The sequence below is a fragment of the Gorilla gorilla genome, chromosome 19 (assembly GCF_029281585.2).
Source record: "Gorilla gorilla gorilla isolate KB3781 chromosome 19, NHGRI_mGorGor1-v2.1_pri, whole genome shotgun sequence".
In the NCBI taxonomy this organism is placed as follows: Eukaryota; Metazoa; Chordata; class Mammalia; order Primates; family Hominidae; genus Gorilla; species Gorilla gorilla.
The window spans coordinates 92,528,374-92,672,552 of NC_073243.2; the positions used below are offsets into that span (position 1 = coordinate 92,528,374).

The following is a 144,179-nucleotide window of genomic DNA, read 5'->3' on the forward strand; positions in this document are numbered from 1 at the left end:
AATCTTTTTGATTTTTTGAATGGCACTAATATATTTTTAATTAAAAACCTAAATTATTAAGTTATTGAAATCTTGAAAACTAATATATGTATCTAAAGTTCGTAACACCTCTATGTAAATAGACATATTGAAAGTCTAACTTGTAACATTTTACATCATTGCATAAATTTAATTCAAATAAGTTTGAATATGAGTGCTTTAGCAAAGTACAATTCATTGAACATTTTTTCTAAAAGTTTTCCTATTTGATCAAAGTTTAGAGATGTACTTTTTCTAAATTTACAAATGACAAATTAGGAAACATTCACATGAATACATTCACATGCATACAGTGTGTGAGGAAGAGTCCTTGGGGTGTAATTTTGCCATTTTGTTACTCATCATATTATTTGCTTATTTCTATTATTCTTAGAAGCTATACCCATTTCCTAAATTATGATACACAAAATGTATTACAATGGCATGCTTTATCATATTTAATCTAAACAAAAAAGAATATTAACTTTTAATATTTTATGTGCAAATCACTGTGCCATATAATATTCAGCTTAAGAAGGAACTGGAAACACGGGCTCTATCTAAATTTATCAGACTCAGTTTTATAGTGATGCATTTATTTGAGATTTGGGAATCTTTCTGATGATCAAAAGTTTTACATGCATTGTTACTAACTTTTTAAGGTATGATCTGAGTTCATCATGATTGTCTGAGTTATGGTATGACAATAAAGCAATTTCTAAATTTAGTAACTTAAAACATTAAAGTTTACACAGTATACATGAGGCATACCCATACCGTGTCAGCTGAGGACTCATCTTGCTGAAATTACTGAAGAAACATGGCTGATGGGGCTGCAAGCAACCACGGGCTTCCATGATCACAGAGGTGGGAGTAAGAGGACTGATGCACAAAGTGCCTCCGTAAGGCTTCTTCCCATAAGTGGGATATTTTACTATTGTACATATTGCATTGATAGAAACAAAACATGTGATCCACTAGGGTGGGATGAGCAAACTTTCCTTATCAAGGAACATCTGGTAGTTTATTTTTTTCATGAAAGTACAGTCTATCCCAGGTAAATTACTAGAGAAAATCATCAAATTCTTTCTACTTAATTAAAATGGTTTCTTTCCCCACTATTAAGAAAAGATTACTGTAATGATTCCCATGCATATTTATCCATAGTGAATAATGCAAAGAGAGCTGCAAAGTGAACTTATGAAATGATCACTGGATTTCATATATAATTTCCTAGTTTGGGTCATAGCTATAATACATATAAACCCATGATTTTGGAAAACCTGGGTTATATTCTGTAATCTTTGGGTTCTTATATCTAAAATGTGATTACTTGTATTTATCTTATAGAGTTGTTCTGAAGACCACATAAATTGATGCGTACAAAGCCAGAAACTCTAAAGACATATAAATTAGGCATGGTGGTATATTTTATTATTCAGATATATATATATATATACACACACACATTCACATATACATATATGTATATACATATATATGCACATATATACACACATTCACATATACATATATACATATGTATGTGTGTATACATATATATATACGTGTGTGTGCATATATATATACCTCCAGTTTATCTTGAGAAAATTGAGAATGTTTAACTGAATCCTATCAGAAAAAGAAAAATGTGTATTTCCAATCCTAGCTGAGATATATAAAAGAAAAAACATTTGATATGCTATATGGACATTATGTGGTTCATAAAAGATTGCTTGATGTCATATAAGAGCAAAACCAGTCATTATTCTACCAGCTTGTTTCTCTACAGTGACTAAAATCCTAGTGAAAGAAGTATTCCAAATTTCATAATGGAATGATTGGAAGCTGTAAACAGTCAGAATGGCATTGAGTGATAAAGAACAAAGGAACAACTAAAGCAATGAAGAAAGTACTTCAGGGACTAGATGAAATACGTCTTCATGTCACTTGGTAATCACTTCAGTGAGATGCACCACTTTCATACCGTGGAAATTCTAGGAATGGCAACTAGAAAGAAAATGAGTCCTGTAGAAACAGTTGCAGGTATACAGTATCAGAGAGATTCCCCAGCTTTATTTTCAGAGTAAAAGCAATAAGTAATGTTTTAAAAACTGTTCAAAAGTTATGTGGGTGCAGGAATGCTAATAATGTTAGCACTGTGAGGAATAGCCACTACCATTAAAGATCTTAAACTCTAAATGTGGAAATAAAGTTTAAACACATTCAAATTTAAATGAAATGCAAGACTCACATTGAAGAGTTGTTCTAATACACTGCTAACTTCTACCTGGGTTGTGCATATGCATATGTATTCATATATAGAGATATTACCATGAAAGGGAAGATTTTTTCAATTATGTATTACATTAACAAATATTTTTGCATATCTGCTATGTACCAGTAAATGTGTAGATTTTAGGATCACAGTGAGAAGGAGAGCAGACTATGTCTTCATTGAGCATTGAAGCTAATGGGTAATAAAGTTAAAATAAGAAATACACAAATGAATAAAACAATTATAAATCTAAGTAAGAACTATGCCTAAAATAAACAGACAAACCAAAAGATACAACGTAATCTGAGAACCCCCCAAAAAAATCACAAATGGGGTAATGTATAAGAAAGTGTTTTGTTTTTGTTTCCGTTTTTTTTTTTTTTGCAATTACAGATAGTCTGTGTGGATACAATCACAGACACTCATCTCCCACTCATGATTCTGCAAATTAGCAGTGGCTCTATTTGGCTCTGCTCATTATGTTTTACATCCTAGATTTCAGGCTGAAGAAGCAGCTCCCATCTAGTACACGGTGTTCTGATTGCAGAAGGCAAGAAAAAAAGGTTGAACAAATGCACAGAGGTGCATTGAAAAGTTTAGATATGAAATACACATAACCCCCTAGAAAAAGACAGACACATAGTGAAGGTCAACAAGGGGTATGCCAAAGGTGGTATGTAAAATTCTCTTACAGGAGAAGATGAAGACAATTGGAGAAAATTGTACAATATACCACTCCGCTCTATTAGTTCTAAATATCCATTTATCTCCCATATGAAAATACAATCTTCTTCTCTGCAGGAATTAACCCAAAAAATGTCTCATTCAATCATGATATGAGGCTCAAAGACCAGAGATTTTTAATATGCCTTAGTTCCAGATGCAGCTCTTCCTGCTCTAGCTGGCTAACAAGTAATAATACAAGTTACATAACTCTCCTCAAACACAACATTCAATAATACAGAATAGCCAAAATGAGCACATTCAGAAAAGAGAAGAAGCACACCTTGTTTTCTGGTCCATAACAATTCTGAAATCCCTCTGGGATAATATAGTAAGTTTCTCCTATTCGTGGATAGAGAATGTTTTCCTGTTAAGCCCATTGCACTCCCTGGGAGCACATAACTCTGTTCATTTTTCTCTATGGCTCTTGTTTCTGCCTCTGGGAGACCATCGTTCTTCCATTCATCTCCTTGGTAACATCTGAATTTGAGAGACTATGTTATTTCTGGAAGCTAAGCAAACTTTTTAGGTGAACTTTTTGCAGTTAGAAATGAATGAAAATAAAGTGATATGTTTTTCTGAAATGGTCACAGATATTCTTAATCTGATGGCAGTGTGAAATATACAATAATGCCAAAATGTTAACTTTTTAAAAAATTAATAAATTTTTGGAAATTTATTATTATTTATTATAATTTTTTATTCCATGCAGCCCCATGTGCCAATCGTCATACCTATTTGCACATTATTTTTGTAGTTCTCCTTGAAGAGGTCCTTCACTTCCATTGTTAGTCATACCTATGATTCTTTTTGAGAATCTTGTCGCACACTTTTTCTGTTTTTCTTTCAACTTGGTAAAAAGTATGTTGAGCCTATCAGGTTTCAGTGGAAGTATGGCAATGCTCTAACTTCTCTGTTTCATTTTGTATAACTGAAATATTTACTGGGGACCACTTTAAGGTAATTTTGTATCTTAGAAAAGGGGATACTAGCCAGCCTTTTAAATTTGTTTTTCCTGAGTCTAAGTTTCATTCTAGATCTTAATAGGCATTTGTAAATAGTAGCACTTAATTACTAATACTTTTAATTAGCCTTCATAGGTATGACTAACAGGGAAGTGAAGGACCTCTTCAAGGAGAACTACAAACCACTGCTCAAAGAAATGAGAGATGACACCAACAAATAGAAAAACATTCCATGGCCATAGATAGGAAAAATCAATATTGTGAAAATGGCCATACTGCCCAAAGCTATTTATAGATTCAAAACTATTTTCATTAAACTATCATTGACATTCTTCACAGAATTAGAAAAAAAACTGTTTTAAAATTCATATGGAACCAAAGAAGAACCCAATTAGCCAAGACAATTCTAAGCAAAAAGAACAAAGCTGGAGGCATCGCACTGCCTGATTTCAAACTATACTACAAGGCTACAGTGACCAAAACAGCATGGTACTGGTACAAAAACAGACACATAGACCAATGGAACAGAATAAATAACCCAGAAATAAGACCACACATGTACAACAATCTGATCTTCGACAAACCTGACAAAAACAAGCAAGGGGAAAGGGGGAAATAATTTTCTATTTAATAAACAGTGCTGGGACAACTGGCTAGCAAATATGCAGACAATTGAAACTGGACCCCATCCTTACACCACATACAAAAATCAACTCAATATGAATTAAAGACTTAACTGTAAAACTCAAAACTATAAAAATCACAGAGGAAAATCTAGGCAATACCATTCAGGACATAGGCACAGGCAAAGATTTCATGAAGAAAACACACAAGCAATTGCAACAAAAGCAAAAATTGACAAATGAGATCTAATTAAACTAAGAAACTTCTGCACAGCCAAAGAAACTATCATCAGCATAAACAGACAGCCTACACAATGAGAGAAATTTTTTGCAATCTATCCATCTGACAAAGGTCTAATATCCAGCATCTACAAGGAATTTAAACAAATTTACAAGACCCAAATAAATAGCCTCATTAAAAAGTGGGCAAAGGACATGAAAAGACTCTTCTCAAAAAAAAGACAAACACGTGGCTAACATAAAAAAAGCTCAACATCACTCATTATTAGAGAAATGCAAATCAAAAACCACAATGAGATACCATCTCATACCAGTCAGAATGGCTTGTACTAAAAAGCCAAAAAAGCAACAGTTGCTGGCCAGGTTGTGGAGAAAAAGGAAGATGTTTACACTGTTGGGGAGAGTGTAAATTAGTTCAATCATTAAGGAAGACAGTGTGGCAATTCCTCAAAGACCTGGAGGCAGAAATACCATTTGACCAAGCAACCCCATTATTGGATATATACCTCAAGGAATGCAAATTATTCTGTTATAAAGATACATGCACACGTATGGTTCATTGCAGCACTATTCACAATAGCAAAGACAAGGAATCAACCGAAATGCCCCATCAATAATAGACTGGATAAAAAAATATGGTCCATATACAGCATGGTGAAACCACCTTTGCAAAATTAAAACTGAGACAGTAAAACAGATCTAACTTAACCAACTCCATCTTGCTTCTAACTTGCAAGCTGTCTTTGTTCATTCCTGGGTGTAGGCTGAACTACCTTTGGAAGAAACTCAGTTTACAGTTTATAGTTTAAAACAAAGATAATAACAGCTCTTTCCCAAAGCAGACCTCCTTCTTGCCTGGGGACTAGATTGCCTTTGTAGGACCAACATTATCCATGAGATTAGAAATTATGGTTTAGGAGTCATGCAGCTGGAGACTACAAGATTCCGATCCTCCCTTAACTGATCCTGAGATCAACGTTTGAGATATTTTGCAAACTCTGCACTTGACAGATCAGTTGGCGCCACCCACATGGATAAACTGGCTCATCTGATCTTGAGACCCCCACCCAGGAATTGACCTATTGCAAGAAGACAGCTTCAACTCCCAATGATTTCATCTCTGACCTGACCAATGAGCACACCTGGCTCATGGGCTTCCCCTACCCACTAAGTTGTCTTTAAAAATTCTGTTCCTTGAATGCTTAGGGAGACTCATTTGAGTAATAACAAAACTCTGGTCTCCGGTATAGCTAGCTCTGTGTGAATTACTCCTTCTCTATTGCAATTCACCTGACTGGAGAGATCGGCTCTGCCTAAGCAGAAGGCAAAATGAACCATGGGGCAGTTACAATGGAATACTATGCAGCCATAAAAAGGAAAAAAATCTTGTCTTTTGCAGGGACATGAATGGAGCTGGAAGCTATTATCATCAGCAAACTAACATAGAAACAGAAAACTAAACATCACATGTTCTCACTTATAAGTGGGAGCTGGACGGTGAAAACACATGGACACTTTGGGGGGGAACAGCACACATTAGGGTCTGTCCATGGCAGGGTGGAAGGGGAGAGGGACAGCATGTGGAAGAATAGCCAAAGGATGCTGGGCTGAATTCCTAGGTGATATGATGATCTGTGCAACAAGCCACCATGGTACGCGTTTACTTATGTGTTTACCTATATAACAAACCTGCACATCCTGCACGTGTATCCCTGAACTTAAAATAAAAGTTAGAAATCAAAAAATAAAAAATAAATACAAGTATTTACAAATAATGTATGAGAATCAATTATTTTTCTAATCACAAAATATCCAGAATTTCTGGTACTTATGTCTACTTTTCTTTTAATTTTCCCTGCAATTAGGCCAATTACTATTTGAGCTCATATTTTTATAGCACTTCATCACATAAAGTAAAGAGAGGTTCGCTAGTAGGTTCAAAAATACAGTTAAATAAAAGGAATAAGTTCTAGTGTTTAATAGCTCAGCAGGGTCTCTAGTTAACAATCATTTATAATACTTTAAAATAGCTAAAAGAGAAGATTTGGAATGTCCCCAACACAAAGAAATGATAAATGCTTGAGGTGGTGGATAGTCCTATGACCGTAATTTGACCATCACACATTGTATGTATGCTAAAAATTATCACATGTATCCCATAAATATGTACAAATATTATGCATCAATTAAAAAATGAATCAGTCAACACTCACTACCAGCATTCTACCAGCATTCAACACTCACTACCAGCATTGATATTACAGGCAAATTGTATTCCTGGTAGAAATTTCTGTTTAGTCAGGTTTCAATACAGAAACAACACACACATGTGTTAGCTTACAGAAATGAAAATTCGTTTCTCATTCAGCTGTTGCCGGTGACTCTGCTAGGTTCTGGTTGTGTGTGGCTCCACTATGCTTTCCTAGACTCTAAGAAGTTGACCCAAATCCTCCAAGTTCATTTAAAGCGCCCTCTCAGAAGGGATGGCATGAAGTCTGTTCCAGTTTCATCGCATGCGACAATCAAATGGCAAACACATATGATGAATGTAGAGATATAATCTGCCTATACGAAGGTACAATGGAATAAATGTCATACCAAATCCATGACCTAAAAATTATTCATGTATACTTAAAATTTGTTCAGGATAAGTCATCAAAACTAATTCTATGTAAGTGTATTCATAATTAGTGCAAGGTGTTAAAAATAATAAAGTATTAGCATTTTAAAATAGAAAGTGCAATTAAATTAGAGTGCAAAGAAAGATAAACTTGCATTTTTTGAAATAATAAAAATTCTGTCACTTTGTTTTTCAAATGTTTTGACCTAACAAACAGTAAACTATATTATTAATATTGTGATGTAAACTATACACATGTATATGAATGTATGTATGAATACACATATACATGTAATTCAAACAAAAAAAATTCCAAAATAATACTTATTTCTACTATATTTGATGTATTCTATTTTATTTTACTCTCTTTTATATTATGCTTTATTTTATTATTTAATAATTTTGGATGAGCTCCATCAAATTTCAGTGCTCACCAATGGGTAAAAATCAGCAGTCTAAAACTCTCAGATTTTGATTATAAATTTATAACACACACTGCCACCCCTAACCAATACTCTCATTTATGAGACAAATGTCTTCCTATTCAATTTTATATTTTAGTAAATATGGGCTGAAAAATTACATGTTTTTCTGCGCATTTCAGATGACTCATACTTAAAATCATTATAGTAAAGACCACCTAATAAACAAAATATGTTTTTAGGTCTTTAAATTATATGAAAAATTAAATATATTTCATATATTAGTCCAAGTAAAATCAGAAAAATAAATACATTTTAAAGCAATTCATGTAAATTAGCTTCTTTATGTTTTATAAATTAATAGTGACTTTCAGAAAAAGATTAATTTCTTTTTAATGTCAGCCTGTCAGAATTACAGATGCTGACTTAGGTGCTGCATGGGTACTTACTAGTTAATTTTTAAAATCTGTACCCAAATTTTGAAAAGTCTTTTTAAAATCATATATTCTTATGCATTTATAGTCCTTATAGTTTATATAACCTTTAAAGATATAAATTAAAAATTATTAATTTAGTGAAAACAAATAGCTTAAATATACCATAAGAAGAAAATAATTATATTAATTATCTAAAACAAAAAGTAAATGATATGAAACATTTAAAGAATTAACTTTTCTTTTTAATATTTTGACTTGGCAAATTATAGCATATATTTATCAATCATTATTGTTACATATGAATCCTGGTTATATTAAGCAAGAGCATAGTATTCCAACTCTGCTCCTAAAGAAATAGTTTAAATGGTAATAAAGTCTTTCATTTGCTTAAATAAGAAGTCAATTAGTTCTCTTAGAAAATAAGTGAAATTTTATTTTGAAAGCATACTGCAGTTAAAAAATCAAGAAGGGTCTGTTCATGTCCTTTGCCCACTTTTTGATGGGGTTGTTTGTTTTTTTCTTGTAAATTTGTTTAAGTTATTTGTAGATTCTGGATATTAGCCCTTTGTCAGATGAGTAGGTTGCAAAAATTTTCTCCCATTGGTAGGTTGCCTGTTCACTCTGATGGTAGTTTCTTTTGCTGTGTAGAAGCTCTTTAGTTTAATTAGATCCCATTTGTCAATTTTGGCTTTTGTTGCCATTGCTTTTGGTGTTTTGGACATGAAGTCCTTGCCCATGCCTATGTCCTGAATGGTAATGCCTAGGTTTTCTTCTAGGGTTTTTATGGTTTTAGGTCTAACGTTTAAATCTTTAATCCATCTTGAATTGATTTTTGTATAAGGTGTAAGGAAGGGATCCAGTTTCAGCTTTCTACATATGGCTAGCCAGTTTTCCCAGCACCATTTATTAAATAGGGAATCCTTTCCCCATTGCTTGCTTTTCTCAGGTTTGTCAAAGATCAGATAGTTGTAGGTATGCGGTGTTATTTCTGAGGGCTCTGTTCTGTTCCATTGATCTATATCTCTGTTTTGGTACCTGTACCATGCTGTTTTGGTTACTGTAGCCTTGTAGTATAGTTTGAAGTCAGGTAGCATGATGCCTCCAGCTTTGTTCTTTTGGCTTAGGATTGACTTGGCGATGCGGGCTCTTTTTTGGTTCCATATGAACTTTAAAGTAGTTTTTTCCAATTCTGTGAAGAAAGTCATTGGTAGCTTGATGGGGATGGCATTGAATCTGTAAATTACCTTGGGCAGTATGGCCATTTTCACAATATTGATTCTTCCTAAAAGAATATAGTTTCTTATCTCAGAGGTAGTGTGTATGAAGGGGCATACTACAGATACATCAAATGGTTAGATACAAGGATACAAATTTGTATCCTTACAAATTTGTATCCTTACAAATTTGTTAGATACAAATTCTCAGATATCAAGGAAGAATTGTATCTGAGAATTTCTCTCTCACTACTGGACACTTCTGAATCCCTATGTTCTGACATCTGAACACAAATAACATCAGCTTCCATAATATAAGTGTTTATGCTTGAGTCTCATTGCTAAATTTATCAATTCATGCCTTCTCTATCTTTTCCAGAGTGAAGATGTCAAAAGGTTCAACAACGATTCTAGGTATCCAAATTGCCCTAACATCATAGTATTTTGAAAATTTATTCAATTTAGAAAAAATAAAACTAAATCAAATTTCATGGGAGAATCTATTTTTAGGAATAATAATACTCAAAAATACTCAGTTATATCTAATCAAGATAAACAACTCTCCATATGACAGTACTTTCAAGAAGTTAAATAATACAGAGATAGCCAGTATATAATTCAGTGCATACAAGAGACGGGATTCATGCTTCTAGAGAACATATGATATGATGAGACGTAATTTTGGCAAATGTTATTGTACTAATTCCAAGTGCTGGAACAAAGTATCATAAACTAGGTGCTTTGAGCAACAAACATTTATTTCTCACAATTCTCATGGCCAAAAGTCTGTGATGAGGACGTCAGTTTGGTCAGGTTCTGTGGAGGGTCAACTTCCAGGCTGCAGACAGCCAACTTTTTGTATCTTTACATGGTGGACAAAAAAAAGCAAGCTAGCTCTCTGGTTTCTTATATGGACACTAATCTCATTCATGAAGGCTTTAGCCTCATGATCTAATTACATCCCAAAGACCCCACCTTTAAATATCATCACTTTCGTGAATAGATATCAACATTAAATTTGGGGAGAAAGACACAAATATTCAATTTATAAAAATTATATTGGTAAGTAATTTTGAATTTTCTCTTCAAATGCTAGCCCCTGAAAATATTTAGTATATGTGAACAAAGAAAATTTGTAGAGAATTAAGTTCAAATATACCTCACAAATTTTGAATTCAACACATTAAAATTATTATGTTCTTTTTTTAGTATATAGATTCCTTTGATATTAATGCCCATTATTATTCTCGGAGAGTGAAACATGTTGGATTAATGTTGTTCATGTTACACATTAAACACACACACATACATACACAATCATATTTTAGTTGTTAAGAATTGGATGCAAATGAATGCTTCCATCAAGATCCACTGGAAAGATGAGTAAGTACAAATAAAGCTGTTTGAAGGAATTGGCAAATACCAAGGCAAACAACTGGCAAATAATCAAGGCAAGACTTGATAAATATAAAACACAGAAAGCACGCTAATATCCTACAGATGCATTTTCTCTCATGGAATTTGCCAACTTTGGACAGAGTAGAGGATCAAGAACTCAAGCCAAGGTGCAGTGCTGAGAAGCAGAGACAGCAACAAAGAGTTGTGCGCCTTGGACTGAAGAGACGACACCTAGTATTTGACATGAGAGCCCATGGGATGGTCAAGTTCCCAATAAAAAGAGACACAGAAAAGTGAGTATGAGTGTTTATCTTTTTTCTTTGTTTTATTATTATTATTATTGTTATTATTTAACTGGGCAGAAATCTAGACCTGCAGCTAGGGAAAAAAGCCTCTAAAATCTGAATGTTGTCTTGTGAATTTCACAATCCTGAAGAGACAAAATTGGCATTTATGATTCATAAAGTGGTTAGGCACTAATAAACAATGCAAGATCTTAGTTGGGTTCCATGAACACTAGAAGCAGTGAAATAAAGAGTTAGGCAAATCTTTGTGAATACTATAAACCCAGCCATGAACTGACTCAATCTCTAATTGAAATAAGACATTTGCCACAATTCTCTTTGCTGAACAGACAAGAGAGTGAAGGTTTTCTGACAGAATTAACATCATCAGGCACCTACAATATATCATACACAATGGCAGGATTTAAGTAAAAGTTACCAGACATGACAAGAAATTGGTTATAAAACCCCTCCCTTATAGGAACACATGTTATCAAGAGGAAGACAAGTGAGTAAACAAGAAATATCAGTGAATGAATATATATCTTGCACCACAAACAGAACATAAAGTTGACATGTAAAGAAAAACATCTTGGTGGAGATTAATTCTAAGTCTATAAATAGGGCCTTCCCATATCAGGAAACCTGTAAGAGAATCCTAGGTAAAATTCAGGATTCAAAGAAAACATGAAGCTCAGTATGGTCATGAAAGTGAAAGCTGGAGATGGAGGTGGCCTCAGAGGAGAGTCTGGAGAGGTAGGATAGGTGGAGACATCTATGTAAAACATGCTGAGGAGGTTTAATTTTATCTGGCTGTCATGTAGGTGGGCATAGGAAGAAGTTAACAACACTGGAGGAAGAAACGCTCGTACAGTCTTGCAGCAATTTTAATAGGAGATGGTATGGTCTGAATACTTGTGTCCCCCTGTGCACCCCACCACTCCAAATTCATATGGTGGAATCCTAACCTAAGGTGTTGGTATTGGGAGGTGAAACTTTTGAGAGGTTATTAGGTCATACAAGCAGAGTCCTCAAGAATGACATTTGGTGGCCTCATAAAAGAGACTCTAGAGAGATCCTCACCTTTCTGCCATGTAAGGTTACAATGAGAGGACAGCATCTGTGAGCCAGGAAGTGGGGCCCTCACCAGCCACCAAATCTGCTGGGACCTTCAGTTGAACTTCTCAGCCTCTAGAACTGTGAGAAATAAGTTTCTGTTGTTTAGATGATACCAAGTTTATGTTATTTTATTATAGCAGCCTGAATAGACTAAAACAAGAGACTATAGTAGTTTTCATTAAGGTAGAGGTGATGTTACTTGAGATCAACAATGAGTTGAAAAAGACCAGGCTTGATCAATGTTTCAAAGTAGGAGTTGAAATGGGAGATTCCTATATGACCTCTAGGTTTCTTAAAAAGTGTTCCTTTATTATTTACATATATTTCACATATATTATTTCATATGTATAAAATATTGCCTACTGACATCTTTAACCCATCCCCATTTATAAAAAAATGCAGCTCATTGCCAGTGCTCATTTAATTTTACATAAACATGCTCTTTGAGGCTGAAGCAAATCTGACTGATTATCAATGTGAAAATAAAATATAAAAACTGTTCTTGGAGTTATTTCTAAACAGAACTTTAATCCTAATGCAATAGAAATGTATAATATTTTACATTAGGATTAGAGACAAGAGAATTCTCGGGGCAAATAGTAAATGGGTTAAGAAAATAATAAATCATAATCAATTCATGCAGACATTTTTTTCCACAACTTAAAAGAAATATTTAGGTGGATACTACATAGCCCTGAGCAAAATATAGCTCCAGAAAAGTACACCACACTTTCTCCTTGAGTGTGGTTCATTTCTTCCCCTTCACCTTTTGGTGGCTGTCTCATTCCTCTGCCCATAAACAGAATCCTGAACCCAGTTTGAACACGCAAAGATTATCAGTCTTTCGATCTTATAGGGGTGTTAATGGGAAGTAATAGAATGATGGAAGGAGTGGTTTGGAGGAGATAATTTAACTGAATAGCCTTTGACATCAGTACCACAATTTAAAAAATTAAATACATGAAAGCTTGTTTGGGGTCTAAATAGATAAAAGTAGATCATGAGGGTTGTAACGTAATCGAAGACAGAAAAATAGATAAATAGGGATAATTGTATAGGGGAGGATGTTAAATATGAAATGGTTATATTTATTGTATCAACTTAAGAAACTTAATAGTAAACTTTCCACATTGAGTGGATTCACATATTATAAAATCACGATTCAAAGCAAATGAAGAATTTTTGTAAAAGTAAGAAAAATCAGCTTTGTAGCTACTATGTCTTCCATGATTCCAACTTCCTGATATTCGCACCTTGGTATTTATACCATGATATAATCCATCATGATTGAGTATGGACAGGAACTGTGACTTGTGTTGAAAAATAATATATCTGCAAGTTGAAATGACATATGTCATTATGCATTTATGATGATGTAACATAAGATTGTAACACTTGTATAATGATGAACAGATCATCATGGTTGGTGATTGTGAGGAAGCAAGCCACTGTCCTGGAAAACCTCAAATGGCAACAAACTCAGGTTGCCTCTAGTAGCTAAGACTAGCCTCCATCTGACAGCCAGCAAAGAACAAAATCTCCCAGCCCTATGATTAAAAGAAACCGAGTGCTACCAGCAATGATGTGAGTGAGGAAACAGATCCTTCCCCAGTTAAGCTTCCAGTTGAGAACCCAGCCCAGGCTAACATTTTTATAGACTTCTTTTCCTCCTCAGTTTTTTTTATTTATATAAATTTAAGGGGTACAAATGCCATGTTGTTACATGGATATATTGAGTAGTGATGAAATCTGGGCTGAACAGTGTACATTTTACCCATTAAGTAATTTCTCAACCCTCACCTGCCTCCCACCCTTTCAAGCCTCCAATGTCTATCATTCCACATTCTATGTCTATGCATACACATTATTTAGCTTCCACTTACAGGAGAGAACATGTGGTATTTGACTTTCTGAGTTATGTCACTTAACGTAACGGCCCTCTGGTTCCATCCACATTGCTGTGAAATACATGATTTTATTCTTTTTTATGGCTGAGTAGTATCATCCCATTAAATATATGAATATATATATGTATGTATATCTTTATTCAATCATCCATTGATGGATATATTTGCTATTGTGAATAGTGCTGTGATAAACATGTGAGTACAGATATCTTTTTGACATATGATTTTGTTTCCTTTGAGTAAATTCTCAAAAGTAGTATGGCTGGATCGAATGGTAGTTCTATTTTTAGTTCTTTGAGAACTATCCAGTAAAGTTTTAATATACAAAATCAATGTACAAAAATTAGTAGCTTTTTTTATGCATTAATAGTGATCAATGTGAGAACCAAATCAAAAAATAAATCTAATTTACAATAGCTACAAAAATACCTATGGCTATATTTAACCAAGGAGGTAAAAGGTTTCTACAAGTAAAAACTTTAAAACACAGATGAAAGAAATTGTAGATGACATAATGAGTGGAAAAAAATCTCATGTTCATAGATCAGAAGAATCAATATAATTAAAATTGTCATACTGGCCAAAGCAATCTAAAAATTCTATGCAATTCCTATCAATGTCGTTTTGCACAGAATTAGAAAAAAAATCCTCAAATTGATATAGAACCAAAAATAAAGTTCACATAGCTAAAACGATCCCAAGAAAACATTCAAAGCTGGAGGCATCACAGTACCTGACTTCCAAGTATACTACATGGCTACAGTAACCAAAAAAAACAAAAACAAAAAAGAAACAAAAACAAGCTATTGGTATAAAAACAGGCACAAAGACCAATGGAACAGAATAGAGAACCCAGAAATAAGACCACATAACCACAACCATCAGAAATCTCCACACTGATTTGAGATTTCTCAAATAACATTTGTATTGTAGCCTTCCAAGACCCTAACTTGTGAGAGACCAAAGCTTGACCAGACTCAAGAACCAGGAAAAGTGTGAGATAATAAACATAATCTTTAAGATACTAAGTTTGTGGCAATATGGATACATAGTAATAGAAAACAAATGCAAGTTTTCAGAGATTTCACAGATATATTTTTCCAAAACAAGTAATTGAGTTAATATTTTCCTTAAATTATTTAAAGATTTGTGTTCATATTGTATCTTTAAAGTTGAAAATAGAAGTAATTAACCAGATTAGACTATTAATTCCTGTTCAGTATTGTGTGAATGGTTCTACTGCATTCCTTTTCTCTTGAAGTTTAATTTAATTTTTTTGACATGAAATGAGAAAAAAGGTGATTTTTTTCCAAGTTCATTTGGCATTTTATTGAGGATCTTCTTCCTTTTTTGGAAAGAAGTATAAGTTAACCAAAATAATTTTATTTTAGCTTCCAAGTTTTCAAGTAAAAAATGAGATAAACATCTATTTTTTTCCCAAGAATTCTCTTGATATTGAGCATAGAATTGCAGAATAAATACTCCTAAATTCCACCAAGGTAAAATAAAATATTGGTGTTTGATTCCAATGATAAATATCTTTTACTTCTCCTCCCAACTTTGGAACTAATGAAGAAATAAGACAAAATGGTCCAAGGAAAACAAAATACCATTTTTCAATATTGATAAAACTAGTGGAAGAAGCTATCTCTAGATCTTCAGACAGTGTTTTCTTCAAGCCCATCAAATTATGGGAGCAACGATGCTATTCTGCGTGGAATAGAAAAGAAGGATGGCTCCAAAAATGGACCAGAGGAACTGAAACTCCTAGGTCCCTGTTCTTCTGTTAAATTTCTGTCTTATGTGTAAATCACTTTGTGCTTCATATAGCACGAAAATTATACATAAACTAAATTACCTGCACTATTATGAATTTTAAAAACTTCAAACAATTGGGATATTACTGAAAATTCAATGCATTCTGAAAAATTTTAGCAAAGCTAAATATTATGCGGCATTAGATTTCCCCTTTAAAATAAAATGTATTTGAAGATTATTATTTGAATAAATTTAAAACTAGAAATAGAAGAAACCGGTAAATGAAAACACGAATATAGACCATATATGAGGCGGTGGATTGACATTCCAGGTTTAATTTTGTGTTGATGGTTTTATCTTCACATTAAGTCAATCTAATTTTCTTGGCTGAGGAGATAGCCAAAGACAACTGAGCCACAAAGTTGGTAATTTTATTGTCCTAATCATCGCTTTCAATTTAAATTAAATTGAATGGCTAGAATAGAAATTTGAAATGGAATCTAACCATGGGTACTGCTATTTCTAATCCTATAAAGGGAAAGAATGGGACTTGGTTTCTGTTAATATAGCCACCAAAAAAAACCCTTTAAACTTCCTTTTAGATGTATTACTGCACAGAGAACATTCAAATGTTAACTTAAAGCTTGTCTATTGCATACCATTAATTAGAACTTAATGTGCGAGTTCATTAAGAAAAGGCAACCTCTAGATTGACTTTGTTTTTTTTAATTGCAGTAGCTATAATATAAAACATATTATCCTGCATTTTTAATTACAATATATCTTTATGTAGTTTGAATTAAAAAACGATCAGGAATGCATGTAACTTTCTTAATTGTCAAGACTTGTTATGCAAATCTGTTATCTCACATATTCTTAAAGATAGGTTCATATTTTACATCTCATTAAATTAAAAATAGTCAAAACTATCAACCAAGAGTAAAGATTCTTCTTCTCTAGTTTCATCTGGATCATAGACATTTATTGTTTACTTTCTGTTTTAAATTACAATGTGCTGACTTGAATGTTACAATAGGCCTCATTTAATTTGGTTATGCGCTACCAGAGGTAACTATAGGTACATGCTTTAATACCTATTCTGACAGTTCCTCTTACGATGAAACTGTTATTCCTAGATCAGTACATTGTAGGCCAGATTCTGATTTAGAGGTCTTAAAAAGACAAAAAAGACAAATTAAAAACAAAAAAATCACCCTTATTAGAATTCAGCTAAAAACCATCCTGCACTATTCTAACAGCATATAAACCAGCAAGATAAACGCAATATAATTGTATAAAAGTGCGGTGATTATATCAAGAAAGAATGCTCTTCTGTTTTACTGATTGCTATCAAATGTATTAATGGAATTTATACTTTAATTAAAGGGTGATCCTTGTCAGTCACTTTGTTTCCCAGTTTTGGGAACTACAATTCAAGATGAGATTTGGGTGAGGACACAGCCAAAGCATACCAGCCTGTTTTAAATTAATATACTTCATTCCATGTTTCATATAGAGATTTTTTTAAATCCATATGTGATAGAATAAAAAATTCTTCCAGTTTATTAAAATAAAAACTTAAAATGAGTTCTGAAGAATATATAATGTGTATATGTTTTAATGCCTTATGCATTAAACATTAAGATGTTGCTCTCAATAATCTGTATTTGTTTACTCTTTGCTGCTTGATTGTTCAAGCCTATATGTGAAAATATCTTCATAAGCATCAATAAAGACTACGAACTTTGTAGTTTTATTATAGTCTTGTTTCATTGATCTATTTGAAAAAATAGACCAGAACAAAATTATGCTCCATGCAACATTGATCATCTGCAGTAGCTGCCCTGCTGTTTTAAGTTTTCTATTTTCATTTGTAGTTTATCTTAACTATGCATACACAAGCTTTATTTTATCATCAATGACCTTCTCTATAAGGACTTTGTTACCTCTTCAGCATACCTGTATTATGTTCATTTCCTCAAAGTTTCATCCTTTGCTAAATGATTTTTTTTTTTTTTTTTTGAGATGGAGTCTCGCTCTGTCGCCTAGGCTGGAGTGCAGTGGCGAGATTTCGGCTCACTGCAACCTCCACCTCCTGGGTTCAAGCAATTCTTCTGCCCCAGCCTTCTGAGTAGCTGGGACTACAGGTGCACACCACCATGCCTGGCTAATGTTTGTATTTTTAGTAGAGATGGGATTTCACCATGTTGGCCAGGTTGGTCTTGAACTCCTGACCTCGTGATCTGCCCACCTCGGCCTCCCAAAGTGCTGGGATTACAGGCATGAACCACTGCACCCGGCCTAATAATGATTTGTATTAGGTGTTTTCAAACCCTGAATTAACATTTAATAAAGAATTATTCTTTATTTGATAATGTATTGCTTTATTCCAATGAAAATAGACAACCTATTATTTCATGCAGTATGGTAGATATTGTATCATATGGAATCTGACATAGTAGCCTATCCCTGAATAAACCTCTTCACTCTGTGCTGGAGGATTATCTTACATGTATGCCAATTTTCCTAAAAAACATAATCCTATATACTATGGATTAAAAACATTATCCTATACATTACATAATGTTATGTAATCATAATGCCACGAATATTTTAATCTGGCCAGTGTGACCTGTCTCCTCAAAGTTTTAAAAACCTCTGTCTTACAAACACCATGTCCTAAATTTATGCCTATAATAAATTTAACAGTGTTACTTTTACACTTACTGATGAAGATACTGATTGTTCACATGTTTTAGTCTTAGATTCTTAAAGAAATGAAGGAGGAAATTAGCATCACAAAACTATAATCAATTCTGCAAAATATAAAATGCATGAATGTATAAGTACTGTATAAATGGAATAAGAGTTTTCCAGTGCTTCTTGCATATACTTAATGGATTTTATATTATTTGTAACATTCACAGTTACTTTCAGGAGCATGATTCACATTTTTACATTTTTCAGAGCATCATTTCACTGTGTTTTAAAGAACATGCTTGTATCCGTGTGTGTTTTCTGTGCCTGTGTGTGTATCTATGTGTGTCTGTATGCTTGTTTTTCTGGGTGATGTTTGTGTGTCTTGGTGTATATTTGTATATTAGAATTACATACACTAGATACCAGAAAACGATGTGTATGCTCAATTACTAAAATTAAAACACACACACAAATTTGATGCCCCAAAATAAAAATAATTCTCAAAAATAAATTCTAAAATTCTGAAAAATAAAAATCTTTGTATTCTGATTCCTTTGTAAAAAATGTTTCCACATTAGCCATTTTTCTCTTTTCCGTTGCTTTTGTGTGTTTCTTGGCAGTTGTTTAATTTTCTCAAAATACGTCGAATGGTAATTTCCTCCAAGATATTTGGAAAGAGAACATCAAATATAGATACTTTGTGAATACCACCATCTTATGCAGTTATGCTTTTCTTTCTCCTTCAACTTGAACATTGTGTGGCAAATGAGTCCCTGAACACTAATGGGATTTGCACTATGCTTGATACCCAAGAGCATTGCTTTCAGAATTGACACTATGTAGGAAATGAAGCAAATACTCATTGTGAAGCAAACTATACAATTAAAGGGAAAAGTAGCAGCTGGGCAATGCAAAGATTTTATATGAAAATCATACCAAACATTGCTTAACTTTATGGAACCAGATTTGCAATGGATTCGTTATCTGCTGTGGAGGATTCAGCGGAAAAACACAATTGCTAAGACTCACAGGGAACTTGCATTTTTTCAGTACTTTTCTCTTATGGGTTGAAACAGCACCTCAATTATGACAAAGAAGTAGAAAACAATGTATTCATTTGGAAAAATATATGTATTATAACTTGATAATGTACACTCTAAAAACTCAAAGCTGTTAATTAGAATTTAAGCAAAGCATTATAAGTTATTTTAAAATTTGATATATTCAAACTGTTTATTGTTAAAAAGGTGTTTAATAGGAATATTTACTTAAGATCAATTGAATATATGTAATACATATATACACACATATATTCATATATATGGCTATGTATACATTATTGCAAATATAGCATACCTCTATCTCAGAGTTCTCACAAAATATTTCATATGAATGTTGCTGTAAGTACTTATATTTTCTAATACAAATTGCTTTTCTTTCATTTGGAAATATAACATAAAACAAGATTCCATATTGATTGAATAAAGCTCGTTTTTTCTTCTTCTTTTTTTCTTTTTTTCTTTTTTTTGGACAAACCTCATGATAGTAATAATACCTTGATTCTAAAACAAACTTCTTTAGATTTGAATATTTCTGAAACTTGAATTTGCAATAAATTTTTTATAAAAAACAAAATTATTGGCACTTCTCTTTTATCCTTTCATTATAAAATAATAGCATAATAAAACCAGTACTGGTAGTTTATTTTCTTAAGAAAAACATGGTAAAATAATAAAAACATTTTTTCTTTCCTTTTTTTTTTTTTCTGAGATGGACTCTTGCTCTTTCACCCAGGCTGGAGTGCAGTGGCGCAATCTCAGCTCACTGCAACCTCTGCCTCCCAAATTCAAGAGATTATCCAGCCTCAGCCTCCCAAATAGCTGGGATTACAGGCATGCGCCGCCGCGCCAGGTGAATTTTTTTGTATTTTTAGTAGAGACGGGGTTTCACCTTGTTGGTCAGGCTGGTCTCCAACTCCTGACCTCAAATGATCCACAGGCGTCTACCTCTCAAAGTGCTGGGATTACAGGCAAGAGCCACCTCATCCAGCCAATAACAACATATTTGAAAACACTTTCATATCCATTATCTTTAATTATCTTAAGTTATCTTTAATTATTTCATTTAGCAGATTGTCCCTGAATATTTAATATATAATCTGCACCAAGTATAACGATAAATTTGGCAGAGATCCAGCTTTTATGAAACTCTGAAACCAGTGGCAAAAATATTTAAAATAACTGTTTAATATAATACAATGTTATAATCCAATATAATTTGTGGCTCAATCTATACCACAAAGAAATGATCAGAAAATGATTTTTGGAGAAGAAAACAGTTTAGTCCTCAGAGATGACTACACATTAGTAGCTTAGGGCTTGACATATTGATATTACAGAGATAAATAATATTGGTCCAATAGTTTACTTGAAATTTGGCAAGAGAGCAGATTTTAAGTGTTCTCACCGCACACACACAAAAAACGGTCACTATGAGTAGTGATGGATGTGTTAACTTGACTAAGGTAATCAGTATACCACATACACTTTTTAAATCATCACATTGTCCACCTTGAATACATACAATTTATTTGATTTTTAATTGAAAAATAAAATTGCATATATTGATGGTGTACAACATGGTGCTTTGTTCTATTTGTACATTGTAGAATGAGTAAATCCAGCTAATTAGCATATATATTGCCGAACATATTTATTTATTTTTGGTAAGACAACTTAAAATCTACTCTCTTAGCAATTTTCAAGTACACAATATATTGTTATTAACTGTAGTCACTGTGATGCATAAAATAATTATTTTAAAATGTCTTGGAAATGAGAAAGATTACTCAAACAAAGCAGTTTGGGACAACTGAAGTTAAAGTAAGGGGAAAAGATAATACTAGAAAAGAAAGAAGGAAATAGAGCATCGAGAGTGTTGCATGTTCTGACAAAGTGCTTGGACCTGACTCTTCGGACAATTGGGAACTGCAAAGCTTGTCGCTTCATCCAAATAAAAAATTTTACTGGATCTTGCCCCTCAGATAATTTTTCAGTCCTATCTCATATCCTTTCATGGGAAAAGACAGGCAATGATTTCAGTCTCATAAGGCCTTCCATTTCTGAAATCTATTTTCTTCCTTTTTTTTCTCAGAAACTAGCCAATTCTTGTATGTGCTCACCTTGTAATACCCAATAATACTAGACACTATTATTTCCATTTTTTAAAAAATCACCGCTATCTAGAGGCTTCAGTTTTACCAGTTTTTTTTTTGTATTTTCAAGTTTCTAACATGAATCTCCAGTTTTTCAAACTCCAATTTCATTTTTCTATCTCTTATCTCCAATCTCCCATACGCTATACTATATATTTTAGGGTTTGGTATATGAATGAACCCAATTATATGTTGATAAATATTCAACAAATAGCTATCTAAAAAATCAAAAAGCATTTGATTGTTTCTTTGGTGTAAATATTCCCACCATGGGTGATTTGGTGCTGCCAGTTTTCTGTCTGTGAATGAAGAGCTGGGGTTTCCAGAACCGGCAACACAAAGCCCAATCAAAGACACCACTTTCTGTATGAGTTAAGGTAATGATAACAAAAGTTTCGATTCCTCATCCTGATTATATTAGTAGATTGAAAATGGTCCTACTTTTTTCATGCCCTTTAAAATATAACTTGACTATAACTTTGCTCTTTCTCCCATGAAAAGGGAGTTTATTTCTCAGTTTCTTGAATTTGAACTGTCCCTGTGATTTGCTTAGCCCTCTGGAAGTTACTCTGTGTTGTAGAAGTTACTCTGTGTCAGTCCTGGTTCTGAGCCTAGGTCTCAAGAGTCTTTGCATGCTTCCATCCTCTATTTTACTCCTCTGCCTTCACCTTGAGAGGAAGCCCAGACAGGCCAGATGAGAGATGTTAGAGACAGGAGAAGAGCTGAGTGAGTCATCAGCTAAGAATAAGCAGGAACAGCCAGTTTCCAGCAAGGTCACCAACCAGAAGCCACAGCAAGCCCTGCTGGGTCCAGCCACACTCGACTCACGTGAGCAAAACCACACAAACATTCAACAAATGATTGAAAATTACTAATAGTGATTGTTCTAAACCAATAAATTCAAAAGTGGTTTTTTATGCAGGAATTGTTCCAGTATAAATTGCCACCAATTCCAACTATAATATTCATAAATCACACTACATTGATCACAATCTGAAGTTTAAACCTTTTCTCACTTGCTTTGTCTGCACACTCATGCACACACACACACACACACAAACACACACACATAACTGTTATGTAGCAAACAAAATAACTTGCACTATGTCTCTATTCAGTGGTTGAAAAAGAATGCATTTTAGGGAATTTTTGAGGAAAGTCAGAAAACAATGATCAGACTAACATCTTATGAGGTACCTGCATTCTTATAACTTTCCATAATTTAATTAGCTTGATTTAATTATTTCTTCAAAGAGTTTTTTTAAATATTTCTGATGTGTCACTTTTTTGGTTATTAAAAGTTTATAGAAGCTTTGTTTTTAGGATTCATTTTGGAATAAAGTGTTTTATTATTAATACTTTCACTGACAAGTGCATGAAAAGTTTAATTTCTTTTGATAAATTGTAACTCTGAATTGGATTTTCAGAGTTGTCACAGTAGTAACATAAATTGAGATGTTTAATATTGTTTCTTGGCCAGGCCTGGTGGCTCACACCTGTAATCCCAGCACTTTGGGAGGCCAAGGCGGGCGGATCACGAGGTCAGGAGGTCGAAACCATCCTGGCTAACACGGTGAAACCCCATCTCTACCAAAAAATAGAAAAAATTAGCCGGGCGTGGTGGCAGGCGCCGGTAGTCCCAGCTACTCGGTAGGCTGAGACAGGATAATGGCTTGAACCCGGGAGGGGGAGATTGCATTGAGCCGAGATCGCACCACTGCACTCCAGCCTGGGCAACAGAGTGAGACTCCGTCTCAAAAATAAATAAATAAATAAATAAATAAATAAATAAATAAATAAATAAAATAAAATAATAATAATATTGTTTCTTTTAATTTTCTGCTTGTATAGATTCTATAAAATTATATAGCCACAAGTGATACAGTGATATTCACTAATATCAGTTAGCTGTGATTAAAGTTATTGTTCATGTCAACCTAAAAGGAAGAAGCTGAAGCAAAATTAATATAAAGAGTTTATTTGGGCCAAGGTTGAGGACTGCAGCCTGGTTGCCTTGGAGAATGTTCCAAAGAAAAAGGAAGAAGATAGAGTTTTTAAGTAAAAAAAAAAAAAAAAGAATCAGGAGGGGCGATTACAAAAGCAAAAGTTGTTTTTCAGGAATATCCGCTGGTTTACAAAAATAACATTGGCTAGTGATTGACTATACATTGCTGAACTCTATGGTGTACGGCATTTTATGGCTTCCTGATACTAGTTTGTCTAGAGAGCCTGGATAGCAAGTGCCTTCAAGAGGTAATTATTTAGCTCAAAGGGGAGTGAGACATGACTGCTGTTACATTTTAAATGCCTCTCTGGGCCTGACAATTTAAAGCAGCTCACATTCCTCAGATAAAAAACTGTGGTCTTTTTTCTTTCTCATTAATTTAAACGATATTTATTGAGCACTTACCATATTTAAGACATTACGTTCACCTGATGCTAGAGATGAAGTGGTAAGCAGATTTGTTTCCTGTCTTTGCAAGATTAATGATGACTAAGAACTAAACACACACAATAATCAAATATTCATTCTAAAAAATAGTTTTAAAAATTGGAATATAAAAGCTATAGGGGAAATTTGTGCTCCAATTCGAAACTATGTATTGTTTAAAGCACATTCTTAGTTGTCTGATTCTGTTTCTGTGAGGGCTCTGGGCTTTCATTGCCTTTGAGCTACTTTACGATTCCGTAAATTGGAGATGACTGATAGCAAAGACTGTAATTCTGGTCTATAGATATGCAAATAAATTCTGTGCAGTGGAGAAATTATTCTTTTCTCCCCATGCCTCTGCTCTAGCTCCTGACCCTGATGAAAAAGCCAGGTTTGCAGCCAGCCATTTGCAAATTGATTTTAGTAAAGTCGAGCTACAAAAGTCTCTGCTTTTTTGACACGTGCTCATCTCATGTCTGCATAAGGTTTGTGAATTTAACTTTTTTGAAAGTGCCTTTTAACAAAGCAGATTTCAAAGTAGCTGGACTTATGCGGTTGTTAGTGGTGTCGGGGCAGTTAAGGAAGGATTCCCTGAGAATATGTTATTTTATCCAAAATATAAAGGTTTAGTAGGTGCTAATTAATGTCAGAGTGAAACAGCACTGGACACTTGTAAAAGACAGCAAGACAGGTTTTATTTTGAGTACTGCAGTGATGGAGAGATTCTAGCACAAACTGAGCTCAACTCCCACTGAGACAAAAGTAACTAGGTTTTTAAAGGGAGAACAGAGAGAAAACAGAAAAGATCTATGGGAAAGTAAAAGAGGGAACAAAAAGAACTAGGGAACTATGGGGGAAGCAAATGGGGCAGCGTGAGGAGGAAATAGAAAATTACAGAAGGGGAGTAAGTGGAAAGTTACAGAAAATGGATTGAGACAAAATACATTTTGTGGTTCAGCAGCATTGCTCTTTCCTGAGCAAAGACTCTGCATGGGGGTTGGGGTTGTCTTTAGTGGCACAAGCTAGTTATGTGGAAGCCAAGCTAAAGTCACCCTCTTACCACAATGTTGGGGAAGTCATTTGTGCCACATGAGACTTCACAGTTCAGATTAAGCACATTTATGGTGGATGGTTTCCTAGAAAGAAGGAATCAAATCTGTAAGGGCTCTGTGGTTGGGGGACCATATATATTTAAGAAAATAAAGTAAGGTGAGCTTGGCCACAGCAACGAAAATTATGGCATGATTAGTGAGGATGCAGGAGTCATACCATGGAGGGCTCTGTAGCCCATGTTATAGGTTTTGCTCTAATAATCTAAAATTAAGTTCTAGTGCTTCATCTATGAAGAACTAAAAGTTATTAAACAGGTTAGGTTGAGTTCATATTTCTGTTTTTAAAAAATCAAGCAAATAAAATCTATAAAAGGGAGTGTTTGAAAGGGGTTAGAGTGGGCAAAACAAGATCAAGTAGAACTCTGTTGCAATTATCTAGGGAAAAATATAGGTGTACTTTGACTAAAAGTCAAGATCATAGAATTGTGGGAATCTCTAAAATATTTAAGAGGTAAAACCAACAGCCTTTGGCGATAGCTTGAATTTGGAAAAGATAAGGAATAAAAGTATTCCTGCATGAACAACTGGTGTGACAGTTGTGTTTGTTTGTTCATTTGTTTTTGAAGTTCAGGAAAAATACAAAGAACACATTTTAGAAAGTGAAGATCATGAATTCATTCTTAAACATTTTGAGGTACCATGCATGGCATGTAGATATGGCAATAGGAAATTGCATAAATTTGTGTATCAGAGTTGAGTCCTGGATTGGGAATATAAATTTGGAATGTATTCATGTAGTTGATAACAGAAGCTAGTGCAGGGTTGTGAATAACTGGGGACTCTTACAAGGACAGTATGGAGGTAAAAGAGATAAACTCTGCTAGTGGAAGAAACTTTAAAAATGTAAAGACTAGTAAAGAAGGGTAAGATTTTAAAACAAAGTTGAAAAGGAATAGACAGGGTAGAAAGAAAATGATGTATGTGTTATCAAAGGAGCCAAATAATGAAATATTTTAAGGAGAACATTTTCAACAGTGTCAAAGAAGAGCACTTACAAATATTCAATAGGCCAATAAGTGCTTCTCAATGTTTGATCCCCAGAGTAGCAGCATCTGAAATGGTGAGAATATGTAATTGTTAGAAATGCAGATCTTAGATCAAAGCCTAGACCTGCTGAACCAGAAATTCTGAAAGTATTTTTGAAGAATCAGTGTTTTATTAAACTCTCCAAACAATTATGTTGCATAGCAAACTTTGGGAACAATTGTGTAGGTGATGGAGTGTAGGTGATGGGGGATGCAGGTGAGCTTAACATCTATTTTCTTGGGGAGATGGAAATTAGAGCCAGATTAATATTGTGCAGAGGATTAATAAGAAGTGGTAAAATAGATGTCAGGAATAAAGAAAATTTAAACAATTTTGGCTTGAAAGGAGACGAGATCATTATGATAGCAACAGGAAGATATGTTGTCAAAGGCTGGTTGGTTGCTTAGTTGATTGGTGATGGTTGTTGATGTTTTAATATTAAAGACATTTGAGAATAGTTAAAAGGCAACAAAAAAGAATCTAGCCTGAAGAACAAGTTTGAATATAAAATAAAATAAAATAAATGTATTATAAATTCAAAAATTTCTTGAGAAGATTGAAAATAATAAAGTCCAAAGCAAGTATTTTGAAATTTAGCATTAAATTGTTAGTTGCTGTAGTGTAGATTTGGTAAACATTTTCTGTAAAGGACTAGTGTAAATATTTTTGGCTTCTAGGAACACACAGTCTCTGTTAAAACTACTCAACTTTGCCATTTAAGTGGGAAAGCAGACATTAACAACAGGTAAGAGAATGGACATTATTGTGTTCCAGTATAATTCTATTTGCCAAAACAAGCAGACAACCATATTTGGCCCATATAATACAGTTTGCCAACTCTTCCTTTAAAGAATCAACAACAAAGAAACAGAGGCTGTTGTAGCTACAGCTGCAGATAGGCTTTTATGTTTGTATATTTGTGGAATGAAGATGGAGGGGGTTGGCTTTTTCTGGTTGCTTCTACAATATCTATAACTTAGGAGAGATAATAATGTGTTGAGCTTGTGTATTTAGGAGGAATGATTAGATGACAACAGAGCATTTTTAAAAGGTAATTTCAAAGTATGAGTTGATTTGGGAAAATTAACAGAATTCCTCAGGTGTTGGGGGTCATTTGAATTTTATGATGAACTTTGCTTGCTCTGATGAAACTTTCTCCAACAACTCTCACATGGAGAAAAGAGAAAGTTGAGTTTAGCCAGAGTGAGGATATTGCCAGTCCAATAAAAAAAAAAAAGTTAAAGGTATAAGGGAGTTGGCAGTATTTTAAGTATTGTTGTTGAGCTCATAATCTGTGAAATCTAATCAAGAAATGAAGGATAGAAAATACTGCTGAATTAGCTGAATTAGGCAGTTTATTCTATTATAAACCTACATGCACTTGCATGTTCATTGTAGCACTATTCACAGTAGCAAAGACATTGAATGATAGACTGAATAAAGGAAATGTGGTATATATATACCATGGAATCCTATGCAGCCATAAAAAAGAATGAGATCATGTCCTTTGCAGCAGGGACATGGATGGAACTGGAAGCCATCATCCTCAGCAAACAAACACAGAAACAGAAAACCAAATACCACATGTTCTCACTTATGATTGGGAGCTGAACAATGAGAACACATGGACACAGGGAGGGGAGAAACATACATTGAGGCCTGTCGAGGCTAGTAGGAAAAAGACTGAATTCATGAAGTATTTGCCATTAGTGAAGTACAAGTGGTACAAGATTGTGTTGAACTAAGAAAAATATCACAAAAGTTGCAATAGAGAAAAGAAGAGAGAAAATTGAAAAATCACATATTAGACTTAACACAAAAGAATCTGATCCGTATCAATGATTTATCTTTAATTGGGTAACATAAGCCATCATATTAACTTTATTATTCTAATTTAAAATTTGTTTTTGTAGTTTTGTTTGTATTAAGTTAATCACATATGTTAATATCACAGTGTTATGATGTGGCTAAAAAATTGTTACTATTGTCTTGCTTACACATATCTCACTGGTATAATTAAAATAATTTCATCAGAGAAGAAGGTTCAAATTTAAATAATGGTATTACGGTTGATATAAACATTTTAGATAATATAACTAAATAATAGTTCAGATGATAATTATGGGCCATATAGTGAAGATGAACATTTGTATGTGAATTAGAAAATAAACTCTAAAATAATTTAGGCAAGCTTTGGCTGCTGTGTTCCACCATTCTTGGATATATTCAAATCCCTCTGGAGTCCAAAAGCCCTAATTAAAACTATGATTAACTAGTTACATTTTCATAACTGAGGTCTAATTATAAGTTCAGACATTTCCCTGCCTTACAAAGAAAAAGCCATTGCTGCTGACAGCTGCACGAGCTATAAACACTGAGAAATAAGTAAGGGAATTTGAAACAGCTCTGTGACATTGTCAGGGTAAAACCCTGCCGTTTCTTTTACTAGAGGTGAGAGAAGGTGTATCACTAGGCACATGACAAGACACATCTTTATATGAGGATCAACCAGTCCTCATAGTTTGTAAACTTGTAACTGACAATTTACAAAAAAAAAAAAGACTACAAACTATTGAAGTTTTAAATAAAAATAGAAATATTGCAATCACACAACATTCACAAAACTTTTCTGGGAAAACAATGTATTCATAGTGTTCTTGATTCCTTTATGTAATATTCTTTTGGGTTGCAAAGACAGTTAGCTTCAAGAACAGAATTTAGAGGTATCCCTGTGGCAGTATGATAAATTAAAAATATTTTATAATGCTAAACATCAGCATTTAAATTTCCAAATTTTGATGGAAAGAGCACAACAGACTGAAAATTGATCTCTCCATCTCATACATAAGTTGAAATTCTGATCCCAATCTGATGGTGTTTGAAGGCCTGGTCTTTGGGTGGTAATGAGGTCACAGGGTTAGGGCCCTCGTGAATTGCATTAACGCCCTTAAAAGAAATGGCTGAAGAGCTAGCTAGCTCTTTCTCCTCCATGTGAAGGTACAGGATAAGTAGACTGTCTGCAACATGGAAGAGGGTCCTCACCAGAACTTAACCACACTCATACCCATATCTTGGACTTCTAACCTTCAGAATGGTAAGAAGTAAGTTTTTGGTTTTTGTAAGCAACACAGTCTATGGTAATTTGTTTATAACAGCCATGCTCACTAAGACAGAAGTTGGTACCAATAAGTTGGGTGGTTCTGGAAAAAATATCTGAAATTGTGGAAGAGCTTTGGAACTGAGTCATGGGTAGAAGTTGGAAGAATTTTGAAGCGCATGCTAGAAAAACCTAAGATTGTCACTGAAGGGAATTAAGTGGATCTGGTAAAGACTCAAAAGGAAAAGATGGGAGCTTTAAGGAAAGCTTTATTCATCTTAAAGCATACATGAATATTTACATACAGAATGTTGCTAGAAATATGGAAAATAAGTTCTTTTTTTGTTTTCTTGGCAGAATCTCGCTCTGTTGCCCAGGCTGGAGTGCAATGGCACAATCTCGGCTGACTGCAACCTCCGCCTCCCAAGTTCAAGCAATTATCTGCCTCAGCCTCCCGAATAGCTGGGATTACAGTCGCCCGCCACTATGCCAGGTTAATTTTTGTATTTTTAGTAGAGATGAGGTTTCACCATCTTGGCCAGGCTGGTCTTGAACTCCTGACCTCGTGACCCACCCGCCTCAGCCTCCCAAAGTGCTGGGATTACAGGCGTGAGCCACCATGCCCTGGCTCCTTCTTCTTTATTTCTCCATTTTGGAATGGCAATGTCTATCTTATTTCTGTCAGACCATTTTTTTTTTTTAGAAGCGCATAACTTGTTTAATTTGATGGTTAGTTTTAGGTATCAACTTGACCGAATTAAGAAATAGCTAGAGAGCTAGTAAAGCATGATATCTGGGTGTGTCTGTGTGTGGCAGTGTTTGCAGAGGAGACTGGTGAATGAGTCAGTGGAATGGGTGGGGAAGATCTGTCCTTAATATGGGCAGGCATCATCCAATTGGCTGTGGGCCCAGAAAACAAAAGTCAAATGAAAGGCAATTTATTTTTCTCTGTCTTGGAACTGGGACACTATTCTTCTCCTATCTTTGAACATTAGAATTGCAGGCTCTTTTGCTTTTCCACCCCAGGACTTATACCAGTAACCTCCTGGGGTTCTCAGGCCTTCAGCCTTGGACTGAGAGTTACACCATCACTGCCCTGGTTCTGAGGCTTTTGGCCTTGACTGAGTCATGCTACTGGCATTTTAGGGTCTGCAACTTGCAGACGGCAAGCTGTTATAAGACCTTTTCAGAATCACATGGGCCAATTCCTCTAATAAATTTCTTCTCATATTTTTTCTTCCTTCCTTCATTCCTTCCTTCCTCTCTCTCCCTCTTTCTCTTTTCTTTTCTTTCCTTCTTCCCTTCCTCCCTTCCTTCCTTCCTCCCTCCCTTCCTTCCTCCTTCCCTTCCTCCCTCCCTCCCTGCCTGCCTTCCTTTCGTCCTTCCTTCCTTCCTTTCTCTTTCTCTTTCTTTCTTTCATTCTTTCTTTCCTTCCTTCCTTTCTTTCCTTCCTTCCTTCTTTCTTTCTCTTCTTTCTTTTCTCTCTCTCTCTTTTCTTCTTTCTTTTTCTATCAATTTACCTGTCCATCTATCTATCTTATTAGCTTTATCTCTCTGAAGAGCCCTAAAAATACATGAGAGTTTACAGTTTCACAGCTAGATAAGAATTTTGTCTCAGGAACATTTGTACCTCAAATCTTCATCATATTTAATTCAGACAAGACTTTGGACTTTTAACTTTACAGTTGATGTTGGAGTGAGTTAATTTTGGGCCTATTGAGATGAAATGAATGTATTTGCATGTGGAAAGCACATGAATTCTGGGAAGCCAGAAGTGGAATGCAATGAACTGAATGTTTGTGTTCTCCCAAAATGCATATGTAGAAAATTTAATCTCAATGTGATGGTATTTGGGAGTAGGGATTTTGGAAGGTAATTAGGTCATGAAGGTAAAACCCTCAGGAATAAGATTTGTGTCCTTAGAAGAGGCCAGTTAGCTTCCTCGCTTTTTAATTTGTGAGGACACAGGAAGAAGATGGTCCTTCAAAACTAGAAAGAAGTTCCTCATCAAAAGCCCAACCATGCTGGAACCCTGATCTCAGACTTCCAGCATCCAAAATTGTAAAAATTAAAAATGTTTGTTGTTTAAGTTATCTGGTCTATAGCAATTTGTCATAGCAACCTGGACTAAGACAAACACATATGGTGAAGTTTAATAAAATAATGAAAGTACATATTGTACTTGACTATTTCATTTTCATATTAAAATCTTTTTACTAAAAAAATGAAATTTTCTTTACAAAAACCAGGGGTCCTAAGATTGATATAATTTTATTTTAAGTAGTGCATTTGCTAATTTCACCATTTATAAATAAACTCATACTTTGGAGAGTTTTCCATTATGAGGTTTTATTTATACATTTATTCAACAAATATATGTGGAATTTGTTCAACAGTTAATATCAATCAGATGTTACCTTAGTCTGTTTGATCAAAGTGAATGCAATAGACACAGCCTTATTCAACTTTCAATCCAGAGGGATAGTTAGCCAGTAAAAAAATGTAATAAAAAAGATATACTTTATTTCACTCATACTAAAATACACATAATTTTAATGTATGTTTTAACATCTCTGAACTTAGTATTCATTGCCTGATTAATAGCATATTCCTGTTGCTGTGGTCCAGAATGCAGTCTTTTAGTAAAAGTTATTATCTACCTATATATATATATTGGTTTAGGCTGTTTATATATCATCAAAGCAGTGGAATTAGGTATTATTTTATTTGAAAAATGCACCAAATATTAGGAAAAGTAATTCACAGATATAACAGTGCCTTTCAATAAAATAAAAATATAATACAATAAAGGAAAGGGAATTTCCCTTCAACTTACAAATGAAAGAAAGAGCTGCCTACTGGGCAAAGGATAAGGGAAATGATTGAACCAGCTGAAATTTATAAGAAGTGGATGTGATAAGGCAGCCCTGCTTGGTATAGACAGAGGTGTCAACAGTTAAAGAACACACTCATGAAAAAGTGTGTCTGCTTGTTACTCCTAGTGTAGTATCTGGAAAGCTACATCCATTGGTATTTCAGCACACAGGATATTTCAGAACTATTTGAAGAAGAAGTAAGATTGCAGAATCTTGATGACTCCTGCTAAGATTCAGAACATGCTGACTTCAAAATTTGCAAAATATGTGCCAACAGCTAACTTAAAAATTGGGAAACATAGGCAAAGCAATATTTGAATAAATTATTTCTTTCTTTCCTGCATTTGCCAATCCCTTAACAGCGGGAAGGACATTGTTGCATGGAAAACATGAACAGCAATATCTGAATCAAAACACAACTGAGGAAAGTTGAACTTCGAATTCAAGGTTTAGGTTAAGGTTAAGGTTAAACTTCACCATTTATTTTACATATAGTTACATTTTTACACGGATAAGAGTAATAATTGTTGAATAAGATTCAAAGTATCCTTTTCCAAAGTCTAAAAAATTATGGGTGATACAAAAGCAATATATCATTATTTAGCAAAGTTGCTGTTTTCCCAGCACCATATGCAATAACTCTGGGCCACCAATGAGATACCAGCTTAATGAAATATATGGTAATTTAAATATCTGCTTGAAGAAAACTGGGTAAGGGATAATACTCTAAGATGGAGAATGCTTTGCAAAGAATTATCAGGCGAGTTTTTTGATAAAGTGACATTTATTTTAAGAACTGAAGAATAAGAAGAGTTTGCTTTGAAATTATAGATTTGTCATAGAATTTGCCCAAATGTAGTCAATTCTGAGGAAAAAGGGGACACTCTTTCAAATGTTGGGTCTTACCCAGAAAACCAATGAGCATGATCATGTTAAACAAAATAGAAGTGAAGACTGTGGAAGGCAGAGGAAAATCTGCAATAATGGAGAAAAAGTTTGGCATGTAAGTGTAACCCAAGACCATTTTCCTAGACTCTAATAGAAATGGAGAGAGTGCTATTGAGATGAAGTACAAATGACAAATGGGACAAGAGAAAGCATTGACCTTACTAGCCTAATGTAAAGAGCCAATGCTTTATTCTAAGTGCAGAATAAAAATATTTTAGTTGAAATATTCTAGCTACTTTGTGGAGAATGGATTGGAAGGATCAAGAGAAACATCTAGAGATGAGTTTGGAGGCTATTGCAATAAGCCATAGAAGAGATCAACTAAGGTGAAGACAGTGGAGATCAGAAAAAAGTGGATAGATTATAAATAAAATAATAAAATATAAGAAAGACTGATGCTTGAATATAATGGCTGAGGTAGAAAAAGTAACTGAAAAATTGCTCCAATTTTTCTTGCATGAATATCTGGATGAATTCCAGCACTATTTTCTGATACGTAGTATTTTCAAGGAGAAAAAGATTTGGGGAGAGAAATGACCATTTCTACTTAGTATATGCTTACAATGCATGAAAGACATCTACATGAAGATGTCAAGTAGAAATTTAGATATATGAGACTGGTACTCAGAGGAAAAGTTAAGGCTAAAGAGGTAACAGAAGAACGCATCAGCACAATATGTTGGCTAAAGCAACAAACCAACAAACTGTTTATTTTACCTAAGGAGATGGTAGAAAAAGATAAGAAAACAAAGATCTGATGTATGCCAATGAAATAGGGAAATCTGTAAAAAGGTCTGGCAAAGTAAGGTGAACAAAACATATATGTAAAACCACTAAAGATCTTCATTTCAGGGAACCCAAGAAGATTATTGCAAGAGAAAGAAAGAATGGTTGAATTTATCAATTGCTGTTGAATCATTTAATAAGATGAGGTAAGAGGAATTTCCAATCAATTTGACAATAAAATTGATATGGTTTGGTTCTGTGTTCAACTCTCATCTTAAATTGTAAGTCCCATGTGTTGAGGGAGGGACCTGATGGGAGGTGATTGGATCATTGGGGCCATTCCCCCATGATGTCCTTCTGATAGTGAGGGAGTTCTCATGAGGTATGGTGGTTTAAAAGTGGCAGTTTCCCCTGCGCTATCTCCCTCTCCTGCTGTCCTGTGAAGAAGGTGCTTGCTTCTCCTTCACCTTTCACCATGACTGTACATTTCCTGAGGCCTCCCAAGACATATGGAACTGTGAGTCAACTAAACATCTTTTCTTCATAAATCACTCAGTCTCAGATAGTATCTTTATAGCAGTGTGAGAATGGACAAGTACATAGAATTGGTACCTTCAGAGCTGGGTACTGCTATAAAGATAACCTGAAAATGTGGAAGCAACTTTGGAACTAGCTAACAGGCAGAGATTGAAACAGTTTGGAGGGCTCAGAAGAAGACAAGAAGAGGTGGGACAGTTTGAAACTTCCTAGAGAGTTCTTGAATGGTTTTGACCAAAATGCTGATAGTGATATGGACAAGGAAGTCCAGGCTGAGGTGGTCTCAGATGAAGATGAGAAACTTACTGAAAACTGGAGAAAGGTCACTCTTGCTACGCTTTAACGAAGAGGCTGGCAGCATTTTGCTCCTGCCCTAGAGACCTGTGGAACTTTGAACTTGAGAGAGATGATTTAGGGTATCTGGCCGAAGAAATTTCTAAGCAGCAAAATGTTCAAGATATGACCAGGCTTTTTCTGAAAACATTCAGTCATATGCATCTACAGAGAGACAGTCTGAAATTGGAATTTATGTATAAAAGGGAAGCAGAACACAAAGGTTGTGAAAATTTGAAGCCTTACTATGTGGTAGAAAAGAAAAATCCATTTACTGGGGAACAACTCAAGCCTGTTGCAAAAATTTGCCTAAATAACAAGAAGCTGAATGTTAATAGCCAAGACAATGTAGAAAATGTCTTTAAGGCATGTCAGAGATCTTCACAGCAGCCCCTCCCATCGCAGGCCTGGAGGCCTAAGAAGGAGAAATGGTTTCATGGACCAGGACCAGGACTCTGTGGCTCTGTGCCACCCCATGACATGGCACCCTGCATCCCAGCCACTCCAGCTCCAGCGGTGGCTACAAGGGGCTAAGATACAGCTCAGATTGTTGCTTCAGAGGGTGCAAGCTCCAAGCATTGGTGACTTCCACGTGGTGCTGAGCCTGCAGGCTGCAGGTGTGCAGAAGACAAGAGTTGATGTTTGAGAACCTCCACCTAGATTTCAGAGGATGTATGAGAATGCATGGATGTCCAGCCAGAAGCTGCTCCTGGGGTGGAGCCCCCATGGAGAACCTCTGCTAGGACAGTGCAAAAAGCAAATGTGGGGTTGTAGCCCCCACACAGTCCCCACTGGGGCACTGTGTAGTGGAGATGCAAGAAGAGGGCCATCATCCTTCAGCACCCAGAATGGTGGATCCACCAACAGCTTGTAACCCTGCACCTGAAAAAGCTGTAGGCACTCAATGCCAGCCATGAAAGAAGCCACAGGGTCTGTACCTTCCAGGGCCACAGGGGTGGAGCTTCCCAGGGCCACTGGAGCTCACCATTTACATCAGCATGCCCTGGACATGAGATATGGAGTCAAAGGAGATTTTGGAGCTTTAAGATTTAATGACTGTTCTGCCATTTGGACTTGCATGGGGCCTGTGGCCCCTTTGCTTTGGCTAATTTCTCCCATTTGGAATGGCAACATTTACTCAATGCCTGTACTTGGAAGTAATTAACTTGACTTTGATTTTACAGGATCATTGGCTGAAGGGACTTGCCTTGGTTCAGATGAGACTTTGGACTTGGACTTTGGAGTTAATGCTGGAATAAGTTAAGTCTTTGGGGGACTGGGAAGGCATGATTTTTTTTGAAATGTGAAAAGCACATGAGATTTGAGAGGGACCAGGGGTGAAAGTGAAATTATATGATTTGGCTCTGTATCCTCACCGAAAGCTCATCTCTAATTGTAATTCTCATGTAATGAAGGAGTAAACTTTGGAGAGGTGATTGAATCATGGGGGTGGTTTCCACCATGCTGTTCTCATGATAGTAAGAAAGTTCTCATGAGATCTGATGGTTTAAAAGTGTCAGTTTCCCCAAGTTCTCTTTCTCACCTGTGACCCTTTGAAAAAGTTGCTTGTTTCCCTTTCACCCACCAGCATGATTGTAAGTTTCCTGAGGCCTCCCCAGCCATGTGGAACTGTGAGTCAGTTAAACATATTTTCTTTATAAATTACCCAGTCTCAGATAATATATTTATAGCAATGTGAGAACTGACTAATACAAAGTTATTGAAAATATGCACATATAGTAGAATCTGAATCAAACTAGCTGGACAGATAAGTAAATGGCAGATTGAGAATTTAAGATAAGATAGTGTGGGTAGCAATTATCTCAAACAATGTCAAGAAAGGCAACCAGAAGAATGAGGTCCAAGATGGAAATCAATTCGGTGTCAAGAGGGAGAACTATATTTATTATCATTATTGCTATTATTTTAATGGGAATGTCCTATCATAAAGATATATTCTTAGATGAGAAGAGAGGGCAAGATATAGCAGATAGAGAGAGCTCAATTGAATATGAGACAGCAAGAAGCAAAGCTACTGAGAAAGTCAGAAAACTCTGAGTATAAGAGCAAAGGTTGCTTTTAGGCCATGGAGACACTGTTGTGTGGGGAGAATGGCACCTCACAGACCTCCAACTGCAAAACCCATAATTGAATAAGTTCCCCTGCTGCTGAGTCCCAATACCCATCACTGCATTGGGACCAAGGCTATATGCCTTTTTAAGGGTGCTTCCTAGCCCCTGACTGAGTACAGGAGCAGTGTGAATGCAGGCCCATTCCTGGCAGGTATGGAATTGCTTAGGCTGTGGACTTTGGCATGAGGACTCCTCAGTGGTTATTTTCCAAACCTTCCTTAGACCCAAAGTCCTGGAGATGTCACCTTCCTTTCCTTCCTTTCCTTCAATTAGGGTTAAACCTGCCTTGGTGTTTAACAGTTTCCCCATCATCACACATCCCTCTTCTGATTTCCTCTCACATAACTGGTTTCAGGTTCCTTTGATAAAATCTGTGGGTGAAATTTAATAGAAGTCCTGTCTTGTGCTTCACAGGCTGTGGAGTGATGCAAGTAGCATTGAAAGTATTCTGAAAAAAATAAGCAGTAAAATGTGGATTTGAAATGTACTTACTGGACCTATGTATTCTATTATGGACACAGCATCAAATAGAGGCCCCGGACTTAATAAATACACTTGTCCTGAAGGAGGGCATCTTGTTCTTTCAGGATGTTGCCTTTCAACTGGTATTTCAGCTCTGCCTTTAGAAGGTTGTTCAAACATTCTGTGAGGGCACCTGTCTCTGGATGTATTAGTCAGGGTTCTCTGAAGGTAAGAGGTGAAGCTGGCTGGGCTTCAGGGTCAGGTGGGGACTTGGATAACTTTTCTGTCTAGCACACCAATCAGTGCTCTGTGTCTAGCTAAAGGTTTGTAAATGCACCAATCAGCACTCTGTAAAAATGCACCAATCAGCACTCTGTGTCTAGCTAAAGGTTTGTAAACGCACCAATCAGCACTCTGTAAAAATGCAAGAATCAGCGGTCTGTGTCTAGCTAAAGGTTTGTAAACACATCAGTCAGCACTCTATAAAAACGGAATAATCAGTACTCTATAAAATGGACCAATCAGCAGGATGTGGGCAGGGCCAAATAAGGGAATAAAAGCTGGCCACCTGAGCCAGCAGTGGCAACCCACTGGGGTCTCCTTCCATGCTGTGGAAGCTTTGTTCTTTCACTCTTCATGAAAAATCTTGCTGCTGCTCACTCTTTGGGTCTGCACTACCTTTATGAGCTGTAGCACTCACTGCAAAGGTCTGCAGCTTCACTCCTGAAGTCAGCAAGACCATGAATCCACCCATCTCTGGATGTGCCACCTTTAAGAGTTGTAACACTCACTGCGAAGGTCTGTGGCTTCACTCCTGAAGTCAGTGAGACCACAAACCCATTGGGAGGGAAAAACAACTCTGGATGCACCACCTTTAAGAGCTGTAACACTCACTGCAAAGGTCTGGGGCTTCACTCCTGAAGTCAAGTGAGACCATGAACCCACCAGAAGGAAGAAACTCTGGACACATCTGAACATCTGGAGGAACAAACTCTGGAAACACCATCCTTAAGAACTGTAACACTCACCGTGAGGGTCCATGGCTTCATTCTTGAAGTCGGCAAGACCAAGAACCCACTGGAAGGAACCGATTCAGGACACATTTTGGCAACCATGAAGGGATTATCACCAAGCGGTGAGTACCATAGGACCCCTTTTGCTTGCTATTCTGTCTTATTTCTCCTTAGAACTCAGGGGCTAAATATCGGGCAACCGTTGGCCAGTTAAAAGCGACTAGCATGGCTGCCTGGCTAAAGACACGGGTGTCAGGCTTTCTGGGAAGACTCTCTAACAAACCCCGACTCTTCGGAGTTGGGAGCTTTGGTTTGCCTGGAACCAGCTTCCTCTTTTCCTGTACTTCTGGGATGAGCTGAGGGTCGACAGAGACGAAAGCCATTCAGATCCGGGGTCCCGACAAGTTGGTTGACCCTGCGGCCATGAGCAGAACCTCAAAGTCATGTCGCCCAAGTGAGACTCGCCCATCTATCCTATCTGTCCTGACCCTTGCCTCCTGGGTCCTAATGCTTGTCAGAAGGACCTCTCACCTCTCTTCTCTGAGGCTAGTCCTGCTTCTAAAAACCACTCCATCTCTGGTGCTTTTCTAGTTTCTCCTATAAGAATGATTTCTAGTATAAACTCCAGGACTCTATTCCCTTCTTTAGACACCTGAGCTCACCGATCAGAAAGACATAATTTTTGCCCAAAGCCCCACTGTAGGGGGCACTATCTGGATTTTTAGGATCCCTCCTCAGACAAGCAGGCCTAACAAAACCTGTTCCTGAACCTAGGATGTAGGGAGCCTCAGAAATTGTATCCTTCCTATTCATATAAGTGACGACAAAAGGCATCACTCTTCCAACTCTGGAGATCCCTCCACTCCCTCAGGGTATGGCCCTCCACTTCATTTTTGGGGCATAACATCTTTATAGGACACAGGTAAAGTCCCAGTACTAACAGAAGAATGCTTAGGACTCTAACAGGTTTTCAAGGATGCATCAGTAAGGGCCACTAAATGTGATTGTTCTCAGTCCTCTTTGTGGTCTAGGACAGGCAAGGATGCAGGTTTTCGAGAATGCATCAGTAAGGGCCACTAAATTTGACACTCCTTGGTCCTCCTTGTGGTCTAGGAGGAAAACTAGTGTTTCTGCTGTTGCGTCGGTGAGAGCAACTATTCCAATCAGCAGGGTCCAGGGACAATTGCAGGTTCTTGGGCAAGAGATGTTTCTGCTGCTGTGTCAGTGAGTGCAACTATTCTGATCAGCAGGGTCCAGGGACCATTGTGGGTTCTTGGGTAAGAGGTGTTTTTACTGCTGCATTGGTGGGTGCAACTATTCCGATCAACAGGGTCTACGGACTGTTGCAGGTTCTTGGGCAGGGAGAGAAACAAACAAACCAAAACTGTGGGTGGTTTTGCCTTCAGATGGCATCAACAGGCTCACCTTTGAAATGCATCCTAAGCCACTGGGACCAATCTGATCCGCAAACCCTGAAAAAGAGGTGGCTCATTTTTTTCTGCACTATGGCTGGGCCCAAATATTCGAAAAATGGCCACCTGAGGGACGTACAAATTACAATACTATCCTGCAGCTTGACCTTTTCTGTTAGAGGGAAGGCAAATGGAGTGAAATACCTTATGTCCAAGCTTTCTTTTCATTGAAGGAGAATACACAACTATGCAAAGCTTGCAATTTACAACCCACAGGAGGACTTCTCAGCTTACCTCCATATCCTAGCCTCCCTATAGCTCCCCTTCCTATTACTAAGCCTCCTCCAATCTCCCCCACTCAGAAGGAAATAAGCAAAGAAATCTCCAAAGGACCACAAAAACCCCCAGGCTATCAGTTATGTCCCTTTCAAGCTGTAGGAGGAGGGGAATTTGGCCCAACCCAGGTACATGTCCCCTTCTCCCTCTATGATTTAAGGCAGATCAAGGCAGATCTGGGGAAGTTTTCAGATGATCCTGATAGGTACATAGATGTCCTACAGGGCCTAGGGCAAACCTTCTCTCTCACTTGGAGAGATGTCATGCTATTGTTAGATCAAACCCTGGCCTTTAATGAAAAGAATGCAGCTTTAGCTGCAGCCCCAGAGTTTGGAGATACCTGGTATCTTAGTCAAATAAATGATAGAATGACAGCTGAAGAAAGGGCCAAATTCCCTATGGGTCAGCAAGCCGTCTCCAGTATGGATTCCCACCGGGACCTCAACTTGGATCATGGGGACTGGAGTCGTAAACATCTGTTGACCTGTGTTCTGGAAGGACTAAGGAGAATTAGGAAAAAGCCCATGAATTATTCAAAGATGTCCACCATAACTCAGGGAAAGGAAGAAAATCCTTCTGCCTTCCTTGAGTGGCTATCGGAGGCCTTAAGAAAATATACTCCCCTGTCACCCAACTCACTAGAGGGTCAATTGATCCTAAAAGATAAGCTTATTACCCAATCAGCTGCAGATATCAGGAGAAAGCTCCAAAAGTGAGCCCTGGGCCCTGAACAAAATCTGGAGGCATTATTAGACCTGGCAACCTCGGTGTTCTATAATAGGGACCAAGAGGAACAGGCCAAAAAGGAAAAGCAAGATCAGAGAAAGGCTGCAGCCTTAGTCATGGCCCTCAGACAAACAAACCTTGGTGGTTCAGAGAGGACAGAAAATCACCCGGTAAGGCTTGTTATCAGTGTAGTTTACAGGGACACTTTAAAAAAGATGGTCCAATGAGAAATAAGCCATCCCCTCGCCCATGTCTACTATGCCAAGGCAATCACTGGAAGGTGCACTGCCCCAAAGTGCAATGGTTCTCTGAGCCAGAAGCCCCCAACCGGATGATCCAACAACAGGACTGAGGGTGCCTGGGGCAAGCACCAGCTCATGTCATCATCCTCATTGAGCCCCGGGTACGCTTAACCATTGAGGGCCAGGAAATTGACTTCCTCCTGTGCACTGGTGTGGCCTTCTCAGTGTTAATCTCCTGTCACGGACAACCATCCTCAAAGTCCGTTACCATCTGAGGAATCCTGGGACAGCCTGTAACCAGGTATTTCTCCCCCCTCCTCAATTGTAATTGGGAGACTTTGTTCCTTTCACTTGCCTTTCTTGTTATGCCTGAAAGTCCCACACCCTTATTAGGGAGAGATTTAGTAGCCAATGCTGGAGCTATTATCTACATGAATGTGGGGAATAAGTTACCCATTTGTTGTCCCCTACTTGAGGAGGGAATCAATCCTGAAGTCTGGGCATTGGAAGGACAATTTGGAAGGGCAAAAAATGCCCGCCCAGTTAAAAGATGTTACCACTTTTCCTTATCAAAGTCAATATGCCTTAAGGCCTGAAGTTCATAAAGGATTACAGGATATTGTTAAACACTTAAAAGCTCAAGGCTTAATAAGGAAATGCAGCAATCCCTGCAACACCCCAATTCTAGGAGTACAAAAACCGAATGGTCAGTGGAGACTAGTGCAAGATCTGAGATTCATCAATGAGGCAGTAATTCCTCTATATCCAGTTGTACTCAACCCCTATACCCTGCTCTCTCAAATACCAGAGGAAGCAGAATGGTTCATGGTTCTGGACCTCAAGGATGCCTTTTTCTGTATTCCCCTGCACTCTGACTCCCAGTTTCTCATTGCCTTTGAGGATCCCACAGACCACATGTCCCAACTTACGTGGAACGTGTTGCCCCAAGGGTTTAGGGATAGCCCTCATATGTTTGGTCAGGCACTGGCCCAAGATCTAGCCCACTTCTCAAGTCCAGGCACTCTGGTCCTTCAATATGTGGATGATTTACTTTTGGATACCAGTTCGGAAGCCTCATGCCAGCAGGCTATTCTAGATTTCTTGAACTTTCTAGCTAATCAAGGGTACAAGGTGTCTAGGTCAAATGCCCAGCTTTGCCCACAGCATGTCAAATATCTAGGCCTAATCTTAGCCAGAGGAACCAGGGGCCTCAGCAAGGAATGAATACAGCCTATACTGGCTTATCCTCACCCTAAGACATTAAAACAGTTGTGGGGGTTCCTTGGAATCACCAGCTTTTGCTGACTATGGATTCCCAGATACAGTGAGATGGCCAGACCACTAAACACTCTAATCATGGAGACCCAGAAGGCAAATACTCATCTGGTAGAATGGGAACCAGGGGCTGAAACAGCCTTCAAAACCTTAAAGCAGGCCCTAGTACAAGCTCCAGCTTTAAGCCTTCCCAGACTCAATTAAACCTTTTTACTTTATAAATTACCCAGTCATAAGTATGTTTTTATTAGCAGTGTGAGAATGGACTCATACACAAGATGAATTTGGGGCATATACAAGCCAACTAATATCTGTAACAATAAGTGTCAAATATTCCAGTATAGCTTGGAGAACTGTCAAATGTGTGGCAAAGGGAGAGGCTAAAGAGAGGGCAGGCATTTTAGAATGTGTCCCAAGCAATCCTGCTACAATCCCACCACTCATCCCTGGACAATTTAGAATGTTTTTAGTAGTTTACTTCGTAGAGGGTAACAGTGTTTCTTACAAAGTGACCCTCACTGTTACTGCCAACATGAACAATATTCAAATGTTACACTCAAATGGGCTCATAGAACATTTAACCCAGTTGTATCTACTATCTTGCCTTATAGGGGAAATCATTAAATTATGTATTTCATATTTCTATTATATAAACAGATATACTAAGCTAGTGCTGCCTAGCTAAAATGTTTTTACAATGATCAAGATAACCCTCCCTTAATAGATGCAGAATTGTTCCTTTGGCTATGGTAATAGCCGTTTGTCACAAATTGATTGAGACAATTCAGATAAGATCTGATTCAGTGGTTAAGACTGAAATAACCATAAAATTGCAAAGTCAATTCAATTAATTTAACAGTCCTAATGACTAAATCGGATTGCATTAATGTACCTAGGTTGGGGATGACCTAAGTCAAAGCAGTTGGCTATTACTTTTGTTTAGAGATGAAAATTAATCAGTTGTGGAAGATCCTCATATAAACAGTCCTATTCAGCTAGTTGGAATTGAATCTGTTATTCTACAAAATTAAATGTAGTCTTTTCTCTGATTTAGAAAGTTGAATAGTGGTGTGAGAACAATGCAGATTTTCAGAAATCAAAATATTATATTATTTTTATGGGTATTAGAAATAATTCAGAAAAATTTGGTTATATAAAAAGGTTCTCAAAGTGTCTATTTTCTGGAAATCAGATAGTAATACAGATTTTTTCCTTCTGTTTTCAATCAGCTGCTCTCAGTATTATAATAAAAATCAATCAGTAATGATAATTATTTATACAAATAGAACTCTTCAGACTGTGACCATTAAAATGATTATTGACTTGTCAAACTACAGCCCATGCTACCATTGGTGACATTGAGGGATTGACTAACTAAAACTCAATTAAGTGAAACTTAATTGGAAATATGTATTTTTATTATATTTTACCAATATTTTGAATGGATAATGATAAAGCCTTCTGACCCAACAAGAATTAAACTATAACAGCTGTGATATCTCAATCCCAACCCATGTTGAATGAGCCCAGCACTTAGAACATCTGTTCTGCAATAAAAGAAGGCTAATTACTGCAATCTCAGTGACAGTCGAGTAGAACTACCAGATTCCAACAAAGAGAAAGAAAAAGCAAGTTGGAAGAATTTAGCATTCCCTAAAGTAAAAGCATTTTTTCTAAGGCAAAAAATAATTTTACAGTAAAGTATTTTATAATTTTCAGGTGTTTACACATACTTGAATCTATATGCTCTAAATATACATATATATGTATATATGAATAGATAAATATATATATAAACCAACTTAGTTTGTGGATTCCTCAAAGTAGAATCAGAAGGCTGGGTCATGGCTGGGTCACAAGCACCTCTGGGAATCTTATGCACCATTTTCAAAGGAAATAAAATATACATTCAGAAAATAGTTTTAAGGCATTCCTTATTCCGACATTCCCATGCTTATCCATGTAAGATTAAAATACCTGTTTTAGAATGCAGGTTTTATTTGTGTGTGCTTGTGTGTGTGTGCTCATGTTAGGAAACAATAAAAATGATGAGTAAAAAGGAGCATAATATCTATAATTAAAATTAATTATATTACAATGCATGGCCCCTTGATTCTGAACTTCCTATCGTTGTTCTGTATACATTATACTGTTTATTTCCTCCAGGCTTTCCTCTAAAGTTCTTCTGTGTGAATATCTGCCATTCTTAATTTTTATTATCACTCATCAGTTTCTACAAAAAGAATGCCCCTCAAACTTTTCTCTCTAAAAACTAACTGTAGTCATTTACATCTTTTATCCCATGCATACATGACTAAAATTTAGCACTTGCCATTCTCTATTGTAATTAAATTTAATAATTACTTCCCTCCCACCCAGTTGACTGTAATCTTTTCTTAGCAGAAACTGGGTGCTATTGTATTTTGTAAACCTGTCACCTAGTAGAAAACTGTGCACTCAACATATGTTGACTACATAGATAAATTCAATTGAGAGGATCCCTGGTGTGGTGAAAAGAGTATAGAAGCTTTGGTGTTAGAGCATTCTGGGTTAAAATGTCAACTCTATTGGTTCACAGTTCTGTGGCATTATGTAAGGAAGGTAATATCTCCCTGTCACAAGTATTAACTCAGTTGGAAAACTGGGCTAATGTTGAACATAACTTTATGAGATTGGTTTTCATAATAACAATAAAGTATTTTAATGTAACAAACATGGAGAAATTAAATAAATATTATTTTTCTCTCTTCCCATTACTAGGGTCACATTAGTTTACTGAAATGAAAAAGGGAAAACTTTAAAGGGAGATCTGACCTTTGAAAAATTAATTGATCGAAGTCAGTAACCAGTATCTATTTGTAGTTGCCTTAATTTGTGGTTATTTAATCACTGCTTTGGACTCTGGTAAGAGTGCAGTTATACTTCTTATTTATAACACAACTACATAAAAATTATAGTTTGTAGTGAAATTATACTTTTCAGTAAAGAAGTGAAATTATTTTAAAGCTTCTAGTTTTAAGAGATTTACTTTAAAATGCCCTTAAATTTATGAGTATTTTTAGAAGTGTAGGCTTTGTTGATGTATACATTAATTCAAGAGACTCTTTAAGAAATCAGAATAATTTACAAAAACAGTAGTATAAATATAATGAGAGAAAGTAAAAGCAAACTTTGAAACTGAATTTGGTAAGAAGTGTTCAGGAATATATAATTTTAGTCACAACATTTTTGCAATACTTTTTAAAGCTTGAGGCAATACAGAACTTTGGTCTAGCACATAATATGGCTGTTTATAAATAATTTTCCTCACTGTTGGGTGCCAATAGACTGATGGCCACTCAGCCAAAAAATTTCAAAATTACTACCTTACGTGATCATTTTTGTCATTTAGGTTTTCAGAGAATCTGAAGTAAGTACAAATGCTATTTTGACAAAAATGTGTTTGTCAGAAGCCACCATCTTAAAATTTGAAAATCAGAGTTTCTGAGTTTTTTTATTTTAATTTCAAAAGTAGATCGTTATTACTCTGGATGATTAAAAATGTTTACCTTATAAAGTTTCTTAAAAATTATTCTGCATAAGTTTTGGAAGAGTAGTTTTCCTTTTCTGTAGTTTTACAGAAAGCAAATTCACTCATAAGGATATATTTTTGTTAAATATAGAGATAATAATATGAACCAGCAATTTCACTCATAGATATCTACCCAAGGGAAATCAAAACATATATCTACACAGAACTTTTACACAATTACTCATAGCAGCGTTATTTGTAATTGTCAAGAAATAGAAATAGCCCAGCTATCCACCAATTGATGAATAAAGACATAAAATGTAATGTTTTCACACAATAGGTTACTATTTAGCAATAAAAATGAGTGAAGGATGTATGCATGCTACAACTATGAGGTATGTGAAAAGAGTCACTGAAGACAACATACCATATGATCCTATTTGTATAAAATTACTAGAATTGACAAACCTACAGAAGCAGAATATAAAGGCATGATTTTCAGGAGTTGAAGGAGTGATGTGGGGGAAGGACATGATTATTAATCAGCATAAAATTCATTTTTGGGATGACAAAAATGTTCTGAATTAGAATGAATTAATGATTGAACAACTGAAAATATATAAAAAATCATTGAATCGTATACTCAAAACAGGTGAATTTTATATTATAAAAATTATATCTCAATAAATCTTTTAAAATATATTTTAAATGTATATATAATTTTCAAAGATTAAAGCAACTTGTACTGTGTAGTATAATTATTTTATATTTTAATAAAAAATGCAAGGAAAAATAAATATCAGTTTCCAATGATAACAGTAAGTCACCTCCTCAAACACTTTATTCTAAAATATTCAAGGTTTAATATTTTAATGAACCTATCTTTATGAATATTAAAATATAATCATGGTAAATAAAAACTAGTTATTAGTTTGAAATATGTAGAAGTTTAGGGGAAGGAGCCAAGATGGCCAAATAGAAACAGCCCCGGTCTACAGCTCCCAGCCTGAGCGACACAGAAGACGGGTGATTTCTGCATTTCCATCTGAGGTACCGGGTTCATCTCACTAGGGAGTGCCAGACAGTGGGCGCAGGTCAGTGGGTGCGTGCACCATGCGCGAGCCGAAGCAGGGCGAGGCATTGCCTCACTTGGGAAGCGCAAGGGGTCAGGGAGTTCCCTTTCTGAGTCAAAGAAAGGGGTGACAGAAGGCACCTGGAAAATCGGGTCACTCCCACCCAAATACTGCACTTTTCCGATGGGTTTAAAAAATGGCGCACCACGACATTATATCCCACACCTGGCTCGGAGGGTCCTACGCCCATGGAGTCTCGCTGATTGCTAGCACAGCAGTCTGAGATCAAACTGCAAGGCAGCAGCGAGGCGGGGGGAGGGGCGCCCGCCATTGCCCAGGCTTGATTAGGTAAACAAAGCAGCCGGGAAGCTCGAACTGGGTGGAGCCCACCACAGCTCAAGGAGGCCTGCCTGCCTCTGTAGGCTCCACCTCTGGGGGCAGGGCACAGACAAACAAAAAGACAGCAGTAACCTCTGCAGACCTAAATGTCCCCATCTGACAGCTTTGAAGAGAGCAGTGGTTCTCCCAGCACGCAGCTGGAGATCTGAGAATGGGCAGACTGTCTCCTCAAGTGGGTCCCTGACCCCTGACCCCCAAGCAGCCTAACTGGGAGGCACCCCCCAGCAGGGGCACACTGACACCTCACACGGCAGGGTATTCCAACAGACCTGCAGCTGAGGGTCCTGTCTGTTAGAAGGAAAACTAACAAACACAAAGGACATCCACACCAAAAACCCATCTGTACATCACCATCATCAAAGACCAAAAGTAGATAAAACCACAAAGATGGGGGAAAAACAGAACAGAAAAACTGGAAACTCTAAAATGCAGAGCACCTCTCCTCCTCCAAAGGAACGCAGTTCCTCACCAGCAACGGAACAAAGCTGGATGGAGAATGACTTTGACGAGCTGAGAGAAGAAGGCTTCAGACGATCAAATTACTCTGAGCTACCGGAGGACATTCAAACCAAAGGCAAAGAAGTTGAAAACTTTGAAAAAAATTTAGAAGAATGTATAACTAGAATAACCAATACAGAGAAGTGCTTAAAGGAGCTGATGGAGCTGAAAACCAAGGCTCGAGAACTACGTGAAGAATGCAGAAGCCTCAGGAGCCGATGTGATCAACCAGAAGAAAGGGTATCAGAGATGGAAGATGAAATGAATGAAATGAAGCGAGAAGGGAAGTTTAGAGAAAAAAGAATAAAAAGAAATGAGCAAAGCCTCCAAGAAATATGGGACTATGTGAAAAGACCAAATCTATGTCTGATTGGTGTACCTGAAAGTGATGCGGAGAATGGAACCAAGTTGGAAAACACTCTGCAGGATATTATCCAGGAGAACTTCCCCAATCTAGCAAGGCAGGCCAATGTTCAGATTCAGGAAATACAGAGAACGCCACAAAGATACTCCTCGAGAAGAGCAACTCCAAGACACATAATTGTCAGATTCACCAAAGTTGAAATGAAGGAAAAAATGTGAAGGGCAGCCAGAGAGAAAGGTCGGGTTACCCTCAAAGGGAAGCCCATCAGAATAACAGCGGATCTCTCGGCAGAAACCCTACAAGCCAGAAGAGAGTGGGGGCCAATATTCAACATTCTTAAACAAAAGAATTTTCAACCCAGAATTTCATATCCAGCCAAACTAAGCTTCATAATTGAAGGAGAAATAAAATACTTTACAGACAAGTAAATGCTGAGAGATTGTGTCACCACCAGGCCTGCCTTACAAGAGCTCCTGAAGGAAGCACTAAACATGGAAAGGAACAACCGGTACCAGCCGCTGCAAAATCATGCCAAAATGTAAAGACCATCGAGACTAGGAAGAAACTGCATCAACTAATGAGCAAAATAAACAGCTAACATCATAATGACAGGATCAAATTCACACATAACAATATTAACTTTAAATGTCAATGGACTAAATGCTCCAATTAAAAGACACAGACTGGCAAATTGGATAAAGAGTCAAGACCCATCAGTGTGCTGTATTCAGGAAACCCATCTCACGTGCAGAGACACACATAGGCTCAAAATAAAAGGATGGAGGAAGATCTACCAAGCCAATGGAAAACAAAAGAAGGCAGGGGTTGCAATCCTAGTCTCTGATAAAACAGACTTTAAACCAACAAAGATCAAAAGAGACAAAGAAGGCCATTACATAATGGTAAAGGGATCGATTCAACAAGAACAGCTAACTATCCTAAATATATATGCACCCAATACAGGAGCACCCAGATTCATAAAGCAAGTCCTGAATGACCTACAAAGAGACTTAGACTCCCACACATTAATAATGGGAGACTTTAACACCCCACTGTCAACATTAGACAGATCAACGAGACAGAAAGTCAACAAGGATACACAGGAATTGAACTCAGCTCTGCACCAAGCGGACCTAATAGACATCTACAGAACTCTCCACCCCAAATCAACAGAATATACATTTTTTTCAGCACCACACCACACCTATTCCAAAACTGACCACATACTGGGAAGTAAAGCTCTCCTCAGCAAATGTAAAAGAACAGAAATTATAACAAACTATCTCTCAGACCACAGTGCAATCAAACTAGAACTCAGGATTAAGAATCTCACTCAAAACCGCTCAACTAAGTGGGAACTGAGCAACCTGCTCCTGAATGACTACTGGGTACATAACGAAATGAAGACAGAAATAAAGATGTTCTTTGAAACCAACGAGAACAAACACACAACATACCAGAATCTCTGGGACGCATTCAAAGCAGTGTGTAGAGGGAAATTTATAGCACTAAATGCCCACAAGAGAAAGGAGGAAAGATCCAAAATTGACACCCTAACATCACAATTAAAAGAACTAGAAAAGCAAGAGCAAACACATTCAAAAGCTAGCAGAAGGCAAGAAATAACTAAAATCAGAGCAGAACTGAAGGAAATAGAGACATAAAAAACCCTTCAAAAAATTAATGAATCCAGGAGCTGGTTTTTTGAAAGGATCAACAAAATTGATAGACCGCTAGCAAGACTAATAAAGAAAAAAAGAGAGATGAATCAAATAGACGCAATAAAAAATGATAAAGGGGATATCACCACTGATCCCACAGAAATACAAACTACCATTACAGAATACTACAAACACCTCTATGCAAATAAACTAGAAAATCTAGAAGAAATGGATAAATTCCTGGACACATACACTCTCCCAAGACTAAACCAGGAAGAAGTTGAATCTCTGAATAGACCAATAACAGGAGCTAAAATTGTGGCAATAATCAATAGCTTACCAACTAAAAAGAGTCCAGGACCAGATGGATTCACAGCCGAATTCTACCACAGGTACAAGGAGGAACTGGTACCATTCCTTCTGAAACTATTCCAATCAATAGAAAAAGAGGGAATCCTCCCTAACTCATTTTATGAGGCCAGCATCATTCTGATACCAAAGCCAGGCAGAGACACAACAAAAAAAGAGAATTTTAGACCAATATCCTTGATGAACATTGATGCAAAAATCCTCAATAAAATACTGGCAAAACGAATCCAGCAGCACATCAAAAAGCTTATCCACCATGATCAAGTGGGCTTCATCCCTGGGATGCAAGGCTGGTTCAATATATGCAAGTCAATAAATGTAATCCAGCATATAAACAGAGCCAAAGACAAAAACCACATGATTATCTCAATAGATGCAGAAAAGGCCTTTGACAAAATTCAACAATCCTTTATGCTAAAAACTCTCAGTAAATTAGGTATTGATGGGACATATTTCAAAATAATAAGAGCTATCTATGACAAACCCACAGCCAATATCATACTGAATGGGCAAAAACTGGAAGCATTCCCTTTGAAAACTGGCACAAGACAGGGATGCCCTCTCTCACCACTCCTGTTCAACATAGTGTTGGAAGTTCTGGCCACGGCAATTAGGCAGGAGGAGGAAATAAAGGGTATTCAATTAGGAAAAGAGGAAGTCAAATTGTCCCTGTTTGCAGATGACATGATTGTATATCTACAAAACGCCATTGTCTCAGCCCAAAATCTCCTTAAGCTGATCAGCAACTTCAGCAAAGTCTCAGGATACAAAATCAATGTACAAAAATCACAAGCATTCTTATACACCAACAACAGACAAACAGAGAGCCAAATCATGAGTGAACTCCCATTCACAATTGCTTCAAAGAGAATCAAATACCTAGGAATCCAACTTACAAGGGATGTGAAGGACCTCTTCAAGGAGAACTACAAACCACTGCTCAAGGAAATAAAAGAGGATACAAACAAATGGAACAACATTCCATGCTCATGGGTAGGAAGAATCAATATCGTGAAAATGGCCATACTGCCCAAGGTAATTTACAGAATCAATGCCATCCCCATCAAGCTACCAATGACTTTCTTCACAGAATTGGAAAAAACTACTTTAAAGTTCATATGGAACCAAAAAAGAGCCCGCATCGCCAAGTCAATCCTAAGCCAAAAGAACAAAGCTGGAGGCATCACACTACCTGACTTCAAACTATACTACAAGGCTACAGTAACCAAAACAGCATGGTACTGGTACCAAAACAGAGTTATAGATCAATGGAACAGAACAGAGCCCTCAGAAATAACGCCACATATCTACAACTATCTGATCTTTGACAAACCTGAGAAAAACAAGCAATGGGGAAAGGATTCCCTATTTAATAAATGGTGCTGGGAAAACTGGCTAGCCATATGTAGAAAACTGAAACTGGATCCCTTCCTTACACCTTATACAAAAATCAATTCAAGATGGATTAAAGACTTAAAAGTTAGACCTAAAACCATAAAAACCCTAGAAGAAAACCTAGGCATTACCATTCAGGACATAGGCATGGGCAAGGACTTCATGTCTAAAACACCAAAAGCAATGGCAACAAAAGACAAAATTGACAAATTGGATCTAATTAAACTAAAGAGCTTCTGCACAGCAAAAGAAACTACCATCAGAGTGAACAGGCAACCTACAAAATGGGAGAAAATTTTCGCAACCTACTCATCTGACAAAGGGCTAATATCCAGAATCTACAATGAACTCAAACAAATTTACAAGAAAAAAACAAACAACCCCATCAAAAAGTGGGCGAAGGACATGAACAGACACTTCTCAAAAGAAGACATTTATGCAGCCAAAAAACACATGAAAAAATGCTCATCATCACTGGCCATCAGAGAAATGCAAATCAAAACCACAATGAGATACCATCTCACACCAGTTAGAATGGCAATCATTAAAAAGTCAGGAAACAATAGGTGCTGGAGAGGATGTGGAGAAATAGGAACACTTTTACACTGTTGGTGGGACTGTAAACTAGTTCAACCATTGTGGAAGTCAGTGTGGCGATTCCTCAGGGATCTAGAACTAGAAATACCATTTGACCCAGCCATCCTATTACTGGGTATATACCCAAATGACTATAAATCATGCTGCTATAAAGACACATGCACACATATGTTTATTGCGGCACTATTGACAATAGCAAAGACATGGAACCAACCCAAATGTCCAACAATGATAGACTGGATTAAGAAAATGTGGCACATATACACCATGGAATACTATGCAGCCATAAAAAATGATGAGTTCATGTCCTTTGTAGGGACATGGATGAAATTGGAAATCATCATTCTCAGTAAACTATTGCAAGAACAAAAAACCAAACACCGCATATTCTCACTCATAGGTGGGAATTGAACAATGAGATCACATGGACACAGAGAGAGGAATATCACACTCTGGGGACTGTTGTGGGGTGGGGGGAGGGGGGAGGGATAGCACTGGGAGATATACCTAATGCTAGATGACGAGTTAGTGGGTGCAGCGCACCAGCATGGCACATGTATACATATGTAACTAACCTGCACAATGTGCACATGTACCCTAAAACTTAAAGTATAATAATAAAAAAAAAGAAATATATAGAAGTTTAAACACTTTATTACCTAAATCTTTCTGTTAACAGACTAAGATTTGCTTTTTTATTTTAATATACAACAAGGTAATTTCTAAGTAGGCTTTTTCATCATTGGAGTAATTTATTAAAATAAAGTAATACATTTTAAGGAATTATAATTGGCTATCACACAGACACTTGCATAGCAAAGGAAGCTGTATTCAACCACATTTTATTAAAGATTTGTATTTACTTTGTCATCATTTTCTAATTCTTTCTTCCATGGCAAGTTAGCCTTGTTCCTATCAAAACATTAAAGTTTATTGTTACATTGTCATGGACTACTTATTCTTCCCAGTATTTTCAGTGTCTGTTGAGTTGAAGACGTTTTTGCATCATCTCTGTCAGAGTCTGTGACACACTTCCATGTCCCATGAGGTCACCTTTTCTGGATACAGCTTAGTTCTACTTGTTAATACTCTGAGGAAAGCTCAATTTCAAGGACATCAGCTCAGCTTGTCACTACATTCAGTTTGGATACAGAATGGACTGTGTCTTATCGGTGTTGTAGGTTTCTAATCCCACAAGAACTCTCCTCCCAACAACCAGTGATGTCAAGGACAGTCAAGTCAATGTCTTTCTTTTCTAATTTTAACACATTCACCCAAGATTTTCTTATCTTTATCCTCAAACAAACGAATACTTTGTCCTTACGAACATTCTTTCCATGGCTGATATTCTATCTAACCACTTCATTCTGTTCATAATTCCTTATCCACTACTCATCTTTTTTATTTAAAATGTATTTTATAGGTAATTGTTCTCACAGTAGGATTACAAAAGGCTGAAACATTCTAAAATACAGCACATGAGCCTCCCAGGTTATTATGACTAAAGAACTTTGTGAGAAAGTTTGTTAAAAACAGAATCTGTGTGCAAAACTTAATTGAATGAAATTTCCCTGAGATTTCAAAAGAGGGGGCTGTGCAGCGAAAAGTTGGCTCTGATTTATAATTACATTTTAGCTGAACTCTCTATTGATTTTTACATAGGATGAAAAAATAAAAAGAAAAAACAAAAAAAAGTTTAAACTTTTTTCAACAATCTCTGTGAAACTAAAGGCAAAATGCCTTAAAACAGTGGAACACTAAGGCAAGTGAGATATAAATATCTCCCTGACTTTTCAGATTGAGTATGCCTTACCTTTTCAATGACACTAATATATCCCTAGGGATAAAAGTACTGGTAGCTTTAGAGGTTAGTCTATAGAGTAGTCAAAGTTTGGTGGGTAGATACAGGGATAGTAGTCAAGGATGTTGGAGTAGTCAGGGATATTGGGGGTTCAGGGATATCAGGGTAGTCAGGGATATTGGGGGTTCAGCTTCAAACCGTCACAATAAAGCAAATATTGCAGTGAAGTGAGTCACACAAAGTTTTTTCTTCCTAGTGCATATAAAAGTTACATTTACACTATAGCATAGTCTACTAAGTGTATAATACCATTATGTCTATAAAAGTAAGGTATACACCTTAAATTAAAAAAAATACTTTACTGCAATAAAACACTAGTGATTATATAAGCCTTCAGTGAGTCCTAATCTTTTTGCTGGTGGAAGATCTTGCCTTGGTGTTGATATCTGCTAATGGATCAGAATGATGGTTGCTGATGGTTGGGTTGGCTGTGGCAATTTCTTAAAATACAACAATAAATATTGCTGCATCAACTCACTTTTCTTTCTACAAATGACTTTTCTGTAGCATGTGATGTTGTTTGATAGCATTTTACCCACAATAAAACTTTCAAAATTAGAGTAAATCTTCTCTTACCTTGCCCCTGCTTTACAACTAAGTTTATGTAATATTCTAAATCAGTTATTTTCATTTCAATAATGTTCAAAATATCTTCACCAAGAGTAGATTTTATCTCAAGAAACCACTTCCTTTACTCATCTATAGAAGCAACTTCCCATCTCTTTGTTTCATCACAAGATTGTAGTAATTCAGTAACATGTTCAGGCACCACCTCTAATTCTAAGTTATCTTGCTATTTCCATTACATCTGCAGTTACTTTCTCCACTGAAGTCTTGAACCCTCAAAATTTTCCATGAGGGTTGGAATCATCTTTAAAACTCCTGTTAACATTGACATTTTGATTGCTTCCCATAAATCACTAATTTTCTAAATGGCATCCAGAATGGTGAACTATTTCCAGATTTTAAATTTTTGTCACCTGGACCCATTAGAGGAATCACTGTTAATGGCAGGTACAGCCTAACAAAAAAATATTTCTTAAATGAGACTTGAAAGTCAAAATTATTCCTTGATCCATGGGCTTTAGAATATATGTTGTTTTGGCAGGCATAAATACAACATTAATCATCCTGTAAGTCTTCATCAGAGCTCTTGGATGACCAGATATATTGTCAATGAGCAGTAATATGTTAAAGGAAATCATTTTTGAGCAGTAGTTCTCAACAGTGAGTTTAAAAAGTATGTAGTAAATCGTGCTATAAACACATGTGCTATCATCCAGGCTTTGTTGTTCTATTTATAGTGCACAGGCAAAGTAGATTTAGGATAAGTCTTAAGCATCCTAGGATTTTCAGAATAGCTAATGAGACAGCTTCATCTTAAAGCTGCCAGTTCCATTAGCTCCTAACAAAAGAGTCAGCCTGCCCTTTGCAGGTATGAAGCCAAATACTTCTCCCTTTATCTATGAATTTCCTAAATGGCCTCTTCTTCTAATAGAAGACAATTTTTTTCTACATTGAAAATCTGTTGATTAATGTGGCCACCTTCATCAATGATCCTTACTAGGTCTGCTGCAGCTTCTGTATAAGCAGTGGTTGCTTCACCTTGCACATTTAGATTATGGAGATGGCTTTCTTTCTTAAACTTCATGATCCAACCTCTGCTAGCTTGAAGCTTTGCTTCAACAACTTCTCAGCCTTGATAGAATTGAAGAGAATTAGAGCCTTCCCTAGAGCCTTCCCCTAGATTAGGCTTTGGCTTATGGGAATGCTGTGGATGGTTTCACCTTCCATCCAAACAACTAAAAATTTTTGCATATCAGCAAAGAGGTTGTTTAGCTTTCTTATCATTTGTGTGTTCACTGAAGTAGCTTTTCTAATTTCCCTCAATAGCTTTTCCTTCACATCCCAACTTGGCTAACTGACGCAATGGTTCTAACTTTGGAATTCTCTTGGCTTTTAACATGCCTTTATCAGTAAGATCAATTATTTATTTATATCTTTTGATTTAAAGTGAGAGATGTATGTCTCTTTTCTTGCTTGAACACTTACTGTCCATTTGTACAGTTATTATTTGGTCTAGTTTTAATATTATTTTGTCTCAGGGAATAAGGAGGCCCAAAGCGAGAGAGATGAGGAAACAGCTGGTACATGGAATAGTAAAAACACACACAACAGATATCAATAATTTTGCTGTCTTACATCGCCAGAGTTTTGTGGTGTCATAAAAAATTATGATTTTAACATGAAAGATCACTGATAACAATAACAGCTGAACGCAGAAGTGTGAAATACCATGATAATTACCAAAATATGACACAGAGATATAAAGTGAGTACATGATGTTGGAAAAATTGCACCAATAGGGTTGCTCAACTCAAGGTTGCCACGACCTTCGATTTGTAAAAAACTCTGAATTTATAAGGAAGGAGCCAGGCTGAGACTTCAAGATGGCTGGCTAGTGGCATCTGGATGGAACTGGAGGCCATGTTATGTGAAATAAGCCACGCCAGAAAGACAAATATTGCATGTTCTCATTCATAGGTGGGAGCTAAAAAGTAGTTAAAAAGTAGCTCTCTACTCTTGGAAGTAGAGAGTCGAATGATAGGTTTCAGAGGAAGGGAAAGGTACGTGTGTTGGGGTGGAGATGAAGAGAGATTGGTTAATGGGTACAAACATATAGTTAGATAGAAGGCATAGATTCTAATGTTTGATAGCAGAGAAGAGTGGCTCTAGTTAATAACACTGTATTATGTATTTTAAAATAACTAGAAGAGAGGACTTGAAATGTCCAACACATAGAACTGATATGTACTTGAGGTGATGAATACCCTAAATTCCCTGACTTAATCATTGCACATTCTATGCACATTAAAAAATCATATGTACTTGATAAATATGTACAATTATTATGCATTAATTTAAAAAATAAGTTCTGTGAAGTGCAATAAAGTATAGCAAAATAAAATTAGGTATGCCTGGAAAATGTTTTGAAATAGGAGAATATTCATGCATTTGAAGAAAAATGATACTTTCAGCATTCATAGTATAGTTGCAAAGTAGATTCTTAAGAAGTTCTCAAAATCCCCCAGTGGCAGAGTCACAAACCTGTTCTCTGAGGTGTAACCATTGATCTATTTTAACCTTAAAGGATGACTCTGTTTCCCACACAAATGCTGCAGTATCCATTACAACCTGCAGTTGAGATACTACCCATTCCTCTCACGCAAATCACAGTGAGTTTTAAAAGTATTCTTTTCGCCCCTTTAAAAACATGAAACTCTGGATTTTTTTCTTTTGTTTATGGCTTCTAGTCGTACAACAAGATTCAAATACTCTTCTTTGGCAATATTTTATGACCTCTTGATGACTAGTACGAATTGTCTTAGACTTTGAAAAGTAAATTTCTCTCTACCTAAATAACACCACCATCTTGCCTTTGTTCTCTAGTGATTATCTGGTTAATTTAGCTGTTTAAATCACATTTTTACTGAGGTAGCAAAATCTCAGTTACTTACAACAACACAATTCTTTTTCTTTTGAGATTGACAATGAGTTACAGCTTTTCTGAGCTCTGCTTACCTCAAATAAGCTCTTTTTCTTGGACCCATGCTCAAAGAGTTGCTCATATTTGGGATGTGCTGTTCTCACGGTCAGGTGCAGAAACAAAACGATGCAGAACAAAATCACACAAATGTATTGAATGCCTCTGCACAAGTGTGGGAAAAAATGTCTACTCATACACTATTGAGGAATCAAGTTGTATAGTTAAGCTCAAAGTCAGAAAAATGTAATCATCATGCAGGGAAATGTGGCAAGAGTAGGAAGGGAACAAAGAACAGTGAACAACTAATACAGCTTACCACAGTGGAGAACATTCATTTTCCTCTACTGCTATTTCACTCATCGTCCTCTCAAAGGCTCCAAAAGCTTCATCCAGTTATTCTATCAAGTTATAATTTGCAGCATTATGACCTGCATCAGGTTGGGATACAGCTACGTGTCATCTAAGATACGTTATCTGAAAGGATAAGGTATCTGCTTCTTCCGATCTCTCTCTCCGCACCCCATCTCCCCCCACCACACACACACACACACACACACACACACACACACACAGCACATAGAATGATGAAACAGGAGTAAGACAACTACATACACTCTCAAATTCTCACATTTGGAAAGAAGAAAATAGTAGACAGACACAGGTCACTTGTGAATAGCTGTGTTGAAAATCTGGCAGAAGTTATCTTCTTGATGAATGAAATAGTCTTTGCATAGGTTCTGGTTCATCCTAGAAGGAGCTCCCAGGAGCATTGGTCTCCGTGGCTCCTAACTCGGTCCTATATAGAGTGATTTATTTTTTATCAGTCTCCTTGGGTATATTTAAAGAGAAAGGAAGAATACATTTTTCTAAACATGCTTCCTGTACCTGGTTATTTGAGGGTCTTGAGGGCCATTTTAAAAATCTTGAATAGTTACAATATTTCTTTCTTTTTTTTTTTGAGTGGGATTCTTACTCTGTCACCAAGGCTGGAGTGCAGTGACGTGATCTTGCCTCACTGCAATCTCCACCTCCCGGGTTCAAGTGATCCTCCCACATCAGCCACCCCAGTAGCTGGGACTACAAGTGCATGCCACGACATGCAGCTAATTTTCAGCTACTTTAGGCAATAAAACCCAGTAACAATTTTTTTTCTAGTTGAATACAATTAGCTCCAATTGCTTATAGCCACATGCTTCTCTCTATATGATTAGAGATATCTTTAGCTTCTCAAAAGCCCATGAGATAATATCTTTGCTGTTTTTTTCCTAGAGCCATTGTGTTTGATTGAGGAGAATTTCAAAGTGCAACATTAATCCAAGCAGATATTTTAATAAAGGATGTAATGATCACATCCTTGATTTTTTAAAAATCTTTTACTGCCTAGAATTGACAAGAAGTGTGTATTCAAATCTGTCCTTCTAGTCCTAATTGTCTACATCCTTTCAATTTCTTTTTAACCCAGATTACAAAAATTCCTTTCTTTCTGAGTTAAACTAATTTTTATAATATTTATCAAAGGCAGCTAATAATAATCAACTAATGCTACCAATATTCTATTTTGAGTAAAATCTCATTATCCAAAGCCACATATTTATTTGACAGCTTCGCTTTTCAAATTTTTATAGGTTTTAGTCATACACAAAGTTTTTGTGATACATAATATGGGTTGACATCTTAAAAAACTGAATAGCCTTTTCTTGCTAATTTGTACCAAGAACCACAGCTTATGTGACATATTTTAGGTGTTTGCTGTGGCAGCTCCCCATTTTTGTATACGTCTCACTATTAGGCAACTCTGACGGTGGAAACAAACAACACCAATACTTTAAGACTGACAGAAACAAGTATGTATTTATCAATCGCATTAAACGATGGTTGCAGATTAGATGTTGTTTTGCTGAGTTCTGCCAGCACTGCTATTCTTCACAAGCCATTTCTTTCCAGAATGCATACTGAAGGAGCAACCCTGATAGACGATATGTGGTATGCATGGCAGAGGGCAGAATTTCAAGAGACAGAGGCAGAACACATGAGTGCATTAAAAGATTATGATTTGTCACGTAGCATATTTCATCTATGCACACTCCACTGCACAATAAAATCTCATGGCCAAGGTGAAAGTTCACTAGCAGTATACTCAACATAAAGAGAAGCATGTCATACTGTGGAGACAAGCAATAATTGTGAATTATTATATATGTAATATTTCTCACCACCTGTTGTGGGCTGAATTGTGTCCCCACCAAAGTTCTAACCCATAGTTGTTGGAAAGGGCATTCATCCACAGCCTGTCAATCCTTGTATGGTTGCTTAAGGATGTGACGTGAGCCTGAAACATTTTTAGCATGGAAATATGAGCCCTCAGAGTCTTTGCTGAGCATATCTCCTTATTTGGAAATATTTCTTCCTATATTGGGTTTGATGTGTATTTCTTTGTTCCACTTCTGTGTGCATCATAGGACACCTAGTGAACTCCACCACTATGTTCCTAATGGAGAGGAAAAGGGGTCAGAGTTTTTTTTTCCAATATATCAAGATAGCACAAGAGGGGTAGTTCAGACTATCTCTCTACATTGGTTGCAGTATCAGACTGGCTAGCCATGGCGGACTTGTACTTACTATTGAAGCTGATTTTGCTGTCTCCTCTTCTCCGTGTAAGTTGAGTGTTGTTCCATTCAATGCCTGTGTTTAAGTGTCTTGGTAATCTTGACACCTACAAATTATGCAGTGGATTAACAACATAGAACTGCTGTGTTCTTTGGCATCCTTCTTGTAGTAGGACTCATCAAGCCCTCAAGAACAGGATTGCTTTTATAAATAGAACTGAGAGAGCTCCCTTGTCCTTTCTGTCATGTGAAGATGCAGGGAGAGGATAGTCATCCCTGAACCAGAAAGCAGGCTCACACCAGACACCAAATCTGCTGGTGCCTAGATATTGAACTTCCCAGGCTCTAAAACTGTAAGAAATAAATTTCTGTTGTTATAAGCCACCCAGTCATGGGATTTTGTTATAGGAGCCCAGTAGAATAAACAAGGGTACCTATCTGTGCTTTTTAAAAATACATATTTACTGGTTTTTAAATTAATTTGTCTATATTTTAACTACATAAATACACGTAAGTTTCCCTTCTGAAAAGATAAGGAAGTAAACCAAATTTTAAAAATGTGAATATGTGAGTAAGTGTCTTGAAACAAAGTCCAGGGAAAATGCAGGAGCCATATTCCAAGAAATACTGCATTATCAATGCTCTCATTCTGTAGTACAAAAAATAATGATTTTTCTTTTTATTTTTAATGCAGAAATTAAAGTACCTTTTTACAAGCAATAGAATCTTTGATTTGGTAAAATCATAGCACTCTAAACTTTTTTATATGAAAGAAACATTTATCTATAAATTAAAGGTGTCTTCAAAAGTAAAAGTAGAATTGAACGTATATTAAAGCAAAAATTATATAGACATGTATGTATTTGTGTGTATACGTGTGTGTGTAAGTTTAAAGTTTCTTGCTGTATTAGGATTCTAAATAAAAACAATTCCTCAACCCTCAAGTTTTTCCATGTAGACCTACTCTAAAGAGTGATTTCATTTTTGATTTATTAATTTAAACTGTATGAAATTACTGGTATTTGGGCAATTTTGACCTACAAAAGCAGCAGTTTCATAAGGTCCAGCTAATATTTCCAAATACTCAAATGTCTCATATGTGATAGAGCATTAAATACAATTCTGTATATTCTGCCTTCATTATTCTGGGTCTTTACCGGGAAAACCTCATGGGTCTAAACCTTGCTTAATCAATGTGAGAGAAGTAATTCTCTCTCAGAGAGGCTATTGGGGACAGGATGGCTTTGTGTGACGACAGGGACAAAAGAGTAAGGCATATCTCACTTACCTGCCCTTAGTTCCTAACTAGTTGTTTTGAATGGAGATGAATACATGTGTTTGAGAACCCATACAATTTCAAACATCCTTGTATACAATTTCCTTTTTTTAAACCTATTTTTATGGATTAGAACCGCAATAACATAATGCAAATGGAGCAGCATTGAAACTCACCTCCCAGAATGTAAGATATCTATGTGAGCTTGATCTAGCCTATAAAAGAAAACAAAGCATCCATTCTGCTGATGGAATCTTGTAAATAAAATATTCATGGCAAAAGAGAGGTAACAGAGGAACTAGACAAACAGATCAGCTCAGTTTATGATCTTTTTTTTTTTTTTTTGAGACAGAGTCTCGCTCTTTCTCCCAGGCGGACTGCAGTGGCGCTATCTCGGCTCACTGCAAGCTCCGCCTCCCGGGTTCACGCCATTTTCCTGCCTCAGCCTCCTGAGTAGTTGGAACTGCAGGCGCCCGCCACCGTGCCTGGCTAATTTTTTGTATTTTTAGTAGAGACTAGGTTTCACCGTTTTAGCCAAGATGGTCTCGATCTCCTGACCTTGTGATCCGCCCACCTCGGCCTCCGAAAGTGCTGGGATTACAGGCGTGAGCCACCGCGCCCGGCCAGTTTATGATCTTGACAGAAGACAGTAGTTTTCTGGATTTAACACAGATCACGTCAGAGGGAAGCAATGGGGGCTCCACACAAGAGAGAAGTAGCACGCAGTTACAGAGCGCCAGGCAAAACACCTTGACACTCCACACCGTGGTCTTATCCTGAAAACCTTTCTGCTATCCCTGTGATACTTCCTCCTTCAAATTTTATCAATATCTTGCTAAATTCTTGAGACATAGAGACTACACTCCCAGTGTGTCCGGAATTGGTGGGTTCTTGGTCTCACTGACTTCAAGAATGAAGCCGCGGACCCTCGCGGTGAGTGTTACAGCTCTCAAGGTAGCGCATCTGGAGTTTGTTCCTTCTGATGTTCGGATGGGTTTAGGAGTTTCTTCCTTCTGGTGGGTTCGTGGTCTCGCTGGCTCAGGAGTGAAGCTGCATACCTTCGCGGTGAGTGTTACAGCTCTTAACGCAGCGCATCTGGAGTTATTCGTTCCTCCCGGTGGGTTCGTGGTCTCGCTAGCCCAGGAGTGAAGCTGCAGACCTTCGCGGTGAGTGTTAACAGCTCATAAAAGCAGTGTGGACCCAAAGAGTGAGCAGTAGCAAGATATACTGCAAAGAGCAAAAGAACAAAGATTCCACGGGGTGGAAGGGGACCCGAGCGGGTTGCCACTGCTGGCTCTGGCAGCCTGCTTTTATTCTCTTATCTGGCCCCACCCACGTCCTGCTGATTGGTAGAGCTGAGTGGTCTCATTGATAGGGTGCCCATTGGTGCGTTTATGATCCGTTAGCTAGACACAAAGGTTCTCCACCTCACCACCAGATTACTTAGACACAGAGTATGGACACAAAGGTTCTCCAAGGCCCCACCAGAGTAGCTAGATACAGAGTGTAGATTGGTGCATTCACAAACCCTGAGCTAGACACAGGGTGCTGATTGGTGTGTTTACAAACCTTGAGCTAGATGCAGAGTGCCGATTGGTGCGTTTACAATCCCTGAGCTAGACATAAAGGTTCTCCACGTCCCCACCAGACTCAGGAGCCCAGCTGGCTTCACCCAGTGGATCCCGCACCGGGGCTGCAGATAGAGCTCCCTGCCAGTCCGGCGCCCTGCACCCACACTCTTCAGCCCTTGGGTGGTCGACGGGACTGGGCGCCGTGGAGCAGGGGGCGGCGCTCATCGGGGAGGCTCCGACGGCACGAGAGCCCGTGGAGGGGGTGGGAGGCTCAGGCATGGCGGGCTGCAGGTCCCAAGCCCTGCCCTGCGGGAAGGCAGCCAAGGCCCGGTGAGAAATCGAGCGCAGCGCTGGTGGGCTGGCACTGCTGGGGGATCCAGTACACCCTCCGCAGCCGCTGGCCTGGGTGCTAAGCCCCTCATTGCCCGGGGCCGGCAGGGCCCTCCGGCTGCTCCAAGTGCCGGGCCCGCCAAGCCCACGCCCACCCGGAACTCCAGCTGGCCCGCAAGCGCCGAGCGCAGCCCCGGTTCCCGCTCGCGCCTCTCCCTCCACACCTCCCTCCAAGCTGAGGGAGCCGGCTCCGGCCTTGGCCAGCCCAGAAAGGGGCTCTCGCAGTGCAGCGGTGGGCTGAAGGGCTCCTCAAGTGTCGCCAAAGTGGGAGCCCAGGCAGAGGAGGCGCCAAGAGCGAGCGAGGGCTGTGAGGACTGCTAGCGCGCTGTCACCTCTCACCAACATCTAAGGTAAACTGAATCCTTTCCATAATTTGGCATGCAGAAAGAAGATGAGAATGTGGAGATTTCTGTCTGAGCACTGTTTGTCATTTTTCTCTCTCATTTCTGCTGACTGAAAGGAAGTAGCTAACAGAAAAATAGGTTAAATTTTAGTTTGAAGTTTTTATTGCCATAACATAATGTGGCATCAGAGTTTAATCCTGGCAAGTAAGGGGGACAGTGAGTAGTACGGTTGAATATTTTGAGAAAGGAAGAATTGTGAGTTCAAATGAAGAGCAGTTTAATTCTATGCCAGTTGTTAGATGAAGAAATAAATGGCCAACTTTTGAGAAGAAGCAAAAAATTGGGCCCATGGTTAAATTTGGGGCAAGGAATGGAATGTGTAGAAGTATAAAATGGATTAAAGCTATTATTTTGATAGTGTTTTAAACCAACAAAATTTTTATGGTTAAGATAGAAACATAATAATAGGCTAGATATTTCTTAAAGGCTTCCTTAGTTTTTATTGAAATGCCAAAGAGAAAGAGGAATTAAAAACATCACAGAATATGATGAGAATTTCACTCCCTATAGTGAGGAATATAATACTATGGTGAATATAATAGAGAGTAGTTTATTCCTCAGATGGAACGTTCCAGAACTCAACCCACTAAGAATAACTCCTCTAGGTAGCCTCTGATTTAGACAGCACATTAGCTAACATTTCTGACCCCAAAACTGGAGACCAGTCCAAATATTACAAGTGCATAACTCTCCCAAGTCATTCTAAAACTAATGATACTTTATACTTGATATGGTTAGGATGTTTGTCCCCTCCAAATCTCATGTTGAAATGTGATTGCCGGCATTGGAGATGGGACCTGGTAGGAGGTGATTGGAACATCAAGGTAAATCTCTCATGAATTGCTTAGTGCCATTCATGGTGAGTGAGATCGTATTGGCTTAACACACATTTTAATTGCTGTTGAAAAATCTTATGCTACCAACCGCATGCATATATTCTAAACACAGCAACTGAGCTTTATTTTCTTCCATGGTTGAATACAATAGGACATGGTTTTCTGCGAAGAAATTTATTTTTATGTCTATAATGCCTTCTCTAAATAACAAGTAGATTATTTCTATTTAATATATTAATATTAATTATACTTAGTCTTATTGATAAATCATTATATAAGGCTCTTAAAAATGAAGTAAGAGAACTCGAGTGCTCTTCAAGAAACTTGAACATTGGCAGAAACATTTAGCAAGAATTTTGGAAATGTAATGCTTTTCCAGATCATTTATCTTCATCCTAATCCATGCAAATTATGCATCAAGATGATTATAGGTACTAGAGGAAATTACATGTGTCTAACCTATTAAAAGTGCTCTAAATTCCACATAAATTAAGCCTGTTTCCAAGTATTAATTAACTAAATGTATAAAAACTTGATTATAATTTGGCCTCTGGCATTTGAAAAATTATTAATCCCCTTAAATTATCTTCTCTTATTGCTTCCCTTTTATTGAAACTCTCTAAATACAGTAAAATTACACATTTTATTGCCAAAAAAGATAGAGTATGTCTCTCCTGATCTGGAAATTATACAGTTTCTTTCCATTCATAGCACTTACCCCCAAGAAAATCAGCTAATGTCGAAAAGCCAAAATTTGAGAAAATAGTAAATAACACTTTAAAAATGGAACTTAATTTCACAAAAGGGAAAGTGCTATTTGTTTCCAGTTTTACAATTATGCATTTTGATCATACTTCATGGTTTGAATCAATGCTCAAGACAAGAATATGAGGAGGATTATAAAATGGCAATTTGCAAGAATATCTTCTATATTTTATAAATTTAGAGTCTGAAAAAATAGACCCTAAATTCTCTCCATTACGGCTACTCAGTTTACGAGCAAGGCCATATAATTGTCTCTTGTTTAAATGAGAAAATAAATGTGGGAGAATTTTAGTTTCTTTTCTTTTTTTGGAATGGAAGGAGTTTGTGGGGTCTGTACCTGATGGGTATTGCAGATCCATTAAGTTCACGTTTGGCATATTTTCTATTTTATTTATTTATTTATTTATTTATTTATTTATTTATTTATTTACTTTTTGAGACAAAGTCCAACTCTGTTATCCAGGCTGGAGTGCAGTGGCCTGATCTCAGCTCACTGCAACCTCTGCCTCCTGGTTTCAAACTATCCTCTTGCCTCAGCTTCCCAAGTAGCTGGGATTACAAGCATGTGCTACCACACCTGGCTAATTTTTGTATTTTTAGTAGAGATGGGGTTTCATCATGTTGACCAGGCTGGTCTTGAACTCCGGACCTCAAGTGATCTACCCTCCTAAGCCTCCCAGTGTGCTGGGATTATAGGCATGAGGCACAGTGCCTGGCCTATCTCATTTATTTATATTGAAATCTTCTGTATAACTTTCACAAATCAGTAATAGATGAAGAATCTTATTCAAATCATACCACTTTAAATTTGTTTCTTTATAAATTGCCCAGTTTCAGCTATTTTTTTTAATATCAGTGAGAATGGACTAACACAGAAAACTGGTACAAAGGAGTAGTGCATTCATATAACACTACTTGAATTGTGGAAGCAGCTTTGGAACTAGGTAATCGGCAGAGGTTAGAAGAGTGTGAAGGGCTCAGAAGAAGACAGGGAGATGAGAGAAAATTTGAAACACCCTAGAGACTGGTTAAATTGTTGTGACCCAAATACTGATAGTGATATGGACAATAAAGACTAGGCTGATGAAGTCTCAGATGGAGATGAAGAACTTACTGGGAATTGGAGCAAAGGTCACTTTTGTTACGCATTAGCAAAGAACTTAGTTGCATTGTGTCCCTGCTTTAGGGATCTGTGAAACTTTGAACTTGAGATTGATGATTTAGGGGGTGAAAGGTATTTCTAAGCAGCAAAGCATTCTTGAAGCAGCCTGGCTGCTTCTAAAAACATAGCTCATACAGATGAGCAAAAAAATGACCTGAAACAGAAACTTATGTTTAAAAGGGAAGCAGAATGTAAAAGTTTGAAAAATTTGCAGCCTGGCCATGTGGTAGAAAAGAAAAGCCCATTTTCAGGTGGAGGGTTTGAAGCAGGCTGCATTAATTTGCATAATTAAAAGAAAGGCAAATGCTGATACAAAAGACACTGGGAAATAGGCCTTGAAAGCATTTCAGAGACCTTCATGATAACCCCTCCCATCACAGACCCAGAGGTTTGGGAGGTAAGAATAGTTCCATGGGCCAGGCTGAGGATGTGCTGTCCTGAGCAGCTTCAAGACAATGTTCCCCACATCCCAGTCATTCCAGCTCCAGCCATGACTCAAATGAGCCCAGGTACAGCTTGGGCCACTGCTTCAGAGGATGGCAGCTTGTGAGCCTTGTTGGTTTCCACATGGTGTTAAGCATCTGGGTGCACATAATGCAAAAGTTGAGGATTGGGAGCCTCCACCTATATTTCAGAGGATTTATCAAAAAGCCCTGATGTCCAGGCAGCAGCCTGCTGTAGAGGTGGAACCCTCATGAAGAACCTCTACTAGGGCAGTGCAGAGGGGGAAATGTGGGGTTGCAGACCCCATACAGAGTCCCCATGGGGGCACTGCCTAGTGGAGCTGTGAGAAGAGGGCCACTGTTCTCCAAACGCCAAAGAATGGTAGATCCACTGGCAGCTTGCATCCTGTACCTGGAAAAGTCACAGGAGCTCAACAGCAGCCCTCCAGAGCAGCTATAGAGCCTGAACCCTGCAGAACCGCAGAGGCAGAGCTGCCCAAGCCCTTGGGAGCCCACCCCTTGCCTCAATGTTCCCCGGATGTGAGACATGAAGTCAAAGGAGATTATTTTGGAGCTTTAAGGTTTAATGACTTTCCTGCTGGGTTTCAGACTTGCTTGGAGCCTGTAGCCCCTTTCTTTTGACGGATTTCTTCCTTTTGGAATGGAAACATTTACCCAATGCCTATAACCTCTTTATATTTTGGAAGAAACTAACTTATTTTTGATTTTACAGGCTCATAGGCAGAAGGGACTAAACTTGTCTCAGATGAGACTTTGGACTTTGGACTTTTGAGTTAATGTTAGAAATAAGTTAAGGCTTTGAGGGATTATTGGGAAGGTATGATTGGATTTTGCAATGTGAGAAGAACATGAGACTTGGGAGGGGCCAGAGGCAGAATGATATGCTTTGGATCTGTGTCCCCACTCATATCTCATGTTCAATTGTAATCCCCAATATGGAAGGTGGGACCTGGTGGGAGGCGGTTCAGTCATGAGGGCAGAGTTTTCATGAATGGCCTAGCAACATCTCCTTGGTGCTGTTTGCATGACAGTGAGTGAGGGAGTCCTCATGAGATCTGGTTGTTTAAAAGTGTGTAGCACCTCCTCTCTCACTCTTTCTCCTATTTCAGCCATATGAAGTGCCTCATTCCCTCTTTGCCTTCTGACATGTTTGAAAGCTTCCTGAGGCCTCCCCAGAAGCAGAAGTCACTATACTCCCTGTACAGCCTGCAGAACCATGAGCCAATTAAACCTCTTTTCTTCATAAATTACTCAGTCTCAAGTATTTCTTTATAGCAGTGTGAGAACAGACTAATACAGACGTCCAGGTTAAACATTATTTCTGGGTGTTTGTGCGAGGGTATTTCCAGGAAATATTAGCATTTAAATGAGTGGATTTGGTGTAGAAGAATGTCTTCCCCAATGTGGCTTAACATAATCCAAACTGCTGAGGGCCTGAATAGAGGAAAAGGTATAGAAAGGAGAAATTCATCCCCTTTTGCTTCCTGACTGACTGGTGAACTGTGACATCAGTCTTCTGCCTTTGAATTAAGATTTATACCATTGACCTTTTGGGTTCTCAGGCCTTTTGTCTTGGACTAGAACTACATAATTGGCATTCCTAGGCCTCTAGATTGCAGAGGGGTAGATGGGTGACTTCTCAGCCTTCATAATCTTTCTCATAATAAACATTTTTATGTATGTGTATGTGTGTGTGTGTGCACGTGTGTGTGTGTGTGTGTGTGTTTGTGTCTCCTATTGATGCTTTTTCTCTGGAGAAGCTTGACAAAATACACACATCTTAATTTTTAATTTTTTTATTTTGCATGCCTTTTAATTAAGTAGGTGTTTGATATTTAAGAATGAGTGTAAATATTTAGGAAATTATTTGTTTTGGAAAAATTATATGGTGAATTTAATTGAAAGATGCTGATTATTTGATCATGGACAAGCACATTTAGCTTTGGAATTAATTTTATACATAGTTGCATGTTCAGTTGCACTATAGCTGATTAATTATCCAGTTTGTTTCTGAATTATTTTCTTCAGAAATTACTATTATTAATAAATCCTGAAGAAATTTATTAAAATATCTAACTGTAATTATAATTGATTAACATTTTACATCTTTATTATTTCTGTTCATGCATTCACCTTCTTCATAGTTTTGTGCATACATGATGAGATGTGTACCTTCTTTGTGAATTATTGTACCTTTTATCTTCTTATAATATCTGTCTTGGCAATATTCTTTATTTGTGTTCTTTCTTTAGCATTTCGTTTTATTGGATTTCTTGTAAACAATGTGTAACTTGGTGTTTTTGAAATTAATTTGGCATAATTTTTAATTTTTAAGGGTATTTATTAATGAGCACTGAATTAAACCATATGTAACATTGTTTTGTCTTTATTCTAGTTTAGGTGTATTTACTTTATGCTATTGTTTTCTCCTGTTTTTGTTTCCAATTATTGCCAATTTGATCAACATACTATTCTTCTTATTTGATCTTTATATTTACTGGTAATTTCTCTTGTACCTTTTTTTGAATATTATATAATTTTATTCCCTATGATCATAATGAAATATGTGTTTATATGTTATTGTATATGTATAAAGATATATTATGTCCTCCTCTATCTTTTCTCTTCCTATCATATTCGAAGTCACTATATTAAATGAGCTATTTAAAATGCTTTTTTCAACATTCACTTTCCAAAGAAAATTTTAACTGCTCTTTCTCTTTCTTCTACTTCCATATTTCAAAACTCTAAGGTTTTACTAACTAATATATGCAACATTTAGCTCTAAGTCTTGATTAGCGTTCACATTAAGATATGTGTCTTCTTTTCCTAATGGTTTTATTAGCAATAATTACTTAATTCAGTTTTTTTTCTAGCCCTGTGCATTTAAAGTATCTCTATTGTTTTGAATTGAATGTTTGTGACCTTCACCCAAATTCATAACTTGAAGCCCTACCCCCTAGTGTGATCATATTTGGAGATGGAGCCTCTAGGAAACTAGTTAAGGTTAAGTGAGGTCATAAAAATGGGGCTCTGATTTCATAGATTAGTGTCCTTATAGTAAGAGACATCAGAACTGTCTCCCTGACTTCTCTCTCCCTGACACATGACACAGATAGAAGGCTCACATCTGCAAGCCAGAGAGAGAGAGAGAGCTCTTACCAGAAACTGGCCCTCTCATATCTTGATTTGGAACTTCTGGGCTCTAGAATTTTGAGAAAACAAATTGATCTTATTTAAGCCACCCAGTTTATGGTATTTTGTTATGACAGCCCAAGGAAAATAACACATCTAATGTTCCTAGTTCTGTTACAAAAACAAAAACCAAAAAAACAGAAGGAAAAAATCTCTGCTCTCATGGAGTGATGTTCAGTGTCACAATGTAAGTGCTGATAAAAAGGTGAGGTTTATTCCTTTTTGCAGATGTTTGACTAACTCCTCCTGGTAGAGTGATATTTGAAGAGATCTTAGGAAAGTGGAGAGATCACCGTGCGTGGTGGCTCACACCTGCAATCCCAGAACTTTGGGAGGCCGATGCGGGCAGATCACCTGAGGTCAAGAGTTTGAGACCAGCCTGGTCAACATGGTGAAACCCCATCTCTATTAAAAACATAAAAAATTAGCCTGTAGTGGTGGTGCGCACCTGTTGTTCCAGCTACTTGGGAGGCTGAGGCAGGAGAATTGCTAGAACCCAGGAGGCAGAAGCTGCAGTGAGTCGAGATTGTGCCACTGCTCTCCAGCCAGGGTGACAGAGACTTCGTCTCAAAAAACAAACAAACAAACAACAACAAACAACAACAACAACAACAACAAAGGAAAGTGGAGAGATCAGCTATGCATTTCCTGGATAGATAGTGATCCGGGGAGAGAGAACAAGTGCAAAGACTGTGAGACAGGAGAAACCTAGGCTGGACACCAGCAGAAAAGGGTAGGTGAAGATGGTGGTAGGTTGAGATCAGAGAGATGGTTCAGGACCAGAGCAAGGAACCAATTTGAAGACCTTAAAGTTTGTACTTTATTCTGAATGAAATGGTAAGAAAATGGATGGTTTTGAGTGGAGCATTGACATTGTTTCATTTCTAATTTCTAAGATCTCTAATTGTTGTATGGAGACTATCAAGACAGAACTCAAAGGAAAGAGATATAGAATTTTTTTCTGTATAGTTTTAATAAACATATTTCCCCAAATCATATACTGGTAAATTAATACTTTAAACTTTGCATTGCATTACTATATAGTGTTTTATCTAACAAAGAATTATTAGCTAGGCACAGAATTATTGGCGTTCTATCTTGTATTTCTCTTATCTCTTAATTTAAGGTGTTCAATTCTTTTCCAATTTCCATCTGTGATGGCTAATTTTATATGTCACTTGGTTAAGGTAGCCCAGATACCTGGTAAAACATTATTTCTGAGTGAGTCCATGAGGGTCTTTGTGGAAGAAATTAGCGTTTAAATCAGTGAACAATAAAGAAAAGCTGCTCTCACCAATGTGAGTCAGAGGGAGGCAACATTAAATCTGTTGAGCAGATGGATAGAAGGGTGACATTCTCTCTTTCTTGTTGAGCTGAGACACCTATTTTCTACTACATTTGAAAGTCCCAACTCCACGACTTACAGCAGTGTATGTAGGGGAGCCAGACATTACTTCAAGTCCCAATTTTTAGTGGGCTCTTCAGCTGGATCTAGAGACCAAATTGACACCAAGCAGATAAATAAGAGAAAATTACACAAATGTTATTGGTTTTACATGTACATGTGGATCTTCACAAGAGAGTAAAATCCAAATAAGTTGCCATAGCACGATGCTTTTATAACATTATAGACAAAGAGCAATACATTTGATAAGAAATGATGTAACAAATAAAATCTGTTTAGGGTGGTAAAATTTTCTAGGGGAGCCATTAGGAGACATATTTGGGTGGGCAGAGGTTAAGTAGGTGGAAGATAAAGGTTACTTCATTAACTATGCTTATTCCAGTACATTGCAGCCTTCCATTCCAAGTCTCTGGTGATAAGGGCTATTTTCTTACTGCAGTACGGGAAAGGTACTCTTACCAGAGAAATCTTTATTACTTGCTGCATGCAGGAAGAGACAATTCAACTTACCTTTCTGAAACTACAATTTCTCCAATGTTTTCAGCTTGAAATAATACACTAATCTGACATAATTTGGGCTGGCCACATCTTCACTCTTTCAAGTGCCTCCCCCTACTCTCCTGGTTCTTTGATTCTCAGCTCTTCAGCCTTGGACTGGCTCCCCTGGTTCTCAAGACTGCAAATTAAAGCTGAATTACACCACCAGTTTTCCTGGATTCCAGATGGCAGATTATAGGACTTCCTGGCCTCCATGATCACATATGCCAACTCCCATAATAAACCTCCTTATATCTCCTCTTCACATATACTATATATAATCTCCATACACACACACACACGCACACACACACACACACATGCATACACCTTTGGTTCTGTTTCTCTGGAGAAGCCTAATACACCATTGTTACTAATAAAGTCAATCTGCATACACAGAACTGCCTTTAAGGCAACGTTTTCCTCCAATATTAGAGCTTGCCTTTACCCTAATTTCTGAAATACTTTTTATTAGCGTGTAAATTTTTCTGGTTCAGCTCTTCAAAATGCTTGTGTTTTGCTTTCCTTCAGGATTTTTATGGCTTTGATATGTACATTCCTCTTTAATCTAGATCAGGGTTGATAATCTACAGGTCAGAGGTTAAATATGGCCACCTATTTATTTAGGTAAATATAATTTCATTGGAATGCAGCCATGCCTATTTACTTCTGTATTTCTGTGATTATTTACCTAAGAGGTGAATGGTCACAACAGAAACCATATGGGCAGCAAAGACTAAAGTATTTGCGAACTGGCTCTTTAGAGAAAAAAGTCTTGCTGATCACTGATCTAAATCACTAATTAAATGTTGTACCCCTCTTCCTTGTCATTATAAATAATAATTCTTAGAAAATAGATTTCTAATTGCCTTGAAGATACTTATGGTTTTAATTTAATGTTGTTGCTATTTTTTTTATCTAGTTTTGTTTCATCAGAAGCAAGTATTTCTTTCTGGGAGACCCATTTATAGTTTCTGTCTCAATAGGCTAGCTGTATTAGTTTGTTCTTGCACTGCTATAAAAAATAACTGAGACTAGGTAATTTATAAAACAAAAAAGAGGTTTAGTTGGCTCGCAGTACTGCAGGCTGTACAGGAAGCATAGCTTGGGAAACCTCAGGAAACTTACAATCATGGCAGAAGGTAAAGGGTAAGCATCCACATCTAAGATGACTGGAGCAGGAGAGAGAGAGAAAGGAGGTACTACATACTTTTAAACAATTATATCTCATAAAAACTCACTGTTGCCACAACACCAAGGGGATGGTGTAAAATCATGAGAAACAACACCAATGATCCAATCACTTCCCACCAGACTCTACCTCCAACACTGGAGATTATAATCCAACATAAGATTTGGGAGGAGACACACCTAAAAACCATATCATTCTGCCCCTGGCCCCTACCAAATCTCATGTGCTTCTCACATTGCAAAATCCATTCATGCCTTCCCAACAGTCCTCCAAGGTTTTAACTCATTCTGTTATTAATCCAAAAGTCCAAAGTCCAAAATCTCAACTGAGACAAAGTTAGTCTCTTCCACCTATGAGCCTATAAAATAAAATTAAAAAAACAAGTTAGTTACTTCCAAGATACAATGGGGCTATAGGCATTGGGTAAACATTCCCTTTCCAAGTGCAAGAAATTGGCCAAAAGGAAGGGGCTGTAGGCCCCATGCAAGTCCAAAACCCAGCAGGGAAGTCACTGAACCTTAAAGCTTAAAAATAATCTCCATTGACTCCATGTCTCACATCCAGGGAACACTGATGCAATGGGTAGGCTTCCAAGGGCTTGGGCAGCTCCGCCTCTGTGGTTTTGCAGGGTTCAGCCCCTTCAGCTGCTCTGAAGGGCTGCTGTTAGGTTCCTGTGACTTTTCCAGGTGCAGGATGCAAGCTGCCAGTGGATCTACTATTCTGGGGTTTGGAGAACAGTGGCCCTCTACTCATAGCTCCAATAGGCAGTGTCCCTGTGGAGACTTTGTATGGGGTCTCCAACCCACATTTCCCCCTCTGCACTGCCCTAGTAGAGGTTTTCCATGATGGCTCCATCCCTGCAGCAGACTTCTCAGTATTTATTTACAGCAGTGTGAGAATTAACTAATATAGCTAGCCTGCTGAGAGATAAGCTATAAGTGGATCTCCAAGAAAGAAATAAAGTCTACACATCCAGACTTTTCTATACATTCTCTGAAATCTAGGTGAAGTCTCCCAAATTCAACTCTTGTACTCTGTGCACCTGCAGGCTTAACACCAATGAAAGCCACCAATGCTTACTGTTTGCACCCTCTGAAGCCACATTCTGAGCTGTACTTGGTCCCCTTTTAGCCATGGCTGGAGATAAAGCAACCAGAATGCAGAGTGCCATGTCTTGGGGCTGCACAGAGTAGTGGGTCCCTGAACCTGGGCCAAGTCACAATTCTTTCCTCCTAGGCCTCCAGGCCTGTGATGGGAGGAACTGCTGCAGAGGTCTTGAAATGCCTCCCAGGTCTTTTTCACATTTTCTTGTCTGTTAGCAACTGGCCCCTATTTTTTTTTTTTTTTTTTGAGACAGAATCTCACTTTGTCACCCAGGCTGGAGTGCAGTGGCACGATCTCGGTTTATTGCAAGCTCCGCCTCCCAGGTTCATGCCATTCTCCTACCTCAGCCTCCTGAGTAGCTGGGACTATAGGTGCCCACCACCACGCCCAGCTAATTTCTTGTATTTTTAGTAGAGACGGGGTTTCACCATGTTAGCTAGGATGGTCTCGATCTCCTGACCTTGTAATCCACCTGCCTTGGCCTCCCAAAGTTCTGGGATTACAGGCATGAGCTACCGCACCCAGCCAACTGGTCCCTCTTTACTTAAGCAAATTTCTACAGCCTGCTTGATTTACTCCCCTGAAAATTAGTTTTTCTTTTCTATCACATGGTCAGGCAAATTTTCAAACTTTTAAATTCTGGTTTCCTTTTAAATATGAGTTCCAGTTTCAGGTAATTTCTTTTCTCATGACCATGAGATAGACTTTTACAAGCAGCCAGGTCACATCTTGATTCCTTTGCTGCTTAGAGATTTCTGCTGCCAAATACGCTAAATCATATCTTTCAAGTTCAAAGTTCCACAGATTGCCTATAGCAGGGTGAAAATGCCACCAGTTTTTTATTTTTGCTAAAGCATAACAAGAGTGACTTTTACTCCAAGTTTTAATAAGTTCTTCATTTCTATCTGTGATCTTTTCAACCTGGATTCACTGCCTGTTTCACTCTCAGTATTTTGGTCACAACCATTCAACAAGTCTTTAGGAAGTTCCAAATTTCCCACACCTTTCTGTCTTCTTCCGAGTCCTCCAAACTGTTTCAACCTGTGCCCATTAACGAGTTCCAAAGGCGCTTTCACATTTTCAGGTATCTTTATAGCAATGCCCCACTCTCAGTATCAATTTTCTATATTAATCTGTTCTCACACTGCTAGAGAGAACTAACTGAGACTAAGTCATTTGTATAGAAGAGAGTTTTAATTGGCTCATGCTTCTGCAGGCTGTACAGGAAGCATGGCCTGGGAGGCCTCAGGAAACTTACAATCACTGGAGAAGTTGAAAGGGATGCAGGCATATATTACATATATGGAGTAGGGGGTAGAGAGAGAGCAGAATGGTGCTACACACTTTTAAACAACCAGATGTTGTGATAACTCACTCTTGCCATAACAACACCAAAGGGGGTGATGTTGAAACATGAGCACTGCCGCATGATGTAATCATCTCCCACCAGGATCCACCTTCGACACTGGAGATTACAATTCAACGTGAGATTTGGGTTGGGACACAATACCACTAGCCCTCCTATATGTCTTATTTTTTCCTTTGCCTACCCTTGATCCTCATCAACCCTGAGGCTCTGGGTAAGCTGGTCAGGTAACTAAACTAGCAAAGAACTTTCAAGCATAGGAGAATGTTGCAGGCAGCTTCTGCTGATGAGCTAAATAGTGTGTTAGGCTGCTGGCCTTGCCATAAAGGAATACCTGAGACTGGGTAATTTATAAAGAAAAGAGGTTTAATTGGCTCACATTTCTGTAGGCTCTACAGCAAGCATGATGCTGGCATCTGCTTGGCTTCTGGAGAGGCCTCAGGGAGCTTTTACTCATGGCAGAAGGTGAAGTGGGAGTAAGGGTTGGGTATAGACCACATACTTTTAAACAACCAGGCATCATGAGAAGTACTCACTATCTTGAGGACAGCACCAAGCCATGAGCGATCCACCCCATCACCCAAAACACTTTCCCACCAGTCCCTGCCTCCAACATGGGGTATTATTAGGTTGGTGCAAAAATAATTGCGGTTTTTGTCATTACTTTTAATGGCAAAAACCTCAATATATTTTCACCATGAGATTTGAGCAGGAAAAATATCCAAACCATATCAGATAGTCAGACAAAAGTGGAGAATTTCTAACTTGATTTGGGATAGGCAAAGAATTACTAACAGGGTGCAGGATCTTACGAACTCAAGATTTGTTGCAGGAGAGCATGACTTTCTGGATGTCATAAGGATTCGTCATCTAATTCATGAGTATAGTGTTGATTGCAGCCCCTTTCCCCTTTCCTTCTGTAACTTCTGAACGTCCTTTGAAAATCTGAAATGCAGAGGTGGTGGTCATAAAATAGAGCATACTTACAGGGTTTTGAAGTTTACTCTGTAGTTATAAGTAGTCAAATCACTCCTAAATGTATTGCTGGAAAGTATAAGATTGGTAAAATACATGGCAAATAGTAGCACACATTTTGAATTAAGACAGGTCTGGGGAGGTTTTGTAACTGTAAAAAAGATGCATTGAAGCAGGAGTGGGATATCATTTTTAAATAATTAGAGTGAGCTGACAAATTGAAATGGGAGAGGTGATTCCAGCAAGAATGGCTGCCCCATTGTCATGCCCATCTTCCTAACTTCCATCTCTAAGTCAAGTATTGAATACCTGTCTCAGTAGAGCAGCTGCTAGGAGCAGGTGAAACCAAAGAGTTTATCCATATTCTTTGAGTATCTGGGTTTTTGGAAAGAGAGAGTGAGTTCAGGTCTTTATTTTCTTTGTCATGAATGAGAAACTGGGCCAGAAATCCTTGGTAGAATGCTCAGAATTCCACAAAAAGAACCCTCAACCTAAAGAGATCCATGAACCCTAGACAATAATCTGTAGGTGTGGTTGTGTGACAACATGCTCATGATTTCCAGGGACACAAAGCATCTCCAGGAGACTGTTAAACCTACGGTTCAAATTCTGCCCTAACCCTTAGTTTGGAATAGCCTTATGCTATTGCATTTAAAGAGGTTTAATTGCAATTAAACCTCTCTTGTAAAGCCTTATGTTTCATACAAATATATACTAAGAACATAATATAAGAATAGATGTATGTTAAATATCAGAATCCAAAGACTAAAAGAATATACAACCATAAACTAGAGATCTAGAGGCTACATGGGACAGACAGACCTTTAGCATCACATCTCAATGTCCTGTGATAAGTCCTGTGGTAATGGTTTCCTTAGGTGTTATCAGAGTATTGACTTAGGGACTAGATCAGTCAGTAACTTTGCTGAAAAAAATCCAATGGGTTCTTTCATCTACTTTACTTAATTTCCTTTGCCTGGGATTTAAAACCTTGATAAATTCTCAACTACACAATGCCTATTTTTCTAATAAAATAGAACTTAAAATTGTGACTATCTGTTATCAGAGAATACAAATTTGTTTTTATCTATTTCTCTTTTCACTTCATCTTAATGGGAAATTCTTTGAGGAATCACACTCTAAATATTTATTGTAACCTTAGAAAACATAACAGATCAAAATATCAATTATAATTCACTAAACTACATATAAACCACTCTGAACAAAAGATGTAATTAGCTTATGTTTGGTTGTGTTAGAAAAACTAGGAGCAAAAATAAAAATGAAATTTCGATGCCTGTTCTGGGAAGCCAGAATTTAATTCAATATTTTGTTAGTGATGTTGGATAATTCTTATCATTTTAATGAAATTATTTCTCATGACTTGATTTGTACAAACTAAAAAAAAGATGGGATTATTTTGATATATATATATTTTTCTGCCTAGAAGAAATGAGTCAGTGAATATATTAGATCAAAAGGAGAAGTTTCAAAAATAGAATTTATAAATAGTAGAAATAATAGGGACATTGTTTCCATAAACTAGAGAATAGCACTGTTGTAAAGTTCTTAGTGGATTTGAAAATAAAGTGAAAACTAAATCTTGTTGGCTTCATAGCCTGGAGTGAAAACACACTGAGACTTAAATATTAACATTTGGTGCCATTTCTTGTTCTATTAATGTTATGATGAGACTAACTTTCACTAATTTGTCTTCTCACACTTCAGTTTCACAATATAACTGCAGACAAATGGACTGAAATAAGCTAAATATTCTGTACATCATCTTCTTCTTTGCGATGATTTATTTCCCTAATAAAAAGCAACCAGTATTCTCTATTTTGAACAAGTATGATATAAATGATATAAAGAATAAAAAAAAAGAAAAGAAAAGAGGCCAACATATTATATATGGGAAATGACTTTGGTACCATAGGTCTACGAATCTAAGGAGCTAAAGTTCATTTCAATCTACACTTGGGTGAATTGGCTTAAGAACCCTGAAGGTAAAACAAAATATTGGTAGAAAATAGAATTGGCTTCACTATTTCATTTTAGTGAGAGTTTGCTAGACATGATAAACTCTACAACATAAAAAATTGTGCTATCTTTGTTATCAAGACTGCAGTTTTGTTTATTGTTTAAAACTGAACAAACAGAATTATGCATTCCTTCAATTTAATAACATTTCTGCTACAACATCAGTATTAAATGTTGATTAATGTTAGAAAGTTTTGCATTGCATGCATTTTGTATTGTTGTACATAATATAAGCAAAATAGGAGTAAGATGTTTGCCAATTTGTGTCAGTTGACATTCATATTTTAATTAGTATTTTTCTTCTGAATACCATTTAGTATATCGTAATCATAATATGTTCGCATAAACAAGCTAAATGCAAGTATATTTATTTCTATTGCTACCATAACAAATTATCTCTAATTTAGCAGCTTAAAATGAAACATACATTATCTCCTAGTTCTGTCATAGTATCATAAAAGTAGAGTACTGACAGAGCTGCATTCTTTTCTTAAGTATCTAAGGGGAGAATCTTATTTACTTGCTCCTTCACACTGTTGGTAGAATATAGTTTCTCTAAGTTGTAGACTGAAGTTCTCCTTTCCCTGATGGCTGTTCCAGGTGACCATTATTCCCAGCTTCCAGAGGCCACTCCCATTCCTTGGCTTGTGCCCCACCCCCTTCTTTTTCATCTTCAAACATGGCAATGGTGAGTTGAATGCTTATGCTTCGAATCTCTCCTGCCTCTTTTTCCATACTTCCATTTCTTTTATGAAAACTTCTGCATTCCCGCTTTCCTTTTAGGGTGCCATCAGATTATTAACATTGGGCCCACCCAAGCAATCCAGGGTAATCTTCTAACTCAAAGGAACCTCATTTTACCTACAAAATTCATTTTGTCATTTAAAGACAGGTTCCACGGATTTGGATATGTACATCTGGGGAAGGGGCATTACTCCACCTACCACGAGTTACTTGAAAGTGTTAAGACTTCTTTGGAATCTAGTCATCGAAGGAAAAAAAAGTTGTCTTTTAACAAACAATTTGAGAGAGTTGTTTACTTTCTCAGAGGCTCAATTTGTAAGCTGATGTCCTCTGTTCTCTACCCTCTAAACCAAAAATAAAATACTAACGCCCTCCTAACCATCTGAATGGACCCCTCCTCTCAGCCATTGGTATTCCAAAGTTAAAGTGAAAAAGTGGTTCAGGCTAATATGGGAAGGGGAGGGTCAGACCACACTTGGCCCCCCTCCCTTTTGGAATTCAGGAAAAGCCAACTAGCACTGACATCAATACAGATCTCACTTTGGATAAGAAACACTTACCATCTATTATCTCTGAAGCCTGCTACTTGGATGCTTCATCTGTATGGCAAGACCCCAGTCTCCACAACCCCTTATTATAACCCTCTGCCCCCGCTTTGAGTTGTCCCTCCCTTCCAGATCAAACCAATGTCAATCTTACATGTATTGATTGATGTCCTATGTCTCCCTAAAATGTATAAAAGCGAGCTGTACACTGACAACCTTGGGTGCATGTTGTCAGGACCTCCTGAGGCTATGTTATGGGCATGTCCTTAACCTTAGCAAAATAAACTTTCTAAATTGATTGAGACCGGTCTCAGGTACTTTTGGGTTCACAACCTCATTGAGGCTTTTGGCGTATCTGCTGGACCTAGCAGACCAGCTTTCCCAGAGCAATTTTTCTCCTTTGGTCCAATTTGATTCAAAGATGAGTCATAGACACTGGCTTATGTTCAGGTAGTTTATTCTGGCTTGACCTTACAAAACAATAAGCAGGTACAAGCCGGTGACACTAGCCAAATGCAGTCAGGGGTCAAATAGCTATCTCAGGGAGACAGTCTCAGTCTTGAGATTATTTTCAGATTCTTGAGAGCTTGTCCTTTTTTATTTCTGTACTCAGTCTGGGTCAGTCACCAGGTGTTTCTTTAATAAAGGGAGTTTAAGTTATTCTTGCAAGGGGAAGCTTTATTTTAAGGTTCATGAAAGTTCCATCTGTGCTGACGCAGCCTTGTCTCTAGGGCAACCAGGGCTTTTACATCCTGTTGTCATGGAGACCTGGTAATCCCTGGACTAGGTTACATCATATTGTTAAGTGACACGTGACATAGACCCTGCCAGATGTCTGAGTGCACCTTTTCGTGATCATTAATCCTATTGCCCAGATATGCTCTTGTAGTGTACAACATCCATAATATGGGTTTTAATATATTAAATACTTGTCAATTCCTAGCTTAGCAAGGCAACACAGAGTAAAAGAAAGATTTTCATCATCTTCCTCCATCCTTTCCTTTATTGATTCCTTAATGTTCGTTGTCTCTAGAAAATAGCCTTTTCTTTCCTCTTTTATATGCTAGCAAATATCTCTGTCTAAATGCGTAAATTCCAAAAGATGGTTGATACTGTTTGGCTCTGTGTCCCCACCCAAATCTCATGGCAAATTGTAATTCCCAGTGTTGGAGGAGGGGCCTAGTGGGAGGTGACTGAGTCAGGGGGATAGACTTCCCCCTTGCTCTTCCCATGATAGAGTTCTCGTGAGATCTGCTTGTTTAAAAGAGTGTAGCACCTCTCCACAGCCCTCTCCAACCGGCCATGTGAAGATGTACTTGCTTACCCTTTGCCTTCCACCATGACTGTAAGTTTCCTGAGGCCTTCCAAGAAACAGAAGCCTCTACAGCCTGCAGAACCACCCAGTCTCAGGTATGTCTTTATAGCAGTGTGAGAATGGACTAATACATGGGTTGATCCCTACTAGATATCCCATAAGTAGGTAAAATTTATATATTTCTAACAGAACAAATATGTTTAACCTCCATCTCCCCACATCTACCTATCTTGTGTATTTGTTGCTTAATTAACGGCATTCACTCCAATGACCAAGGCTAACCCCATGGACTATCCTTGACATTTTCTCCTTTGTAACCATCCTCAGTCATTTGCTCAGGTGCCATTCACACTACCAAATAAGCTCTCTCAAATATGCTCATCTTTTATATCAGGCTTTTAATTCTAGTTCTCTAAGCCCTTACTATTGTTCAGTAGCAAAAGTCAGTTCAAAGGATGCTTTTTAATGCTTGAACTACTTGACCTCTCGGAAGTATTCCACAAGATTGAACACTTTTTCCTTCAAGGGCTCATTTTTTGTCTATATGGATTAAGGGATCTTGTTTCCTTCTTCTATTATTGTTTGCCCTTGTGAGGGTTAAATTTTATATATCAATTTCAGTAGATTAGTGCCCAGTTGTTTGATCAAACACCAGCCTAGATGTTGCTGTAAATATATATATATATATGTATATTTTTTAGGTGCAGTTGACATTAACAATTAGTTGACTTTAAGTAAAGCAGATTATCCTCCGTAATATGTGTGAGCCTCATCCAATTAATTCAAGGCCTTAAGAGCAGAGAGTCATATTTCCCAAAGGAAAGGAAATTCTCTCTCCAGACTGCAATGTAGAAATTCTGTCTGAGTTTCTAGCCTTTGAACTGAGGATTGCAACATCCACTCATACCTGAATCTTCAGCATCCTGGCTGCACTGCAGATTTCAAATTTCCCAGCCTCTAAAATCACTTGAACCAATTTCTAAAAGTCTATGTCTCTTTCTTTCTGTGTGTATGTATCTGTGTGTGGGTATATATAATATATATATGAACTAATAGATTATATTTCATTAATAAATATAGGAGATTTAATAAGATTTAATCTCATGATAGGATAATAGAAAAATTATCTTCTATTATTTCTATTTTCCTAGTGAATCTTTAGAGATATCTGTTCCTTATGCCTGCATATTTAAGGATGGAAGTATTTTGGACTTCAGGGTTTTGTCTGAGGCCCTGTATCCTTGTAATTTTACATATTTTTCTAATAAAATAACCACTGTTTAAAAATTTTATATCTAGGTATCATTCTTCTGAACTCATATTTTATTTAACATCTCTCAACTTGTCTATCTCACACTCAGCATGTTCCAACCTAAGCTCAACGTCCATCTTGTATCTACACCTCCATGATTAGTTCTGCTCCTCTTGCAATACTCAACCCAGAAAGAGGAAAGTCAAACTTTAATCCTTTTCAATTTTAATCAGCCACTAATTTACCTTCCTGTTGATTTCAATATAAAAATATGTGTACCACATCCCTTTATTTTTAACAAAATCATTGTCTAGCCCAGTCTAATCTTTTAATAGACTACACTACATTCATGTATTTTTTTTCTTTAATTTACCCTCCCTGTAATACTGTTTTATTGACTTTAGGAAAAATTATACATACTTCCCTTCTTATTTCTCCAGTTTCTTTTCTCATTATTTCCCCTCTGACAATACGCTTCTGTGGATGCCGCTTATTTATCTCCTTATGTTCTTTTCTTGTTCTGTAGACAAAAAAAGACACTGGGACATTCTTTTTCACTTCTACCTGATTTATTTCTACCTATACTTAAATCTCACTGTGTCCATCTTTTGTGTATTTAGATAGGTCGAGTTATTGTGTCATGTTCTCAGTGAACTCTTTGTTTCCGTTTGTTTTTAGCATTCATCAGACTTAATCTCACTAGTTCACTATCTCTCTGCCTTTCTCAACTGTAGACCTTTAAAGACATAGACTATTTTTTTTATTGTTTTATTGTTCATAATTGTATCCCTGTGGCTAGCATAGATTCTCAAACATGTCTGTTGTTCAATGCACCTTTGTTCAAGAGGGAGCTAATGGGCATATGAATGAACTTCTCTCTATTTGTTGCATGTTGATTGATTCTCCTCAATCCTTTCTTTACTCAGTTTTTTCATTCACTGCCCTAAAATATAAAATACACCATACTGGCCAAGCACCATACTGTATTCCTAGCACTTTGGGTGGCTGAGGCAGGAGGATTACATGAGCCCAGGAGTTTGAGATCAGCCTGGGCAACATAATGAGACCCTATCTGTACAAAAACAAAATAAGAAAAATAAATAAGAGTAAAAATGGACCATCAGTCTTCTGCTTAAAATTATTCCATGGCTTTTCATCAATTTATGAATAAATATACATACCTTGCTATTTTGTACATTCAAAACTTCTTTGCTTAAATTAGAAATTTAAAAAAACAGGTCTAAATAATGAAGTGCCCTACAGATCCATTTCTCCCTGTAATCTCAATAATGAAAAGGCAGACAATATAATAGAATTAAAATCAGAAGTGGCCTGGTTTCTTACTCAGTTATTCTGAGCTCAAACAACTTCGCAGAGCATTGAAGACCCTGAAAAGTTCCCAGTTCTGAGGAATCAGAAAACAGTGAAAGTTTTTTCTTTGTCTTATTTTCCTTGCCTTGAACTTTCCACCTCTCCTCTACAGAGCCACATCCATTTGCCAAGTCAGAGAGAGACAACTACCAATGAAGCATAGCCCCAGACATTTGCACATCATCACATCCTGTCTTCTATTATTGTACTGCTGCCTGAGCACTGCAGAATCAGCTTTAACATCTGGTATCCCCTTTCAGCAGTATCAAATTAATTGCAGTTGCTAAAATTCATCATATTCTGTCACTCGTCTGACACATATTCATTGAATGCGTATTGCACATCCGATAATTGTCTATGCTTGAGACACTTCAGTAAATAAAATAGATTGCTACTATATTATGAAACTTACATTTCAGTGTCATGCATTTGTACCTTACATAGGCTAGTACATTTCAATAAAGCACAGTTTCCTAATTTCTGTACAAATAATTCAACATTGTTTTCAAACATTTTTAAGCATTATCTCTTGTAAGAAATCTTCCACATCTGTTTCCTAAATCCTATGCAGAGTATTATTACATCACATAATATGCAAAATTGTAGTGTGGGTATTCTGCCATCATCACCTTTATATCTACAAGCTCTATCCATGGCTCAGATGAGGTTTTGAATGGAAATGATAGACAAAACTGTCACTTTTAAATGCTATGTTTATATCTAATAAAGGCCATGGGAAAAAGAGAGTGGGGCAGATCAGTTTGGGTTATGGACTGCTAAGGGAAATAAAAGTGGGCATCTAGCTTGAAGGATAATAGTAACAGAAGTATCTTTGATAAGACTAAGTACAAGCTGTATTACAGTCATGCTTGTTCTAATCTTATTCTGGTTGCTCATGTGTTTCTACTAATAGAGATGTTGAAGTGAGGTCAGTCTCGTTGGATGTACAGGTGTTTGAATAGACTTAGTCGCTAAGTCTTGGTGATCTTGGTAGTCTCTTATGTCAGAATCACAATATTGTAAGTTTAGGTTATCATCTTGGTTTCTGTAGAAATGTCCAGTTATGGAGCCAATAGTAGCATGTACCTTGCAGGAGAGGCAGCTCATATCTTTTCCTTTATCATTCTCTAAGCCTAATATAATTGAACATTTTGGATGCTCAGATTACTGGATCTCACCTTATTTTTTGGCAAACAATAAAGCAGCATGCATTCTTCATGAAACTAATTTGAACAGACCTTATTTAGAAACCATAAAGAAGAATCTTCCTCTTTATCCCTCTGGTTGGATGTCTTTATAGTAAAAGGGTTTTTTTTCTTTTCTTTTTCATTGATGCCTATGTTGTTATTCTTATCATAGAGTATTAGACCATCTGGACTGGACTTTGTTGAAATTTTTTCTCAAGCGTTTGAAGGCTGAATTAAAGACTATCTCTCTAGTCATTTCCCTAATGAGCAGGGAGATATATACATAAAATTATCCTTTAGCTGACTAAGTTTTGTAAGTTCACATCTTCATTTTATGGTCTCTGAGAAGAGAGGTTAAGGAATAAATCAGTATAATAGAGAGTGCAGAAAGCTTGTGGGTGATTCCAAGAGAATTTCACTTTTATCTTTCCCAGTGGTAGAATTTATTTATTCATAACTGGATAAATTTTCTACATTTACTATCAAAATGTAGTTCAGCTGATAAACTTAAGTCAGGAGATCTGTAATCTGAGGATACTATGCAGAGTAAAGAATCAAATCATTTAATTATTCCAGCTCCCTGTGGCTTAAAAATATTCATGGATTCAGGTCATCCTTATCATTTCTTGATTTGTGCAAATTGAAAAACTTAATTGTCCAACTATTTCCCCTCCATCTAGTGAAAGTAAATAGATATTCTTAGTTTCTATTATCATATATATTTACATATTGTTTGCCCTGGGGATTATCCATCTCAGATTAAACACATAGCTGAATAACAAGGTTGACCTATTGTTAGTAAGGTAATATATACATCAAAAAATAGTATAGCTGCTGTTGAAGGAAAAACCTCAGCTGAATTAAATTCTAAAAAATTTAATTGAGCAATGAATGATTTTTAAATCTGGCAACCCCCAGAATTCTGGCAGATTAAGAGACACTCTAGGGATACCTCATGGTCAGAACAAATTTATAAACTAAAAAAGAGAAGTGACGTAAAGAAATCAGAGGTGAGGTACAGAAACAGCTGGGTTGGTTACAGCTTGGCATTTGCCTTGCTTGAACACAGTTTGAACACTCAGCAGTGTATGACTAGTTGAAATATGGCTGCTTGGATTAGCCAAGATTCCGGTATTGTTACAGGCACATACTCCTAAATTAGGGTTTCAATCTTGTCTACCTATTAAGTTGGGTTGCTGTTTGTCCATAAGGACTCAAATATAAAAGTACAGTGTCCTTCTCAGGTCATATTTAGTTTGCCTTAACACTGCTAAAAACACAAATTGTAGAGTAAGACTGACTGGGTTCAAAACCTGGCCCACCCCCTATAGGTCACAGGACTTTGCACACATCACTTAGTCTCCTTTGACTTCATTTCTTCAGCTATAAAATGGTGAGAATAGTGAAACATGTATCACAGAGTGGAGTAAAGATTAAATAACATAATTGATAGGAAATTCATAACACAGTGCTTGACACAGAACACACACAATACATTTAGAACTTTATGGTTTATGCAATGAATATTAAAACAGAATTCAGGGGAACTTGGAAAGACAGAAATAAGAAACACTGAATCAGCCTGATACTCTAATATATACTGATATGGTATTGCCTTTAAAATGTCTATCACTTAAAAATTCCTCTAGTAAGAACATAGCCCTCATTGAGATAAAAAGTCTGTATGAGATCCTTTAGAAGAAAATCAAATCTTATTGATGGTGATATAATTTGGTTATAAGTAGTGTGACTATACATTCTTGTCTGTCTAATAGAATCTCAATTTATACCTGTCATGGTGTAATAATTAATAGTATCCTCTTAGATTCTCAAAATGATTTGGTTTGTGTAGCAAATTATATGGTCGCACTAATTTTAAAAGATGTACGGTAAGATAAACATTAGATAAACACTATCTAGGCCTTTAATTTTTTTTGCTCCATTATATATTCCACAGGTAGATTGAAACAAAGTATAAGAAATTTATATGTTTATTCACGAATCAACAGTTCAATAGGTCTATGTGTCCAGTTGGGTTTAATTGCAAATAAATTATAATATATCACATTATTATTGACAACCTAATTTCCATAAGGAGATTCCAAATCAAATATTCAGAGTCAAAATACTTCCAGCTCATGAACCCACAAAATACAACAAAAATTCCATTGAATTTCAAAGCTATTGCACCAACAAGGGAAGCATTTTCTTTTTAGTAGTAGAGTCCTAGTATGAAAATTGATATTTCAAAATCACATTTCCCTGATAACCAGGCCAACATATACATTTAATATGAAAAGCTCAATATCTAGGGTAGTTTTTAAAAATTATGAGTTTTACTGCTGTTTACTCTCCATCAAATCCTCATGTTTCAATGTATCTTTATGCATAAACCCATGTTTCATGTATTAAACCGAAGAGTAAGAGGACTATAATCTATGTTGGGAGACAATTCTCTATGAACCTTTCGCATTTCAGCACATAATGTTAGTAGATATTGATAGCCTTTTCTTGCACTATCTATCCACAAATATTTTGTATAACAAATAGCATTGTAAGACAATGATGTTCCAGAACAGGGTGCTGGTGTATTCAAGTTTAATCAAGATAATATCTTCCTTCTGGGCAAAGTTTGGGCAGATTTTTGGGCATCTCGTTATGAAAGTTTAGTGTTTACTAAGCTCAGGGTTCCTCAGGGTGATGTAAATCCGTATTTACAGCATCTGTATAGGCCCACCTGCATTGCTTCCCTGGGATTTGTGGTGCATGGAGAACAAGCATGAATGTGAAGCTCGCATTGCCTGTTCTTACGTAGTAATAAAGTCCTTTGTTTTTGACATAGGACTTGAATCTTCTGCCAGCAATCATGAAACCATTGCAAGATAACAAGTTAGTTCACAAGTTAGTAAGTTTTCTCTATTAAATTGTAATGAGAAATATATTAGTATTATTGATGTAACATTTATTTTTATTTATTTATCTTTTTGAGATGGAGTTTCACTCTTGTTGCCCAGGCTGGGGTGCAATGGCATGATCTTGGTTCACTGCAACCTCTGCTTCCTGGGTTCCAGTGATTTTCCTGTCACAGCCTCCTGAGTAGCTGGGATTACAGGCAAATGCCAGCAAGCCCGGCTAATTTTTGTATTTTTAGTAGAGATGGGGTTTCGTCATATTGCTCAGGCTGGTCTTGAACTCCTGACCTCAGGTGATCTGCCCGCCTCAGCTTCCAAAATTGCTGGGATTTCAGGCGTGAGCCACTGCGGCCAGCCCACATTTAATTTTTTTTTTTTTTTTTCTGAGACGGAGTCTTGGTCTGTTGCCCAGGCTGGAGTGCAGTGGTGTGATTTTGGCTCACTGCAAGCTCCGCCTCCCGGGTTCATGCTATTCTCCTGCCTCAGCCTCCCAAGTAGCTGGGACTACAGGTGCCCACCACCACGCCCAGCTAATTTTTTGTATTTTTAGTAGAGACAGGTTTCACTGTGTTGGCCAGAATGGTCTTGATCTCCTACCTCGTGATCTGCACATTTAATTTTTATACATAGGTTTTACGTATGTCTGCCTAGGAATACACACTACACAAACATATCTCTCTCTCTCTCTGTTCATATGTTTGCAATGTATGCTTTAAAGTAAATTATGTTACTCAAAAATAAATTCTATTTCCCATAGAAAATTATGACTTTACACAAATGTAAATCTGGTCATGTTATCAGAACAAGTCATCCTCATTAAATAACAGCAATTTTTACTGTCTAGCACAAAGATAATTTTTGGGACAAAGACAAAAATAACTTACCATGTGTATTTGTTTGGTTTCATGCTGTAAATAAAGAGAGACCCCTGGGTGATTAATAAAGAAAAAAGGTTTAATTGACTCATGGTTCAGCGTGACTGGGGAGGCCTCAGGTAACTTACAATCATGGCGGAAGGGAAAGCAAACATGTCCTTCTCCACATGGCGGCAGCAAAGAGAGCTGCAGAGTGAAGCAGGGAGAAGCCCCTTATAAAACCCTCAGATCTCATGAGAACTCACTCACTATCACCAGAATAGGATGGAGGTAACTACACACGATTCAGTTACCTCCCACTGGGTCCCTCCAATGACACATGGGGATTATGGGAGCTACAATTCAAGATGAGTTTGGGTGGGGATACAAAGCCAAACCATATCATTCTACCCCTGACCTCTCCCAAATCTCATGTCCTCACATTTCAAAACACAATCATGCCTTCTCAACTGTACCCCAAAGTCTTAACTCATTCCTGCATTAACTCAAAAGTCCAAGTCTGAAGTCTCATCTGAGACAAGATAAGTCCCTTCCACCAAGAGCCTGTAAAATCAAAATCAAGTTAGTTACTACCTAGGTACAATGGGAGTACAGACATTGGGTAAATACTTCCGTTCAAAATGGAAGATATTGTCCAAAACAAAAGGGCCAAACGCCCCATGTAAGTTTGAAATCCAATAGGACAGTCATTACACCTTAAAGTTTCAAAATGATTTCCTTTGACTTCATGTCTCACATCCAGGTCACGTTGATCCAAGAGGTGGGCTCCCATGGCCTTGGGCATCTCTGCCCCTGTGACTTGACTTTGCAGGGTACAACTCTCCTCCTGGCTGCTTTCATGGGCTGACACTGAGTGTCTGCAGCTTTTCCAGGCACATGACACAAGCTGTTGGTGGATCTACCACTCTGGAGTCTGAATAATAGTGGACCTCTTCTTATTGCTCCAGTAGGCAGTGCCCTAGTGGAGACTCTTTGTGCGGCTCCAACCCCACATTTCCCTTTCACACTGCCCTAGCACAGGTTCTCCATGAGGGCCCTACCCCTGCAGCAAATTTCTGCCTGGACTTCCAGTCCTTTCCGTACACACTCTGAAATCTAGGTGGAGGTTCCCAAACCTCAATTCTTGATTTCTGTGCACCCTCAGGCTCAACACCATATGGAAGCTGCCAAGGCTTGGGGCTTGCATTCTCTGAAGCCATGGCCCGAGCTGTACTTTCACCCCTTTTAGCCAAGACTGGAGCAGCAGGGACACAGGGCACCAAGTCCCTAGGCTGCACACAGCAGAGGGGTCCCGGGAAACCATTTTTTCCTCTTAAGTCTTCAGGCCAGTGATGGGAGGGGCTGCCGTGAAGGTCTCTGACATGCCCTGGAGACATTTTCTCCATCGTCTTTGTGATTACCATTCAGCTTCTTGTTACTTAGGCAAATTTCTGCAGCCGGCTTTAATTTCTCCCCAGAAAATGTAGTTTTCTTTTCTTTTACATAGTCAGGCTGCAAAGTTTCTAAACTTTTATTCGCTGTTTCCTCTTGAACACTTCACCACGTAGAAACTTTTTCTGCCAGATACCCTAAATCATCTCTCTCAAAGTCAAAGTTCCACCGATCTCTAGGGCAGAGGCAAAATGCTGACAGTCTCTTTGCATAGCGAGAGTGACCTTTGCTCCAGTTCCTAACAAGTTTCTCATCTCCATCTGAGACCACCTCAGTTGGACCTTATTGTCCATTTCACTATCAGCATTTCGGTCAAAGCCATTCAACATGTTTCTAGGAAGTTGCAAACTTTCCCACATTTTCCTGTCTTCTTTTGAGCCCTCCAAACTGTTCTAGCCTCTGCCTGTTATCTGTTCCAAAAAAGTTGCTTTCACATTTTCATGTAACTTTACAGCAGCACCTCACTACCTGGCACCAATTTACTGTTTTTGTTTCTTCTCATGTTGCTAATAGAGGCATTTCTGAGACTGAGTAATTTATGAAAAAAAGACATTTAATTGACTCACAGTTCAGCATGGTTGGGGAGGTCTCAGGAAATTTACAGTCATGGTGGAAGAGGAAGGAAACATCCTTCTTAATATGGCGGCAGCAGTAAAAACTACAGAGCAAGGGGACAGGGGAGCCCCTTATAAAACCGTCAGATCTCATGAGAACTTACTCACTATGATGAGTACAGCATGATGGATGTAACTGCTTCCATGATTCAATTACCTTCCACTGGGTCCCTCCCACAACATGTGGGGATTATGGGAACTACAATTCAAGATGAGATTTGGGTGGGGACACAAAGACAAACCATATCATCTTGTTCTTAATGATTTTCTGTAATAAGCATAAATATATATGTTTGTGTGTGAGTGTATATATATTCAAATGTTCATTTCATTAATTTATCACCACTACTATAAAGGGATAGAAAAATTATATTTAAATGTTTAAAGAAAAGCAAAAATGTCAATAAAGATATATATTTGCTAAAGGCATTTAGCAAAGATGTTTGAATTTTAATACTTTAATTTTTACCAGGTTATTAGTACGTATAAATTTTCTCTCACATGATATACTCTGTCACCTGTAGTACAAAACAATATTTTTCTTTTAACTTCTATTTTCACTCTGTATCTATTCCTGAGCTAATATCATGTACTCTTTGAGACTTTAAACTCCCAAATAAGTTACTGTCAATCTTGACAGAAATACCTATTTACTATGTTAATATAAACTTATAATTCCGAATATTGTAATTTATTTTTTCCACTAGATTTAATAATAAATAATGAATAAATAGAGAAGTGGTTGAAGTGAGCTATTTTGTAAATGCAAAGTACATGTACTGGGGGGCTAACTTTTACTCTTTGTTTAGAACCAAACCAAAAAAAAAAAAAAAAGAAAAAAGAAAAGAAGGCTTGAGACTCTAGAAATACAGAACACCATAAAGTTCACATTACCCAAATATATTTTAAATCTTTTCAACAAAGTTGAATTACATTTATTGTTAAATTGTGTGAAGTTCTTCTGTTTTACTTAGAGTTTACAATCATAGCTTAATTCTGAGGACTGTTGAATTAAAAAGGAAAATCATTTGCCATTTCTCCCATAAAAGGTGTGTTGTATTTCCCCTCCCTTTGAGGCTGCCTGGTAATCTAATGGCCTTCAATCAGCAGAACATATCCAAAGTGATGCTCTTTAAATTCCAAGGCTAGGCCTTAAGGAATCTTCTGCTTTCACCTCTCTTGAAATGCTTCTTTTTATGCAACATGAAGAGGTTTGGAAAGCCCATAGAAACTGAGGAATCCAGATATACAAGCCCTTGGAAACTGCTCACTCTCATTAAATTCCCAGTCACCAGCCCTTCCAGCTGGCATCTTTAGCTGAACTCCCAAGCCAACATCAACAACCAACTGCAAATCATGTGACTGAGGCCATTTTGGACCTTCCAGCCCCGCTCTACCTACTCCAGCCAAAACCATATGAAGCAGTGAGGAAGTATCCCTGGCAAGCCCTGCTTAATTTGCAAAATTATGAAACAAATGAGTGTAAATATTTTAGGCCAGGGATCAGCACGCATTTCTATAAAGGGTTCTATGTGGACCACATGTGATCACTGTTGTATATTTCTTTATTGTTTTTGTTTTGTTTTGTTTTAACGAGCCTTTAAAAATCTAAAGGCCACTCTTCACACACGGTGGTACATAAACAAACTGCAAGCAAGGTTTGGCCCATGAATTGGAGTTTGCCATCCCCTGATTTAAACACTAAATTTCGTGGTGGTTTGTTATGCAACAAATAGGTAGCCAAACCAAACTATATCATATAGTCTCCAGCATACTTGGATTTAAAAGGATACATTTGTTTGTTAAAATATTTGTCGTAGAGAATTGGGTTCATAACTTGAGAAACTGAACTGAGTTTTCATAGATGGTTCAATATTCTCTTCCACTTGCATGTAATTATTCCCACTGATTTTTCCTCATTTTGCTCAATAAGAATGTGAAAACAGTGTAAGTTATTTTACAAAATAATGTTTTCACCCTGACAAAGGTATTTTTTCCAAGTAATTGAATAAAATGAGAAAAATAGCTTACTTGTTATTCTAAGAAGCCCACTTTAAGCCATAACATTGTATCTAGTTTTTCCACCAATGTCCAACTGGTAGTTGTCTCTTTCGATTCCAGACTTTTGAATATATTCTTGTAAATATTACCAAGTGTCTGCCACATTTGCTTGTCCTCTTTTGTACAAGCTGTCTCTGTTATTGACATCACAACTCTCTCTCTTGGTGACATCACCATCCCTCATTTGCTCAAACCAAAAGAACAAAGGAAATCTTCAATGCTTCCCTTTTTCTCCTCACAGTCAAGCAATTATCTTTCAGCTAAATATTATTCACACCTATTCTTCCTCTTCATTCCAATTGACTTTGAATTTTTTTAATCCCTTCTTATCTGTGAACTGAGCTCATTACATATATTATTCCTGGCCACCAATGTAGATGCAACACAGAAATCCAAGAGAACTTGGCTTAAAATTCTTAATGGTAACTAATGGAAATTCCAGTACTCAATTTGTTAGACATGGCTATTCATAGGCATGGCAACAAATATACACTTATTAAGTTCAGTATCCTTTACATGCAGGAAACTTTTTCTCCCTTCCCTTTCAATCTTCCTGGTTATAACTTCACTGTCTGCTTTTAAGCTATTTACATTTATTCACCAAATCATCTAATATCATCCAGGAATTCCTCTGATATCAGGCAATGGCAATGTTTTCTTTGTTTGTTTAATCAACTTTCTCCAGACAAAAACATATCTATTGCTTTTTATTTTCTCCTTAATTGCAAATTCATACCTCCTAAAATATTCTTCCTGTGCTAATTAATTGCCTTTTTAGCATATAGATAGTATCCAACCACAACTTAAAATAAACCCCCATTGCCTGAAGAATGCAATCCTTCTCTATAGCTGGAAATGCATGCTTTTTCTTGAACTGCCCCTAATCTAGTTTAACAAATCTATCACACTTCTCCTCTGAATCTTAAACACAAACGTATCTTCCATATTACTCAAGTTAAATATTGTCTTTCAACCTACCCGCTTTTGCACACACCGATTCCTTTTTCTGTGGTACTCCCCGTCACCCTTTTCTCCATTTTGTCCAATTCTAACAATTCAGTCTAAATACTGCCTCCTCTTGCAAAACTTCAGGACACATGAGAATAATTACTTGTTCCGTTAGCTTTGTTTCCACATGACTCTTTGCATTTATTATGTAGAAAAAAATACAAATATAGAAACTCTATTTTCCCATTAGGTTTTTATTCCTTCACGGAACATGGTAATGTAGTATTACAGACCCTTGAACTTAATATTTATTTGCAGGTTCTCTCTCTTGGTAAAAGAATCAATAATATTTTTCCTTCAAATATTAACTTACCCTGGTCAAGTTGCTCAGATTGAACATTACACACTTATGTATGTCCTATAAAAGTAAAATCAATAAGTACAAATAAGTTTTTTTATTACAATCAAAATAAGAAAATATGGGATGAGCTTTTCAGATTCTCTCTCCCCATGAAGATTCTCCATTTTTACAAACAGATGTCAAATGTTCCTTAAATTTGATTCTTTTCCCCATTCAAACTTAATTAGATTTTACCTGACGTCACTAGGTAGCTGTATGATGCCTGTAACTATTAGGCAATTTTTTAAAATTTATGAAATCATTGTGAATCAATAGTTTCTATAATGTAGCAGGGAGAGTTCTAAGACAACCCCTGACATTTCTTTCTCCTGGTAAAATCCTCTCCTCTTGAGTGTAGGTGAAAATCTGACCTCCTTCCAACAATACAATATGGCAAAAGTGATGGGATATTATGCCACAATTAAGTCTTAATTATACAAGACTCTGTGGTGGCAGAATAGAGATAGAGAGAGTCTCCTGCTGGCCTTGAAGAAATATCCTGTAGGCTATGAATAGCTTATGGGGAGGGCCACGTGTCAAGGAACCTCAGTTGACATTTAGGAACTGAGAGCCACAGCCATACAGAGACAAGAAAATAAATTTTGCCAGCAAGCTGTGTGAGTCTGGAAACAGATTATTTTCCAGGTGAGCCTCCAGATGAGGGTGCAGCCCAGCTGAAAACATAATTGCAACCATGTGTGAACCTGAGCAAAGGACCCAGCTAAGCTGTGCCTGGATTCCTGACTCACATAAACTGTGGGAAAATACATGTGTGTTACTTTAGGACACCAAGTCTTGTGGTTATTTGTTACACAGTTTTAGAAAATTAATTCAGAACAACAATTGAACTCTAATACACATACTCATGGCTGCTAAATTTAGGCTTATGGCTAATGTGGAATAATTTTACACACCATAGTAGAAATTTCTCAGAATACAAAAAAAATCTAGAGACTATTCATGGGTTACTTCAATTATCTTTAATTAAAACTCAAAATACTGTTTAAATATATTCATTTTTGACAACATTAATTTCAGTCTCCTGCTTATGAGCTTATGAGATTTCTCTTGTTTTTATATGTCTTATTTTTCTTGACCCCTCACCTCCTGCAGCAGATTTATTATGAAGCTAAATGATCCTAGCATTGTGGTCACATTTTATTAAAATATGCAACTTTAAAGTATTTTAACCACAATTGTTTAAGACTGCTGCTTCTAGCTTGCATGCTTTCCCTCTTGTGGGTATTTTGAAATGGCTACAGTTATTTCTGAGATCCAGCTATGGAAAGATGATTTGGGATACATTTAATTAGAATTTAGTATAATATGTTCATGTTCAGAGTAACATCTATGTATTTTTAAGTTGTTGCCTATATTCCTGATGTTGTGATGTCTTCCAGAAATTCTTCTATGGCCTGGACGTCTGACTCACATAAAGTCGTGACACCAAGGATTTGTATAATATGTGCTTATACAGCTCTGAATCTAATCAGGGAAAAGGCTACCTCCACACTACCTAAATTTGTCAGCTTTTACTACCTTTCAGTTTCTTATATATTCTTATTTCAAGTTCAGCTAGCTGCCAATCTGGATTTTTTTTTTGAGTGTAATAAGATAATCTGCCCACTTTTAAAGCTGTTCATACTTTGCAATATGGGTATAAAATCATTGTAAGCATTCTAAAACATGTTTTCAAAATCTCAGAAGTGGAATCTAAACACAAATAAAATGCTAAATTTTATGCAAAAAGTTTATGTGGCTCAAAAATGTCATTCAATTGCAATTTGAAAGACATTTCAGAATGTTTTAATGAAAACACATGGGAAATAATAGACGCCTGATTTGGAAACTTACAGAGGGTTTCCTTTTTGTTGGGTCAATATTTGCTTATTGAAGAACTGAGAAAAAAATTTAGATTAAAAAATAAGTGGAAAGTGAGGAAATAGTAATAAATATGTTACTAAATCAATAGAAACATTTTAATATTAAGAAGCAAATTGTAGCCAACATTTTCAGGTAATATTAAATGTAGTAATGCATTAAGAGGAAGAGGTAAGTTTTAAGAAGAATTCATGTATAAGGTCTTACTTAGCTCTTGCTAATCCATTTAAGGAAAAAATCATAAGTACATATCTTGAAAATGGACATTTCTTGTTCATTTGAAATATAATACCAATGAAGTAAACATAAAATAAATAAAGTGCTATTTCCATAAAGATATTAAAGACACCGTAGTTGAGTTAATACTTAAGATCAGTCACTGAAGAAAAAATTTTGAAATGACCTGAAATCTTATAGTTCATATATCAAAAATATTTGATAGAGTTTTCCTCACATTTGAAAACATTTCTAAAAAGTTATATTACATTAAAAATTCATTGATTTTCAAAAATACTTTTCTAAACCATTAGTAATAGTAATAAGAATATATCAACTATACGAGAGGAAAGACTGAAAATTTTTTCTCTTTTTTAAAAAGACATAAAATATTTTATATTAGAACATGATCAGAATATATAGCCAAATGCCAAAAATTATTTTGGTGTTAATTAATAAAAACATGCTATTTTGTAGCTTGTAAATTTGTGAGTTTATAACACATTGTTATTTATTTTCTTATGCTAACATACAGTCACTTTTATATTTTATTTTATAGTTTTTTTATTAAAATGGGCCACTCAAATTGCATAACCTTGAAGCCGACCCAACTTTGGTGTGGGGAGTGAAACAGAGTATTTTTCTTATAATTTCATGACTTTTCTAGTGAGAGGTTAGTAATGTTTTTATTTCCAGATTTTGAGTAGATACAGTTAGCATTTAGAATACCCAGTTTGGGATTTATGTGTTCATTGAGACAGGTCAATTCTATTCTCTAGCCTCACATTACACAAAAGCCTGGAACAATTTTTGAATAGAGCCTTCTCAACTTGGCAAGTTTTTAATGTTCCATCTCTTGCAATAATATAAAAGAAGACAGATGAGGTGAGACGTAAGAGACTTAATGATCTACTTGAGCATAATGCTTAGCAGTCACTCTTTGAGATTTTCTTTTCTTTTCTTTCTTTCTTTCTTTCTTTTTTTCTTTCTTTCTCTCTTTCTTTCTTTCTTTCTTTCTTTCTTTCTTTCTTTCTTTCTCTCTCTCTTTCTTTCTCTTTCTTTCTTTCCTTCCTTTCTTCCTTCCTTTCTCTCTCTCTCTTTCTTTCTTTCCTTCATCTTTCTTCCTTTTGTTTTTCTTTCTAAGAAAAAATAAATTTCCGGTGATGGTTAGGGAAGCTTAAGTAAATTTTGGAGTCAATTTTGAAGTCAATTTTGCAAAAAGTTTGTGGAATCAATAATACCCTTAACTAGTGTTAAGGGTATCACTAGTTAAGAAGATCCTCAACTAGTGTTAAGGGTATCATTGATAGGTTATCTAGAGCTTAGCTTACCTAAAGCTAAGATACAAATCCTTGACCTACTGAATGTGCCTAGATCTATACATAACATTTTGTAGTCTGATCTGTCCTAACCCTTATTTGCCTATCTTCTGCTTTTAGATTTCAGATAATCAGTTTTCTTTTATATGTTTTAAGAGAGATATGCTAGGAGAGAATCCTGTGAAACATTCACCATTAGAAGAGTCAGAGGTAGTCTTTGCAAAAGCTGTGGCCTCATGGATTCCTGGGGAAATAGAGGAGGCAAAGGCTACTTGGTGTTTATTGATTTCATAGTGTTGACTTGTGTAAACCAGATTTCCATTCGAAAGGACACAGGTGGGCCACAGTGATGTATCCATATGCTCAAGATTTTTTTAACTTTGAAAAATGAGATTTTTGTATATATTTTTATAAATAATTCTCCAAGCATTGCAAAAGCTTTAAAACCATGCAATTTGCATCATTGCCCAAACACTCTTTATGATTTTGTGATATAATACAACACCAACTAAGGTTAGCATTTGTCATTGTTCTTTAAAGATTTACATCTATTTTAACTGTCAATAAAGCTAAGGATTTTCAATCAGAGGAAACCCATTGTTTGGGGCTCAAACAAGAGAATTAGGAAAGTTTAATCTTTCACCTTTTAATTATCCCTAAGAACTAATGTCAGATCTTCAGGTGAAAAAGAGAGGACAGGACAGAATCAAATGTACTCTACTTGTTTGAGGTCATACCAGTTCTGTTTGAATTTTATCACTTCTTATTATTAACAATAGTCCTCTACAGAATAAAGACACTTCAGATTTAATATTCATCAACTCATTTCTTATCAAGTCTTTTGAGCACAATTTTTCTTACATTATTCATGTCTGCTTGAAGATTCTTGTGAGAAATTCCTTCTGACTCCTAGTTTTAAAAAGTATAATGCTACAGGGCAGATAGTTTTATTTTCATCTTATAAATATGGTGAATTGCATGAATTATAAAATTTCTGATATACTTGCCAGAAAGCCTAGAGCTAAGATACAAAACATTCACCTACTGACTGTGCCTAGATGTATACCTAAAATTTTGTAGGCTGATGTGTTCTAACCCTTATCTGCTCCTAGATTTAAGATAAGCCGTTTTCTTTTATATGTTTTAACAAGTCACCTTAAAATCTATTTTAGAATAAACCATGATATTAAAAAACTATTATTAATAATCAAATCATGAATACAATGAAAGCTGAGTCATAGCATAAGTCTAGCTTCGTGGGTTTCTCTCACTAGTTTCCTGGCATAGCTTTGAAGTTGAGAAAATTTACCTGAATTCCACTGTGCTATTTTTAAAAACCCAAAGCTTCTCTAGTATATTTTAGTTAGAAATGTCATGTTATCCAAGGTTCTGGGATGTGCTTTGCTTAAATAGTCATGTCTACTCCACACATTAGTTTCTATGACCTAGATTTTTTAAAGCCTTGTTTGATTGAATCATTGATTCATTGATTGTTCCAAGTATTAAAGTCTTTTCATTACATACTCAATACTTACCTACCCAGAATTAATCTTGAATTAATTCTGAGGAATACTTTAAGGATTTTGTCTACAGTTGTGGAATGTTTGGATTTAAATTATGATTTCAAAGATCTATATATCCAATGTTGTTAGATTAAGGTTTAATATCTTCCTTCTTATCAAAGTTTTGCTTAATTTTCTAACTCATTCACTTTCTGTGAAAATTAAAGCCATCCATTTCAGTTCAACCATTTTTGGTACCCTGTCTGATCTTTGCCAGGGCATTCTTTTGAAACTAGACTGTTTCCCAAGCTCCTACCCAGTAGTTAGACGGTTTAGCCTAAACAGAAGAACCACATCCTAACACATGAATAATTGCAACAGGTACCCTATTTAGAACACCATGTTTGCTTTGTCCAGCAATGATTGATTGTCTCATATCATCAATTGAGTCATAAGATAAGAACTTACCTACGAATAGGTTCATGCTAGTAGCCTGTATTTCAATTTCGTTGACTGCCTTCCCATCTTCATGGAGCAGTGCTGGCTGCTAAGTTTACAGCAAGGTCACAGAGTTATGACATCTCTTTATTCTCCTTCCTATTGGGAGAATAAACAAATGTGCTTATTTATTTATTTATTTTTGAGACGGAGTCTCCCTCTGTCCCCCAGGCTGGAGTGCAGTGGCGCGATCTCAACCTCACTGCAACCTCTGCCTCCCGGGTTCATGCCATTCTCCTGCCTCAGCCTCCCGAGCCTCCCGAGTAGCTGGGACTACAGGCGCCCGCCACCACGCCTGGCTAATTTTTTGTATTTTTAGTAGAGATGGGGTTTCACCATGTTAGTCAGGATGGTTTCGATCTCCTGACCTCGTGATCTGCCCATCTCGGCCTCCCAAAGTGCTAGGATTACAGGCGTGAGCCACCGCGCCCAGCCAAAAATGTGCTTTTTATTCTAAGGATGGAAATTTCTGTTTTGAAAGCAAGGATTGTTTCCATGCCAAATGGGCATGAATGAGCCTCATGTTTTATCCTGAAAAATCTGGTTAAGGGCTCATCAGGTGGCCCCAGATCTGGTTACAAGGCTCATCTGATTATCTTTTGGTTTTATTTTCCCATAGCTGAGGACAAATGATGATGACAATTTTTTTTTCTAAAACTCTCTTTCTTTTTCTTTCTCTTGAGTCTTTTTTTAAAGGAGCATTCTCTCTTCAAAAAATCAAAACATAGCAATAATGTTCCAGTCCAACTTTTTCTTAATTTTCCTGTAAAAGAGGCACATTTCTTCAGTGACAGCTCTTCTTGTGCAGAATCTCTACATATATTACTCAGGAAATTTGGAAATGGTCTCACCACCAAATATTTCCACAATTTAGTCTTTTAAATTATATATCAAACTTATTGATTTTTCAGAGAGAAAATAGCCTCGCTGGAGGCATACTTGTTACTGTCAAGTCCGATTTGTGTGCTTTTCTACTAATGGCTAAAAATCAGGGTCCCTGTGCTTTACAGACTGAACAATGAGGGCGAGGAATGGAAGTGCTCCTGACTATGAAGCCAGATATGCTACAAGTAATGGCTGACAATATTTCAAGAGCTGAGCAAATAACACAGAGAAGAGACTGATGGATTCAAAACCTGTAACAGACAGATCCTTTAGACAGTTTATCTATTGAACATTCCATGGCATTTTTATACTGTGGATCACTAAAATCATCATATTAGTCTGCTGCTATCGTAGATGTTTTTCATGATGAATGATCAGAAACCATTGTAATAGATGTAAGAATGGAGAAGGATATGCTCTTCAAGGTTTTGAGAGACATTATAGCTCAGTAAGTACCGGGATGGCAACAGACCTGAAAACAACCTTGTGTCATCACTATAATTTGTTCTGGATGTTCCATCATAAGCATTGTCCTTTATAAAGAATGCCTTTTGTGATGGTTATGCTTTGCACAATATCATTTTAGTAACAAAATTAATACTTGTTGCAGTATATTAAATCTCAATGCAATGGGGGCCCAAGAGTGTGCAAGACAATTGTGAGACTGCAGTAAATCTTTTGGAATTGATCCATTTGATTAACCAAAGTAGACTAGGTTATATTGCAAAAAGATATATCAGTGTCTCAATTCAGCAAAGGGGTATTTCTGAGTTTGGCAACATTCTAGGCAGGCACCTTCCATGTATGCGTCCATGGTTCAGCTGCTTCTACCTTGTTCTTCCTCCGTCTCAAATATGCATTCTTGGACACCACTAATGAGGAATAGACAGCATAGATAATTCACACTTTTCTGTTAAATACCTTGCGCTGCAAATGGCACAGATCGCTTCTGCTTACGAGCCAATGGTGAATACTGGACATATGTTCCACTAACTCCAAGAGTCCAAGAGGGCTGAGAAATGTAGTCTATCCAGGTGCACAGAAAATTGAGTACTAGAAATATCTGCTACACTAATAGATGGGAAACTGAGATAATTTCCTAAATGAAGTCTTATTGGCATTAAGAAATTGATTCTGTTTAAACTCTTGGGGTTTTTTTGGCTGTCATGATTTTGCATTTTATTTCATATAATCATAAAATGTTGAGTCAATCCTGCCAGGGACTATACTACACTCTGATGGGAATTTAGGTAATTTTACATATGCATTGAATTCTTAGTCACTAAGTTTAAAGATTATCTTATTTCTATTAAAAAATCATACAATCACAAGTGATTGCATTATATACTATCTAGATGTCAAAGTATCTTATGTTTATTTTCTTCAGAACCCATATTTCTATACTGTATTTCCCACCATGTGTTCTATAGGAATGGAGCAGAATTAGGCATATAATAAGGAGGCAGTGACAAACTAGATTTAGAACTTGTGTGAGGCAACTGTCTTTTCACTCTGCAGTACAGTATTCTCACAACACTACCATCACAAAAGCGTTGTAAAAGCTGCTAACAATCAGCAGCCTTGAAAATTCTCAGTTTTAGGCATTAACTATGAATGCCATGACGATATCTATGCAAAATTGCTTGCCATGTTTCACATTTCCTGACCAGCATCACTGGTCCCTCACTCTCTCTGAACATAAAATAGAAAGATAATTAATATGTTTTATCCCATTAAGGAACATATAATAAGAAACTTCTATTCTTATGTCTAATACCTTTATAGTATCTCATATCAAGAATTTGAGGTGCTATTTAGATTCCATGAGATTTCTTATGGGAAAAAAATCTCGGTTCTAAAATTACTTTGTTTTTATTTCTCTCTTTTTTTCCTGACTATAACATAAATGTTAAATTTATTTAAGTAATCCAAAGCACATATTTGTCCTTTGTAAAACTTTAATTGAAACAATGGTATATATGTATAAAGTGCATTTCCATATGTGTATTCATTGTGTAATGATCAAATAAGCATAATGATTTAGGGGTAACGTATCTGGCTAGTGAGCATGCACCCATTCTGGACACAACTTCTCTGGGCAGGACTGCTTATTCCTGGGGGCAGGGTCAACACAGGCTCCAGCGTCAGGTTGCTGGACCGGTGATCCCAGATGCTAGGGTCTGCAGTTTCTAGGATATGGAAGGCATAGCGCCTCCTAGACAGCTTGTTCTCTAGGTATAGGAAGCTGTGGCAGCTCAGTGAGTGCACTATGATGCGTGAATGTGGTGTCAATGTAGCATGGACTCAGGAATGGAAAGATATAGTGGCTACTGGCTCCTGAAACAGGATGCACTTTAGCCGTGACTCCAGTGTCAAGATGACACCATACAGGTGCAGCTTGGGTCATGGAGTAAGGAGCGGGGCACAGTGTGGGCTTCTTCTCTGGCACAGTGCAGCGGTATGGGTGCAAGGCAGCTCCCAAAACTAAGCTCAGTGCCTGTGGGAACTACAGGATTCTCCATTAGCAAAGACTGCAGGTGTTTGCAATGTTGGCGGGGCTGCTGGGAGCCTCCTGCCTGCCTACCTTTTCTCTCCTGGGGAAGGTGCCTTCTTTCTCTGAGTTGAACCTGGCTGGGAATAAGATGTGGCAGAGGCAGGCTGTTTCCTTTTCTTCTTCAGACCCTCCGTAAAGGTCTCCTTCCTCTATGCATTTTATCGTTCCAACACTGTACTCCATCACTCTCAAACACTCCAATTCAAATGTGTTGGTTTAATTGTTGCTTTGATCCTTTATATGGGGGTAGGAATGTCAGGCTCCTCCATTCAGCCATCTTTCTCCACCCATGTAAATTTTATTTTTCTTGATTTCGTTGGAAGATTTATTTATATTTTTGTTGAAGAGATTTTTTTTCCCAGAGAAAATTCAGGCAGTCATTTTAATTTCTTCCATTTTGTGTGTATTCGGCTATAAAATTAATATTAAAATGCTCATAAATCACATACATTATTTATTTATTTATTTATTTATTTATTTACTTACTTACTTACTTATTTTGAGACACAGTCTCGCTCTGTCACCCAGGCTGGAGTGCGGTGGCAGAATCTCGGCTCACTGCAACCTCTGCCTCCCAGATTCCAGCAATTCTCCTGCCTTAGCCCCCTAAGTAGCTGGGACTACAGGCACATACCAACACACTCAGCTAATTTTTGTAGTTTGAGTAGAGATGAGGTCTCACCATGTTGGCCAGGCTGGTCTCAAACTCCTGACATCAAATGATTCCCCAGCTTTGGCCTCCCAAAGTGCTAGGACTACAGTCGTGAGCCACAATGCCCAGCCTGATAAAATTGTTGTATCAAATGTTTGGTTAGGAAAATGTTAATGTAGGAAGAGAAAAAATAAATAAAATAAATTTAGATTTTTAAAGAATTATACGTTTTAAAATGTGTGGGTGGCATCTCTGACATATCAGATATTTGTTTTACTTTTTTTAATCCAGTAGTAAGATATACAATAATTTGACCCATTTTGCAATTCATGGGTTATTTTTCTCAATTATAAAGATTCAGCTTGATGCTGAATTTTCACTGGATTCTTACTAGGCTCACCCTTTTCCAAAAGACTTGGAAATATTTCTATTGATTTCAAATTTGCATAAGGTCTTCTCCTTGAGAAACTGATATTGATGCTTTAATTTTAGAAGATTATTTAATTGTTCTTTCTGATATCATAATAGTGATTCATTTTTGTAATAATGTTTCTTAAAACTTCATCTGAATTATATTTTGCCTGATAATTTTTTTCTTTATTTCTTCTAAAAAAAAACAAAAAACAGGATACATGTGCAGAACGTGCAGGGTTGTCACATAGGCATACGTGTGTCATGATGGTTTGCTGCACCTATTGACCCATCCTCTAAGTTTCCTCTCCTCACCCACAACCCCCCAATAGGCCCTGGTGTGTGTTGTTCCCCTCCCAGTGTCCATGTGTTCTTAATGTTCAACTCCAACTTATGACTGAGAACATGCAGTGTTTGATTTTCTGTCCCTGTGTTAGTTGGCTGAGGATGATGACTTCCAGCTTCATCCATATCCCTGCAAGGACATGATCTCATTCCTTTTCATGGCTGCATAGTATTCCATGATTTAAATGTACCACATGTTTTTATCCAGTCTATCATTGATGGGCATTATGTTGGTTCCATGTCTTTGCTATTGTAAATAGTGCTGCAATAAACATACATATGCATGTGTATTTATAGTAGAACGATTTATATTCCTTTGGGTATATAACCAGTAATGGGATTGTTGGGTCAAATGGTATTTCTGGTTCTAGATCCTTGAGAAATTGCCATACTGTCTTCCACAATGGTTGAACTAATTTACATTACCACCAACAGTGTAAAAGCATTCCTATTTCTTCACAGCCTAGCTTTTTAATAATTGTCATTCTGACTGGCATGAGATGTTATCTCATTGTGGTTTTGATTTGCATTTCTCTGATTATCAGTGATGTTGAGCTCTTTTCATATGTTTGTTGGCCATGTAGATGTCTTCTTTTGAGAAGTGTTTGTTCTCATCCTTTGCCCGCTCTTTGATGGGGTTGTTTGTTTTTTCTTGTAAATATGTTTAAGTTCCTGGTAAATTCTGGATATTCGACCTTTGTCAGAAGGGTAGATTGCAAAAATTTCCTCCCATTCTGTAGGTTGCCTGTTCACTCTGATGATAGTTTCTTTTGCTGTGCAGAAGCTCTTTAGTTTAATTAGATTCCATTTGTTAATTCTGGCTTTGGGTGCAATTGATTTTGGCGTTTGTCATGGAGTCTTTGCCCATGCCTGTGTCCTGAATGGTATTGCCTAGGTTTTCTTCTAGGGTTTTTATGGTTTTGGGTTTTACATTTAAGTCTTTAATCCATCTTGAGTTAATTTTTGTATAAGGTGTAAGGAAAGGGACCATTTTCAGTTTTCTGCATGTGGCTAGCCAGTTTTCCCAGAATAATTTAATTAATAGAAGGTCCTTACCCCATTGCTTCTTTTTGTCAGGTTTGTTGAAGATCCGATGGTTGTAGATTTGTGGTGTTATTTCTGAGGTCTCTGTTCTGCTCCATTGGTCTATATGCCTGTTTTAGTACCAGTACCTTGCTTTTTTGGTTACTGTAGCCTTGTAGTGCAGTTTGAAGTCATGTAGTGTGAAGCCTCTAGCTTTGTTCTTTTTGGCTAGTATTGTGTTGGCTATACGGGGTCTTCTTTTATTCCATATGAAATTTAAAATAGTTTGTTCTAATTCTGTGAAGAATGTCAGTGGTAGTTTGATGGGAATACGATTGAATCTATAAATTACTTTGGGCAGTATAGCCATTTTCATGATACTGATTCTTCCTATCCATGAGGATGGATTTTTTTCCCATTTGTTTGGATCCTTTCTGATTTCCTTGATAAGTGGTTTGTAGTTCTCCTTAAAGAGGCCCTTCACATCCCTTGTTAGCTGTATTCCTAGGTATTTTATTATCTTTGCAGTGATTGTGAATGGGCATTAATTCATGATTTGGCTCTCTGCTTGCCTATTGTTGGTGTAAAAGAATGCTTGTGATTTTTGCACATTGATTTTGTATCCTGAGACTTTGCTAAAGTTGCTTATCAGTTCAATAAGTTTTTGGACTGAGATGATGGGGTTTTCTAAATATAAAACCATGTCATCTTCAAACAGAGACAACTTGACTTTCTTTCTTCTTATTTGACTACCCCTTATTTCTTTTTCTTGCCTGATTGCCCTGGCCAGAACTTCCAATACTATGTTGAATAGGAGTGGTGAGAGAGGGCATGCTTGTCTTGTACCAGTTTTCAAAGAGAATGCTTCTAGTTTTTGCCCATTCAATATGATATTGGCTGTGTGTTTGTCATAAATAGCTCTTATTATTTTGAGATAAGTTCCATCAATACCTAGTTTTTGAGAGTTTTTAACATGAAGGGATGTTGAATTTTATTGAAGGCCTTTTCTGCATCTATTGAGATAATCATGTGGTTTTTGTGCACGTCTTTAGTCCCAGCTACTTGGTAGGCTGAGGTGGGAGAATCACCTGAGCCCAGGTGGTTGAGACTGCAGTGAGCCGAGATCATGTCACAGCACTCTAGCCTGGGCAACACAGTGAGACCCTGTCTAAAAAAAAAAAAAAAAAAAAAAAGAAAGAAAAGAAAAAAAATCCATGTAAAGTGTTAATCTGGTAGATATCATAGATAAAAACACTTTAAAATGCAATCAACTTAACGTAAGAATAATATACTTCTATTTTTTAATCAGAATTTTGTTTTTTTTCCCTAATATATAGATCCTAACAATCAAAATGTTGTGATAATTAGCTTAAGAATGTACAAGGAGATGAATGTCTTTATAAATTCCATGACTAACTTATGGAACATCATTTTTTATAAATTAAGTTGGAGATACTTCGATTCAAGAAAACAGATGTTTCCATCAACTTCAGTAGAAACAGAGTTAGACTTGAGAATAAGAACTCTTTTTAATCTTATGACCAGGAATGTACTGAAAGTCAATTGTGTCATAAAGATCATCAAAGTCTCACTGGATTGTTTTGTTTTCATTTAAAATCCTGGACTTTATATCTAGTATTAATCAGCAGGAGTGAAGAAAGGTGAAAACAGATTTCTGTTTAGCTTCTATTAATCAAATCATTTTTTCTCAATTTCCTTAGGGAAACTATAGGTTTGAAACAATGTGGGGTTCCCCCTACTCTCTCTCCTATATACTTTTATTATTATTATCATCATTATTTTTTCTTTTTGAGATAGAGTCTCACTGCATCACCCAGGCTGGAGTGCAGTGGCACAATCTCAGCTCACTGCAACCTCCACTTCCTGGGTTCAAGTGATCCTCCTGCCTCATACTCCTGAGTAGCTGGGACTACAGGCATGTGACAGTATGCCCCGTTTATTTTTGTATTTTTAGGTACAGATGGGGTTTTACCATGTTGGCCAGGCTGGTCTTGAACTCCTGACCTCAAGTGATCCACCTGGCTAGGCCTCCCAAAGTGCTGGGATTACAGGCTTGAGCCACTGCACCTGCAACACTTTTATTGGTAAACCGTTGAAATAATTGACAGCTCACATGCTTTTTAAAAGAAGATAGTAATTAAAAGCAACACACTTCCAGCAGACCATCTGCTGTCCACAAACATCACAGAAAGCCATCCTAAACTTGAAATGATGGTTTAAGTTAAGAGCAGTTTATCTCTTGAGTTTTAGTGAGGCAGAAACAATTTTTTTATATCTACTTAAGAAATAGCACAGATTTTAAAATAATATTAAAAGAAGGCTTAGAGATCTTAATAAACACAGTATGGGTAAGCTTAAATACTATCTTTTATCTTATAAATATATATTTTAAATATTTCAAAATAAATAACACAGAAAGCTTCCTGTTGTCTGTTGTCCCCAGGTTATGGGCCTGTTTTTATTCTCATCTTTTCCTTTGGGATTTTCTAAGATGTCTGTTTACCTGAAGGGGCCATTTTAATAAGGAGCTATCAGCACTTTGTTTTTTTAACAAGCTATCTCATAAACAAAACTATTTTGTTTCCATGTGAACCTAAAATTATTAAGATTTAGGCCATGAACCTACTTTTTTCAATTAAAAGATATTTTGCCTTTTTATTAGGCCAATATACTATGGAACTGAATGCATCTTCAAAATACAACTTAAATTGCTCTTTTATTGGCAGTGTTTAAATGATGCATGGTATTAGATGTTAGAGTTTGTTGTGAAAATTAATTGGTTACTTCTAAATACGTGGTTGCTTTATCACTTTCACTCTTGTAAAAATGAGATGTTGATTTTTACCGAATCTTCCTTGATATTAAATCTTTAGCATAAATGATTCAAATTCCTTGTAATCTAATAGAGCTTACTCTTTAATACACAAGACAATTTTTGGTGTCGAAAATAATATGATGTAGTGAACTTGGTATAGTGGTCTCTTCTCTTTAGTAAACTATGACAAATTTACATTTTAGTATAAGTAGACTTTCAATTTCTGTGTCCTTTCAGTATTTTGCTATAGTAGCAAAATAGTTTCTTAGCAAGGGAAGAAAAAGGATTAACTTGACTAAAACCCAGTTAAAATGCAAATGAAATGAATTTCTGGGCAATAAAGCATGCATTAAGCTGGAACCCTAATGAAGATAATAGTAAAAAGCCCCTAGAATATTTTATGCACCTCTATCTACTTCATCTTTATGCTCATTCGGATGTAAGACTTCCAGTCATTTTAGAGGCTTTGCATTTCTGTTTGCCACAAACATGATTAACAGCTTTATTGCTCCATTTTATCCAGAGACATTTTCGGACCTACTTCATTTTGCTCACTGAAAACCAAGCCATGAAAGCAGAAAAAAAAAAAATCATATCTTGTTTCGAAGATTTATGTTCATTTCATAGGAATTGCTAAAAGTCAGTGTATAAAGGTGGTATATAAATTGGCTAAGTACCATGGAGTATCAAAAGAATGTTTACATGGAAAACAAAAGAAAATTTAATGTTTATGTAACATTAACATCTGAATTATTAGGATAGAAATAAGAGGGGATGATTTTGTCAGAGACATTTGAACCACAGCGACTCCATCTTGAGTAGGGGTTGGGTAAAATAAAGCTGAGAACTGCTGGGCTGCATTCCCAGTGAGTTAGGCATTCTGACTCACAGGATGAGATAGGAGATTGGCACAAGACACAGGTCATAAAGAGCTTGCTGATAAAACAGGTTGCAGTAAAGAAGCTGGCCCAAATCTACCAAAACCAAGATGGCAACAAAAGTGACCTTTAGTCATCCTCACTGCGCATTATATGCTACTTACAAGGCATTCACATGCTAAAAGATACTCCCACCAGTGCCCTGACAGTTTACAGATACTATGTCAACTCCAGGAAGTTACCCTATGCGGTCTAAAAAGGGGAGGAACCCTCAGTTCCCGGAATTACTCTCTCCTTTGCCAGAAAACTCATGAATAATCTACATCTTGTTTAGCATATGATCAAGAAATAACCATAAAAATGGGCAACCAGCAAGCCTCGGTACCGCTTTGCCTATGGAGTGGCCACTCTTATTTCTTTACTTTCTTAATAAACTTGCTTTCACTTTATGGAATTGCCTGGAAATCTTTCTTGCGCAAGATTCAAGAACCGTCTCTTGGGATCTGGATCAGGACCCCTTTCCTGTAACAGTTTCTTCCTATAAAAAGAGACATTGATCCCTGTTATCACCCTGTAGGTAGAGCTTAGCCACTTGTGGGCTGAGGAGGAGAGTCTTTTCATATTGCTGATGGATTTTGCTGAGCCAGGTACCCTTTCCGAGGAGACAAACCACAGTTTAAGCAAACACAACTAGGTCATTTCTTTTACCTTGTTAGACCTGTTCACATTTTGCTCAAAGGCTTTTTAAAAATTCAGAGGATTTTAATATATTATCCTATAAAATAATTATATAATCTATTATTATAATAGATCATAAAAGAGTATGGTCATTATGGAGTAAGTACTATTCCAGAATCATAAAATATTAATAAGCAGTCAAGGTCAAGAGAATATAGGATAGGTTGAGAGTTAAATCTACAGAAGCTGGCACATTGTGAGTTGAAATAGCTGCAAAAGATTCATGAAGTCTATTCCATGCCAAGAACAGTATCCCTGAAACTAATTTAAATAATTAGTTTTACTATTTTCGTGTTCATCCTTTAGAAAGCATATGGTATAGCCTCAATGATTATAGCGATAAAAAAGGACCATTTGCTAGTCATAGCAATGCTGTGACTACGAGATGTGAGGTCAAATAGAGCACAAGAAAGTAGTCTTGAAATTAAAAGCCATAGAAATATGTCATTTAATGTGCATTATCCACTTTTATGTGCAGTATGCTTTTGATATTGAAAAAAAGGTATTTTGGCCTTGACTATATGTTTTCATCTATCAGAGAGAAAAAAGTCATTGAATTAGCTGGGGCAAATGAATTACTGAGAGGGTGGCCACATCTACTTATTCTATTTGATAGACAATCTGTGAAATCTCTTTCTGAAGCCAGAAGATTAACTTTGGTAACTGCTTCATGAATCAATGATCCTTTATCAAGTACATGCTCTGTCCTTTAGGAAATACAAAGTGCATTGCTGCCTGATGACTCAGATGGCACTTTAAATAGCTCAGGAAATGGAACTCTTTTATTGTCCTTGTTAAATTATTCTTTCTACAGTTAGAGTTGAACTGTTATTCTACCATAAAATATGTACCTATATACTCATTTATATTCATATAATCATAGAGTGCTTAATCTTAGCTTCTTCGGAACAATTAGTTCTATTCGAGTTGTGCTGGGGGTCATGCTCTTTCCTGCTGTTTCTACCTGCTCTATGTCTACCTTCTTTCTGCATTCTTCCCCATTATTTAAGAGAAGAGTCCTAACATGAATAAGACTTTATTGTGCTTATCCGAAGCATCAGAGCTTTGTCTCTGTGAAATGTTTCTACTTTGAATGTGTAATGTAACTTCTATTCTTTATGTTTCTCTACTATTTCATTCCTTAGTGCTGGTGGGAACAAGCTACATTATGAGTGAATTCTTGATATGTAGGTTATTGGCTTGGAGACCAGAAGTGAGAGCGCTTGACTAAACACCAACGCCATTCTTGATTGCCTGACTCTTTTCCCCACTCACATCCTTACATGTCTAATGTCACTGCATTTGTTGGAGAACTTCTGCCCTTCATTCAGTGTTATATATCCTTCTGGTAAACAATCCAATCAAGGTGCCAGTGTCATCATGCTCATCCTCTATGCTGTTAATTAGCTGGATGAGCATAGGATCAGGCATAATTATTATGACAAAAATTGATGCACAGAATTTGAATCAAATTATATCTCAGGGAGGTTGTAGAAATGTATGCTATTCAATAGATGCTTTAGGCATAAAAGCATACAACAACATTACTTAAAATTAAGATACAGATAATTCTTTCAATTAATAAAAATTGAGTAATACTTACAATTTGGTAAGTTCTGAAAAGGAAAAGAGTGCTGTGCTACTAATAACTTTTTCCTTGCCACAATGTTTTCCACACATTTGAGACTTTTAACGAACACTAGATATAGTTAGGTCAATTGCTTTGAGATTTCACTATATTGGATAACATATGTGTTAATGGGAGTAGTTTAAAAATATTATGATAACAATAATAACAATCAACTTATAAAACCTTCCTGGTGATTTTTAAAAATTCTTAATCAATTTTATTACTCAATAGCCAATAAAGTTAAATTTAACACAGACATCCAATTTCAAATATCTGATATAAATTATAATGCTATGCTAGTATATGAGATATAAATTAAAGCCTAAGTGATATATTTAATTCAAGATATTCTTTGCAGCAATAGCATATGATTGCCATGGAATCCCATTACAGTTAACAACAGGAAGCTTTCATGTGCCTATCAGAAGAACATGAGAATTGTTTCTATGAGCCCCTCTCTGCTTGTAGCATTCTCAAACCCTTTCCCCTGCCCACACCATTCACATGCTTACCTCCTACAGCCATCTGTGCCTAACACCTGATTCAGACCCTTCTGCATACACCCATCCAAACAATACTGATGCCTGTGACGGGGGGCCTTTCCATAATACTCACAAGGTCAGTGTCTTACAGTGCCCGGCAGCATGGGAATTCCAGACATTTTCACTGATGTATTTCGTCTTCTCTTTTTCACAGCTACCTTCTTTTACCATGAGTTTCAGCCATCCCCACAGAAAAAGTCTGTGTCAGATTTTCAGATGCCCTAAGCCTTAAAGCTTCTACCTATTATCTATTTGATCTGGATCAGAGTGGGAGAATGGAATCTTTTCTTCTCAAAACACACAGCATCGGGGTGGATAATAATCCCTGATGCATGTTCATCTTCCCAACATGCCTGGACTGTGGGCAGGATCATTCAAACAGTGGAGTGACAGGGAGGTGAGGATTGTCCGGGAAGCCACTCATGCTAACCTCACTAATATAAACAAGTTTTCAAGACCCCCAAGTTCAGGGACCTGGAAGAGAAGCCACGTATGAAACTGTTCCAAATTAGGCAAAAAGGTGAGCTGTTTCTAAGTCTATACTGAGAGAGAAACTTAAATGGAAGAAAAAATAGTCCAGAGGCTTTAAATGTGTAAATGAGTGAGTTGTATAACAGTGGATGTTGAGACAACCTAACAGAGTTAATACTTTGAGGGAAAGAGGCGAGAAACAGAGCCTAAAATGATTGGAGTCAAATAATTGTCACCATTAGTTCAAATATTTATATTTTAATATGTGGTTAAGATACTCAGGGGAGGGAATCCAGGTGCTTCTGTACTACCTACTTTGGTTGTTCTTTTCCCTTGACTCTGTTACAACTACTTTTTCTTCTCACTTAACTGTTCTGCATTTTTTCCTACCTTCACTCTCTCTCATGGGACTTAGCTAACAGCCTCAAGAATGCTTTCTCTCTATGAAATGTGTCTTCTAATTTTAATTTGTTTGTGTTCTTTGTGTTAATATGTCACTTACATCATTAATGGTGATAATTTACATCGAACATTCTAAATGAGATGTATGTGAGTTATTAGCTGGAATCTTTTGACTGTATTGTGGCAAAGGATGGTGAAAACCTGTATTTAGAAAGATTTTATAGTAAGGGACCTTCATTTTTAATGATTAATGAAAGAGAAAAAATAATATACTGATCCCTCCACAGGAATTTACATTTAATTGGTAAAAACTTACATCAAATAATATCTTCAAACCCCACTGATGTTTGTGTTTAAAGTACAGTGAAGGATTTAGAATGTCCCCACTCGACTCTCCTATAAATAAGTGTGAGGCAGGTTTTGGTCATGATTGTAATAGAGATAGAGATATAACTCTTTTGTTTGACATATGTAGTATTGCCATGTGCTAAAGTATGAAATGAGATCTGGAGAGATCTTCTGACTAACAAATGGTTTTTGAAATTTTAATGGTAAGATATAAATTATGTTGTAACAGAATTTTTAAGAGAGCAGATAACTTCTAACATTTAATCATATAATATTTTGCTTCAAAAATAGGATAAACAGATGAATTGATTTCATGAGCAAATGAATCCTAGTCAAATGTGCGTGGTTTACATAGAACCATCCAGGGTGGTCCAGGAGATGAGAATTTTCTCCTCTATAAGCATTCTTTTCTGCCATGCTTGCCTGTACATGGACATTTGTAGAAACATTTTTATTTTGACTTACCTATTTGCTTAAAATTTTCTATTGTATTTATTTTTGGAAGTAGAATGTTAATGTTATACAAATAATCTAATAATTTTGGCAAACATACAATCAAAGTAGGGGGGTAGTATAGAGTTAAAGCATGGCCGTAAGAATACAATTCAAAAAGTGGTATTTTATCTCCTTATTAATATTCATCATTTAACACTGATTAAATGTAAACACAATTAATCCCACAATTTGTAATATCTAATTTTGCTTTTTAGTACTATAAATGTGGAGGAGTTTCACTCTTTTGTTTAATGTTATTCATTTACAAAATAAAAATTTAAATTAATAGTCTGGCTGGATTATTGAATTTTTTAACATAACACTATTTGAGAATATAGTCTACTCTTATAAACTTTTTAACACTGTACAAGGTTTTTTTATATATAATGTCCTTCTTTTGCTCTCATTTTGCCTGCTATCTTTCTTTGGTGTAACTTGTTCTAATGTGTGTAGAAGCTATACTTTTTAATAAAATCTTCCATGTAGCCATCTTTCTTCATTTTTATTCACAGGTATTTTGAATAAGAAAGTTTTTTAATAATGTATTTGTAGAACTGTTTCACTCCATCCATACCACATGGAGAATGCCTTGGGATGAGATTTAAATTTATTTTAATAAAATATTGGTAATATTAATCATTGTCTAATCCAACTCAGTTTTTGTTTCTGCAATGTAAAACTCTGTAACTTAAAAGCCACTTTATGGGACACCTGTTTTATACCATTTCTGATCTCCTTTTCCCCGCTCCCTCTGGTAATCCAGATGTTGCTGTGGTAAGCCACTCTACATGGGCTGTAGTCTACTTTACCTAGCCACCACCTGACATGCCTTGCTATATGTCAGGATCCTATGCTTCTTGTTCTAGAATATATTTGAGAGTTCCAAAATGCATTTTATGTAGGTTCTTTGGGATAGAGCAAGATATTAAAAAGCTCAACATTGTATCATTGGTCCTTACTTCTCCTTGGATTTATACATCTTAGTAAGTAAAAGAAAAGCACATAAGTCCTCTACTTCACACTCTACTTTGTAGATAACCTATGTGAAGAGAGTTGGAACCAGAAATGGCCCTAAAAAGTAGATCCTAAGGATCAGAGTTCACACATGAATTTCTAAGGAGCCGAGCTGAGCTCCTTAGTAATTCATGTGTGAAGGAGGTAAGTGTGTGGTGGTAAAGTCTGGCATTCAATGTAATACAAGTATTGTGACTTTTACTTGTGCTTAATGAGGATGGTGTAAATAGGAAAGTAAGCCATTGTGATGCTCATTTGCTGGGCACTTGACCTGTATGGGAGAAAGAAGTAAAGATGACAAGCTGACTTTATTTAACTGATTGGAACATTTTTAAAAATTAAAATGTTAGACTCAGAGCAGCAACATTCAACTAAATGCATACTGAGGAGGACATAAGGTCTCTAAGGTAACTTTTAAGCAGATTATGATCTTCTGTAGCCACAGAAAAGTCTGTGCTGAAAATCAGGCCAAGGTTCAAAATATAAAAGTGACAGACCTATGAAGTCTTCACAGATCTCCTTTGTCAAAGTCAAGGTACTCTGGAAAAAAAAAAAATGTGAGACTCAAAGCTGGAATAGGTTATATGAGTGACAAGCTGAAGAAGCTTACATTCCATGCGTCCCTTGGACATTTCAAGGAAGGTTCAAAATGTGCACATTTAAGGTCATGGTAATGAAGAATTTTGTCTCTTGTGGGATTAAGGTCTTAATATCCATTAACAGGAAGCAGCTCAGACCAAACTAATTGCTCACCAAGTCTGAGGATATATTAGTCAGAGTTCTCTAGAGGGACAGAACTAATAGAATAGATATATGTATAAAGGAGTTTATTAAGGAGTATTGACTCACATGATCACAAAGAGAAATCCCACAATAGGACGTCAGCAAGCTGAGGAGCAAGGGAGCCAGTAGGAGTTCCAAAGCCTCAAAAGTAGGGAAGCAGACAGTGCAGCCTTTGGTCTGCATTCAAAGGTCCAAAAGTCCAAAAGCTGAAAAACTTGGAGTCCGACGTTCGAGAGCAGGAAGCATCCAGCATGTGGGAAAGATGTAGGCTGGAAAACTAAGCCAGTCTAGTCTGTCCACATTCTTCTGCCTGCTTTATTCCAGCCTTGCTGCCAGCTGATTAGATTGTGCCCATCCAGATTGAGGGTGGGTCTGCCTTTCCCAGTCAACTGACTCAACTGTTAGTATCCTTTGGCAACACCCTCACAGACATACCCCAGGAACAATACTTTGCATCCTTCAATCCAATCAAGTTGACACTCAATATTAACCATTACAGAGGGTAATCTAGAACTTGTAGCAGACGAGGAAAAAGATAATGGATATTACTACAATCTGTGATGAGTTACAATAATGGGGAATGTAGCTTGCCTGAAGGCTTTTAGTTATTGCATATGGCTACCACTTTAAAGCAAATGATTTTTATTGAACTTTTTCTTCCACTTTTGTTAAAAAAAAATCTCGCCATTCTCCTGCCTCAGCCTCCTGAGTAGCTGGGAGTACAGGCACGCACCACCACACCCAGCTAATTTTTGTATTTTTAGTAGAGACGGGGTTTCACCATGTTGGCCAGGATGGTCTCGATCTCCTGATCTCGTGATCCACCCGCCTTGGCCTCCTAAAGTGCTGGTATTACAGGCATGAGCCACCGCGTCTGGCCCAGTTTTTCCTTTTTGTATTACTAGTTGTGACATCTAACTGGCCGAGTGTCTTGAATACACTTTTCAATTTGAGCTTGCCATAATTGCCTTTTAAGAGCATAGCATCATCTTCTGTCACAATGACCTCTCCAATTTCTTCTAAGTCATGATGCTCAACAACTTCCAGATTTAGGGTCAACCCCTCTTGTTCAAACACTTCACCACTAATAGCAGTAGTCTTATCTTTAAGCTTGTTCTTTCAATTGTCACCAAAACCTGGAGCTTTGACAGTTACAGCCTAAAGACCAACTTTTATACTGTTCAAAACATATAACATTTTCAGCAGTTATGACCAAGGGTTTGAGCACTGGCAATTTAAAGACCAGGTATAATGGACTGGACACTGGAAATTTCCTTTTCACTCAATAGAACATACACATACTGAAATTCACATACTATTATTCACAGTAAAATACACCTTTGATGTATTAATAAAGTATGGAGAAATATAGCCTTGATCAAACTTCATGCCTTCCATAATTTCTAGTTCATCATTCAATGTTTTTCCATTATTTACTGTGATGACACCCTTTCTTCCAGCATTATTCACTGTATAAGAAATATGTTGCCAATTTCTTTCTCTCTGTTTGCAGAAATTGTAGCATCTTGAGCAGTTTCTTCAAGAGTTGTCACTGGTTTAGACTGATTCTTAAGTTCAGCAATTACAGAATCAATAGCTAACATAATATGTCTCCTGATTTCCGCTGAATTAGCACTTTTGGTAATTTTTCTCTTTCTTTGACAATAGGACATGCCAGTACAGTAGCAGTGGTGGTGCAATCCTCAACCTCTTCATTTCTGTTATTGGAAACATCTTGAACAGGTTTAGCACCAATATTTTCATATTTATCTTCTAAGTTAATTGAGTGTGCCACAATCACTCCATCTTTTGTTACTTTAGGTCTTCCCCAACTCTGTTCAATAATCACTATTCTTCTCTTTGGCTCCATTGTAACAGCTAGAGCATAGGCTTAAAGTCATATAACTTGAAGCATTAAGGCTCGGGCTTCTACACCAAATTTCACATCTTTAGCATAAGCCCAAGTGACAGGAGAAGCTAGTACCCTGGACACAGGTCTCATTTGGTGAGAGACTGTGAATAATCAAACCATTTCTGTAAGGCAGTGGCAGGGAGCGTGCACATTGAGGCAGGTGATTATCAGCAAGTGAGGGCCAAAACCTCTTAAAATTGTGATTATCAAGTTATTATGTACCATAGGAGAAAATCTTTGGAAATAGATGTATAGAGTCAAGATAAATTATTTAAATAAATTATGATAAATATTAAAAAAGAACATGCACTGATTAAAATTAACATTATGAAAGTTATGTACATATCCTTGATATGATCTTAGGGGAACAATCTGTTAAAGTCTGGATATAGTGTGTGATATTTGTTTGAAAGATATTCCAAAATATAAAATATAGATATGTATGATTTTTGTAGAACATTTTCTTATTTTGAATATGCTTTTCATTTTTGTTTGTTATAATAAATTATTCCATCTAAATAAGATAAACAAATAGCATAAAGAATCTGATTCTATGTGTAATAATTTATCTTTGACAACTAAAATATTTTTTTCAAAGAAAATAATCATTTTTTCAAATACTTCACAGTAGATAAATACTTATGTTCTTCCCTTACCAAGTGGTGGCCAAATACTTTTTTCTCTTATCAAGTAATGTTTGTAACAGATTGCATCAGAGATCTTCAAAAGCATTGGTATCTAGTCTTAGCAACATTTCCAGAATTTGCAATGGAAGTCAAGTGGTATATTTTGAGAAGACAACACCTAGTTGGCATATTTGTAGAGTTGTTATCAAATGCAACTATACTAAAATGTGAAAAATAATCTTAAGACATTGTTGTTACATTTACTTTTCATATTTATTTGCAAAAAAATCTAAAATTGCATTCAAATGGTGTGAGCAAGCATTCTATTGATTCTTAATTTAATATCCCATCGTCCAGCCTCCTCCCTAATCTTTCTATTAATATATTTATCAGATGTCATTCTGTACTTTAAACATAGATATTTTCTCCAAAGTGCTCCTTCAACCATTAGTATTTTCTGTCTCTTTCGTGACAACATCAATTTTGCAACAAATAAAATGCAGTATTGCCTGAGAAAAAAGGCAAAAATGTGTGTGTGTTTTTAATTGTTGAAGTCACATGTATAAGATATTAAAACTAGGTCCAAGATCTCTTAATTGCTATATATTTTATATGACTATGACTCTGTTAGAAGAGGCTTGCTTCAGCACAAACCCAAGTTTCTACTTCCTGGGAAAATATCTATATGCCTTCAACTACCAAGAATAAAGTCCTGTGGTAGAGATAAAATCAATTTCTAGAAATTATGATGAAGACCTAATGCATTAAATTTTGTTTCCTAGCATCTTTCTAGCTCTTTCTCAACCAATAGAAGAGCCACAATTTATAGCTATGTAGACATTTTTGACATATTTTTTCTATTATCTGGAAATGCCATGGTCAATGGCAAGTAAACCCAGATAAACCATTTCTGGAAGTTCAGGCAATAGAAAAATTAACTACTGGCAACTGATTTGAAAAACAATATTATGTGCTTCCAACAGATAAAGACATGAAATATATATTGTATGCAAATACCTTACAAAGGAACAAATCAACTGAAGAGTTACCAGATTGGGCATTGATTGATATTTCAATACTGCTTATTGATTAGCAAAACCATAACCACTGTTATCTTTTCTTACGGACTTTTGAGATCAATTGCCTAACCAAGGATGACTGCAAAGACTAGTTTCATGAAAAAATGTGTTCTTGGCACAATATTGTCAAGACCAGAAGTGTTTTACCTTTAGTTTTCTAGGTATTGTTAGTATGTTACAATATAAATGTTATGATACCCTGATAAGTGTTTTTCCGGTCTACTTATAAAGAGTTGAGATTTTATTAACCTGAGAAGCAAAAACAAATGGCGACATACATTTCCAGAATTAGGATATGGATGGGTGCACCACTGATATGGTTTGGCTCTGTGTCTGCACCCAAATCCCATTTCGTATTGTAATCCCCACATGTCGAGGGAGGTGCTTGGTGGGAGGATATTGGATCATGGGGATGGTTTCTCCCATGTTGTTATCATGATAATGAGTGAGTTCTCACAAGAGCTGGTGGTTTTAAAAATGTTTGACAGTTTCCTTCTTGTGCTGTCTGTCCTGCCTCCATGTAAGACGTGCCTGCTTCCCCCTTACCTTCTGCTATGATTGTAAGTTTCCTGAGGCCTCCCCAGCCATGTAGAGCTGTGTCAATTAAACCTCTTTTGTTTACAAATTAAATTACCAACTCTCAGGTAGTATCTCTACAGCAGTGTGAAAATGGACTAACACAAAAACTCTTTTGGAATGTCTAATGATTACAATAATGAGCCACATTTTCCCAGCTATTGTAAATAATAGTAATACTACTGTTACTGATAGTACTAATGACAATATGTAATCATTTTGGTCATCAAAATATATATGCACCTTCTCTCAGAAAATCTCATTTAAATGGCAGGAATCTATCCAGCTGTCTATCTTGAAAGACACAGAAGAAATCTGTAAAATGTAATACACCAGAAATATTTTAGAATTCCCCAGATATAAAAGGAATTGTTGTTAAATTCCTAAGTTCTGCCATTTCATAGAAAACTCCAGAGCTGCAAGCTCAATGTTTGCCTTGACAATTACTGGACATGAAGGAATGTCCTGGAGAGCCAACCTGCATGTAGCATGCATGTTGAGGACTTTTATCTTGGAAGATTTCTTGGTAAGTCCTTGAAGTTCATTTATAAATCTGTTTGCCACACATGAAAAATTCTTCTAATGCAGTTAACAACTCCCTAGAATTCACCTCCATGGTTCTCAGTACTTGACATGATTAAGAAACTTATTAGAAATGTTGTTTACATAAATCCATGTCTGGGCCTAGGCATCTGCATTTTGACCATAAAAATAGGTGATTTTTATGCAGGCAGCCTAGTGTCCACATAAAAACTTAGACCTAGATTATTTTTTCTATGTGATTTGTCACATCTCAAAATTTTAATGAATTAATTTGTTTTTACTTTTACACAGTGTCTAGTTCTGTTGCCCTGGAGTGCAGTGCAGCTTGAAGTGCAATGGTGCAATCATAGCTCACTGCAGCCTTGAATGCCTGGGTCCAAGCAATCCTCCTGCCTCAGCCTCCTGAGTAACTAGGACAACAGGTGTGCACCACCACACCTGGCTAAATTATTGTATTTTAAATTGTTTGCAGAAACAGTGTCTTGCCATGTTGCCCAGGCTGGTCTCAAACTCCTGGTTTCAAGTGATCCTCCTGCCTTGGTGTCTCAAAATGCTGGGATTACAAGAGTAAGCCACATACCCAGCCAGTTCTCAGCTTTTTATGCTTATATTTTTTCCCTGAAAATATTTATGTCTATCTTGAATTTCTGGACGACTTTTAGCACCATGATTGGAAAGGTTCGTATTCAGATATTTCTAATTAGGGCTTATCATCTGTATATTGGACTAACTGCATTCACATAGAATGGAGCTTTTCTGAAGTGAAGTTGATAGCAACTCTGCCAGATTGGTTGAACAGAGATCACCCTCACTTTTCATTGAAAAAAAAATAATTACCAGAAACACAAAATAACCACTTATAACTTAACTTACACTTTTTATTACAGAAATGTATTTAAATATATTACCTTATGCTATTGAAGTTTTATGTCTAAAATTATTGAATTAATACAAATCTTGGTTATCGGTGACACAATAAAAGCTTCATGAAAGTAGGTACTATTATATCTCTAGCGCCTGGAAGTGTGCCTGATTAAAAAGTAAGGAAGAATGAAAACAAAATAATAAAGTAAAAAGAAGGGAAAGGGAGGTAAGAGGAGGGCAGGGGAGGAGGAGAGGAGAGAAGAGAAGACAAAAGGAAAGGAAAAGGTAAAGAAAAGGAAAGTAGAAAGGAAAGAGGAAAGAAAAGGAAAAAGGGAAAAAAAGATTACCAGTGCAGCTAAGTGTGTAACTGATTAAACTAAAATATCCCTAGGCATTTTTTTCCCAGCAGGAAAAACACATTTAGTATAACTCCTGTTTCAGTATAGCTTTATTTTTTTATCCCAATGTCTTTTCCTATACTTAAAGAACCCTAGACAGCTATTTATTTTCCCTAATACTCCATTGTGAAGCGCTTTCCTCATCCTGGAGTGCATTTGAATTAAAGTACCATATGCTATTCTGAAGAGCTTGTTTCTATAAAGTGTTCATTATGATCGTGAGCACCCTTTTTCAATTTTTGTTGCTGCTGTGTGGTACAGTTGGAGCCAAACTAAATAATGTGAGAATGAATGTGTATTCGTGTGTGTTTTTGTGTGTGTGCACGCATGTGTGTGTGTTTTCTTGACCTGTAGCTGTATCTTTCCATACGATTCTATTTTACTGATTTCAAAGACGTATTGCTAATACATCAATTTGTTTAATTCAAATGATTGATCAAAGTGAAATGTAATATAAATGTACAAAGCTTTTAAGAATCAGATATGTAACTGTAGAACTTTAAATCCAACTGATGTGTAAAAGAACAATGTAAAAACATATATTTGAAGGGATATTAAATCTTCTGCAGTAATAAATTAGATTTTGGCTGGGTGCGGTGGCTCACGCCTATAATCCCAGCACTTTGGGAGGCCGAAGCAGGCAGATCACAAGGTCAGGAGATCGAGACCATCCTGGCTAACACGGTGAAACCCCGTCTCTACTAAAAATACAAAAAATTAGCTGGGCATGGTGGCGGGCGCCTGTAGTCCCAGCTACTTGGGAGGCTGAGGCAGGAGAATGGCGTGAACCTGGGAGGCGGAGGTTGCAGTGAGCCGAGATCGCGCCACTGCACTCCAGCCTGGGCAACAGAGCGAGACTCTATCTCGAAAAAAAAAAAGAAAAAATTAGATTTTATATGATTTTAAAAATATTTTTTGGTGTGTGTGCATGTATGTAAATCAGCTGTCCCTTTTGATTTCAAAGAAGTAACATTTTATTCACTTTTAGTTGTTACTGCATGATCCCAAATCACCTTGAGTTATTTCCTTTTCTCCTGCAAAAATTAGCAGGTGCTTCTTCATAGTAAAAGGAGGTATAGTAGCATTACTGTGTTTAGAAATTATCTATGAATCTTGGAAAACATTTATTTAGGGTAGGAAAATGGCTTTTGGGATTTTATTTTACTGAACATATAAAAATATATTTTTTAATCCACATAATCCAAATGTTCTAAAACTTTGTGATTCAAAGCTCTCTGAACAACTCCTATGAGTGTTTTTCTCTGATAGAGTATAAATACTTTGGTGTAGCAGATATTAAATGTGCAGTGCAATTGAATAAGTCTGTTTTATCTGTAGACTCTGTGAATCTGTAAATATATTTCTAGTCATTAACCAAACTGAAATTGTAGGCTGGAGTGGGTAAGGGAAAATAAAATTACTAGGTACACTTCTAGAGAAAAGTAGTCTGTTGTATTTATCTCTATGCCCCCTTCAAAATTCAAGGTGCCCTCCCAACTCTTACTCAGCAGCTAAAGAAGTAGGTACTGCCTTATCTAAAAATTTGAATTATTCCCTCCACGCCAAATAATCCAAGGGACTTTTCCTCTTTAGGAGTAATCAAAACTGTAAATCCCAAAGACCTATCACTTAAATAAGAAGAGAATTATTATTTTTAAATGAAAGACTATTTTTTTACAGGCAGTCCTGAAAGGTTCCTATTCAACTCCAATAGCATCTTTGTGCAATTTTTATTGTTTCTAACAAAATACATATTTTCTGGCGAAATAAAAGCCATGGTCATATATTCAATAGTTAGGCTGTTCTTCCAATGACGAGTAAAAAGCTAATGGTAAAATTAGCTTTGTAAAAACATTAAATGGAAAGCAAACCTTTTTATAGGCTGCTGTCTTTACAATATAAGACTGTTTAACCAGTTACATGTTGGTTTAAAAGATAAAAAAGTAGAGGGGTTTTGCCCCCTCTCTCTCTGAGAAATCTATTAAAATGAAATAAAATTAGAACACAGTTAAAACAACCTAAACATTTTGAGTAATTAATGTAAAATATGGAGAGAGAATATCATTATTTAATGAATTCCTATCCCAATCTACATGGAATTCACTATATCTATTTTCTTATCTTAAATATATATATACATAGATAGATATTTTAATACACTATATATATATGCTTGTCTTAAATATATAGTTTTATATATACTTACATATGAATATATATTTAAGATGAAAATATATAGTGTATTAAAATATATATTTTTATATGTATATTTTTTAAGACAAGGAATTAGGAAGAATGAGGTATTTTTAAGAATTTTTTTAAGAAATAGAATTTTTTTAAGAAATAGAAAACATTAAGTCAATACTTTCTGATCTTTGCCAGTGTTTGAAAAATTTTTTAAATTTTGTATTTATTTGTAAATTTATTTCAGCACAAAGGATGGAGTGTGTGTGTGTGTTTGTTCCAGTGTGTGTGTTTTGAAATCTCTGTTGAGCCAGTTGTAACATATTACTGGTTCTCTTATAAATTAATAAGTTAACTAAAACATTTGACATTTGTTCAATTTATATTTATATAAAAACTGGAATTTTACTTTAAACAAAACATATCCTTTAACAACTATCTGTTAAGACAGACCACATAAACATCGTAGAATAATCTTAATTTTGATAAAGCCACAGCAGGATATGACAAATGAGCTGAGATTATAGAAAATAAATTGTTATAATAAAAAGCAGCAGTGATTTAAATCACATCAGAAACAATCATAATTAAATCATTAGCACCAAAAGCGTAGTCACTGAACTAGAAAACTGCTTAAGAAAATAATAAAGCAAAAAGAGAAAAATATTAAATAGAGCAAATAAATGAGATATTTGGAGTGGAAAAAAATATGTAAAATATACAGATACCTCTGAATTTCAGAACGGAATTAAAGAAATTGGCCAAATGCATTTAAATTACATTAAGAATAGAAGAGTTTTCTTGCTCTCAGGTATAAAAATCACATTTCCTGTAAGGGGGAAAAATCAGAGCAGCTTCAGCTTTTATACACACACAGACAACATCACTGTCAAAAGACAGTAAAGGAAAAGTTAGGAGAAAGGTATAAAATATGAAGTAATTATTGATTTTTTGAAGAAAGTGACACCAATTTCCAAATACTACCATTGATGAGGATACTGGGCAGGTAGAAGTGGTGTTAGCTTAGTGTTTCAATCTTTTAATCTCCCTGATTTCCCCTTATTCCACCCCAAAACAGAGTAACTAAGGTAATTAAACATACAAACAAAATAACTCATTGACAAATAACTGCATACGTTCACCGACATCATAAGCTGCAAAACCTGCATGGTATCAGAAGCTGTGCAGAAGAAAGAAGACTGAAGTAAATGGGCAAATTGTACACCTGCAGGTGGGAAAACCCCATAAGACCTAACAGGTACTCACTGGAAAGTGGTGGTTACTAATTTAAGATCTGCAGCTGATATGATGAGGGATTTTGTACACTCTACTCCATTTGTGAGTGGAAAGGAAATTTGAGGATCTAGTAAAATAGCTCCTCAGCTCTAGGATCCAATGCAAAACAAATTTTCAGGAGAATCTCATTCTAAAGAAAATAGTGTTGAACATGAGCAGGACAGGGACCATGAGGGCAAAGAAAAATCAAAGACAACAAAAGAAATCCTTTAGATGAAAAGGAGGAAAAGAGAAGAGAAATTCACAATACATTAAGCCATATTTTTGAATCTTGGTCCAAGAAACAAAAAAAGTTCTAGCATTGCAAAATTGACTATCTATCATTACCTGCACCCCCATGCAATCTACTTCCTTCTACACTTTGGGAAGACTACATTAACGTAAGATAAAAAAGAATAAAAGATTGCATTTACACGCCATAAAGGTTTTATTATTGTTTGTTAGGGGCATTAATTTAAAAAAAAAAATCCCTTTCAACCCAGAGAAACCTTTCCAAAGGCGGAAGAAAAAGAGAACATGTAGAATTTGGTTTTCTGTTTCTGCATTAATTCTCTTAGGATAATGGCCTCCAGCTGCATGTATGTTGCTGTAAAAGACATGATTTCATTCTTTTTATGGTTGTGTAGTATTCCATGGTAAAAATGTACTGTGTTTTCTTTATCCAATCTACTGTTAATGGGCAAATAGGATTTTTTTCATGTCTTTGGTAGTGTGAATAGTGCCACAATGAACAGATGAATGTATGGCCTTTCTGGTAGAATGATTTATTTTTGTTTGTGTATATACACAGTAATGGGATATACACAGTAATAGGATTGCTGGGTCAAACAGTACTTCTGTTTTGCATTCCTTGAGACATCTGCATACTGCTTTCCTCAGTGGCTGAGTTAATTTACATTCCCATCAACAGTGTGTAAGTGTTCCCTTTTCTCTGCGGCCTCATCAGCTTCTTTTATTTTTTGACTTTTTAATAATACTCATTCTGACTGGTGTGAGATGGTATTGATTGTGGTTTTGATTTGCACTTCTGTGATAATTAGTGATGAGCATTTTTTTATGTTTTTGGGCCATTTGTATGTCTTTTTTTGAGAAGACAGTTTTTAATGGACTTACTTGTTTTTTGCTTGTTCATTTGCTCAAGTTTCTTTTAGATTCTGGATACTAGACCTTTGTTGGATGCACAGTTTGTGAATATTTTTTCCCATTCTGTGGATTGTCTGTTTAACCTGTTGATAGTTTCTTTTGCTGTGCAGAAATGCTAGTTTAGTTAGTCCCACTTGCCACTTTTTGTTTTTGTTGCAATTGCCTTTGAGAATTTAGAATATTCTCACTTATAAGTGAGAGCTAAATATTGGGTACAACTGGACATAAAGATGGAAACAATAAACATCGATAACTACTAAAACAGGGAGAGAAATCAGCTATTCCTTCTATTCAGCCCTTCAACTGATTGGATGAGGTTCACCCATTAGGAAGAACGATCTACTTTATTCAGAAAACCAATTCCTTTTTTTATCCTTTTTAAAGCTTTTCATTTTGACATAACTGTAGATTCGTATGCAGATGTAAAATATAATACACAGAGGCTTCATACACACTTGACCCAGTTTCTCCCCGATGCTAACATTGACTATCTATCATTACCTGCACCCCCATGCAACCTACTTCCTTCTACAATTTGGGAAGACTTCACATCAAGATACAGGACAGCTTCATTACAAAGTATCCTCCTGCATCCTTTTACAACAGCACCTCACTTCCTCTTCTCATTTACTATACCTAATACCTGGCAATCTTGAATCTGTTTTCTATTCTATAATTTTGTCATTTCAAAAACAATATTTAAATTGATTATATAGTATGTAATATTTTAATACTGACCTTTTCACTAAAAATAATTTCCTGAGATCCATCAAAAGTTGTTGCATTTGTCACTAATTTATTTCTTTTTATTACTGGGTAGTAATCTATGGTATAGATGTACCATAGTTGATTTTACCTATCACCTACTGAAGGTCAAATGTTAATGCTATCCAGAAGCACTCTCACAGATGCACCCAGAATTATGTTTCATGAAATGTTTGGGCAGTCAAGCTGGCAGATAAAATTAGCCATTACAGCAGCCAAAGATCCATCCAGAAGAATTACCAAATGAATTCTGCCTAACCAAGGAATAAATAATTGCTAGCAGCTGATCAAGAACATAGAACATTTTTGGAGACTAAGAAGCTGATTTTACAAACTAGGTGTATATAAAAGGAAAAAAAATCTTCGTGAATAGTGACATCTTTAACAAATTTGAACATATATCTATATGTATATATGTTATGACTGAATAAATATCATGGCAAAATTCATAAAAAGTTAGTGTGATGCACTATTTGCCCAGTTACACAGGGTAATTAACAGCTTTATTCACTTTACCCTGTTAGCTAAGAGTGCTTTATCCATGATGTCCACTCAGTAAATATTTGATGACTAAACTAATAAGAAAAACAATATTGCTTTCTCAATAGGTGTTAGAAGTATCCAACACCTATTCATCTGAAACAATAAATTAGATGTACAGAGAAACTCTTGATCTAGAGTAATCTTGACAAAGGATATTTACAAAAAAAAAATACCCACACTGACGTAATTAATAGTAAACTACCAGAGCAACTGCCAGTAAAATCAAGAAAAAAGCAAAGAGGTTTCTCACTGTTATCTTTCCTCTACACTATTAGATAGCATCATTAGCAAAGCAATGGGGTGAGGATAAAAGATAATGGAATATATATATATATATATATGTATAAGCAAGAGAAAATCTCTCATTATTTAGAAAATAAATGATTACATGTAAAATCAAAGAAAATGTGTGGCTCAATATTGAAAAAGTTTAAAGTACCATACAAAATATGTATAATATAAAAAGTTAATATTCAATAACTTTGGTAAATAGAAAGAAGTCCCTGGCATGGTAGCCAGCTTTCAGTATAACCCCTACAGATCCCTGCCTCTTGGAATTCGAGTCCTTTTGCAATCCCTTTTAATGAGTGAAGACTTGATAAAGCAAATTCTTTTATTAATATAAAACAAGTGATGTCTGACTCCACGACTAGGCCATGAAAGGCGGAGTGGTATCTTGAGCATTCTCTCTCCTTCACTCTCTCATTCACTCTTACTGGTATAATTTGCTCTGGGCCTGAGAAGCCACATGAAAAAGCTGACAAGTTGAGGGAAGGAGGCCTCTGGAAGGCAGGCACATGAGCAAGTTTAGAAACTGATCCTGCAGCTCCAATCCAGCCTTCAATTCATTGCAGCCAACATTTTGACTTCAACCTCTAGAAGATCCGAAGACTCAAAGACACAGTTAAATTGTTTCTACACAATTTTGCCCATTGTGTCACTCCACTTAAATTGAAATAATAAACTAACTGTAATGTTGATCATTTCATTAATCTGAGTTAGTTTGAATCAACTCAAATTATATTCATATCATAAAATTATGTCTTGAAATTTCACTCAATCATAGATAGTACTTTTTTTCTGATTGATTCAAATGGCCCTTTATATATAAAGGGCCATTATATATAAAGATGTATATATCTTTATATATATCTTATATATTTTATATATCAGATATATCTCATATATTTTATATATAGATATATATCTATGTATAAGATATATAGATATATATCTATATATCTTATACATAGATATATATCTATATATCTTATACATAGATATATCTACGTATCATATATACATATATATCTGTATATCTATATATAAGATATATATCTATATATAAGATATATATCTATATATCTATATATGATATACAGATATATATCTTATATATAAAATATATAAGATATATATCTGTATATCATATATAGATATATATCTTATATATTTTGTGTATAGCTATATATTATATATTTTATATATAAGATATATAATCTTACATATTTTATATATAAGATATATATATCATATATTTTATATATAAGATATATATATCTTTATATATTTTATATATAGATATATCATATATTTATATATAAGATATATATCTTTATATATTTTATATATTTTATATATAAAGATATATCTTTATATATTTTATATATTTTATATAAAAGATATATCTTATATATTTTATATATAAAATATATAAGATATATCTATATATTTTATACATAAAGATATATCTTCATACATAAAATATATGAAGATATATCTTTATATTTTATGTATGAAGATATATCTTTATATATATATTTTATATAAAGATATATCTTTATATATTTTATATATAAATATATATCTATACATTATATATTTTATATATATATAAAATATATATTTATATATATTTTTGTATATAAAATATATATTTATATATATTTTATACATAAAAATATATATAAAATATATATAATGTAAAATATAAAATAAAATATATGAAAATATAAATATATATAAAAATATAATATATAATATATATAAAATAAAAAATATATAATTATATAAAAATATATAATTATATATAATATATAAAATATATATAACTATAAAATATATATGAAATATATATAAATATATATAAAATATACATATATAGATATAAAATCTTTATATCTTTATATATAAAATATACATATATAGATATAAAATCTTTATATCTTTATATATAAAGATATATATATTTCATATATACTCATCTTTGACTCCTTTAATTCCTATATACATATATATAAGTACTCCTACATATACATACATACATATATGTTCCTATACATATATATACCTACATACACTCCATATATATGCATGTGGGTGTTAAAGGAGTGAAAGATGAACACTGAAGAAAGAACATCACTGAAGTATACATTTGTGCTATGCAAATTTTAAGCATAACACTAAACGTCATTAATGAGAGCATTTAATTGGAGGATTAATTGGAGAGCATTTAAATGGAATCCTTATTCAATCACAAGACAAGCATTTAGTAGAAGCAAAAGAAAGAGAAAGCAATAGAACAACCTGACTGTATAAAGAAAAGAGAATGTTTGATAAGGAAGTTTGTGCTCTTGACTACTGAAAAAAAAAAAAAATCACGGGAGTCATTTAATCAAGAATAGATGTTAGATCCAGGATAGGACTATGAGAAAATAGGGTAGGTATGTAGGTTTGCATATAGGGAGGAACTGAGAGAAAAATTTTCTTTGCCTAGGGATTTGTCTGAACGTCCTCTGATTTTGTGCAAATCATGGATTTTTAAAAGTAATTCCAATGCTGTTGCATCACACTGTCTGGGTGAAACCAAAGATTTCCCAGAGTATTGACAAACACACATTTCTAGCTAAGAATCAGAATGGCAGCCACAGCCATGATTCTTCTGCAGTCCAAAATCAAGAAGCCTGCTAAGAACATGTAGTGGAGAGACACTGGCACTGTTAAGTGTACAGTTGGGTGTTTCCAAGCACATCCAGGATCACACTAGAAGGGGGGCAAATTTTAAGGGTGGGGTCTTTTTTTTTTTTTTTGAGACAGAGTCTCGCTCTGTCGCCAGGCTGGGTTGCAGTTGCCGATCTCAGCTCACTACAACCTCTGCCTCCCAGGTTCAAGCGATTCTCCTGCCTCAGCCTGCAAAGTAGCTGGGACCATACCTGCACGTCACCAGGCCCGGCTAACTTTTTGTATTTTTAGTAGAGATGGGGGGTTTCAACATGTTGGCCAAGCTGGTGTCCGACTTGTGACCTCAAGTGATCCGCCCACCTCGGCCTCCCAAAGTGCCCGAATTACAAGCGTCAGCCACCACCCCAGCCAAGTGTGGGATTTCCACACTTTATCTCCAGGTGATACTCTAGTGGGTGAGTGGTAGAGTTTTCCTGGAAACCAATCCCCCCAATTGATTAATTTTCCCCAAGTCCGTTTCTGCCGTATTCCCAACTTCTTTATGAAGTCGTCTGTGATCAGTAGTATATGTTTCTGTCTTCTCTTCAGTATGACAAAAAGAATAAGCATTAAAATAGAATATCACCTAATACATTTCAAAGCCTTAGATTCTAAGAATTTTTGCACGTCGGGCTGAGTTTCCGTAGATAGGCATGTGTGTGCAAATATAATTTGTACAATTAGATTTTTTTTAGCAATTTGTATATTTCTATATAGGTAGATGACATCACTGGAAAGAAAATAATGAATATAGCATGCCAACATTTTTTGTTCAGGAAATATAATATCATTGACATCCACACTAGAACTGGTATTCTCTGGTATAACTCTTTTACTTTGAAAACTCATTGTGGATATTAAAGTAGGGGAAGTAATTCATAAATATTAAAGAGATATTAAAGATTATAATGATTGGCCAGGCGCAGTGGCTCACACCTGTAATCCCAGCACTTTGGGAGGCCCAGGTGGGCGGATCATGAGGTCAGGAGATCAAGACCATCCTGGCTAAACGGTGAAACCCCATCTCTATAAAAAATACAAAAAATTAGCCAGGCGTGGTGGTGGGCGCCTGTAGTCCCAGCTACTCAGGAGGCTGAGGCAGGAGAATGGCATGAGCCCAGGAGGTGGAGCTTGCAGCGAGCTGAGATCACATCACTGCGCTCCAGCCTGGGTGACAGAGCAAGACTCTGTCTCAAAAAAAAAAAAAAAAAAAGATTATAATGATTATAATATTTAATAGTGAAGCATTCAATGCCTTAACTTTATTGTGAAGAACATATCCAAAAGGTTAAAAAGTGACTTATTTCTCACTACATGTTGTGAGCGTGTGCATGCGTGTGTGTGTATTTCACAAAATATAATATACTGATTATCCTAGTAATGCTACTTTAAAATTCCATTTAATTTTATTTATTCAGCCAGCATTTAATAAAATGTTTTCATTTATGTAATTTGGTAATTACACTCCAAAAGAGCTATATAAAAAAGTAAAAGTCATGTTTAACCCTGTCTTTCCATTGTTAATATTTTGTTTTCCCTTTTGATTGATTCATATGCAGTGCTAGTTACATTTTACAAAAAAAGAGACTACATTGTACCAGTGTGTTATAAAATATCAATCACATATCTAAGCATAAAATTTTAAATAATGTGAATTTCCCACAAATTAAAATTTTGTCTAACATTAAATTTTGGCTGGGCACAGTGGCTCACACCTGTAATCCTGGTGCTTTGGGAGGCCAAGGTGGGAGGATCATTTGAGGACAGGAGTTTGAGATCAGCTTGGCAAGATCTCATCTCTACAAAAAAAAAAAAAAAAAAAAAAAGCCAGGTGTGGTGAGGGTGCATGCCTGTAGTCCCAGCTACAGAAGAGGCTGGAGGCTGAGACATTAGGATCACTTGAGCCCAGGCGTTTGAGGCTGCAGTGAACTATGACTGTATTGCTGCACTCCAGCCTGGGCAACAGAGTCAGACCCTGTCTCTGAAATAAAATTTAATTTTTTTCAGGCTCAAGAAAATGCACATAGTTTTTATATTGTTGCCACGTGATACCACTACTTTAGCAGAAAAAGAGAAATATCTGACAGGTTTATTAGGATAAGCTGAATTGTGAAAGTTTTGAATTAAGGCAACTATTTGGGCTTGCATTTCTCACAAAAATGCCATGGCCTTCGGTGTATTTCTGTCTCTTTGTTTTCACATAGAGTCAGCCCTCTGTTTCTGTGGGCTCCACATTCATGGATTCAATCAGCCATGGATAAAAAATATTTGAGAAAAAAAGGATGGTTTTATTTTTTACTGTTGTCACTTTTAAAACAATACAGTAAAACAATTTACATAGCATGTACATTGTATCAGGTATTATAAGTAATCTACAGATGGTTTAAAGTATATGGGAGGATGTGCACAGGCTACTTGCAAATACTATGCCATTTTATATCACAGTCTTGAGCATCTATGGTTTTTTGCATCTGAGAGCAGTTCTGGAACCAATACCCCAGGACATCTAGTATGACGGAATAGACTATTGTATCAGTGGAACCTCAGTCAACTCTCCCTAAAGACCCCTTGGGATTTATCAAACAGTTAATTATTGTTAGCATAGAAGATGTAATTTAAAACTGTAAGTATTATCCAAGATACACAAAGAACAATTATACATATTTTAAGGAGGGCAGATATCATGAAGTATTTGTAAAATTCCTGTGAAAAGTCACTTGAGAATATAAGGTGCCCTGTCCTGTGAACCTGCGTCGAGTAGTGTAACACAGCTATGACACTGGATAGCCCTGTGGTGCCCTGTTATGCCCCACTGGAAGTAATAAGCGATTCCAAAACATCATTTACAGAAACCACCTGGTTGTGAACAAAGGGCCGGTCTATGGATCGCTAGTAAACCTTTTAAAAGCAGAGTGAGCCATGCTTTCTTGTGCTGAATTGCTTAGATATGTGAACAAATACTATCATCAACCTCTGACAAAAAATTGTAATGTCCACATGTCACTTGACATTTTCTTAATAAAGGAAAACTTAAAAAGAGGATAATGTACACACACACACACACACACACACACACACACACACACACACAGGAACCTGCACCCCACAAACGTTTCAACTGGACTTCATTTCTGCATTCTGAAATGATGTTCCTTTCATTATGTTCTAAAGAATAAATGGAAACAAAGGTAGTTGATAGACAGATATTCTTAAATAAGTCGTTTTTTTTGTTTTGTTTCTGAGATGGGATTTTTGCTCTGTTGCCCAGGCTGGAGTGCAGTGGCGTCATCTTGGCTCACTGCAACCTCCGTCTCCTGGGTTCGAATAATTCTCCTGCTTCAGCCTCCCCAGTAGCTGGGATTACAGGCACTTGCCACCGCACCTGGTTAACATTTGTATTTTTAGTAGAGATGAGATTTCACCATGTTGGCCAGGCTGGTCTCGAACTCTTGACCTCATGTGATCCACCTGCCTTGGCCTGCCAAAGTGCTAGGATTACAGGCATGAGCCATGGTGCCTGGCAATAAGTAAGTCTTATGAAATTTTGGCAAAATAATGATCTGTTGCATCATTCTGCTTTGTTAATTCAATCATTTAATACTGTGTCATGAGCATTGTATTTGTCCTTAAGTAGTCTGTGACAATCAGATATAATCAGAGTATGTATATTTGGTATAATCAGAGTAATATATGACCCCATATATATTATGGAGTCATTTGTGAGACACTGTTACGGTGATTATGCTTGCAAGTTTCTAGAGTGAGATAACATAGACCGAAATCTGGAATTTGCTACATATTTGATATATTATATATTAAATATATAATCTGAATAGGTCTATTACATAATGAGACAGATTTAATGGACAGATCACCGTATATTTTCTAACATAAATAATAAATAAAAAGGAAGCATAATTTCTAGACAAAAGTGAGTTTTCAGTGTAGATTTCATGACTAACACTACTAGTACCTCTATCACCATGTGCAACAGCGTGTAACTTTTCTCTCCCATTTTGGGTCAAAGAGACTGAAGTATAGAGGGGATATACAATTTGTCAAGGTCACATATCTAGTAAGTAGAACATTTCAGATTTCAATTCAAATTGTGTCATCCCCAAAACACTCACTCATAATCACTGTAACAGCGTCCCACAAATGACTCCATAAAGTTCCACAATGAAGATATATCAAAATTCACTTGAATGGATATTTAAACATATTTCCAAATTAAGCTTGTGTAAATGATAGTACGGTAAATATATTGTATATAATCATTTTTCTTTTCTTTCTTCTTTTGGTTTTTAGAAAATAAAACTAAGTTAATACATTTTTATATTCCAGCATGTTAAGCTTTATCAGCATTATAATTGTTACATATTTTATTTCATATATGCTTTCTTTTAAAGCAGTTAAGTGCTCACTTCATGTTGAAATTTTTAATTTTTAGTTTTTGGGGGTACATAGTAGGTGTATATATTTATGGAGGTACATAAGCTATTTTGATAAAGGCATACAATGCATAATAGTCACATCAGAGCCAATGAGGTATCCATTACCTTCTTTCTATGTGTTACAAACAATCCATCTTTTTAAGTTATTTAAAAATCTACAATAAATTATTGTTGACTATAGTCACCCCTTTGTGCTATCAAATACTGGATCTTATTCATTCTATCTGACTATATTTTGGTATCCATCAGCCAATTACACTTACTCCTGCCCCCAGCCCACAGTACCCTTCCCAGCCTCTGGTAACCATTGTGCTACTCCATGAGTAGCACATTGAACTCCAGTAGTTCAATTGTTTTAATTTTTAGCTTCTGCAAATAAGTGAAAACATGCAAAATTTGTCTTTCTGTGCCTGACTTATTTCACTTAACATGGTGACCTCCAGTTAGATACATGTTGTTGCAAATGACAGGATGTGATTTTTTTTCATAATTGATTATTACAACATTGTGTATAGGTACCACATTTTCTTTTATTCATTTACTTGTTAATGGAAACTTAGGTTACTTCTAATTCTTGGCTATTATGAATAGTGCTGCAATAAACATGAGAGTGTAAATATTACTTCACTATACTGAGTTCCATTCTTTTGTATATACCTAGCTGTGGGATTGCTGGATCATAAGGTAACTCTATTTATTGTCTTTTGAGGAACGTCCAAACTATTCTCCATAGTGGGTGTACCAATTCACATTCCTGACAAGAGTGTATAAGGGTTCTATTTTCTCCACACCTCCGCCAGCATTTGTTATTGCATGTCTTTTGGATAAAAGCCACACTGGGGTGAGATGATATCTCATGGTAGTTTTGATTTGCATTTCTCTGATGATCAATGGTGTTGAGCACTTTTCATGTACCTGTTTGCCACTTGATGTATTCTTTTGAGAAATGTCTGTTTAAACCCTTTACCCATTTTTAGCCAGATTATTAGTTGTTGTTGTTTTCCTTTAAAAGTTGCTTGAGCTCCTTTTATATTCTGGTCATTAATCCCTCATCAGGCAGATAGCTTGCAAATATTTTCTCCCATTCTGTCTGTCGTCTCTGCATTATGTTGATTGTTTCCTTTGCTGTGCAGAACTTTTTTAACTTGATGTAATCCAATTTACTCATTTTTGCTTTAGTTGTCTGCAAAAATGGGCATTGCTCAAGAAATCTTTGTCCAGTTCAATGTCCTGAAGAGTTTCTCAAATGTTTTATTATAGTAGTTTCATAGTTTAAGATCTTAATTTTAAGTCTTTCATTCATTTTGATTTGATTATTGTATATGGCAAGAGATAGGGGGCTACTTTCATTCATAGACATATGGATATCCAGGTTTTCCAGCACCGTTTATTGAAGAAACTATGCTTCCCCCAATGTATGTTTTTGTATTCTTGTCAAAACTGAGTTCACTGTAGTTGTATAGATTTTCTTCTGGGTTCTCTATTCTGTTCCATTGGTCTGTGCATCGGTTTCCATCCCAATACCATGCTGGTTTGGTTATGATAGCTCTGTAGCATAATTTGAAGTCAAGTAATGTGATTCCTCCAGTTTTGTTCTTTTTGCTCTGCATGGCATTGGCTCTCCTAGGTCTTTTGTGATTCCACATAAATTTTAGGATTGTTTCTGCTATTTCTGTGAAGAATATCATTGATATTTTGATAGAGATTGCATTGAATCTATAGATTGCTTTGGGGAGTATGGTCATTTTAACAATATTGATTCTTTCAATTTCTGAACATGAAATATCTTCATTTTTGTGTTCTCTTTGATATCTTTCACCATTGTTTTACAGTTTTCATTGTAGAGATCTTTTACTTCTTTAAGTAAATTCCTAGGTATTTTATTTTATTTGTAGCTACTATTAATGAGATTACTTCTTGACTTTTTTTTTCAGATTGTTTGCTGTTTGGCTATAGAAATGTTACTAATTTTTCTATGTTGGTTTTGTATCCTGCAAATTTACTGAATTCATTTATGACGTCAATAGTTTGTTGCTATAGTCTTCAGGTTCTTTCAAATGTAAGATTATATCATCTGTAAACAATAATATTTTGACTTATTATCTTTCAATCTGGATGCCCTTTATTTCTTTCTGTTGTCTGATTTCCCTCGATGGGACTTCCAGTATGATGTATAACAACAGTCGTGAAAGTAAGCGTTTGTCAAGTCCCACATATTAGAGGAAAGGCTTTCAGTTTTCCCTCATTTAGCATAATACTAGCTGTGGGTCTGTTGTATATTGCTTTTATTGTGTTGAGGTATGCTTTTTCTATACTCACATTGTTGAGGGTTTTTATCATAAAGGAATGTTGAATTTAGTCAAATGCCTTTCCAGTGTCAATTGAAAAGATCATATGGTTTTCATCCTTCATTCTGTTGATATGATGTATAACACTGATTGATTTGCATATGTTCAATCATCTTTGCATCCCTGGAATAAATACCATTTCATCCTAAAGAATGATCTTTTTAATTTGGTTTGCTAATATTTTGCTGAGGATTTTTGCATCAATGTTCATCATGGATATTGGCCTGTACTTTTTCTTTTTTCTTTTTGTTTATCTTTGATGTGTCTGTCTATTTTCTGTATCAAGGTAATACTGCACTTGTAGAATGAATTTGGAAGTATTCTCTCATCTCCTATTTTTCAGGATAGTTTGAGTATGATTGGTATTAGCTCTTTTTTAAGTGGTTGGCAAATTTTAGAAGTAAAGCCATTAGATCTCAGGCTTTTCTTTGCTAGGAGACTTTTTATTATGGCTTTGATCTCATTATTTGTTATTGATCTGCTCAGATTATGTATTTCTTCATGGTTCAATCTTAGTAGGTTTCTTATATATAGGAATTTATCAGTTTCTTCTAGGTTTATTAATTTATTGGCATATAGTTGTTCATAGTAGCCTCTAACTATCCTTTGAACTTCTGCAGTAATGTTTGTAATGCATCCTTTTAAATCTCTGATTTATGTATTTGGGTCTTCTCTTTTTTTCTGTAGTGAGTCTGGCTAAAATTTGTCAATCTTATGTTTTCAAAAAACCAACTTTTTGTTTCTTTGATCTGCATTTTTTAAAATTTAAATTTTATTTATTTCTGCTCTTATATTTATTATTTCTTTTACTCTTCTAATTTGGGGTGTGGTTTACTCTTGTTTTCCTAGCTCTTTATGATGCATAATAAGGTTGTTTGCTTGAGGGTTTTTTTTTTTTTTAACGTAGGAGCTTATCGCTTTAAATTTTCCTCTTAGTACCGCTTCTGCTGTATCTCCATGGGTTGTCATACATTATGTTTCCATTATCATTTGTTTTAGGAAATTTTTAAATTTCTTTCTTGATATTTTCATTAACCCACTGGTCATTCAGAAGCATATTGTTAAATTTCCATGTGTTTTCAGAGTTTCAGAAATTCTTATTGATTTCCTCTTATTTGATCTTATTGTGGTCAGAGAAATAGTATATTTAATTTCAATGAAAAAATTTAAGACTTGTTTTGTGGCCTAACATATGGTCTGTCCTTCAGACTAATATATGTGCTGTGCAGGAGAATATATTCTGCAGCCATTGGATGAAATGTTCTATAAATATCTATTAGTTGCATTTGGTCTACAATGCAGACTAAGTCTAATGTTCCTTTGTTCGTTTTCTGTGTGGATGACCTGTACAATGCAGACAATGGGGTATTGAAGTCCCCAGCTATTATTGTATTGAGGTCTATCTCTCTCTTTAGCTCCAACAGTATTTGCTTTCTATATCTGAGTGTTCCACTGTTGAGTGCATATGTATCTATAATTCTTATATTCTTGCTGAGTTAACCTCTTTATCCTTACATAATGACATTCTTGTCTCTTCTTATAGTTTATGTCTTGTGATCTATTTTGTCTGATATGATTATAGGTATTTCTGCTCTTTTTTGGTTCCATTTGCACAGACTGTCTTTTTTTCATCGATTTATCTTCAGTGTATGTGTATCTTTATAGAAGCAGTATGTTTCTTGTTAGCAACATATTATTACATTTATTTTTTATCTATTCAGCAGCCACTATAGGTCTTTCTGTGTCTTTTGATTGAAGATTTAGAGCATTCAATGCTATTTTTGTCAAGTAAGGACTTAATCCTGCCATTTTGTTATTTGTTTTCTCGTTGTTTTGTGGTCTTCTCCTCCTTTGTTTCTTCCTTCTTGTCTTCCTTTTAGTGAAGGTAATTTTCTCTGGTAGCATGTTTTAATTTCTTGCTTTTTATTTTTTGTGTATCTCTTATAGTTTTTTTATTTGAGGTTATCATGAGGCTTACACAGAATATCTTATAACTCACTATTTTAAATTCATGGCAACTGAGCACTGACTGCGTAAGCAAACTAACAAGCAAAGAGAAAATTAATGAAAATTACACTTTAACTTCTATGCTCTACTTTTTAACTTTTTGTTGTTTCTATTTATATCTTGTACTTTCTGTATCTTGAAAAGTTGTAGTAGTTATTTTTTATTAGTTCATCTTTTAGTCTTTCTAATCAAGATATGAGTAGTTGACACTAGTAATTACAGTATTATTCTATTCTGTGTTTTTCTGTGTATATACTATTACAAGTTAGTTTTACACCTTCATGTGAATTCTTATTGCTCATTAACATCTTTTTTCTTTCACATTGAAGAACTCTCTATATCATTTATTGTAGGACAGGTCTGGTATTGATGAAATTCCTCAGCTTTTGTTTGGGAAATTATTTATTTCTCCTTTGTGTTTGATGGATGTTTTGACTGGATACGCTATTGTCACAGGATCCTTAGGGTGTAGTTTTTTCAGCTGGAAAACTCTGTGGCCAGTGGCACTTTTGCCCAAGTTTTGCTCAGGCCCTCTGGGCTTGTTCGGCCTACTCGACCTGGAAGGCTGAGCTTGAATCATGCTACCAGCCCGGATCCCATGCCTGCCAAGGGCAAGGCAGGTATGGAGCGGCAATGGGTGTGTGAGTGAGTGTGGCATCCGGCCACTGCACACAGCCAGGTGTGCCAGCTGTGGCAGGGCAGGCAGCTCCAGCTGGCAGTATAGGCACTGGATCCATGTAAGGCTGCAGCGGGATCAGGCGTAATGCAAGCAGCTTCCACTTTGGCTCCAGGGAAGACGGTGGCACTTGAAAGCTTGGAGATACCAGGAATCACAGAGCCCTGGAGAGAGCATCACAGCCCTGGCTCAGAGAGCCCTTAGGCCTGGGAACCACGAAGGGCTGCAGCTCATCTCTCCTTCTTGTCACCTGCAATGTGGTGGGCAGCAGGCAAGTTTCAGCCCTGTTTGTGTTACAGCTCTTTCAGTCCTACTATTTGGTGAGTGCCTAGTTCTCATCCTGCATTCGGGAAGAATGAGATACTTGGACAACTGGAGATTGAGCAAGGTGGAGAAGAGCTTCACTGAGTGACAGAAGAGCTCTCAGGAGACCTGAAGTGGGTAGCTCCTTCTGCAGGCAGGTTGTCCCGATGAGTTTCCAGCCTTCAGTGGAGGGGAGACCCGTGGTGGGTATTTCCTTTCTACAGCTGGTAGTCCTGATGTCTGTGTAATTCTGGCTGAATCTGGGGTTTTTAGGGGCTCAGAAGGAAGGAAGAGCATGCTGATTTGTCCATGGACAGCCATGCGAGGGCCCAGGAAAAGCACCGTAAGTTCTCCCTCCAGGCCACGGAGTCTACCTGGAATTGGCAGCCAGGCCCCCAGGCTTCAGGCTGTCCCTGACTTAAAGATAAGGTTTCACCAGGGACCTGCCCCTTTCTGCCCAGAAGCCTGTCTGCCTCCCGCCATCAACAGTGTCCAGGCTGTTCGGGGGTAAGGGCCACCTGCAGACCCACACCCAAGTTGCCCTCAGTGCCCTCGGCCTCCTTCTCACAATCATCAGTTCCCAAAGTTTCAGAGGGGACAAAGGTGGTGGGTATCTGGCATGTCAGAGCTGCCCTGAGTGTGCACACACCCTGCTGGGTTAGGACAGATCCAGGACTCAGCTTCAATTTTGCTCTGAAATCACAGCAGTTGCCATGAGTAGGGAGAAGCCTGGGAGTGAGAGCAGGCACTTCTGAGCATGCAGTGGCAGGGAAGGCTTCCCGGGTCCCCAAGAGGGCAGCGATGCCCAGATCCAGAGCCGCAGTTGAGCAAATGCATGCGGTTGCACCTGGGAACATGGGCTCCTGCCCTGCCAACTCAGTAGGGGGTGGGGCTCCTGCCTGTTCCTAGGTCTTACAGGTTCCATGGACCATGCAACCCTGGCTACACATCCCCTGCTGCAGCTGCCATCTTGGCAGGGGCTGCTCCAGGCAGGCTGCCACTGCCATCACTTTTGTTGGATAAAAGTGTTTTTCTTCAGCACTTTAAATATGTCATGCCACTCTCTCCTGGCCTGTAAGGTTTCCACTGAAAAACGTGTTACCAGATGTATTGGGGCTTCATTGTATGTTACTGTATGTATTGTACATGTATTATTGCTTTTCTCTTGCTGCTTTTAGGATCCTTTCTTTAACCTTTCTCTTTGGAGGTTTGTTTATTACATGTCTTGAGGTAGTTTAACTCGGTTTAAATCTGCTTAGTCTTCTATAACCTTCTTATACTTGAATATTGATATCTTTCTCCAGGTTTCGGAAGTTCTGTTATTACTCTTTTGAATAAAATTTCTACCCCTATCTCTCTCTCCTCTGACTCTATATTTTTAAATAGGCTGTCTTCAAAATCACCAATTCTTTCTTGTTCTTAATCAATTTTGCTAGTAAGGGGCTCTGATGCATTCTTCAGCATGTCAGTTGCATTTCTCACCTCCAGAATTTCTGCTTGATTCTTCTCATCTCTTTGTTAAATATATCTGATAGTATTCTGAATATCTTCTCTGTTATTTTGAATTTTGTTGCATTTCCTCCAAACAGCTATTTTAAATTCTCTGTCTGAAAGGGCACATATCTCTGTCTCCTTAGGATTGGTCCCTAGTGTGTTTTTTAATTTGGTGATTGCATGCTTTCATGGATGGACTTGATGCTTGTGAATGTTCATAGGTGTCCAGACATAAAAAAGTTTAGCGTTTATTTTATTCTTTGCAGTCTGGGCTTGTATGTGTATAACCTTCTTGAAATAGCTGTCAAGGCATTCAGAGGGACTTGGGGGTTATAAATCTGATATTTTTTGTCTCTGCAGCCATATCTGCATTAAGGTCACCATTAGCCCAGTAATGCTGTGGCTCTTGCAGATTTCTTGAGGTACCACCTTGTGGTCTTGGATAAGATCTGGACAAATTCCCTTCACTACCAGGCAGAGATTCTTGTTCTAATCTCTTATTTCTCTCAAATGAATGAAGTCACTCTCTTCCTGTCCTGAGCTACCTGGAGTTGAGGAGAAGTAACACAGCACTTCTGCAGCCACTGCTCCTGGGGCTGTGCTGGATCAAACCTGAAACTAGTACAGTACTGGGTCTCACCTAAGACCTACAGCAATCACTGCCTGGCTATCACCTATGTTGACTCAGGCCCTAGGGCTCTATACTCAGCAAGTTGCAAAGCCAGTCAGGATTGTGTCTTTCCCTTCCAGGTGATCAGTTCCACTGGCTCTGGGTGAGTCCAGAGATACTGTCTAGGAGCCAGGGCCTGGAGTTGGAAAACTTGGATTCTACCTGATTTTCTATTCTACTGTAGCTGAGTTGGCACCCACACCACAAGACAAAGTTCTTCCCACTCGTATCTTCCCTTTCCACAAGCAGACGAGTCGCTCTCCATGTCTACCACCACACCAAGCCCACAACGAGTACTGCCTGGTTACTGATGATGATCACTCAAGGTCCAGGGGCTCTTCAGTCAGCTTGTAGTGAATGCTGCCAGGCCTGGGACTCTCCCTTCATGGCAGTGATTTTCCCTGTGGCCCAGAGAAGGTGCAGAAATGCTGTCTGAGAGCCAAGGCTTGGAATTGGGGAAGCCAAGAGCCAACTTGGTGCTCTACCCCACTGTGGCTCTGCAGGTGCTTATACTGCAAGATAAAATCCCCTTTACTCTTCATTCTACTTTCCTCAAAGAGAAGCAGTCTCTCCCCATAACCACCACAGCTAGGGATGTGCTGGGTCACACCTGAAGCCAGTGTATCTCAGAGTCTCATCCAAAGCCTACGGTGGGTCCTACCTGGATACCACTGATTTTGCAGGGACAAAGGGCACTTTAGTCCCTAAATGATGAATCCTGCCAGAAGTGGGTCATTACCTTCAAGGGAGCAGATCCCCTTCTGGCCCAAGGTGTGTCTAGATATGTTGTCCAGAAACTAGGGCCTGAAATGGGATCCTCATAACTCTGCCCAGTTCCCTACCTTACTGTGGCTGAGCTGGTATCCAAGATGCAAGACACAGTCCTCTTTACTCTTCCTTCTTCTCTCCTCAAGTGGAGGGAAGGATACACTCCTGGATGCCTGGGTTTGAGGCAGGAAAGGCACAAGCACTTTCTGGTCCACTATAGCAGGTGTCTCACTAATTCAAGTTCCCCCCATGTCTGCTGGCTCTGAGTCCAGCACAACACTAGGA

General features: G+C 36.6%; 1 pseudogene; it reads right to left on the reverse strand.

The window, feature by feature from the left end:
* Nucleotides 1–79,722: 79,722 nt before the first annotated feature.
* Nucleotides 79,723–118,277, reverse strand: LOC101140492 (60 kDa heat shock protein, mitochondrial-like; annotated as a pseudogene).
* Between the last annotated feature and the right edge of the window lie 25,902 nt (nucleotides 118,278–144,179).